The 144,179-nt window shown below is 37.8% G+C and overlaps 5 protein-coding genes across 7 annotated transcripts; 2 read left to right on the forward strand and 3 right to left on the reverse strand.

Moving 5' to 3' along the window:
- Positions 1-33,648: 33,648 nt before the first annotated feature.
- On the reverse strand, positions 33,649-36,855 carry LOC122024285 (TOM1-like protein 1). Of its 3 annotated transcripts, XM_042582879.1 has the most exons (5): positions 36,692-36,855; positions 35,911-35,972; positions 35,300-35,833; positions 34,878-35,123; positions 33,649-34,253 (listed from the first exon to the last, which is right to left on the reverse strand). In XM_042582879.1, exons 2-5 carry the CDS (start codon positions 35,914-35,916, stop codon positions 33,837-33,839), a joined length of 1,203 nt encoding a protein of 400 aa, XP_042438813.1. In that variant the 5' UTR covers positions 35,917-35,972; positions 36,692-36,855; the 3' UTR covers positions 33,649-33,836. The 3 variants fall into 3 exon arrangements, with proteins under 3 accessions (XP_042438813.1, XP_042438828.1, XP_042438821.1); XM_042582894.1 differs by lacking the exon at positions 35,911-35,972; XM_042582887.1 differs by lacking the exon at positions 35,911-35,972 and having other exon boundaries at positions 35,300-35,861; positions 36,692-36,854.
- A 496-nt stretch (positions 36,856-37,351) lies between these two features.
- On the forward strand, positions 37,352-63,652 carry LOC121997815 (inactive poly [ADP-ribose] polymerase RCD1-like). Its single transcript, XM_042552447.1, has 7 exons — positions 37,352-37,513; positions 59,106-60,223; positions 60,470-60,752; positions 60,841-60,917; positions 62,186-62,365; positions 62,455-62,550; positions 63,353-63,652. The coding sequence occupies exons 2-7, from the start codon at positions 59,261-59,263 to the stop codon at positions 63,425-63,427; spliced, it is 1,674 nt and encodes a 557-aa protein (XP_042408381.1). The 5' UTR covers positions 37,352-37,513; positions 59,106-59,260; the 3' UTR covers positions 63,428-63,652.
- Positions 63,653-65,264: 1,612 nt separating this feature from the next.
- LOC121997825 lies at positions 65,265-65,859 on the forward strand. The gene is made up of 2 exons (XM_042552457.1): positions 65,265-65,474; positions 65,533-65,859. Exons 1-2 carry the CDS (start codon positions 65,265-65,267, stop codon positions 65,857-65,859), a joined length of 537 nt encoding a protein of 178 aa, XP_042408391.1.
- Positions 65,860-66,997: 1,138 nt separating this feature from the next.
- On the reverse strand, positions 66,998-72,730 carry LOC122024303 (lysine-specific demethylase JMJ706-like). The gene is made up of 11 exons (XM_042582904.1): positions 72,497-72,730; positions 71,167-71,530; positions 70,392-70,548; positions 70,098-70,317; positions 69,885-69,938; positions 69,724-69,803; positions 69,353-69,630; positions 68,839-69,234; positions 68,523-68,747; positions 68,285-68,436; positions 66,998-67,755 (listed from the first exon to the last, which is right to left on the reverse strand). Exons 1-11 carry the CDS (start codon positions 72,497-72,499, stop codon positions 67,345-67,347), a joined length of 2,340 nt encoding a protein of 779 aa, XP_042438838.1. The 5' UTR covers positions 72,500-72,730; the 3' UTR covers positions 66,998-67,344.
- Positions 72,731-75,670: 2,940 nt separating this feature from the next.
- LOC122024312 (dnaJ homolog subfamily C GRV2-like) lies at positions 75,671-115,470 on the reverse strand. Its single transcript, XM_042582916.1, has 22 exons — positions 114,584-115,470; positions 113,767-114,000; positions 113,577-113,664; positions 104,676-104,884; positions 103,822-103,923; positions 103,689-103,751; positions 101,326-103,554; positions 95,346-95,708; positions 94,706-94,846; positions 88,211-88,603; positions 87,645-88,133; positions 86,728-86,951; positions 86,291-86,635; positions 85,871-86,165; positions 84,339-84,782; positions 83,915-84,260; positions 82,353-82,693; positions 81,831-82,289; positions 80,224-80,348; positions 78,507-78,630; positions 77,375-77,443; positions 75,671-76,172 (listed from the first exon to the last, which is right to left on the reverse strand). Exons 1-22 carry the CDS (start codon positions 115,094-115,096, stop codon positions 75,969-75,971), a joined length of 7,800 nt encoding a protein of 2,599 aa, XP_042438850.1. The 5' UTR covers positions 115,097-115,470; the 3' UTR covers positions 75,671-75,968.
- Between the last annotated feature and the right edge of the window lie 28,709 nt (positions 115,471-144,179).

Raw genomic sequence — 144,179 nt, forward strand, 5'->3', positions numbered from 1 at the left:
TAACAAGCCCATTTAATCTAAGTGCCTACAAGGTATTGTACTTCATGTTCTAAGCATATTTGAGTTCAAAAACTTAAACCCTAACCCATTTATTCAATTTGGCCAACCATATCAGTAGGGTTTACTACCATTTCATTCCATATGAAGCATAAAAACCTTAGTTATAAACATTGTAAAAATTCATACATCACAAAGAGGTACAACTAGTATGGTTTCTAACTAAAATTCTTGACCTAAAGCCTTATAATCAATTTGGCCGAACCATATAGATAGGTTTCCCTTTTTTTTTTTCTTCACAACATGAAGAATGAAGACTAAACTAACAACATATGAAATTCATATATCATAGAGTAGAAATTTAAGCATGTGATCAAGGAAAAACTTGTTCTAGATCCTTTCTTCCATCCTTGGCCGAATCATGCAACAAGTTCTAAATTTCTTTTTTTTTTTTTTTATAACATGAAGCATCTCTTATCACTTGTTAACCCTAAGTGACTACCTATTCTTTATCTTAACCATCTTCTTTCAAGAAAAGTTTTAGGGTTTCGAAAGAGAAAAACATTCTAAAAACCGAAGCTACTTGTACTGCAGTGAGGGGATACTCACATCCTTGCGCTTGTTTTCCTTAGAGATTTAACCTTTTGTTGTGGATCCTTCCTAGAGAGGGGAAGCTTCCTTGCTCCTTGGTCTCGGCAAGAAGAAGAAATGGGTGAAGAAGGGGGCACGGTGAAGGAGGAAGGAGTAAGAGAGTGAATGAGAAAAATGCCAACTCATTTTAATTTCTTCCTTTTATTCATCATGAGAGGAGGAAGGAAAAATATATTTTTCTTCCTCCTTTCTTTTACTCTCTTCATCATTAAGAAAAGTCTAGATACATCCCTTCTTGGTGAGTAAGAAAGGAATATTCTAGAGCATCTCTTCATTAGAGAGGGAGAAGACAACTCTCACTTCTCCTTCTAAGAGAAGAGCCTTTTCTTCTTACATTTAATTATGGTTTCCCTCTCTTTCCCAACAATAATTTCTCTTGGTCTAGTGGTTATCTTATTCAGGTATCTAATGAGAGATCTAGAGTTCAAGTCCTAGACCTTATGTATTTTTATTTTTATTTTATTTATTTAAGTGTTTGGCTAGGAGCAAAACAATTCAACTAAAGCATATATATTTTTCTTTATTCTTTATTCATGATAGAATATTCTAGAATTTTGCTAAGGACCCTATGAGTGTTACAGGAATTCTGCTATCCCTGCACTGTCTGCTGTCACGCCGAGCGGGATAACCGCTCGGTTGAAAGTCCACTGTCACGCCGAGCGGGATAGCCACTCAGCTGAAAGTCCACTGTCCAAGTGGCATCCATTACCGGGCCGAGCGAGATAGCCGCTCGACAAGAAGTCCACTGTCCACATGCTCTATGGCTAGGCCGAGCGAGACAGCCGCTCGACACGCAGTTCACTGTCGGCATGCTCGTCTAATGTCGAGTCTGCTGCTAGGCCGATTGGAGGAGCCGCTCAACTCGGCTTCTGCACGTCCCTTGATCGTCAATTTGATTATTCCCTATGTCGAAGATGATGGATCGGTGCTTGAGCCCCGGTCGGAGTATGTCTCACCCGACTGACCAACACCATCCATTCGTTGACCATCTTGACTTTGACCTCCTTTAATCTCCACCATGGTAACGGGGTGGGGCCCCCCATCATCATCATATCACAAGCCTCCCCTTCAAGTCTAGTTGAAGGAGACTATAGTCCGACTGACTGGACAATTGTGTGAGAAGATTCCCTCCGGATCGGCCTTCGTCATTGTAAGGACTCAGATCGGGACAGGCTTGATCCTCGCCGATCGGCCTTTTGAAGCTTATCGCTCGGTCATAAGCATGCTCCCTCAATCCGATCGGACAGACGAAGGTTTGCACTTGTAGAATTTTTTCCTTGGGTTGTCTTGAGCACGGGCTAGCCTGACATCACCCAGATTTCTTGGGAATTGTGTAAATCATCGCTCATTAAGGCTAAACATGTTCACACGTCTTCCTTAATTGCCAACTTGTGGTGGTGCGCCACGTGTCACGCCCGTCGTCGCCACACGCTTGACGTGACAAGCATGATGTGACGTTTGGCAATTTGAATTCAACTGTGAGATCTTGGCCTAGGTTTTCGTGACCTAGATCGGATGGTTTCGGTTGACCGAGCCTGGGCCTCATAAGCCCGCTGCCCCGCTTCCTTCTCACATGTCGCGTGTGAGTTCCCTAGCGTTCGAGTTCCTGCCTCCTTTGATCTCTGACGATCTTCAGTGCTTCTTCTCCGACGATCTTGGTTTTCCCGGTGACCTCTCTCTTGTAAGCCTTCCCCCTCTCGCATTTGGTTTCGATCCTTTTCATCATTTCTTTTTGCTCCGACAGTATTCAAGCGGTCTTTCTTCCTTTTCGATCGCGTTTCTCATTTTTCTTCTATTTTTGCGATGGCCAGCTTTTCTCATTCGCTTGCTCTCGTCCCTGGACTTTGGTACACGTCCATGGAATGTAGGTTTGATGGGGGTGATGCTGAGAGCCTGCACGATGATTTTAATATTCCTTCTGATCATCAGATCATTCTACCTTCTTCATCTGATCGGCCCAACTCTATGTCGACCGGCTGCATTTGTTTCTTCCGAGATCAATTTATCGTCGGTCTGCGTTTTTCCCTTCATCCCTTTATTTCTGCAGTGTGTAAATATTTTCGTATTTCCTTTAATCAACTCATGCCTAACTCCTTCTGACTGTTGTGTGGCATCATTGTTTTGTTCCAGCTGCACGACATCCCTCTTACTCCTCGGATCTTTCATTATTTTTATTATCCCAAACTGTCTGATCTGGGGACTTTCCTTTTCCAGTCTCGAGTCGATCTAATCTTTTTTGATAAGATGCCGACCTCTAATAAACATTGGAAGAAATATTTTTTTCTTCATGCGCCTTTCCGAGCGGCCAGATTTTTCGACCAACTGGCAGCTTGAAGTGGCGCCTCAACCCCCTCTGAAAAGCTACAAGAGCCGTTTGGACTACTTGAACGTAGCCTCTATGCTAGTCGGTCAAAAGTATAACATCCATAAGCTGCTGCTGGAGGGTGTCTTGTACATCTTCGGCCTGAGTCCAATCCGCACCCGACTGCCGACCAGCCTAGGTATAAAGCTTCTTTACCTCTTCCTTTGATGCTAACTGATTTTTCTTTTTCTCTTGCAGTCGAAGATATGATGCGAGCACGTATGGCCAACAAGACAAAGCTCCAGGACGCTGTAATCGATGCGGTGGCCAATGAAGAACTGGCGAGCCGAGGCATGCAGCCAGTTGGCTCACATGACGATCCGCTTGATGTGAGTGAGGAGACACCTGTTGTTGTGGGTGAAGGCGAGGCCAGCCATGCGCCGAGCAGAGAAGCCGGCCTGGGCTCATAGCCTCCAGCCGAACGATGACCCATTATTCCCGCTGAAGAGTCGTCGGGCTCGGTCTCCTCTAATGTGCCACTGAACAGGCGCAAGAGGCGCCGAGCCGAACCCTCCTCGCGTTCTGCCACTTCGGGGGCGTAGTTGGTCGAGCGGGTCGGAACTTCGACCCCCACTCCAGTACAACAAACGGTGGCCTCCGCGTCGTCTGATCGGACGTTGTCCCTTGTCGAGCTGCCACAAGGGACTCTCTCCGCACCGCCGGTGGCCTTCATGCCACCGACTTTAAAGCCCTCCAAGGTTCATAAATCCCGCATTCATTCGGGCATGGTGTCTTGCACCTCGGGTCGAGCAACCTCGCCGTAGTCAGCCCCAAGCGGCCAACGTCATATCACTGTGATCCTCCATTTTCCAACCGAAGAGTACAGTGAGCCGAGTCCCGGGTATCGAGGCCCTGAGCATCAAATCATTATTCAGAGATCGCTCGCCAAGATCTGCGAGGGCGCACAAGCCCATGCGGCGATGATGCCTCTAGGCACCCTTACGAACATCCACACCCAAATATCCACTAAGTGAGTATTTTAATGTAAATTCATAATGTACCTCCGATCGGCGCTCACAAATTCTTTTTTGCTTGTCCGCAGTACTGGGTGGAAAGTCTGGCCATGTGCCACGGGCTCGCGTTTTTAGAAGAGGAAGTAAAACAACTGAAGGCGTCGAGTGGCCAATCCTCTGCTGCTCAGGAAAAGACAGACACCGAGGTGGCCCGACTCCAAGCCGCTCTGGAGAAGAGCGATAAGCTGCTCAAGGCCGAACAAGCCAAGAGTGTTGGGCAGGCCACCATGCTGGAGCGGTTGAATAAGCAGGTTGTCACCTTTGATAACAAGATCGAATCGGCGAACACGAGGAAGAACTGGCCATCGTCGACTTGGACGAGAAGAATAAGGAGGTCTGGGCTCTCTCTCAGAAGCTGAAGGAAGCTGAAGACTTCTTGGTCGCCGAGCGGCACAGCCGCTCGGCCGAAGAGACGACCCTTCGTGGCCAAATTGCCACCGCTAAAGACGAGCTAGAGGGCTCCCGGGCGACATTGAGGATTTATCAGGATGCTGAGAGGAGTAGGTTTGAGGCAAGAAGCAAGCCTACATCCGCTCGTACGCATTCTGCGATAAAGACACCGACCGGGCCCTCCAACTATTCGACTTGGCGATTGACGGGACGATCGATCAGCTTCGCGAGGGAGGCCATCTGCCAGCCAATCTGACTAGCAAGGTCATAAGCCGGGATAAGCTTACAACCGCGCTATCCGACAACGCCCTGGATTACCTTGAGTGAGGCTGAGGGCTCCATCTTTGTAATCTCTCTTTTGTAAATTTTGAAATATTAATGCATGCTCATCCGTTCGGACGAGCTCTTCCTCCTTGCATGTTTTTTGACTTTTGATTATTTGCTAAAGCTCCTAGCTCCGCTCATAATTTTTTAATAAACCGACCGACTCTCTAGTAGCCAGAGTCCGTGTTTACCCGACCTCTTGCTCGACCTGGGGCATGCTCCTGAGGCTAGCGTCGAGCGGTTTCGGCATTCTGCAGACTTCGGCTTTCTGGCTGGTTATTTACCGATGCTTGCCCGCTCACTAAGCTTTCGAAGACTGCTTGACCCCGAACAGGGGAGACAAGGAAACCCTTATGCTTGGTCCGACCACTCGATTTCGAACAGGGGAGCTATGAGTTCCGAGTGTTGAACGTCAGGCCCGTGACTTAAATGCAATTTCAAATCCGACCGAGCGGCACGGGAGTCTCTGACTCAAGGGTTTATAGTCGCCGCTCAACTATTGATAAAGGTTTGGGTTTAAGGTCGCTGTTCGACCGCTGTTGAAGAATTCGTGAAGACTTGAGTTTAAGGTTGTCGCTCGACCGCTGATGTAGACCTGCATTTAACTTCGCCGCTCGACAATTTGATGTAAACTCAGTTTTAATGTCGTCGCTTGACCACTGATGGAGATAAGAGTTTAATGTCACTGCTTAACGACTGATGGAGACAAGAGTTTAACGTCGCCGCTCGACGATTTGATGGAGACTCGCGTTTAACATTGCCGCTCGACGATTTGGTGGAGACTCGTGTTTAATGTCGTCGCTCAACGATTTGGTGGAGATTTGCGTTTAACATCGCTGCTCGATGATTTGATGTAGACTCGATTTTAAGGTTGTCGCTCGACCACTGATGAAGACTCACGTTTAACGGCACCGCTTGATAATTTGATGGAGACTTGCGTTTAACATCGTCGCTCGACGATTGATGTAGACATGCATTTAAGGTCACTGCTCGACCATTGATATATAAACTCGTACACCCGAGTTTAAGGTCATCGCTCGACCGCTGACGGAGACAAGGTTTTAAGGTCGCCACTCGACAGCTAACGGAGACAAGGTTTTAAGGTCACCGCTCGACTGCTGACAGAGACAAGGTTTTAAGGTCGTCGCTCAACCGTTGACGGAAACAAGGTTTCAAGGTTGTCACTCGACCGCCGACAAAGATAAGATTTAAGGTCGTCGCTCGACTGCTGATGGAGACAAGGTTTTAAGGTCGTCGCTCGACCGTTGATGGAGAAAAGGTTTTAAGGTCTCCGCTTGACCGCTGACGGAGACAAGGTTTTAAGGTCGCCGCTCGACCGCTGACGGAGATAAGGTTTTAAGGTCACCGCTCGACCGTTGGTGGAGACACACATGGAGAGGCCTATGCTTTTTTATTCAAACTTTGCCCTGCATTCGACAAACATATAATAGATACAAAATACAGGATTCCCGTGCACACCTCTCATCCAACCCTATAGGGTTGTAGATGATTCGCACTCCATGGCCTCTCCAGCTGCCTCTCTTCTTCATCCTCCAGATAGTAAACGCCTGAATGGAGCTTCTGCACGACCTTGAACGGTCCCGCCCATGGTGCCTCGAACTTGGCTACGTCACCGATCGACTTTACTTTCTTCCAGACTAGGTCGTCGACCTAGAAGGATCTCGGGATCACTTGCCGGTTGTAGTTCTGCTTCATTCACTGCCAATACGGCGTTATCCGAACGACGGCTTCTACCCTCACTTCGTCCACCAAGTCGAGCTCCATCAGCCTCCATTTGGCATTCCCTTTGTCGTATAATTGTACTCGATCAGATTCTACATCGACCTCCACGGGGACAACCGTCTTGCTGCCGTACACTAACTGGAATGGATTTACACTGATCTCCTCCTTCGGAGTCGTACGAAGAGCCCACAGCACACTGGGGAGCTCGTCAACCTAGTTTCCTCCTATGTGATCGAGCCGAGAGCGTAAGACTCTGAGGATCTCCCGATTGGTGACTTCGGCTTGTCTGTTGCCCTGAGGGTAGGTCACTAAGGTGAAGGTTTGTTGAATGACATAGCCTTCACACCATTCTCTAAGCTTTCAACCAGTGAACTGACTTCCATTATCGGACACTAGTCGGCGTGGGATTTCGAACTCGCAAATAATGTTCTGCCAAATAAATTTGGTGATCATCTACTTAGTGATTCTTGCAAGCGGCTCGGTTTCTACCCATTTCAAGAAGTAGTCCACCGTAATGAGTAGAAACTTCCACTGACCGGTCACTATGGGGAAAGGTCCGACGATATCCATGCCTCATTGGTCGAATGAGCATGATATAGTTGATGCTTTCATTTCCTCGGTTAGTCGGTGCGGCATATTATGATACTTCTGGCAGAACAGGCAGGTCTCCACCGTCCGAGCGACATCCTCCTGGAGGGTCAGCCAGAAATATCCAGCCAGAAGTATTTTTCAGAATAATGCGCGGCCTCCCGGATGACCTCCACAAGAGCCTTGGTGCACCTCCTTCAAGATGTATTCGACATCCTCCGGTCCGATGCACTTGAGAAGGGGTCGGGAGAAGCTCTCTTGTAGAGCTAGTCATCGATCAATGTGAACCATCTGATCCTCTTCTTTAGCAAGCGAGCTTCTTTTGGATCGGCAGGTGCAGTTCCCGAATGCAAGAACTCTGTCAGCTCCATCCTCCAGTTGATCGGGAAAGTTATTCCCTCCATCCGGTCGATGTGCACCACCAGCGAGACTTGCTCGATTGGCCGACCTATGACAATCAGCGTTAACGAACTATCTGGCTTAGCTAACTCATCCGCCGCCTGGTTCTCTGATCGGGGGATCTTCTAGATAACGACCTCTTGGAAGTTGGCCTTCAGTTTCTCAAAAACCTCTGCATAGATCCTTAACCGAGTGTTGCTTATCTCGAAGGTCCCGGATAGCTCCTGGGTGGTGAGTTAGGAGTCCGAGTGGATGAGGACCTTAACCGCTCCCATGTGCCGATATGCTTGCAGGCCGGCTATCAGCGCCACGTACTCTGTTTCGTTGTTAGTGGCTCGATAGTCCAGTCGAACGGATAGCTGCATCTGGTCCTCCCGTAGTGAGATAAGCAATATGTCGATCCCGCTGCCTTGCTGAGTGGACGAGCCATCCACATATATCCTCCATGTTGCTGCTGGCTCATCGCTCTGGACCTCTATGACGAAATTTGCCAAGGCCTGAGTCTTGATCACCGATCATGGTTGATACTGAATGTCGAACTCATTAAGCTCTGTCACCCACTTAATCAACCGTCTGGACGCCTCCAGATTGAGGAGGATTCTTCCCAAAGCGTTGTTAGTTATCACTATTATTGAGTGCATCAGGAAGTATGACCGAAGCCTCCGTGCGGCCAGAATCAAAGCGTATGTGAGTTTTTCGAGACTGGTGTAACGGGATTCAACATCCTTCAATATATGACTTAGAAAATATATAGGCTGCTAATCTTGGTTGTTCTGCCTAACTAGGACCGACCCGACTGCCTGCTCATTAGATGACAAGTAGATCCAGAGCGACTCACCCACAACTGGCCTAACTAATACAGGCAGCGAGTTCAGATATTCCTTCAGCTCCTCCAGCGTCTAGTCGTACTTGGTGTCTCATTGGAATTTCGTGGCTCGGCGAAGCACCTTGAAGAACGGCAGACTCCGATCAAATGACTTGGATATGAATCTGGACAGCGCCGTGATCCAACTGGTAAACCTTTGAGCTTCCTTCATGTTCTGAGGTGGAGGCATGTTCTGCAAAGCTTGGATCTTGCTCGGATTGGCTTTGATACCCCACTCGGTTATGATGTAGCCTAGGAAGTGTCCGCTCTTCGCGCCGAACAGACACTTACACTTGCTCGGGTTTAGTTTTATTCCGTATGTCCTTAGCATCCGACAAGTCTTATCAATATCTGCACTTAGGTCAGCAACTCGGAGGGATTTAATCAGTATGTCGTCGACATATACCTCCATATTACAGTCAATCTGCTGTCAGAATACCTTATTCATTAGCCTCTGGTAGGTGGCTTCGACGTTCTTTAGTCTAAACGGCATGACGTTGTAGCAATATGTCCCATCGGTCGTGATGAAGCTAACCTTCTCTCGATCCTCCCGGGCGAGCTGCACTTGGTGGCATCCTTCATATGCGTCGAGAATGCAGATGAGTTCGTAACCCACTGTTGAGTCCACCATTTGATCTACCCTAGGCAACAGATATAAGTCCTTCGGGCATGCCTTGTTTAAGTCATGGAAGTCGATGCAGACCCGCCATTTGTTGACCGGCTTGGAGACTAGCACAACATTGGTAAGCCAACTCGAGAATTGGACTTCCCTGATATGGCCAGCCTCCAATAGCTTCTCTATCTCTGCCCGAATAATCACGTTATGCTCTGCACTAAAATCCCTTTTCTTTTGTTTGATTGGTCGAGCGTCTGGTTGGACGTGAAGCTCGTGCCGAGCCACGTTAAGGGAGATGTCGGGTAACTCATGTGTCAATCAGGTGAACACATCATGGTTCTGTTTGAAGCAGGCGATCAACTCTACCTTCTTCTCCTCCTCTAGGTCGGTGGCGACGAAGGTTGTGGCTTCCGACTGGACCGGGTGGATCTGGACCTCTTCCTTTTCTTCATACACTAAAGTAGGAGGTTTTTTTGTGATAGTATTTACCTCTAGCTGTGGAGTCTTCCGAGCGACTTTGGCCTCAGTCTTGACTATCTCCACATAGCAGCACCGAGTGGCCAGTTGGTTGCCCTTGACCTCGCCCACCTGGTTGTCCACTAGGAACTTTATTTCCTGGCAATAAGTTGACACTACCGCCCGAAACTCGTTGAGAGCCAGTCGGCCCAAAATGACGTTGTAGGCTGATGGCGCATCTACTACTATGAAGTTAGAGGTCACTGGTCTGGGTCCTTCTTAGCAGCTCTTCTCCCAGCGAGATAGCCAACCTTGCTTAACCGATTGGCAAAACTTTGTTCCCTATGAATCCGTAAAGCAGGGGCGCCATGGGCAACAGCTCGCTTCGATCAATCTGCAGTTGATTGAATGCCTTCTTGAAAATGATGTTCACCGAACTCCCTGTTAGAGTGTATACTAAAAGCCTAGCTTTTGTAAACATTTATTTGCTAAAATAAAAGAATCATATTGGTCAATATCTGCATTTATTTATTAAATGTAATTGTTCAATTAATTTATATAGTAGACAACATGAAGGGTGGTGTCACACTTAGAAGATCATGTTGTCAGTTCTTTATAAATTATAAACAGTTGCTCGCGACTAAGATAGAAAGGAACAAACTATCAGTATAGTCGTAGTGTAATTAAGTATTAGTTTATCTTAACTAATAAATTACACTGATACACTTTAAGTGTATTGAGTAGGATCATTTAGGTAAGTTCTTTTTGTACTGACTTAGTAAAAGAACTAAACCTTAGTTATTATGGAAGTGTGTGCTCTTATTCCTAATATAATAACAAGCACATATATTTAATATTTATTTCTTTGATTTATCAAAGGGTGAGGTTTAGCTCGATAAATCAATATGCCCGATAAGTTGGGAAATGATATTACTTATAGTGTGTGTTGTTGATTATAGAAGGAATCTGTGTCCTAGTTATCTAGGTTGAGAATGTCCCCAAGAGGAGCTCATAAGGATTGCCATGTTAAACCCTGCAGGTGGACTTAGTCTGACATGACAATAAAGTTGAATGGTACTACTCTTGGAGCTAGATATTAATTAAGTGAGTTGTCAGTAATTTACTTAATTAGTGGACATTCATAATCTTAAACACAGGGAGACTAACACACTCATGATATGAAGGAGCCCATAATGTAATTTGGGATTGGTGCGGTAGTGCGGTAATAACTCTTTAGTGGAATGAGTTGTTATCGATGAACTTGAGTTGTGTGTTCGGGGCGAACACGGGATACTCAAGCTCATCGGAAGGCCAAAACCAATTTCTCCTCTAGATCCCTGTCGTAGCCTCATTATAGCCTCAAGTCCATCCAAATGAAAGGCTCTTCTTGGTGTCCAAGAAGGGAGCCGGACCATTGCTTGGTGACCAAGCAATGGCCGGCCATATCCTCTTGAAGGGGCCGGCCCTATAGCTTGGTGACCAAGCTTGTAGGGGACGGCCACAATAATTCAAAAAGGGAGGGTTGTTTTGAATTTTTAAAATCTTCTCTTTGTAGAAAAACTATAAGTTTTAAAAGAGAGATTTTAATTTTTTAAAATTTTCCTAATTTGAATTTGGCCACATGTTTTAATAGAGAGTTTTAAAAGTTTTAAAACTTTCCTTTTTAACCATCCTCATGGTTTAAGAAAAAAGGAAGATAAGTTTTAAAATTAAAATTTTCTATCATCATGTTAAAAAAGGAAATTTTATAAGAGAGTTTTTAAATTTTAAAACATGGTTTTAATTTTTAGAAACTTTCCTTTTTTAACTCCTACTTAAGGAAAGAGAGCTTGTAAAATTTTATAAGAGTTTATCTTGTAAAATTTTATATAAAAAAATTTTTCTTTTCCTTTTAATGTGGTCGGCCACCTTGCTTGGTGCCCAAGCAAGGGCCGGCCAATAGGATTAAATCAATCCCAATCCTAAACCAAATAGGATTGATCTCAACCATTGATTGATGATTAATTCAATCAATAGGAAGGAAAAGGAAAATTATTAAAATCTTTCCTTATTTGCCTTAGGCAAGTAATATAAAAGAAGGGGTAAGGGGGCTTCATGAGACACAACTCTTATTCTTTTGCTTGGGTGATCTTTTGGTGGCCGGCCCTCTCCCTTCTCTTCTCCCTTTGCTCTCTTTTCTATTAGAGGTGGTGGTGGCCGAATATTGCAAGGAGGAGAAGGACTCTCTAGGGTGGTGTTCATCTTGGAAGATCGTCGCCCACACGACGTCCAAGGCGAGGCGAGGAATACGGCAGAAGATCTTGAGGTCATTAGCATACAAAAAGAAGGTATAATTAGCAATTGTTTTCCGCATCATGCTAGTTTTTCTTTTTGTAAGAATTCTAAATACAAGAGGCAATTAGATCTAGTTTTTCGAAATAGTTTTTCGAATTTGTGTTTTCTTCTTTTTCGAACTTGTGTTTCGATTGTTCCTTTTGGTTGACCTAGAGTTATTTAAGGAAATAAATATTAGCTTTCCTTAAAAGGCTTTGCCTAGGCGGTGGTGGTTGCTCCCATATCCAAGAAGGTCATGTGCCTCGCCATGCAGTCCTGGAAGCCAATTTTGGAAATTAATATTTATGGAATTAATAATCTAGGTAGGTTTGAATCAATAGTGTTAAGTTCCGCTTGCGATTCAAATCTAAACCATTAAGAACAGATAAGTTAAATTTGGAATCAATGATGTTAAGTTCCGTCTGCGATTCCTAATTTAACTTCTAAAGAACACAATAGGTTATTTAAGGAAAGGTTCGATACTTGTACAAAAATTTTGTACAGTGGAACCGGTACGTTTTCCTAGGATTAACCAACAATTGGTATCAGAGCTAGGGTTTGTCTCTGTGTATTTTTAGAATTCAAATAGGTTATGCACATGTCATGCATAATTTAGGCAGGAAAATAGTAGGATGTGCTAACTCTTTGGTTGCAGGCTCCAACTATTATGGCTTATTGTTATTATGTGTGATTGGACCCTTGGACATGTCAAGGGCATTATTTGTGTGCATGATTGTATGTATAAAATACAGCAGGAGCTGTATTATATTTTAGAATTTTATTTTTCGATCTAGATTACATGTACATTCCCTCGAGGAATATAGGATCGATATATGTAAAAATCTTTTCTTGTCGCGAATCGGATTCTTGCGAGGTGTGGTACATTTGGAGCACCAGAGGCGCAGCGGAATAAGAAGCAAGATGGATGCGACAACTCGACCCGATGGCGGTGGCTAAAGATGACAGCAGCTAGGGTTGGAGCATACCGAAGACAGTGAAGGAAAATGTCATAATAGTTGGAAAATTAATTTCCAAATTTATTGCTTTTATTTACTGTGATATTAATATGCATGTGATGTATGCTAGCATAGGTTAAAATCCTCAATTTTAAATAACTAAGTGGGAAAGGGATTTTAATAAATCCCATGGTCTCCATTACTGGTTTGTAAGTGATGCAACAAGCTTGCGTGTTTGCTCTGAGTGCCTCCCTCCACAACGGATGGGTTTGTTGCGGATCACTAGATCAAACTTCCTTTTATGGATGGTTATAGGAAATTATTTAGGAGCGTGTGATCTTCTCCAACTGAAGGGGCACAATCCTATTTAATGGACTTAGTATCAAGTAATGGTATACACTTAGACACATTCAATAGTATCCTCCCCAACGGAGTCACTGCTATTGTATTGTGTGACCAAAGTAAAACCAACTATTAATTTTATTTGTCATAAAGTTAGGATGACAAGATAATAAAATTAATGGGTCACACCCTCCTCTTACAAATGTTGAATTTGTATACGTCCACACTAACGTGGCATGCAATATTCACGGTGATTTGAGGTGTTGGTTAATTTAAAATAGTATTGTTTGAGGAATCAATATTATTCTAAATTTAGAGTCTTGACCAAAGTTTTTTTGTGATTCTTAGGATGACTTTCAACCCACTAGCCATTATACTGAAAGAGAACAAACTTACTGGTCCCAATTATATTGATTGGAAAAGAAACCTGGACATTGTTCTTACTGCTGAAAGCTATAAATTTGTACTGACTGAGGCTTGCCCTGATGCACCTGACGGTGACTCTACCCCAGAGGAGATTGAGTATCATAAGAAATGGGTAAAAGCTGATGAGATGGCGCGGTGTTACATTTTGGCATCTATGTCAAATGTATTGCAACATCAGCATCAAGATTTACCAACAGCTTATGATATAATGAACAATCTCAAAGAACTCTTTGGGCACCAGAGTCGGACTGCTAGGCAAGAGGCAATGAGGAAGTTAATGACAGCCACCATGTCTGAGGGGACACCCGTAAGGGATCATATCCTCAAAATGATGGCTTATCTGAACGAAACACAAGTCCTTGGAGGAGAAATCGATGGGGAAACCCAGGTCGATATAATTCTCCAAACGCTACCCAGAAGTTTTGAGCAGTTCCGCCTGAACTATAACATGAACAAAAGAGAGTATACATTGGTGGAACTTCTGACAGAGCTACAGGCAGCAGAAGGAATCTCAGATTCACTATGCTGAAAATTGTTCTACTTCTAAGTCGAAAGGCAAGAAGAAGAAGAAACAGGTCTTTTCAACAAAGAAGGTGAATAAACCTCATAGTACAGGACAGAAAGATGGAATGAAGAAGCCGAAGGGAAAGTGCTTCATCAGCAAGCAGTCAGGACATTGGAAGGTGGACTGTTCTCGTAGGAACCAGAACAATAAAGGTATATCTCATACTCTAGTAGTTGAAACATGTTTAGCGGTGTTATCTACCAGCACCTGGTGTGTAGATACAGGTGCCACTGATCATGTCTGCAATTCTTTGCAGGGGTTCCAGGAAACCCGACGACTAACTGAAGGAGAGATTACCGTCTACATGGGCAATGCTACTAAGGTGGCGGCTGTTGCAGTGGGAGACGTCTACTTATCTTATGATAGGAATAGAAATTTGATTTTAAGAAATTGTCTTTATGTACCCAGTTTTAGAAAGAATTTAATTTCAGTTTCTAAACTGTATTTAGATGGATATTCAGTCTCTTTTAGTAACAATGTCGTTATAAAAAGAAATAAGGTGATTATCTGTTCTGGTGCATTGGTTGGCAATTTATACACTTTAAATCCAATTTCTCCCACAAAGCAAAATATGAAAATTAATAACACATCTTCTAACTCTAATAAGAGAAAAGAACCTTCGGAAATGAACCAAACATATCTTTGGCATCTAAGACTTGGACATATTAACTTAAGTAGGATTCAAAGGCTTGTAGCCGATGGACTCTTGGGTTCATTAGAGTTGGAAAACTTTCCAACATGCGAATCCTGCTTAGAAGGTAAAATGACCAAGAGACCTTTTAAGGCCAAGGGGTATAGAGCCAAAGATGCGTTATAACTGGTTCATTCTGATTTATGTGGTCCTATGTCTATTCAGGCAAGAGGTGGTTATGAATACTTCGTCTCCTTTATAGATGATTATTCAAGATACGGATACATTTACCTGATGCGCCGCAAGTCTGAATGCTTTGACAAGTTCAAAGAATATAGGGCTGATGTGGAGAAACGTCTTGGTAAAAGTATCAAGACACTACGGTCTGACCGTGGTGGCGAATATCTCTTTGGAGAGTTTAGGAATTACTTATCAGAAGTCAGGATTCAATCCCAATTGACTGCACCTGGTACACCTCAGCAGAATGGTGTGGCAGAACGAAGGAATAGGACTCTTATGGAAATGGTTAGATCGATGATGAGTTATTCAGAATTACCAAATTCGTTTTGGGGATATGCTTTAGAAACAGCTGTGTACATTCTGAATATGGTACCTTCAAAAACAGTTCCTTCTACACCCATGGAATTATGGAATGGGCGTAAGCCTAGTCTGAATCATATCCGGATATGGGGTAGTCCAGCACATGTGCTGAAAGGAGATACTGACAAGTTGGAATCACGTACAGAAGTTTGTCTGTTTGTGGGATATCCAAAGGGAACGAAAGGTGGTTTGTTTTATAATCCTAAAAATTAGAAGATCATTGTTAGCACCAATGCTCGATTTTTAGAAGAAGATTATGTAATGAACCATAAGCCCATGAGTGAAATAGTTCTAGAAGAAATTAGAGAGGACACGTCAACTTCAGTACCAACAGTTCAAGATGAAGTACCACAAGAGACTGCAACACGTGTCACACATGATACACAACCACAGACGGTGCCTCGTCGTAGTGGGAGGGTTGTGAGGCAACCTGAGAGATTCATGTTTTTGGGTGAGTCTTCAGACTTCATCCCAGGTAAACATGAACCTGATCCCCGGACATATGATGAAGCACTCCAAGATATAGATGCAGTATCTTGGCAAAAGGCAATGAATTCCGAAATAGAATCTATGTATTCTAATAAGGTCTAGGAGCTAGTAGAACCACCTGATGGTGTAAAAGCCGTTGGATGCAAGTGGATCTACAAAAGGAAAAGAGGGACAGATGGGAAGGTAGAAACCTTCAAAGCAAGGCTTGTTGCGAAAGGGTATACTCAGAAAGAGGGAATCGACTATGAGGAGACTTTTTCGCCGGTAGCCATGCTTAAGTCTATCCAGATACTCTTATCCATTGCTGCTCATATGGATTATGAGATTTGGCAAATGGATGTCAAGACTGCTTTCCTTAACGGAAGTCTTGAAGAAAACATCCATATGAAGCAACCAGAAGGGTTCATTGACAAAAGGCAAAGAGCATCTAGTATGCAAGCTTAATCAGTCCATTTACGGATTGAAGCAAGCTTCAAGATCTTGGAACATCCGGTTTAACGAAGTAATCCAGTCATATGGATTTATACAGTGTCCGGATGAGTCTTGTGTATACAAAAAGTGTAACGGAAACGTAGTGGTATTTCTTGTACTATACGTAGATGATATTTTGTTAATTGGCAACAATGTCAAGGTATTATCAGACGTAAGGGTATGATTGTCCAAACAATTTGATATGAAGGACTTAGGAGAATGTGCACACATTCTTGGGATTAAAGTAATAAGGGATCGCAAGAAAAGAATGTTGTGTCTATCCCAAGCTTCATATATAGATACAATTCTTGCTCGTTTTAGCATGCAGAACTCCAAGAAAGGTTTCTTACCTTTCAGGCATGGAGTAGCCTTATCTAAAGAGATGTCTCCAAAGACGTCAAAGGAGATTGAGGACATGAAGGCAGTTCCATATGCATCGGCCGTAGGAAGCCTTATGTATGCAATGTTGTGTACGAGACCTGATATCTGTTTTGCCGTGGGCATGGTTAGCAGATATCAGAGTAACCCTGGACAAGGACATTGGACTGCTGTAAAGCATATATTAAAGTACCTGAGAAAGACTAGAGATTATATGCTAGTTTACCAAGCAGACGATTTGCTCCCTGTGGGTTACACGGATTCGGATTTCCAATCAGATAGGGATAATAGTAAGTCTACGTCAGGCTATGTGTTTACTCTAGGAGGTGGAGCCATTGCATGGAGGAGTGTTAAGCAGAAATGTGTCTCGAACTCGACCATGGAAGCTGAGTATGTGGCAGCCTCTGAGGCAGCCAAAGAAGCTGTATGGCCCAGGAACTTTCTAATGGATTTAGATGTGATTCCTGGTCTGCCGAAGATCATCACAATTTATTGTGATAATAGCGGTGCAGTTGCAAACTCGAAGGAACCACGAGCTCATAAGGCAAGTAAACACATAGAGCGCAAGTACCACCTGATACGAGACATCGTCAAGCGAGAAGAAGTTGTCGTCGCCAAGATTGCATCAGAAGATAACCTAGCAGATCCTTTCACAAAGGCCCTTCCAGCAAAAGCTTTTGATCGGCATGTGGAGGAGATGGGAATCAGATGTAAGGCAATAGATATAGCAGCTTAGTCTTTTAGTATAAGTGGGAGATTGTTAGAGTGTATACTAAAAGCCTAGCTTTTGTAAACATTTATTTGCTAAAATAAAAGAATCATATTGGTCAATATCTGCATTTATTTATTAAATGTAATTGTTCAATTAATTTATATAGTAGACAACATGAAGTGTGGTGTCACACTTAGAAGATCATGTTGTCAGTTCTTTATAAATTATAAACAGTTGCTCGCGACTAAGATAGAAAGGAACAAACTATCAGTATAGTCGTAGTGTAATTAAGTATTAGTTTATCTTAACTAATAAATTACACTGATACACTTTAAGTGTATTGAGTAGGATCATTTAGGTAAGTTCTTTTTGTACTGACTTAGTAAAAGAACTAAACCTTAGTTATTATGGAAGTGTGTGCTCTTAATCCTAATATAATAACAAGCACATATATTTAATATTTATTTCTTTGATTTATCAAAGGGTGAGGTTTAGCTCGATAAATCAATATGCCCGATAAGTTGGGAAATGATATTACTTATAGTGTGTGTTGTTGATTATAGAAGGAATCTGTGTCCTAGTTATCTAGGTTGAGAATATCCCCAAGAGGAGCTCATAAGGATTGCCATGTTAAACCCTGCAGGTGGACTTAGTCCAACATGATAATAAAGTTGAGTGGTACTACTCTTGGAGCTAGATATTAATTAAGTGAGTTGTCAGTAATTTACTTAATTAGTGGGCATTCATAATCTTAAACACAGGGAGACTAACACACTCATGATATGAAGGAGCTCATAATGTAATTTGGGATTGGTGCGGTAGTGCGGTAATAACTCTTTAGTGGAATGAGTTGTTATCGATGAACTTGAGTTGTCTGTTCGGGGCGAACACGGGATACTCAAGCTCATCGGAAGGCCAAAACCAATTTCTCCTCTAGATCCCTGTCGTAGCCTCATTATAGCCTCAAGTCCATCCAAATGAAAGGCTCTTCTTGGTGTCCAAGAAGGGAACCGGACCATTGCTTGGTGACCACATCCTCTTGAAGGGGCCGGCCCTATAGCTTGGTGACCAAGCTTGTAGGGGCCGGCCACAATAATTCAAAAAGGGAGGGTTGTTTTGAATTTTTAAAATCTCCTCTTTGTAGAAAAACTATAAGTTTTAAAAGAGATATTTTAATTTTTTAAAATTTTCCTAATTTGAATTTGGCCACATGTTTTAATAGAGAGTTTTAAAAGTTTTAAAACTTTCCTTTTTAACCATCCTCATGGTTTAAGAAAAAAGGAAGATAAGTTTTAAAATTAAAATTTTCTATCATCATGTTAAAAAAGGAAATTTTATAAGAGAGTTTTTAAATTTTAAAACATGGTTTTAATTTTTAGAAACTTTCCTTTTTTAACTCCTACTTAAGGAAAGAGAGCTTGTAAAATTTTATAAGAGTTTATCTTGTAAAATTTTATATAAAAAAATTTTTCTTTTCCTTTTAATGTGGCCGGCCACCTTGCTTGGTACCCAAGCAAGGGTCGGCCAATAGGATTAAATCAATCCCAATCCTAAACCAAATAGGATTGATCTCAACCATTGATTGATGATTAATTCAATCAATAGGAAGGAAAAGGAAAATAAAAAGGGAAAAGGAAAATTATTAAAATCTTTCCTTATTTGCCTTAGGCAAGTAATATAAAAGAAGGGGTAAGGGGGCTTCATGAGACACAACTCTTATTCTTTTGCTTGGGTGATCTTTTGGTGGCCAGCCCTCTCCCTTCTCTTCTCCCTTTGCTCTCTTTTCTATTAGAGGTGGTGGTGGCCGAATATTGCAAGGAGGAGAAGGACTCTCTAGGGTGGTGTTCATCTTGGAAGATCGTCGCCCACACGACGTCCAAGGCGAGGCGAGGAATACGACAGAAGATCTTGAGGTCATTAGCATACAAAAAGAAGGTATAATTAGCAATTGTTTTCCGCATCATGCTAGTTTTTCTTTTTGTAAGAATTCTAAATACAAGAGGCAATTAGATCTAGTTTTTCGAAATAGTTTTTCGAATTTGTGTTTTCTTCTTTTTCAAACTTGTGTTTCGATTGTTCCTTTTGGTTGACCTAGAGTTATTTAAGGAAATAAATATTAGCTTTTCTTAAAAGGCTTTGCCTAGGCGGTGGTGGTTGCTCCCATATCCAAGAAGGTCATGTGCCTCGCCATGCAGTCCTGGAAGCCAATTTTGGAAATTAATATTTATGGAATTAATAATCTAGGTAGGTTTGAATCAATAGTGTTAAGTTCCGCTTGCGATTCAAATCTAAACCATTAAGAACAGATAAGTTAAATTTGGAATCAATGATGTTAAGTTCCGTCTGCGATTCCTAATTTAACTTCTAAAGAACACAATAGGTTATTTAAGGAAAGGTTCGACACTTGTACAAAAATTTTGTACAGTGGAACCGGTACATTTTCCTAGGATTAACCAACACTCCCCGTGTCAATGAAAGTCCGGTGAATGGTGTAGTTGGCGATTATTGCTCGGATGATCAAAGCATCATCATGAGGGATCTCTACCCCCTCCAGAAGCTGGGGCTGAAGCTGATCTGAGGCTCATCGGCCTTCTCCTTGTTGCACCCCACAGTATGGATCTCCAACCGTCGAGCGTATGACTTCCTAGCTTGGTTGGAGTCGTCGTTGGTCGGTCCACTGACTATCATGTCTATCTTACCTCGGGAAGCATTATTCTTATTTCCTTCTTCCTGAGCGGATGGTCTATCTCGCTCAACTGGGGACAGGGACGGATTGGTGTCTTCCCTTTGCTGATGTTGGTGATGGTGATGGCGTTCGAGCGTCCTTCTGTCATCCTGACGCTCAACGGATCTGGGCCGTCGTAGCCGATCAGGCAAAGGTGATCAGCGACGATATCCTCTTGGAGTCGGTCAGCTAACAACCGGTGTCAGTCCTTGATAGTCTCGCGTGTTGTGCGTCGCTAACTGGTGAAAGGAACAAAACATAGGCGTCCATACCTTATCCTTCGACGCCTTAGTCCGTTCGGACGCCACATGCTATACGGCATGTGCCCTGGTCTTCTGGTGCGGTCGTGCTCCTTCAGCCCTCGGCCCCTTGGACGACATATGGCTGCTCGTCGATCGATGCTCGGTTGGCGTCTTATTCTTGGTCGGTGCATCCTTTCTTCTAGTCACCTGTGCTTAATCCACATTGATGTATTCTTTGGCCTTCTTGAGCATGTGGTTGAAATCTCGAGGCGACTTCCAGATGAGTGACTGGAAGAAATCTCCCTCGGCGAGCCCCTGGGTGAAGGCGTTCATCATGGTCTCGAACGAGACCGAGGGGATGTACATGACCACTAGATTGAAGCGCTGAATGTATGCTCGAAGTGCTTCCTTGGGTCCTTGCTTCAGGGCGAAGAGGCCGACACTCGTCTTCTAGTAACGTCGGCTATTGGCGAAGTGGTGTTGGAACGCAGCTCAGAAGTCCTTAAAGCTTCGTATCTAGCCGTCCGGCAGTCTTCTGAACTAGCGCTGTGCCGATCCGGAGAGAGTTGTGAGAAAGACTCTGTACTTTACTCCGTCCGTGTACTGGTGCAGCGTAGCTTCATTGTCGAACCGATTCAGATGATCATCTGGGTCGGTCGACCTGTTGTACGTCCCAATTGCCAACGGGGTGTAGTGTCGGGGAAGAGGGTCTTATAGGATCTCCTCTGAGAACTTTCTGTTGATCCGCTCGAGATACGCAGTGTTTCGGGGCGCTTTACCTTTCCGAGCATCCCGAATGGGTGCATCGTCTGAAGGTGATCCCCGCTCCTGATGCACTTGGGCTATCTCCGAGGGGGGTTTGGAACAGAGCTTGATGGAAGGGGATCAGTGCGGGGGCACTCCCCCCTGGGTGCCGATCGGCCTTCGATTCTGCCCCCATACGACGAGTTGCTCCGCTCGATCTTCTTGCCCAACTCGCCTATCGACCGCTGAGGTTGCAAGCTGCGGCGCTAGCTGATCGGCTAACGTCTATTGTTGTTGTTGCTCTATCATTTTTGCTGCTCGTGCTTGCACGAGCATCTCCAGCTCCTCCTAAGTGAGTGTCACGATGATTAGTCGTCCAACATCTTCCATCTTCTCGGCTCGAATTCAGGTGACGTTCCCCACAGACTGCGCTAATATATGATCCTGTCCAAAAGTCGAAGAGATGGATGCTGGGGACGTGGCGCTCCTGCTGACCTTTTGTGGACTTCGCACCTGCCTGCAACATAAGCAGTGTTAGTGCTGAACCAGGGAAGGGGTCTCTGGCGATGGTCCTCCGACGCTCAAGTCAGTCTCCCGCGAAGCAAGAACTGTAGCACAACAGTAGAAATCACGTGTAAAGCATACCTCCAGCGATGCTTAGATCCCCTTTATATAGAGCTCTGGAAGTACGCGTGCACACTTCCCAAGATAAGCACGCATCTCAAAGCTTCCCCTGAAAATACGTGTCAGTAAAGTGTCCCTAACACAATACCTTAACGGGTCGAACATATCTCTGAAGTGATAGTGGAAGCTTCTGTCGTACGATCTTCTGTCTGACCATGCCGCCTGTGAGCGACACTAGCTCCCAAAAGGATGTCCAAAGATATCCTGCTGTGTTTGTTTCTTGGCCGAGCGGAATGGTCGCCCGGCCGGAATTCTGCTATCCCTACACTATCTGCTGTCACGCTGAGCGAGATAGCCGCTCGGTTGAAAGTCCACTGTCACGCCGAGCTGGATAGCCGCTCGGCTGAAAGTCCACTATCCAAGTGTCGTCCGTTGCCGGGCCGACCGGGATAGTCGCTCGGCAAGAAGCCCACTGTCCACATGCTATATGGTTAGGCCAAGCGGGATAGCCGCTCAGCATGCAGTTCATTATCGGCGTGCTCGTTTGATGGTGAGTCTGTTGCTAGGCCGAGCGGAGGAGCCATTAGGCTCGACTTCTGCACGTCCCTTGAGCGTTGATTTGATTATTCCTTGTGTCGAAGACGATAGATTGGTGCTTGAGCCCTTGTCGGAGTATGCCTCACCGACCGACCAACACCGTCCACCCGTTGACTGTCTTGACTTTGACCTCTATCGTGGCAGCGGGATGAAACCCCTCATCATCACCGCATCATATAGAATAGAATTTTTGTTGTGGATTAGGAGTGAGCTTTTGAAATTACCAATAACCAATTCTGTTAACATTAATTTTATTATTATTATTATTATTATTATTATTGATTTAGATTTTTCTTCTCATCAAACCAATTAATTTAGAGATAATCGGTCGAACCCTATGGAAATATTATATTAGCTGTTAAAGTAAATCTGAAAGTACAAACATCTCATCGTTAAACAACTAACCTTTTATATTTATCAACCCGCCCGAGGAAATTAATCTATAGTTCTATATCCATTGTTATTATGCTTTAGCATTTATTTATTGAAAAGGTGATTTGATCATACATCTCCTTCCCTTGAGAAGGTTAAATATGTCATTAATTGGAGTCATAGAAAAAGGTGAAGTCGTTAGTATTCTTCCATGATGATCCTAGACTTTTCAGAAGATAAATTACAAGAACATTTGTCTTAGAACAACTGCCATTTATATCATGGTTAAATATGTCATTCATGATCCCAAATTTAGTGTTTTGATTTTTAAAGATATAATGTATTTTGGTACTCAATTAACATTTAATTAAAACTTAATTGTGTGCTAAAATAGAGTTAGAACTTAATATATTAATATTTATTATAACTATCTGTGGAGGAGGGTTGCGCTAAGTTATCAGTCAACATTAAAATTATGGTAAATATTTAATGAATGGATCCATTAAACTATTGTACTAATGTTATGTTTTTCTCCGGAAGGAAGGTGTTATAGGATCCGACTATAACGTCTCGGCAAGGACCGCTATATCTTTAAAACTCGGGTGTAATATTAAATATGTAAGAGTTTGCATTATAGGGTCTGACTGTAACGTATCAGCAAGGACCGCTACATCTTCATGAGAACTTGAGCGCAGTGTTAAATAGGCAAGAGTTCTCACATCATATATTAGATAAGAACAAATATGATAGGAAAACTAATAATCTAAGATTTGGAATATGGAACATAGGAACTCTCAATAGTAAATCAATGGAAGTAGTAGATACGATAATTAGGAGAAAAATTAGTATTTTATGTGTATAAGAGACAAAATGGGTAGACGAGAAGGTAAAGATGATAGGGAACTCAGGTTTAAGTTATGGTACACTGGAAGAATAAAGTAAGAAATGGAGTGAGTATTATTATAGATAGTTCGTTAAAGGATGAAATTATAGGAGTAATTAGAAAAGGGGATAGAATTATAACCCTTAAGATAATAGCGACGAAAGAAATAATGAACATAATTAGCGTATATGCACCGCAAGTAGGATTTGAAGCTACTAAATCAAGGTTTTGAGAAGACTTAGATGAAATATTATAAAATATTCCACCAAATAAAATGATTTTAATAGGAGGTGATGTAAATGAACATGTCAGAGTGAAAATAAGAAATATAAGAGGGTACATGGGAGTTATGGGTTTGGAACAAGAAATGAGGAAGGAAAAATTATATTAGATTTTATGATAGCATATGACCTTATATTAGCTAATAAGTTTTTTAAGAAAAGAACAGAGCACTTAGTCATATTCAAAAGTGAGAAAAATAAATCGTAAATTGACTTTTTTATGGTTAGGAAAAATAATAGAAAGATTTGTAAAAATTACAAAGTCATCTCTGAAGAAAGTTTAACTACCCAACATAGGTTAGTAGTGTTAGATATACGCCTCAAGCATAGTATCAATAGAAAGAAAATATATACGACTTTTAGAATTAAGTGGTGGAAGTTAAAGAATGGAAAGTAAAATATATTTAAAGAGAATGTAGAAGTACAAATATTAGGTGAAATATACTATGACTCTAATACAACATGGGATAAGATAGTATCAAAGTTAAAAATAGTAGTTAAGAGTGTACTCAATGAGTCAAAGGGACATGCACCACTAAGTAAGAAATCTTGGTGGTAGAATGAGAAAATATAAGAGAAAGTAAAGAAAAAAATGAATAATTTATAAAGAATTATATATTTGTAAAAACAAAAAAAACTTTAAAAAAATATATAATAGCTAAGAAAGAAGTTAAGAAAGTAGTGAGTGAAGCAAATAATGATACTGTTGAACGATTATATCAAAAATTAGATACAAAAGAAGGGGAAAGAAACATTTATAGAATAATTAAAGTGAGAGAAAGGAAAACAAGAGATCTTATCTAAATAAAATATATTAAAGATAAATATAATAAGATATTAGTAAACAATGGAGAAATAAAAGAGCGGTGGAAAAGATATTCTCATCAACTTTTTAATGAAGGTTTAGGTGACCAACTTAATTTAGGTAATTTAAGTAGGTTAAATGAGCATAGAAATTTTAATTTTTATTATAGAATTCAAACTTCAGAAGTAGAACAAACTTTAAATGAGATGCACAATGGAAAAGTCATTAGACCAGATGATATTTCGATAGAGGTATGGAAGTGTTTAGGGAAACAAGCTATTGAATGACTTATAAAATTATTTAACATGATATTGAAAACGAAAAAAATGTCTGATCAATGAAGGATAAGTACTCTAGTTCCCTTATATAAGAATAAGGGAGACGTACACAATTGTGCAAACTATAGGGGTATTAAACTAATGAGTCATATCATGAAATTTTGAAAAAAAAAAGTAATAGAAAAAAGATTTAGGAATGAGACCACGGTGATCGAAAATCAATTTGAGTTCATACTTGGAAGGTCGACAATAGAAGCTATACATCTTCTTAGACAATTAGTTGAAAAATATTGGGAGCAAAAATAATATCTATACATGATATTCATTGACTTAGAAAAATCTTATGATAGAGTCCTAAAAAAAATTATATGGAGAATTATAGAAAATAGAGGTATTAGCATAACATATATTGAACTAATTAAGGATATGTATGAGGATGTAACAATCAGAGTAAAGACTTCAGGGGGAGCAACTAAAATATTTCCAATAAAGATAGGGTTACATCAAGAATCAACTCTAAGTCTCTATCTTTTTACACTAATTATGGATGAACTCATTGTTAGGATCGTTCGTACTCGGCTAGAGAGGGGGGGTGTGAATAGCCGCCCCAAATTCTCGCGTTCTTCCTACAGTTAGGGTTAGTCGCAGCGGAAATACAAGGAAGAAACTGAGGAGAAGAAAAACAAACCGATGTAACGAGGTTCGGAGATTAGGGCTCCTACTCCTCGACGTGTCCGTAAGGTGGACGAGTCCAGTCAATCCGTCGGTGGATGAGTCCCCGGAAAACCGGCTAATATGCACTCCTTCTGGGTGGAGAAACCTCGCCACAAAACTTGCAACAACAAGAAGGAGTACAAGAAATACAAGTAGAAAGACAAGAACAATGTACAAACACTAACTCACCTTCTCGTCGACTGCCTGTGAAGCAACAACTTCTCGGACAACAGCAGCAGCTGACCGTCGACTGGAAGCTCACAAGCTCAGAACCTCGAGCACAGAAGCGAAGCTTTAATCCAAGGAAGAAGAAGTCGTGCCCAATGTAGAAGCTCTCGGCCTCCTTTTATACCTGCGGAGAAAGAAGCACAGAAATCTGGCCGTTGCGTCACAACGGCTAGTGCCCTGAACCTACTGATCGGTCCACTGACCGATCAGGGAACTTCCTGATCGGTCCGGGGGACCGATCAGGCTTTGTGCTGATCGGTCCCCAGACCGATCAGCCCCTCTTGCGCCTCGCTCCTGTTCGGCTTCTGATCGACTCCTGATCGGTCACCAGACTGATCCAGGTTTAGAGCTCCCAGCCCTAAATCCTACCTGGTCCTGAGACCGAGCTACCGAGCTCCCGAGCTCTCTCCGACTTCGTCCGGAGACCGAGCTACCGAGCTACGAGCTCCCGAGCTCCCGAGCTACCGAGCTACCGAGCTACCGAGCTCCCGAGCTACCGAGCTCTCTCCGACTTCGTCCGGAGACCGAGCTACCGAGCTACCGAGCTCCCGAGCTACCGAGCTCCCGAGCTACCGAGCTACCGAGCTCTCTCCGACTTCCCGCGCCAAGTCTCCAACTTGGTCTTCTCCGTGCCAAGTCTCCATACTTGGACTTTTCCCGTGCCAAGCTCCCTGCTTGGACTTTTCACCAGATGTCTGGTCAACCTTGACCCATCTGGATTTCCCTTGCCTGGCTTCACTCACCAGGACTTCCACCTGGCTTCACTCACCAGGATTTCCACACTGCCTAACATCCCAGTTAGGACTTTCTCACTGCCTGGCTTCACTCACCAGGATTTCCACACTGCCTAACATCCCAGTTAGGACTTTCCCACTGCCTGGCTTCACTCACCAGGACTTCCACACTGCCTAACATCCCAGTTAGGACTTTCTCACTGCCTGACTTCACTCACCAGGACTTTCCAATCACCCTAACATCCATCTGGACTTTTCCCTTGCTCGGCTTCACTCACCAGGACTTTCCACACTGCCTAACATCCCAGTTAGGACTTTCCCACTGCCTGGCTTCACTCACTAGGACTTTCCACCTGCCTAACATCCCAGTTAGGACTTCTCCGTGCCAAGTCTCCATACTTGGACTCTTTCCCGAATCAGGTCAACCAAGTCAACCTTGACCTACGTTGCACCAATAATCTCCCAAACATTTGTCCCATATCAAGAATACAACTCTTCCACGAGTGTCAAACATCAAAATACAACTCAACTAGGTCAACCTTGACCTAAGGTTGCACCAACAATTTTCCTAAGTCAAACATCAAAATACAACTCGAGTCAGGTCAACTCGAGTCAGGTCAACCAGATCAACCTTGACCTAAGGTTGCACCAACAATCTCCCCCTTTTTGATGTTTGACAAAACCATAATCAAGTTAGGTTAATCCGATAACCTAACTTAGGTTTCCCAATGTTCTTCAATGTTCTTCCTTGAACATTATCTAGAACATTCTCCCATTCTCCAACACTCTCCCCCTTTCTGACACACATCAAAAAGAGAGAATCAAGGTCAAGAGTTTCCTCCTAATGAAAGTCTCATACCTTTCATTAAAACTCTTAATTTCCCCCTTTGATACTAAACTCAACAATCAACTTAGTGACAATCCTATGTCACTAATCCTCAAAAGTCTTAAGGAGTAAAAACTCCCCCTAAGAGTCAACTCCCCTTGACAATTAGGTAAAAACTCCCCCTAAAGGTCAACTCCCCCTTGACCATTGCACCAACAATGTCTTGGAGAGTTTCAAACCTTTAGAAACTCCAAACTCAACTCTCAAAAGCTGAAATTTCAGACACCTGCTGAAAATTAGAAAATGGCACGCACTGATCGGTCCTAAGATCGATCAAAAAACCCCCTGGATCGGTCCCCAGATCGATCCATGCTTCATTGATCGCACTGGATCGTCACTGATCGGTCATCAGACCGATCAGGCCTTTACCAGATCGCACCAAGCTCTCTGGATCTTACTGGATCGGTCTGCAGACCGATCCATGCTTCACTGGATCGGTCCGCAGACCGATCAGGACTTCCCTGGATCGGTCCATAATTCTGATTCAGAGATTTCTGAAATTTCCTTCCCGAAATTCAGAAACTCCTAGAAAATTCCAGAAAATTCGAAAAATTGTGAAATTTTGAGGATACATTCCTCATAACATATACTATCATGGAAAAATAGTTTTCTATGAAAATAACTTCCATTTTTCAATCTTGATACAAAGTTCAAAAACTTTGAAATAGTTCAAGTTTAACTCAACTTTGTATCACAATGTTCAATGATGAATGCAATCACTAAGATGGCTTCATCAAGGTTTTCCAAATCAATTTCAAAATGATTTTAAACCTTTTAATTTAGGACCATAATCTTAGGGCTAAATGTACATGACTTGTACACAAGCTTTCCCTATGATCCTCCATTTCTTGAATTAGGCTCATCTAGGTACAAGAACTATGCACCTTGATCCTAATTCATGATCCTAATATCTCACACACATCTAAAGTGTATCAAACACATCCATGACAATTTTAATGTGAGATATGAGTTTAGGTATCTTAGACTAAGGTCTCATGCATTTTCTAAACACAAATTTGATCTCAATATCAAAATGTGTTTTTCATCCTTAAATCAATTCAATTGATTATTAATGCAAGAGATGATGACATGACATAAAATGGTATCATAAATGAAAACATGTGCCAAAGTCATGATGTCATGGCATAAAGTTTGAAAAACTAGCCTAAGCATTATCATGACATTTCAAATGATAATAAAACTAAACATGATGTCATGACATGTGAGGGCAAACAATCATGGCAAGATTTAGCATAAATAAATATACCTAGATTACCTATCTAAGTATCCTTAACCACTTGGCTAACTTCAAATTTAATCCTAGATTGCCCCAAAATGCCAAAATCCTAATTTTGACACTTCTTGAACTCTAGATTAATTCATGCCACTTAAAGATCAAATTTATCCTCAAAACTTGGCATGTTTCAATTTTTTTTCGAGAGTTCTCTAGATTTTCCCAAATTGTGCCAATTGCGATTAAAAATGAAATTTCCAATCTTTAGGCACATTTAACTCTTCAAAAGAGTACATGATAATTCCATTTCATTTTCAAAAGTTCTCAAAACCTTGAAAATGCTCCTTGAGTGTCAATTTCCTCAAAGTTGGGTTAACTATCCTTCTAATCGGAGTTGACACTCTCTAACCCATCTATGGGGTAGAGAAGATGCTCCTAGGAACCCAATACCTATTAGAGCTCATTGGGTTCACTAAATATTCACTAGGGATAACTTCCCTAGCAACCCTCCTAATGACCCTCTTAGGCTTTAAAGCCTTGATCATTTGGGACTCATCAAGATCAACTCTAGGGGTGACTCCCCTTGTGACCTTGGTGGTGGTCTCCCTAGCCCTAGTTTTTGTTCCATAATCGAATGGAACATTATGATAGGTGGGTTTGACCATTTGGAACTTAGGTTTGTGACCCAAACCTTTCTTGTCCTTGGGCTTTGAAATTTGACCCTTAGACCCTAGAGTTGACTTCTCTAAATTCTTTAGGGCCTTTTCTAGAGTGTTAAGTCTTGACCTCAAGACTTGATTTTCTTTCTCTAAAACCTCAAGTTTTAACTTATCATTCTTTCTTGAGGTGTTCCTAGGCATATGTCTAGTTGTCTTGGGGTTTCTACCTAGATTTTCCTTAGCCTTAGATGAGTTAATTCTAGGGTTAGCATTTCTAGAATTGTTCTTATCTAGGCCAACATGCTTGGCTCCTAAGCACATGTATCGATTTCTAGTGTTAACATGCTTATCATTATTGACAATGGCAATAAGACTACTAGCATGCATCCTACTAGAATTGCAAGAATGAGCTTTAAATGTTACCTTAGGGTTTGCCTTAGCTCCCCCTTTACACGTGTTTGGCCTCTTGTCCTTGTGAGGTTGCCTCCCCTTGGACATTGACTCCTATAGTGTCCCGTTGCTTGCATTGGAAGCACACCACGTGCTTCTTGCTCTTGCATGTCGGGACTCCGGCTTCCTTGACCTTTGGTGCCGGTGGAGTCTTTCTAACCCTCTTTGGACACTTACTCTTGTAGTGCCCAAACTTCCTACACTCAAAACACATTATGTGTAATTTGCTTGAAATCACAGTGTTTGAGTTACCTAGGGTTGTGGATGTAGATGAGCTTTCTTCTTCATCCCTTCCGGAGGTAGATGCCTCTTCTTGCTCCGATCTTGAACAAGAGCTCTCCTCCTCTTCTTCCTTGGATGTTGAGTAGTCCTCAACTCCCAATTCGCTTCCTCCATGATGTGAGCTACTTGGCTCACTAGGCTCCTCTTCATGGAATTTTGCCAAATTGTTCCACAATTCCTTGGCGTTGTTGTACCTATCTATCTTGCACAAAACATTATTAGGTAAAGCAAATTCAATAATTTTTGTTACCTCGTCATTGATTTCGGATTGTCGGATTTGCTCTTTCGTCCACTCCTTCTTCTTGATAGGTTTTCCTTCCTCATCCATCGGAGGGGAAAACCCTTCTTGTACACAAAACCAATTTAACATATTAGTCCTAAGAAAATACATCATCCTTACCTTCCAATATGTGAAGTTGTCGTGAGACTCGTAGAAGGGTTGAATCGTGACATCTTCTCTATAGAGATCCATCTCTAGCCCGTGCTCCCCCGGGTGTTGATCCGTCGAAGAGCGGCCTCGCTCTGATACCACTTGTTAGGATCGTTCGTACTCGGCTAGAGAGGGGGGGTGTGAATAGCCGCCCCAAATTCTCGCGTTCTTCCTACAGTTAGGGTTAGTCGCAGCGGAAATACAAGGAAGAAAAACAAACCGATGTAACGAGGTTCGGAGATTAGGGCTCCTACTCCTCGACGTGTCTGTAAGGTGGACGAGTCCAGTCAATCCGTCGGTGGATGAGTCCCCGGAAAACCGGCTAATATGCACTCCTTCTGGGTGGAGAAACCTCGCCACAAAACTTGCAACAACAAGAAGGAGTTCAAGAAATACAAGTAGAAAGACAAGAACAATGTACAAACACTAACTCACCTTCTCGTCGACTGCCTGTGAAGCAACAACTTCTCGGACAACAGCAGCAGCTGACCGTCGATTGGAAGCTCACGCGAAGCTTCGGAAGCGAGCTCAACAAAGCTCAGAACCTCAGAGCACAGAAGCAGAAGCTTCAATCCAAGGAAGAAGAAGTCGTGCCCAATGTAGAAGCTCTCAGCCTCCTTTTATACCTGCGGAGAAAGAAGCACAGAAGAAATCTAGCCATTGCGTCGCAACGGCTAGTGCCCTGATCGGTCTGTGGGCCGATCAGGGAACCTACTGATCGGTCCACAGACCGATCAGGGAACTTCCTGATCGGTCCGGGGGACCGATCAGGCTTTGTGCTGATCGGTCCCCAGACCGATCAGCCCCTCTTGCGCCTCGCTCCTGTTCGGCTTCTGATCGACTCCTGATCGGTCACCAGACTGATCCAGGTTTAGAGCTCCCAGCCCTAAATCCTACCTGGTCCTGAGACCGAGCTACCGAGCTACCGAGCTCCCGAGCTCTCTCCGACTTCGTCCGGAGACCAAGCTACCGAGCTACCGAGCTACGAGCTCCCGAGCTCCCGAGCTACCGAGCTACCGAGCTACCGAGCTCCCGAGCTACCGAGCTCTCTCCGACTTCGTCCGGAGACCGAGCTACCGAGCTACCGAGCTCCCGAGCTACTGAGCTACCGAGCTCCCGAGCTACCGAGCTCCCGAGCTACCGAGCTCCCGAGCTACCGAGCTCCCGAGCTACCGAGCTCCCGAGTTACCGAGCTACCGAGCTCTCTCCGACTTCCCGCGCCAAGTCTCCAACTTGGTCTTCTCCGTGCCAAGTCTCCATACTTGGACTTTTCCCGTGCCAAGCTCCCTGCTTGGACTTTTCACCAGATGTCTGGTCAACCTTGACCCATTTGGATTTCCCTTGCCTGGCTTCACTCACCAGGACTTCCACCTGGCTTCACTCACCAGGATTTCCACACTGCCTAACATCCCAGTTAGGACTTTCTCATGGCTTCACTCACCAGGATTTCCAACCGCCTAACATCCAGTTAGGACTTTCCCACTGTCTGCTTCACTCACGGGACTTCCACAGCCTAACATCCAGTTAGGACTTTCTCACTGGCTTCACTCACCAGGATTTCCACACTGCCTAACATCCCAGTTAGGACTTTCTCACTGCCTGGCTTCACTCACCAGGACTTTCCAACTGCCTAACATCCCAGTTAGGACTTTCCCACTGCCTGGCTTCACTCACCAGGACTTTCCACACTGCCTAACATCCCAGTTAGGACTTCTCCGTGCCAAGTCTCCATACTTGGACTCTTTCCCGAATCAGGTCAACCAGGTCAACCTTGACCTACGTTGCACCAATAATCTCCCAAACATTTGTCCCATATCAAGAATACAACTCTTCCACGAGTGTCAAACATCAAAATACAACTCAATTAGGTCAACCTTGACCTAAGGTTGCACCAACAATCTTCCTAAGTCAAACATCAAAATACAACTCGAGTCAGGTCAACCAGATCGACCTTGACCTAAGGTTGCACCAACACTCATTGCACACATTCAAGACATAGTACTGTAGTACTTATTGTTTACAGATGATATTATTTTGGTAGATGAAACACGTGAAAGAGTAAATGTTAAACTAGAATCTTAACGGGAAACACTAGAAGGGAAATATTTTAAGCTTAGTAGATTAAAGACAGAATATATAGAATTTAAGTTTAACAATATTAGAAGTAATGAGACAATTGTTAATATAGGAGAGGACAAGTTGCCCGGAACCGAAAGATTTAAATATTTATAATCATTTTTATAAAATGATAGAGGAATTGAGAGAGATGTCTTACATAGAATATAAGCAGGATGGTTGAAATGGAAAAAAACGTCGAGTGTTTTATGTGACTGTAAAGTACCTCTAAAACTTAAAGGTAAGTTCTATAAAACCACAATTAGACTTGTTATGTTATATGAAGTTGAATGTTGGGCTATGACTCGAGCACATGAGCACAAGATGAAAGTTGCAGAGATGAGAATGTTAAGGTGGATGTGTGGACATATGAGGATGGATAAAATAAGAAATGAAAGTATTACAAAGAGTCGGAGTTGCACCTATTGAGGAAAAATTTCGAGAGACACTTTTAAAATGGTACACACATATACTTAGATGACCAATAAATACTCCAATTAGGCGATATGAAACTATGACAAACACGCATATCCAACGAGGAAGACTAAAAAAGACTTGGTTAGCAACAATAAAATAAGATAAAATTTATTTAAATATAGACGATAATATAGTAGGACATAGAACCCAATGACGTAAAAAGATTCTTATAACAAATCTCAACTAGTAGGATAAGACTTAATTGTTATTATATAATTATTTATGGAATTAACTATTTATTTCTTTTCTTATGTTTCTCCAATATCTTGTATTAATGTTTTCAAATATAAATCATAGTTGAACATTGAATATCAAAATAATTAATATTAATATTTATATATGGATTAATTAGTTGATCCATTCTACAATTTTTTTAATTTATACAAAATTATTTACTTGTAATCTAAACTATCTTATCATTTTCATTCACACAACAATATTATTAATTAATAAATGTTACATCCTAAATTTCATTTTAAATTATATCACAATATATTTAACTCTCAATTAATTTCTCCCCTAATTCCATAAATATTATGTCTCCTTGAGCTTTTTAATAGCATCTAACATTTGCTTGACATGTCTTTGTTAATAGTAAAAATGATATAAACGAGCAGATTTATCTTTTCAGGTCCAACAGCTATAACAACCGAATGGAAATCAGAACAGCTAGACCACAGTAGTTAGTTTCTTACAGTGATATACCACCGAAGTCTGAATATGAGAAATGAAGAAACACAAAACACCACCACAAATTCCAGGCTTTACCTATAAACAATAGGAAGATACTTAGAAGGTGATCAGATCATCCTTTTGTTGCTGATGCTTCCTTTTTGGATCTTGATCCTCAGATGTGCTGCCTCCCTTGGTGCCAAAAATCATCTCGTCAAGGTCGTTCAGGATGTCATCGTCGCCGCTAGACTTGGTCCTCGAACCAGCAGGTTTTCTGACGAGAACATCTTCTCTACTGACCCGAGGAGAATCTTCAGGTTCCACAGCAACTGGTATCATTGCGGGTTCAGGTTCAGACTGTACCAACGGAGGCTTCTTCAGCTCTTCATACTTGGAGAGGACCTTCTGAAGCTCATCGTTCACATTCAAGGCCTCAAATAGAACTACTTCATTGTCAGCTGCAGTCTCAATGATTCTCTGGACAGTGTATTGGCTTTGTTGGCATTGTAGGAAGAGGGTCTTTGTCAAATCATCCTGCCCATAAGAAAATATTAGTGGAAAAAACACTAGATTTGAGCGACTCTTATGCGTAAATTGTACAAAGATTCCTTCTAAGAGCCACACGATCAAAGAAGGGGGGCCTTGATGCTAATAGTGAACAAAATTACAATGCAAGAGGCCTTCATGCTATCAGTGGACAAACCTAGAATGTAGGGGGCCTTACTGTGCGAATCGTGTGAACCGGCTGATTTAATCGCAGTTGTTTGTGTGGCTATTAAGGGAAAGTGAAGAGCCAGGATTGAATCAGCCCCAAATTGTGAAGCTATTAAAGGGGCTTTCATGTGGTTTCATGAGAAGGTCTCTCCAATATAACCCAGTGAACTGAGACTTCCAGAAGTTCATAACATGAAACCTATTTTGAATATAAAACTATGTTTCAAATTGAAATCACGTGAGACTGTCAAAAAAAACATACTTAACTACCGGTGACGAAACAGTCTATACACTACCTAGAGATAAAAATGACTAGTAGATGAAGAACAACATACAAAAGCAAGATTGAATCAGATAAACACTACAAAACCTACACATTCTTTTATACAAAAGATAAAAGAAAGCATGTGTAAGGAAATATACACATACAAACAAATAAATCACCTGAAGAGCTTCTTGATGAGGCAAGGAGGAGAGAACTGTTGACAGAAGTTCAAGACTGTTGCGAGCAACATCAAATGTTTCCTTTATCTGTTCAGCTGTAAAACTAAATGTGGGTACATCATCATAAGTATGTTGAGATAAACTATCATACGCTTCAGTCTCCGTAACTGAACGTGGTGGTGTAAAAATTGGAGCTAAGCTTTCACTATCTCGTCCTGGAAAACGAATGCCTCTAGATTTCAAGCTCTATGAAAAAAAAAGGAATCAGATAATGCTTTGGAGCACCCAAAGTGCAATACAGAAACTATAAATATTGTGTTACAAATGGAAGGTCCAGAACTAGTAGAAAGTATCATAGTTGTATTGCTTCATGTTGTTATCTAACAAAATAACCAGAGGTATTTGTTAAAACGTGCTAATACCTTATAAGTTTCCTCATATACTGGTAAATATCGGAGCTCATCACCAGACTCTCCCCATGCTTCAATCATGATAAGAGCCTTATTCCTGTTATTTACAACAGTCTGAGGATCATCAATAAGTTTGACCATCTCATCAAGGATTCGTTCTGCAGCAACCTCAGAGAAAGCCTTCTCACAGTTTTTTACACAGGTCTCAAGAAGAACTAAAGCAAGATATTGGACCCTAGGATCCTTCAACATGATCCGTTTCTTTATGCCGCGGATAAAATCAATACTGTTGAACTTTTCACTATTAATCATGTCACATATCTCAAGGTTAGAAGACCAGTCAGGACCCTCTAGATTCTCTGATGTCGCTTCCTCCACAATCTTCTCAGCTTGGTTCTGACCTTGAAATATTTCCTTCATCTTGAAACTCATGGAGCTCATGCCGTCTTTCATTTTCCTGCTCACCTCAGCACCCCCAATTTTTAGACGCTCACCAAGGGCACTGACTTTATCCATCAAATTGTCACTCATTTTCGTTGCTCCAAGCTAAACTTAAAAAGTAAGTGATTGAAACCTAGGATTAGAATGGAGGCAACAAAAAACTTGAGGTCAGACATCCTTACCTCCATGCAACGATAAAGAGATATTAATAATTAACTGACACCAGTAAATTTCACCTACTAATCTGCAAAAGCAATTAATAGTTACCCTAATTAACTAGTTATTTTTGTATACCTATCGTTTGATACAAAAAAACTGGCAATATGCATTCAGTATATGGAGTAAAAAAGGGAGAAAGGACAAAAAGAAAGCTAATCACGTCGAAAGTGCAAATATGCGCTATCCCATAACCAAAACAAGGAAAATAATATGGATCAATTTCAAATGCAACAAATTTTACAGGTCGGCACTATGATTTGCTGGTTTTCTTTTATAGAAGGGATTAAAGAGCCTAAATAGAAGGGACTGAAGGGCCAAAAGAATAAACAGGAAAAAAAACAAGTACAACGAGGATAACAAAATTTACCACTTGAGACGCCTACGGAACATTATCTAGGGTTTGTGAGGCATTAAGATGCTGATTTGGGGGAAAAATTTAATCTTTCCCCACAATAAACAGGCAAACAAGATTCTTTTAACTGCGGGCCATTGTTAGGATGAAAACAAAATATAGATTCAAAACGAACAGTAACCCACAGATTCAAGATCGAAGCCGGCAAATCGCACGCGATGCAGTGAGGTCGATTATCTATAACTAAAAGTCAATAAACATCAGTCCTTTAGAACCCACAGCAAGGAACGACCTGACTGTCAATAGAAGCTTAGGTAGTTCAAACGATCGGAATGTTTTCTCGCCCAAAATTGAAGTAACAAACCAGATCTGTAAAAAAAAACAGAAATTACCCGGAGATCAAGCGGCAACGCGAAATGACAAAGGAGTTGGGAGCGAGCAGAAGACGGCAGACTTCGGTTCCCTCGTCTTTCTCTACTGCCGCTGCTTCTCTTTCCTTCCGCCGTGGAGATGTAGACTTCGTCGCAAATTCCTCTTCCTAATGTTCACCAACTAATTCTCTAGCCTTGCACATGTACCATTTACTTCATTGTGAAGTTAGGCGGGGCCTCTTATTTCTGCGAGTGAAAGATCGGGTATGTTGTTGAGTGCAAATCGACATATGTTAACGTAAGAGGTGGTTAAGAAGTGGAAGATTCGGGCTGTTGAATTTGGGCCTAAATGGGCCAACCCAAATAATGTCCGGTAACGAAGGCATCTCCACCTGCTTCTCATGGTCAACTCCCGGTTGTTAGTCATTTCCCAACCAGACACGTGGCCATTTCGCGGATGGTTCTATACAGTCAGTCCTCTCTGGAGAACCCTGGAACGTGTCCTGTCTGTTTCAAAAATATCGACCCGATCAACGGCTCAAGATCAATATCGTACCATTTTTACCTTTATTGAGTCATTCAGGACCGTCGGATTTACAGTACGTCGGCAGGGGTAAAGTTCGCTTGCGTTTGGCGCAAGAAAGACAAGACGGACCGACCGTCCGATATATGTATGCTATCTCCATCCGACGTCACGCGCTCGATCATCTTTTTCGCGTTCTCCCAAATCGAGAAGGGCAGGAATCCAGAAGCCGTACGCGGCCTTCACGATCGGATGCGAGAGAGAGCCTTTCTGCCGCCGGAGATGTGTCGCCTAACTGTGTATCTTCTTTGCTTATCTCGGTATCGATCTTCCTCTTAGGTTTCTTTAATTTGTGAGATTCGGCTTTTGTTGAGGGTTTTTTTTTTTATTCGAATCGTTGTCGTTATATAATCGTTTCGTGATTGATCCTGTGATTTTGGATTTTGGTGAGCTGATTCGGGTACCGTTGAGAGTCGAGTGGATATATCGGTTGCTGATAGTTTCTCGAGGCTTTTTTTTGTAAGGGAAAAGCTCTGATCTGGTTGGAATTGGGCAGTAATTGAGTGATCCGGCTATGAACTGAAATTTGGTTATATGATCTTGATGCTTGCTGCTCGAGAGGTCAGTTTCTGGGAAATTGACATGAATGCATCTTGATCGCCAGAATTGCTTGGCTTGAATTGCTTGGCTTAGTCTTTTTTTTCTTCCCTTCGTTGTTACTGCTTGTAGTATAATTTGTTGGATTTCTCGCCATTACTTTCTACCTTCCATGGAAAAGGTACTTTATTTTTAAATTTTATTATTATTATTTTTTGTCGTTTGATTCGTTTTCAATATACTGATTCTGTCTTTTCTCTTTAATTTATGTGAAGGTAAGGACTTAATCAGGTTTGTGATAATTGCTGTTTCAAGTAATTGTTTATTTTTGCTGAGATAAAGAATGAACTTCCACCATGTTTTATGTAAAGTTCGATCGAATTATAGGCTCATGTCATTTATGTTTATATTCTCGCCATTTAATTGTTTTATGCTTGTTTTCTAATTTCTCGTGTAACCATTTTTTCCATTTTTCTGAGCTGCTAGCTTACACCCACCCCATGTATTTTTAGTACTTGCTGCTGCCTTGTATAGTTTAAGAAGATTTGACGGTCCTGCTTGTGTCTGCATTTATATTGTTACTGATGGATGTTCAATACAAGTTTTTAGGCTTCATCTGTTTTTGTGTTTGAATCTTAGTTTTTAACCTAGTAGTGTGATCCTGGTTAGTTTGGAACAGCAATTTCTGGGTGACTGATATGAAATGTTTCGATTCTCTATATCTACTTGTGCACGCGGACTCAACGATACTTACATCTCAAAACTTGTGTGAAGGTACATGTGGTATATCTTTTAGGAAGACAATTTAGGCCACATCTAGCTATAGCTTAAAGTAATTATTACCTTATTGGGGCATGGTTCTGATATCTAAAGTTGCAGAAGATTTTGGCTATATATGGACCTTTTGTGATTTCTCCTAATTATTTGACATCATTACCATGTAAAACTTGATTGCTTTCATCTATATGGCTACATTTGTTGCTATTGATGCGATGCTATTTTAAATATTTCTCCTGGGGTGTAATTTTCACTTATTAGGATGTAATCCACTTGGTGGCAAAATAATGAAAAGGGAACTAAATGCCATATATGAACATAACAACTAAGAATTCAACAGATTATATTTATGCATATTTTTGTACAATTACACCAAAATCATGTAAAACAAAATAAAATGAATAGAATGAAAATACATTGAAATAAAAACTAAATAGGAATCAATAGTACGAGTTCTCTGAGCAACTCTATAATTTAGCTGAAACTTACTATAATATCAAAAGGGTGTTTGTACCTGAAAAACTAGAAGTCAAGATGAAACTTTCTTGTGCTTGAAAAACTAGAGGTCAAGGAAACTATACAGAAAGCATGATTTGCTAAATGAGTAATCATAAAAGATGTGCATGAACTACTTTAGTTCCTCTTTTTTTAGGAGGTCAAGGAACTAAACTAGATCATAATTCTTATTACAACTTTAATTACTTCTTTAGGTTTTTAAATTTATACATATCTGGATATATAAATATATTTATAATCATATACTATTTTTATTTTGGTTGTTTATCAATTAGAGGTACTACTAACGTCTTAAATATTACCTATTAAGATAATTTTTAATTATTATTATTTAAGAAACTTGTATAGAAGGGGAGCCACAACGATAAAATTGCTATCATTTTATCTTATGGTCACGAGTTCAAATCGTGGAAACAACCTCTTGCAATGGAGGATAAGGTTGCGTAGAATAGACTCAATATAGTCCAATCCTTGGGATCTACATTGGCGGGAACTTTGTGCATCCGACTCCCTTTTCTTTTAATTAACTTGTATAAATGACATGAATGATATAAACATCAGCATGTGGACAATCAGAAACATTATCTGGTCCAAGGCTAGGCTCAGAGTTTTCATTTTCTATTAATTTTTTTCTTCATTTAACATCTTTATTATTCTATTTTAATTTTTATTACAATTATTCTATTCCGAATTCATATCTTATTAGTTAGTCTTATTAGTTAGTCTGAACATCCAACCTAAATAAACTTCTAAACATAAATTATGTTTATTTAATTATGCATCTACATATAAGAGCTATACAACATGAAAATACAGGTATCTACATCTAGATCATCAAATATTATGGAAGGTCAAACAATCTAATGATGGATATCAACTGAAAATCCATTTTAGTTTTTAAAAACAACCCCTCTTGGGTTGATTTCAATATGAACCACATGTGAACACGAAAGAACATTAGGCAGCGTTGGGTTTGTAAATTTTCTATTTTCATTTTATGAAAAAATAAAAAACATTGTTTGGTTGGCCATTTCCACATTTATTTTCACATTTTATGATTTTCTAAGAAAAAGAAAAACATGTGTTTTTTAGAAAATAAAAATAGGAACCAAACACTCTCTTAATTATTTATCTTTTCAATAAATTGTTTTATAACCCAATTCATTATTTAAATATTATTTTAGGCCCTTTTTTCAAAAACAATTACACAAGCATATATATCCATTTATATATCAAAGAATGGATTTACCACTTCTATATACGACTAAAGGCTTCGAGAGTTGGCAAGTGAGCATGTTCCACTCAAACTCATATCTACAAATATATTATAAAAATAACTAAAAAAAATGGAAATAATATCCAATAATGATCCTATCATAAATATGAAAATTGACTAAAGTTTTGATGGATCAAATTTTGATCTCGCTAACTCAATACATTTCTAATTTGTGTACGACATCTCTTATTTGAATAACAAATTTATTTCTTTTTTCTTCTAAACTAGACAATTGGCGGATGAATAACTATTGGTTCGGTTGATTCGCACACGAATATTGTAAGTGATCTTCTATAACCTATTGATTCGAAGAAGAATACCATAAAATAGTGAAAACACCATGTTCCAGGAAGGAGACGACGACTAGAAATAGCAATAATAAAAAACTATCTCAAAACATTAAACATGACGCTTATATAGACTCAATACCCTAATTGCAATAAGAAAATGCCAAAAATATCCTAAATAACATAAAAACATAATTTACTAAAAATAGTAAAAAAAACGTGTTCTGGACCTTCGAAAAGACGCTAAATGATGTTTTTCAAATATGAAATTTGGGGGTTACGTGTTCCACCTGGTAACAAATTTGGCTCTCTGAATTAGCTTCGTTTCAAGACAAACAGCACCTCGTTTTGATACCTGAGTTGAAAGTTATGACCTTTGGAAGTTTGTGCTGTCGAACCAGCATCATTCTCCTCAGGGTGGAAAAATTTTGCCTTTATATTGCTGGCCATGTCATTGTCTGGAGAATCACTATAGAAGGGAATCAAATGCATCACATTAAAAACATCAGCAATATGAATATGACTAGGCAGTTTCAAACGATATGCATTGGAGTTTATCTTCTCAATAATCTTGCCTGGGCCAATCTTATTGGTTGATAATTTGTTGTAATCTCCAACAGTTAAAACTTCCCACACAAATCCCCAACTTCAAACCCAAGTGCATGCACTTTTGATCTGTAGTATATTTGTAGTTGGAATTAGAGATAGATAGATGCTTATAAGCGACTTTACAGACTCCCTATAGGCTATTCACAAAATCCATAGCTTTACCATGGACTGCCACCTTCTTTGGCAACGACAATAAATCCAACGGACCTCAAGTCTGAACTAAATAAACCACTTAGAATAAGCTAAAACTAGTATTACAATTTACTGCATGGATGTTGATACCCCAAGGTTGTTTTGATGTGATTAAACAAGTTAAGTTAGGTCCTGTTGTGTTTAACCCTGTGTCTAAGTGTGCAGGAACTTAAGAGCATAGGAAGTCGAGCAAAAGATGCAGCTAGCGAGAAGGACAGCACGGGAGAGAGCCGACGGGCTCGGTGCGTCTGAGGGACGAGGTGCCGCGGAAGAGTACGCGGGCAGACGAGGAGGCGCGCGGTGTTTCCGAGGGACGAGAAGTCGGAGCGGAAGCTTGCTTGAGAAGACCGGAAGTTGGGTTCGGGTGAGCTCTATTCCGGATGGCCGAAATCACCTAAGCTAGCGGAGCCGGAGCTGAAGACTTGGACCGAAGCAAGCAGAGCCGCAGTGGAAGGCCTGAACAGGAAAAAGTCAATGTAGTTGACTTTTTTTTTTTGGTCCGAACGCCCGGAACAGAGTTTTATCCGGATCGCATTTGATCACGATATGTTGCGAAGAAGATAAAATTTTATTCCCCTCTAGGCGCCTGGAACCCTTCTAGGTGCCCCGACCAAGGCTATAAATACAACCTTGGTCCAATAAGCTAAAAACTACAAGCATTCTTGCAACAACACTTATGCGCTTCCAGTTTTCCATTTAGCTTTATGTTTTTGTGCGATCATTGCTGTAAAGAGGCTTCTTCGCCTGAATGAGATATTAGTGCACTCTACTTCCCTGGATTAACCTCCTCGGTTGTAACCAAGTAAAAATTTCTGTGCTTCTGTCTTTTTGGTTTCAATTTTTTTTATGCAAGTGTTTGTTTAAGTTATAAGTTGAGGAAAGTATTTTTGTTTACTTTGTGCAGGGGCTATTCACCCCCCTCTAGTCGGCCGCCAACGGTCCTAACAAGTGGTATCAGAGCCAAGCTCGCTTCAGGAGAACTAACCACCGAACGAAACACACGAGATGGTCGGATCAAGCATTTACCCTCCAAAGTTCGAGGGAGAGTTCGCGAGCTGGGAAAAAAGAATGGAGGTATTTTTCAAAACAGACTTCGATTTATTATTAATAATGGAATTCGATTTTCAAGCGCCCGAAGGCAAGCAAAAGTATCAATGGACGAAAAAGGAACAAGCAGATTTCGTGGCAAACGGCAAAGCATAGTTTCATCTGCTGAGCGTCCTTCCGCCACAAGAAGTCAACCGGATCAGAGCTTACGGGTCCGCCAAGGAGGTTTAGGAAAAATTCCTGGAATTTCATGAAGGAACCTCGGAGGCGAAACTTGCGAAACAGGACTTACTTCGTAACCAGTTCAACAATCTCCGATTAAAAGAAGACTGTGTTGTTAAAGGCGCGCCCGAGGCGTCGGACGCACAAGTCGCCGAGAAAACCGCCTCTGCCCACGCGAGGCGGCCGCTGTTCGGAGGCGAAACTTGCGAAACAGGACTTACTTCATAACCAGATCAACAATCTCCGATTAAAAGAATACTGTGTTGTTAAAGGCACGCCCGAGGCGTCGGGCGCACAAGTTGCCGAGAAAACCGCCTCTGCCCACGCGAGGCGGGCGCTGTTCGCCAGGCGCGCGCCTGGGCGCGCCTTCGCACCTCAACGGAGGCGCGATCGCGGGCGCGATTGCACGCGCGATCATGAACAATATCTATATTCTTAACAAAAAAAAAATGAATTAGGGCACAGGGAGAAGAAAAAAACGCAAGAAGGGAAGAAGAGAATGCAAGCAGAAGAAGAAAAGAACGCAAGAACGAGGAAGAAGAAGAAACCTGAACCGTTCGCCGCCGCCGTTGCTGAGTCGCGCCGTCGCCCAGGTATGTGTTTTTTCCTTCTTTTTTTTGTTTTTCTATTCTTCGATTCTTCCTCTCTTCTTCATTTTTCTTCTGTTATCTTCTTGATATCTTCTTCTCTTCTTCTTCTTCTTCTTCTTCTGCTATTTCTTTTCTTCTCTTTTTCTCTTCTTCATTTTCACTTTTTCTTCGTTTCTTCTTCTTTTTTCTTTTCTGTGTTATGGTATCTTCTTTTCTTCTTCTTTTTCTGTTTTTGCTTCTCGTTGAGTTGCTTTCGTGTTCTTGTTGCTGCTTGATTTTGTTTTCTTCTTCCCGTTTTTACTATTTTTGCAGATTGTAATCTTGCTTGCTGTCCGTTTTGCAGTTTTTTTTATCCTGTTTTATCACTTTTGCTGGTTCGTGCTGCTGTCCAGTATTTCATTTGTTTTTTTCCATGTTTTTTTTTCATTTTTTAATCCTGTTTTTTTTTTGTTTTTTCATCTTTGTATTGCTGGTACACTGTTCTTGTTGTTGTACTGTCCGTTTTGCTGTATTTTTGATCCTGTTCATCCGTGCTGCAGATGCTATCTAGTTATTAATTTTTTTTTTTTTTCTATTTTTTCATTTTTTTATTCTGTTTGCTTTTTTTCTAGTTTTTCTATTATAGGTACAGTGTTCTTGTTGTACTGTCTGTTTTTGCTGTATTTTTGATCCTGTTCGGGCTGCTGTCCTATTTTTCATTTGTCGTTTTGTTCTCTTTTTACCGGTACAGTGCTTTTCTATTCCTGACCGCGTTGATTTTATTTTATTTTTGATTTTTCAAGTTATTTTCTTGTTCAGTTATCATGGAAGGTAGTAGTGATACTCCAACATATATATCAAAAGATCCTGGATGGAATTATTTTCAAAAAGTTAATCCGAATAACAAAAATGATTTGATTTGTAACTTTTGTCAAAAAGTTACCAAAGGAGTATCTATTGTGCAAAATAACATCTTGTTGGAGGGTTTCAAAATCCTACGACTTGCAAAATATGTCCACCTCATGTACGTGAAGAAATTAAAAATTTCATGGAGAAAAAGATGGAGAAAAGTAATCTTTCTAAACTTGCGACATTGGACTTTGAGGATGTAGACCCTCTTGATGATGATATTGATATCGATGATATTGGAGCTAAAGTTGTGCCGCCGCCTACAAGTACAAGTTCTAGATCAGTGAATATGCAAAAAAAGCCCAGACAAATAGGTCCAATGGATACGTATTTTGTTTCTAATGTGCAAAAAAATATTGAAAGTAGAAAGGGTAAAGAGAGACAAATTACGATAAATGAGGCATACAAGAAAAAATTGAGGGAAAAAGCTTGTATGGTCATAACTAAGTGGATGTATGATGCGGCGATTCCTTTTAATGTCGTTAACTATTCAAGCTTCAAAAAGATGTTGGACTTGGTCGGCCAATATGGTATAGGTCTAAAAGGATCTAGTTATCATGAGGTGCGAGTTCCTTTTCTAAAAAAAACTGTTGATAGTGTGACAAATGATTATATTAAGTCGTGTGAAACAGAATGGGTCAAGTATGGTTGTAGTTTGATGGCAGATGGGTGGACAGACAAAAGGCACAGGACATTGATTAACTTTTTAGTGAATTCTCCTAAAGGTTCAGTTTTCATCGAATCAGTTGATGCTTCTGATTATGCAAAGACTAAAGAGAAAATATTTCAGTTGCTTGATCGATTTGTGGAGCATGTAGGAGAAGCAAATGTTGTTCAAGTTGTTACGGATAGTGCAAGTAACAATGTGCTTGCTGGTAAGAATCTATTTAATTATTTCTTATCAATATGCGTTTTCTTATACATGTTTAACTTATCTAGTTTTCTAACTTCTTTTATAGGAAAATTATTAGAAGCAAAAAGGTCACACTTGTATTGGACTCCTTGTGCTGCTCACTGCGTTGACTTGATCTTAGAAGATATTGGGAAATTGCCTGATTTTAAAGCAACATTGAAGAAGGCAATGAGTGTGAATGCTTTCACCCAGGCATGGTAAATATGTTGAGGCAATTCACAAGACAAAAAGAGCTTTGTCGGGCGGGTGTCACAAGATTTGCTACTGCTTTTCTCACTCTTGAAAGGATGCATCTACAGAAGTAAAATTTAAGAAAAATGTTCATTTCAAAGGATTGGGCAGAGAATAAATGGGCAAAAGAAGTGGCGGGGAAAAAGGTAGCTAAAATCATCATGACACTTAGATTTTGGAGCAGTGTTGTGCATATTTTAAAGATATATGACCCTTTAGTCCGTGTTCTGAGATTGATTGATGGGAAAAGAAAACCTGCAATGGGCTATATTTATGAAGCTATGAATAAGGCAAAAGAAACAATTATGAAGGCCTTTAAGGAGAAAGAAGATAAATATAAAGAAGTGTTTGAGATCATTGATACGAGATGAGAATGTCAACTTCATCGGCCTTTGCATGCTGCAGGACATTATTTCAATCCAGAATATTTTTATTCATACACAGATTCAAATATTTGTGGAGAAGTGGTGAATGGTTTGTTTGAAACTATGAAGAGATTGGTTCCAAGCGCTACTGAGCAAGATAAAATCACTACCCAACTCTCTATATATCGAAAGGCAGAAGGGCTATTTGGGAGGAATGTGACAATTAGACACAGAAGAACATTATCTCCAACAGAATGGTGGGAATGTTATGGAGCAAATATCCCAGAATTGTAAAAGTTTGCTATTAAAGTGCTTAGCCTCACTTGTAGTGCTTCTGGTTGTGAGCGCAATTGGAGTGTATTTGAGCAGGTATGTAATAAATATAAATGTTTAATACTATTAGTATGTTACTTTTATAAGTAGAAAATATTCTTTGTTATTTTATTATACTTATTATGATTTTTAACATTTTGTAGATTCATAGCAAAAAAAGGAATAGGCTGGCTCAGCAGTGTTTAAATGATTTGGTATTTGTGCAATATAATCGTGCCTTACAACTTCGGTATGATGCACGTGATAAGATTGACCCATCTCTCTGCAGATATTGATGATAGTAATGAATGGCTTATGGGTAGAATGGATGGAGAAAGTGATAATGAAGAAGATGAGTTGGTTTTTGAAGGTGATGATTTAACATGGGATGTCGTTACTAGGGCTAGTGGAGTTGAAGAGCTTGAATATTGTACTAGAGGAAAAAATATTGCATCCATGGCCTTCAGTTCACATGCCAGGCCTAAACATGTTGAGAAGGGAAATATATCTTCCTTTATGAGACACTCATCTCTAAGACTTAGAGATGAAGAAGAAGAAGAAGAAGAAATTGAATTTGAATTTGAAGAAGATGAAGATAAAGAAGAAGAATACAATGAGGATGATCTTGAGCTTGATGATTAATTTGACTTATTATGTTTGTTTTGATGAACTTTGTTAGTTTAAATTAGAAAGTTGAAACTTGAAAGTTTGAAACTTTTATTAATTTTATTATGGTGTTGCTTTGCTTCTCATATTTGATATTGATGTGTGGAATATTAATAGTTATCATATTTGACATATTATATGAGTGTGTTAATAGTTTAGTAGTTATCAATCTCATGTTCAAGAGGCGTACGCCTCGCGCCTCGGGCTCTAGTAGCCTCTTTGCGCCTCGCGCCTCTAACAATATTGGAAGAAGACGAAACAATTGCACACCTTCACTCGAGGATCAAGGAGCTCATCACCGGACTTTCGAATCTCGGAGAAAAGGTAAGCAACCGAGATTTGTTAAGGTGCGCTCTTAATGCATTCCCTAGAAATACGAAATGGGCATCATTAGTAGATGCCTACTATATTTCTAAGGATTTAGAATCTGTTACCTTAGAAGAATTATTTTCAACCTTTGAAGTCCATGAATCGAGATGTACAGATACAAAGGAGCCGAAGCACGACATTACCCTTAAGGCAAAGATGGATGAGCCAAGTTCAGAGTCCTCTCTCTTGACGACGAAACGGTAATGATGGTAAGACGTTTTAAAAAGTTAAATCTAGAAAATCTAACCGTTCGCAGGGTAAAATGAGAAGAATGATCAGATGTTATCATTGCAATGAAAAAGGATATGTTAAAGACAACTGCCCTAAGTTAAAGATCAACAAGAAGGACAAAGGCAAGAACAAGTACAAGATCCTAAAATCGACGTGGGATGAAACATCGTCTGAATCAGAGGTCGAGATCTTTTCCAGACTTGCGTTGATGGCAAGTCATCAAGAAGACGAACACGAAGAAAGCTCGTCCGAAATAAGCATCGAGAGTATCGATGAAGGGCGAGCGTCAACAGAGTTCAGGAGGAGCTGCGGACATCGAGATCGACAAGGTAAGTCAGGTACGATCTCTTCCATCTAATAAGTTGTTTAAATGTATTAAATTATTAACTAAAGATTGTTGCAAACTTAAAAAAGAAAATAAAGAGTTAGAAATTAATTCTAGTTAAATCTTGTCCATTAAAAGAATTTGACAAAATAAAATTGCTAAATGATATTTTGTAAAAAAAATAAAGCACTTGAAAAATCATGTATGCTCATATAATACAAGTAGTAGAAAATTTAATGGTCTAAATTGGTATTTTTATTACCACAAACGACAAATTGGAAAAATTTCTCAAAAATATATACCAAAGAAATTTCTAGTTAACCCAGTTAGAAGAAACCTATATTGGATTCCAAAGACTTGGCTAAATTAAAGTTTAATTAGATTTAGGGTTTTTAGAGAGTACATTAAATATTTGATTTCATTATGAGACTTTGTCTAGAAGTGATTGATGATCCAATAACCAAGAAAGCATGGTGCTTCGTCACAGTCTGGATGCAAATTAACGAAATAAAATGTTTAATTGACTAATTGATAAAACATTTAATTATAATTAAAAAATATTTTAAATAGTTATTATTTTTTTAATCGTTTTAAACCTAGAAATTTTAACTTAAATTTTTTTTAAGTATCAATTTTATTTTTTCCAAAACTATCTTTATAAAATTAGTTTTTGCCAACTTACAAAAAATATTGATATTTTTTTATGATATCATTTTTTTTTACTTAGAAGTTTTTTCTAAAATTATTTTAAATGTTATCAAAATAATTTTCAAAAGTTTTAGAGTTTTTCAAAATGTTGAAAATCAGTTTTTTTCTAAAAACTTTCTTATTTTTTTTTTTTGAAATATTTAACCCTTAGATTTTTTTTTGGTACTCCATTTTTTATGTGATCAAAGGAGGAGAAGGGAAGATTAAGTTTAGGAGGAGGTAGTAATTTCAAATTTCACTTTTTTGCACTTTAATTGTAAAATTATTGCTTTTATTTTATGTTGGTTTACCTAACTTAACTTGGGTTCACATCAAAAAGGGGGAGATTGTTGGTACCCCAAGGTTGTTTTGATGTTATCAAACAAGTTAAGTTAGGTCCTGTTGTGTTTAACCTTGTGTTTAAGTGTGCAGGAACTTAGCAGCACAGGAAGTCGAGCAAAATACGCAGTTAGCGAGAAGGACGACACGGGAGAGAGCCGACGGGATCGGTGCGTCTGAGGGACGAGGTGTCGTGGAAGAGTACGTGTGCGGACGAGAAGGAGACTCGTGGCGTTTCTGAGGGACGAGAAGTCGAAGCGGAAGCTTGCTCGAGGAGAAGGCCGGAAGTTGGGTTCGGGTGAGCCTTCCAGATGGCCGAAATCATCCAAGCGAGCGGAGCCGAGCGGAAGACCCGGATCGAAGCAAGCGGGGCCGCAACGGAAGGTTCGGACCGGAAAAAGTCAACTTGGTTAACTTTCTTAGTTCGGGTGGGCGGAACGAAGTTTTATCCGAATTGCGTTTGACCGCGATCCGTTGCAAAGGAGATAAAATTTTATCCCCCTCCAGGCGCTTGGAACCCTTCCAAGCGCTCCGACCAAGGCTATAAATACAGTCTTAGTCCAATAAGCTAAAAACTACCAGCATTCTTGTAACAACACTTGTACGCTTCCAGTTTTCCATTTAGCTTTCTGTTTTTGTACGATCATTATTGTAAAGAGGCTATTGGTCCAATAAATACAACCTTGGTCCAATAAGTTAAGTACTGTAGTTTAGTTTTGCTCTAGATAATTTTTCATTGAAAAATGCTATAGGTCGGGTGTTTTGATTAAGCATTGTGCTAATACCAACTTTAGAGGCATCTGTATGTAACTTAAATGGTTGAGAAAAATCTGGGTGCACTAAGATTGGTGCCGTTGTGAGTCGTTTTTTAATCAATCGGAAAGTCGGATCTACCTCAAACCAGCCACCCTTCATGTAATTTGTTATAGGAGCCATATTAGTGCTGAAAGAAGCAATGAAACATTTGTAAAATGAGGCCAAACAATGAAAACTCTTTGCTTCTGTTAAGGTCATCAGTGGAGGATAATCTTTCACTACTTGTACCTTAGATTCGTTGACTTCCAAACCTACTCCTAAGATCACATAACCCTAAAACAGTACCTTGGGTCATAAACACACATTTTATTGCAATGTAAAACTTCTCCCACTGCAACACACTAAAAACCTGTCTCACATTCCATCAAAATACACCACAACAAACTTACTAATAAACGACCGCAGCAGCTGATTCATCACCCATATGAAAGTGCTAGGGACATTGGACAACTTAAAAAGCATCACTATCCATTCATATAATCCTTTCCTAGTCTTAAAAGTCGTCTTCCACTCATCCCCATGCTTGATACGAATTTGATATTACTCGCCGTCAATTCAATTTAGTATACATAGTAGATCCACTAATTTGGTCAAGCAAATCATATAATCGATAAATAGGAAAATGATACACAGCGATTTTATTGATAATTCTGTTGTTGACACACATACGCTAAGAGTCATCCTTCTTTGATATTAAAAGGGTAGGTACAACATAAGGGCTCATGCTCTCTTTGATATGGTCTTTAACCAACAATTCTTCATCGTGTCATCTCAGCTCCTCATGTTCATCGGGCTCATCTTGTAATGTGCTCTGTTTGACAATGTCACTCAAAGCTCTAAATCAATATGATGTTGAATATCACACACAAAGGAGGCAATTTGTTTGGTAGCTCTTCAGAAAAAGCTAACTAAATTCGACAATGAGTGGAACCACAGATTTTGGAATAGTGTTGGATTCTGACACTTTTTTCCCATTAACACATACCCCTTTTCTGCTTCTAGAAGCTCCTCGTCAAATTGAGCGCGAGACAATAAAGTCGCAACATCACCTACAAGGTAGGAGCACAATTTAATTCCCTCAAATACAAAACTATAAGTATTAGCTCACCCATTGTGATGCACACCTTTATCATACTGTCACGGTTGGCCTAACAACAAATGACAAGCATCCATCGGTACGACATCACATCAAATAACATCTTTATATTTCGGACCAACAGAAAATGAAACAAGTGCCCCATGCCAATTTATAGGGTTTATGATGATTCTCAATCTGGATATTCAATTTTTGCATAGCTTTAGTGGAGACAATATTTTCACCGCTTCCTACATTGATTACAAAGTGACATACTATGCTTAAGATTGTATAAGTTGATTGAAAAATATTACTCTGTAGTTAATCATTGTCCGCTACCGCCTTGGCGTCAAATGGAGCGTTGTACCACCAGTGTCGTCCTGACATTTCCTTCCACCAGTATTTCATTTACGTCTTCTTTGTCAAACACTGGGTCTTCCGTGATCTCTGTTTCTTCCTCTTCACAATTTTCATCGTCAATAAATAGTGTTTTCTTTCCTAGAGCCTTCTTACACTACTCTGTGCCCGATCTTTTTACAATTGAAACACTTTAGGCCACTAATTTTGCCACTTCCTCTATTAAATTGCTCACTACCTTTATTGACTCCCACGTCGCTGCCACTACCAACAGTCACTATCCTTTGACCCCGGTAGCAGTAGTCATATAGAAAATTCGTTGTGCATGTTTTTCCACAACCAATGCCCTCTAGTGTGTTGTAGATATAGAAACAAGATCAAACATATTGATGACATCTTGGATTTGGTATTTCAAACCCTCGATATTCCGTGTCACCAATTGATCTTTCGTTTCATGTATTCCTCGTAATGAGCTAAAAAAATAGAGGTATATTCTTCTACAGGTGCCTTGCTTTAGATTTTGCAACCTTTGATACATCAATCGTCGGAAATTGTATGGCAAAAGGGATTTCCGCATGAGTTTCATCTTCTCCCAATTGGTAATTTTGGCCTTGTCCAATTTAGTCAATTTTAATTGTTGCCACCATGCAATTGCTCTTCTGCACAATTTGATTGCAACCAAGGGCATATGCTTGTCTTCAAGCACCTTTCTAAAATCCAAGATTTCCAAGAACTCCTCAGGTTGTAGATTGCCATGAAACTCGAGAATTTCAATTCTCATCCCCTCCTAGCGCCTGTGATCCTCCTTGGCTATTGCTATGTGTCGCTTGTGGGGAACCTCCTCTTTATAAGCATCATCCTCTTCGTCACTCATTTCCACATCCCAGTTTGCCCGATGATGTCATTGGATCGAATTTCCTCTATTTTGATTTTCAAACATTGTAGTCATACTTTCCACAACCACTTTCATTCATTTCATCTGTTCACCAATAGCTCGAACTTGCTACTTCATATTGTGTTTGTACACATTTTGCGTTGTCAATGCATTGTTGTTTTCTCAGTGACATAAGTATGAATTGATGCAACAGATAACTATTAGTTCCATTGATTCACGCACGAATATAGGAAGCAATTTTTTACAATCGGTTGATTTAAAGGGGAATACTAGGTATAGGAAAAACACCATATTCCAAGGCGACGACAGCTAGAAATAGCAATAGTAAAAAGCTATCTCAAAACATTAAACATGACGCTTATATAAACTTAATACCCTAATTGCAATAAGCTAATATTAAAAATACTTTAGATACTATAAAAATTGAAATTATTAAAACGAATAAAAAACGTATTCGGGACCTCTGAAAAGGCACTAAACACGTTGCCAGACATGTGGCAGACGGTGGGCAACCAGGCAACGAGGCAGTGGATGGTAGGCATTGGGTTCACTTGTGTGGGAGAGAAAAGAAAAAGAAAAAAAGTTTTTCAAAAATTCCCTAATTTGTTTTGAATTGATTGAAGTGATTTAATCTCTTTAAATTGAGTTCAATCATAATTTAGCCAAATCAAATCCAAATCGACTATGGTTCAAATTTACATAATCTTAATATCTATGTCTACCAAATGGATTCTATCCAAACTCAATTGGACTTCAACTTAGACACTCAAATTTCATGTTTAATGTTTTTTTCCAAACTTAATTGGACTTTAACTTAGACACTCAAATTTCATGTTTAATGTTTCTTTCCAAACTTAATTGGACTTTAACTTGACATTCAAATTTCATGTTTAACAATTCAGTACATTTTGGTTTGCCCATTCAAAATTTTAGGAAACTCAAATTTTATATTTTATCAGTTCAAAATATTATTTATTTATAATAAAAATCAGTATTTGACATCCTCCATTAAAACAAATTTGGTCTCTAAATTTAATTACCTAAGAAGAAGAGATGGGGCATATCGTGTGCTTTTAATCTCACACTCTCAAGTTCCTTCTTGATCAAAGTAGTATTGTCACCTAATCTATATAAGGTGGATGCATTTGTTTTGCAACCCATGTTTCTTTTGATCTAGAATTGAATTGGGAATTCCTCCTATGTCACATCAGGCTAAAGCGATACTGTAAGATCCTCTAGGACGTGTGCCGGATTTGGAGCATACTTCTGTAGCATCGAAACACAAAAGACATTATATACTCTTGATATGGTTTGGAGCAGTGAATGAAATGTCGTTCCGTGCCGTCCGACACGGACAATTTTTATCGTTTTGCTGCGGAGGCGAAACCGGCACATCAGGCACACACGTCTCGACGTTTTTGGTGGAGCCTCCTCAACATTTTTGACAAAGCCGGAAGCATCGCGTGATGCCTCTGACGTCGCCGGAAGCATCGCCGAACGCCTCCAGAGCAGTCCGAGGCATCACGGGTGAGCTTGCATCGCTTTTGGCTGAGTCGAAAGTGTCGGAAGGCGCCTCCGGCGCCGCTGGAAGTGTTACCGGATGCTTCCGGTGCCACCGGAGGCGTGGCTGAACTCCGACGCCGTCAGCAGCGTCTGTGGGCATCGCGTCAGAGGCGGCGCGAGCGTCAGGTGAGTGCGTCACTAGGTTTATTGTACAAAATTTATATTCTAATTTAAATAAATTAAACAATTCCTAAGGAAGTGTGATATTTGAAAGAGACTTTCATTAACCCAAATTAAATTATCCCAATAAAATATAAAAAAATATTTTTTTTTTTTTTAAATTAATAAATTTTATTAAATAATATTATGAAATTGTTTATAATGTTTTAAATTTTATTTAAAAATGCTAAAAAAATTAAAAGATTCTAAAAAATTTATAAAAATTCTAATAAGTTAAATTTATATTTTGATAATTTTTTAAAATTATTTTATATTTTTTTTACTATTTTAATGTTTAATTAATATTTTAATTTTTTCTTACTATTTTAAATGTATTATTTAAATTATTAAATAAATAAATAAATATTCAATTTATATAATTATTATATATAAAATAGTATTTTGTATTAATTTATATAATTATGATTATTTAATTCAAATTATTTATATATCAATTTTCTAAAAAAATTATATTTAATTAATTTTTCTAACAATATTAAGTTGTTTAATGATAGAGAACTTATTTTAAATTATAAACAATAAATATATTTATCTAATAATTATTATATATAAATAAAAATAATACTGAAATCGTATCGGCACGATACTATACTGAAATCGTATCGTTCCAGTCTGGGATCGAAACCTCGGCACGGGTCGAGATTTTAAACCTTGGTTTGGAGTAATAAGATAAGTTGATAAGCTACGCATTGATCCCGTTCGGACCGGGTCCCTTAACTCCTTTGATGGGTGAAACATGAAATATGTGATCATGATTATGATTTGTGAAGATTTTTTTTTGTCTATTCTGAGGAGTCAGCAGTCTCCATTTAATAATTCATACTAGCTCAGTATCCTGCTAAATACTTTACAAGCATAAGAGTTGAGCTCTCATCCTCTTCCAATAAGGTAAAGATCTACATGCTTAGCCATAGAGTGCCTCAAAAGGTGTCATCTGAATAACAAAAGGGTAATTGTAATTATAGGCAAATTCTACTAAATGCTGGTGGTCTTCCTAACTACCACTAAAATCTAATACACATGCTCGTAGAAGATGACTATTTAGATATCAAGCAACAAAATTTACAATATCTCTTTTCATACCTTTCTACCAATATGACTATTTAGATCTTGATACATTTGGGTAGCACTAAGCTATTTCTCAAAGGAGATCTTCCTTAATAAGGTGTGCCTAGGAATGCACAACCTGCCTCAAAAATAAAGGGACCCATCCACTATACTTCAGACTTAACTCCAATTCACTAGCGACTAATCTAAGATAATGATTTTCTCATCCGTTTTTTCTTAATTTTCTCAACTAGCGGGGATTATGCAATCAAAGGTACCTGAATAATTTATTGTATCTAATGTACTTCAACCAAATTTAATAACTACTTGACTAACTCGATGACTGGACCTGTGACATGTTATGCCCCTTTAAATTTCATGCTTGATGCATCTTCCACTATATTAGCTTTCTCAATGTGTTAGTTGATAGTACAGTCATACTCATAAAATCTATTGATCTTCTCTATCTAAGATTCAACTATTTATGCTTGAAGATACTTCATGATCAATGAATATCTCAAAAGTAACCCCATAGACATAATGCTTCCAAATCTTAAGGTGAAGATAATGAATGTCAACTCCAAATAATTTTTCTTTAGATTTTTTAGTTGACGAGAAGCATAAGTTACTACCTGATAATGTTGCAATGGTTGCATCCATTTAAAGAACAAATTTGTCTCTCCAGAAGGAATGACTGACATTGGATCACTCATCAATCTCTATTTGAGCTCTTGGAAGTTTGATTCACACGCCATTGTTTGCGTAAACTTGTTAAAGGTGCAACGATGCTAGAAAACTCTTCCACAAATTTTCAACAGTAGTCAACTAGTTCATAGAGATGACCTCATGCTAGAAAAGGGCAATCATTTGGGATGAAGGCAGTAAATACTACTGAAGTGAAGGTATTGATGGATACTCACGCATCACTTGGGACTGTAAATTGTAAAGTTACGACTACTGGGCAAACCACATAGGTGGGGGATTTCGCTGCTAGAGGGCTGTGACCTCTGTGAAACCATAGATAGTCTTTTGCATCTTCAATAAGCAATGTCCTCACCTTGAAAATGTTAGGTAGCTAATTCCACCTTTATATTTGTGTAGGTCATATAATCAAAAGTGCATTCAATTTCCTCTAACCGTGTAACATGCTTTTCTAAGAATCGGTGCCTCCATGGAAGAATGTAAAGCCACAATTATGCATGCAATAGGAGTAGCTGGGTCGACAATAGGTTCTACCCAAGCATCCCTCTCAGGACTTATATTAGGTTGCCTGCTTGACTAACCAACAGCTTCGACTTCGCGATTAGACTGTGGTCCAGATAATGTCTCTGAGATGGAGACGGGCATTGTCCATAACTTGATCAATTTCCGATGTAGCAGATGCACGGTTGTAGGATCATGATTACACTCACAATTACGACCATGGTCACAACCACGACCACATATAGTTTCGCCTCGTGGCATTATTTGATGAAATCAAATAACATATTTAATAACCAATCACCTAAATCCTATGGCATAGAGATACACCTTCACTTGTTGTAACCTATGTGTTTGGAAATCGCAAAATTGGGATGAAAAATAAAATCCAAAAATAAGAAATCCACAAATAGAAATTGAATCCAAGATCTGATAACAACTAAAACTGTCATCTTGGGGTGTAATATCCACTTATAAGAAGGTACTTGAAATATTTATGTCGACTAAACTGAAGGTAAAGGAAAGCAGACAAAAAATGCAAATTGTTAAGTGGGTAATAAAAAAATATGCATCAATTTAATTATTTTTAGAAGGTCAAGGAGCTAAAGTAAATCATAATTTCATATTACAACTTTAATTCTATAATCATCTACTATTTTTATTTTACTATTTTTATTTGGTTGTTTATCGATATTTAGCTTTACTACATCATCATGAAGGGGAGCCTTGGCGCAACGATAAAATTGATAATGTGTAATAGGTCACAGGTTTGAGTCTCGAAAATAGTCTCTTGTAAAGTAGAGTAAGACTACGTACAATACAATAAACTCTTCTCTGGTGTCCTACATTCACATGAGCTTTGTGCATTGAGTTACCTTTTTGTTCTAAATTATCATCATTTTTTATTACTAATTAAGATATTTTTTAATTATAATTATTTAATAAACATGTATAAATAGTATGAATGATATAAATGTGAGCATGTATACATGTCATATATGATATAAGTTAAAAATCATCTATCAATAAATTCATTAACAAGTGATCGCCTCGAAATGTAACAACGTCATTTGATGCACGCACTAAAGGCCTCCTAATTAGTAGAACAATATAGCGCCAATGTGCAAATAAACACTGATCACGGGCGCTCGCTCGGTGCTGCATCAGTATGTGGGCGATTAGGGTGGTACCTGGTATAAGATTAGGAGTTTTCACTTTTTAATATTTTCTTTTTCTCCATTTAACATCTTTATTGTTTTGTTTTGTTTTATTTTATTTTTCACAATTATTCTGTTGTAAGTTCACATCTTATCGGCTAGTCTAAATGACCAACCTAAACTAATTTTTTTAACATATATTATGTTAATTTAATTAAGTCACATCATAAGGTCTACAAGTAAGAGCTATATACAACATAAAAATATATATCGTCAAATATCATGAAAGATCAAACAATTTAACTATAAGTATCAATTGAAGAGTAATTCTGAAATCCATTTTAATTTTCTAAGACAACCCTTTCTGCTATTGATTCTCATATAAACTCACATTTAAACTTGAAAGAACATTAATTATTTATCCCTCTAATGATTTAATATTTTATAATTTATTTCACTATTTTTAAATATTATTTGTCTCCTTTTTTCAAATATAATTATACAGACATATACAATCCATTTATATATCAAAGAATGGATTTATCCACCTTTATGTATTGTAAAAGTCGAGTGTTGTTATATCAGTGTGCTCCACTTGAACTCATATTGATAAATATAATATGAAAATAACTCAAAAAACTTGAAATAATATCCAATAATGATCATAACAAAAAAACATAAAAATTGACTAAAGTTTTCATTGATGGATCAAATTTTGATCTTGCCACCTTGCAACTTTCCCAGGATGGACTGAACAATGGAGGTGTTTAGTTGACACGAAATACTCAGCCAATCAAACCTATACAACAAATTGAAATTAGTCCAAATTAATTAATTATTTTTCTATATCAACAAATAACTATTTACTAATCTTTACCTTCTATTGGTGATCATACGAATAACAACCTCATTTTGGAAAATGAGGAGCCGGCTATGTCTTTTCCTCGACTCAGGTAACTAGCGGAACTAGCCGCTGTCCTCTCTGAAGATGATGGACCAGCATCGGCAATGCTTACTGCTGTGCTCACACAGGAAGAATGGAGAGGAGGGCAGCATCCGGTCCGGTCAGCTTGTTGGTGCCGGCCTGCTGTTGGAAAATGGCTGGCGGTTGCTGGCTTGGGAAAAAAAAGATAAGAAGAGAAGAGGAGAGATGTTGCTTTTGGCTGGAAGAGGGAGAAGAGGGCTGCTGGTTGGGGAAAAATGGTGTTGGCTGCCGGAAGAGCATAAAATGTTGTCTGGAAGATCCCGGTTGTTGGTGGAAAAATAGGGAGAAGGAGGGATGGAGCTTGCTGTTGGTGGTGGCTGGGATTGAGGAGAAGCTGCTGGGGTTGCTGGAAAAAGGGCAGCAGAGTTGCTGGAATCTGGTGTTACTGCTGGTCTTGGTGGCTGGGAGAGAAGAGGAGTTAGGGTTGATGTTGTTGCTGGAGAAGAGGAAGGAGAGAGTGAGGAACTGATCTGCGGGTGCTGGAAAAAAATGAAAAAGATAAGAAGGGAAAAAACTGGTCCATGGAAAGAAAAAGAGTAGGGGGCATGGGGCGAGCGGCAAGCAGCGGACGGCAAGTGGCATGCAACGGGCAGCTAGCGGTGGGCAGCCAGGCAACCGGGCAGTGGGTGGCAGGCATTGGGCTCACTTGTGTGGGAGAGAAAAGGAAAAAGATTTTTTAAAAAATTTCTTAATTTGTTTTAACTTAATCGAACCATTTTAAAATTTGGTTCAATCTTAATTTGGCCAAGAGAAAGGGAGCCTTGGCGCATAGATAAATTTACTGCCATGTAACCGGGTCACGGTTCAAGAAATAGCCTTTTGCAAAGTAGGGTAAGCCTGTGTACAATAGACCCTTCCTCAGGACCCCGCAATGGTGGAAACTTCATGCATCGGACTGTCCTTTTAATAATTTGGTCAAAACAAATCCAAATCAACTCCGATTCAAATCTATGTAATTCTATTATCCGTGCATACCTGACGGATTCTATCCAAACCCAATTGGATTTCAACTCGCTAGTCATATTTCGTATTTAATGATTCAGTTCATTTTGTCTTTGCCAATTCAAAATTTTAGGAAAACTCAATTTTGATATTGGTTCAAAATATTATTATTATTATTATTAATAATTGTTTTTTTTTTTTTTTTTTAAAAAGTATTTACAAGCCTCATATATCTTTGAAACCATGTGGCTTGCAGGGTAGCCTCCAATGCTGACTTCACTGATGAGATTTTTAGTCCAGGTCCTGGTCTGTAGTAAAAGTTCTGTTAATTAAATTGCTAGACAGGCTACGTGGATACAAGTACACTAGAGAGTATTAGTCAGGTGTTAGCTGTTGTTTCTGTCAGTAAAAATGGAACAGAACATCGTAAAGGTGTTGGATAAAGGGAAAAGGCATGATCTCAAGAGGAAGAGAGATTCTTCTATGGCTTTCACTGCTGATGGCCATGGCCTAACAACACATGAGCATATTGGAGGCCAATCCTATGCACGTGCCTGCACGATAACCGAATGTAAATCTAACTTAGGCTGCTATCAAGGGAATTACATTGTCAAGAATTATTGCAATTTCACCAAAAGTGGGTCACCACAGCGTGTGCTGTTCTATGAAAATGATGAATGGAAAGATTTTCCAACAAAAGTTATTAATGCGGTTCAGGAAAATTTCAACATGAAGAAGACAATTACCGAAGCAAACTATCTGGGTCAACAAATTTTGCTAGATTTCATTCACCTGGTTAGTATAATGTTGCAAACTGGTTTGATGAAGCCAATAGCTTGGATTGATGATTGTGGAAAATGCTTTTTCCCAGAATCATATGCTAATCGTTACACCTCAAATAGATGCCATTGCTCTGACAAAGAAGACCAAACTCATACTTGTTCTAAACCAAATGGGGCACATGTAAAAAATGTTGATCTCCATATGTCAATTAGTGCAGCTGAAAGCTCAACTTCAGTTGCTGATGATGAGGTTTTGCCAAATTTCAAACGGGTTAAAAGCGAACAGATTTCTGCCACTGACCAAAACAATTGTGCTGATATTAATGAAGCAGTTGGTGAAAATGAAATGGGTTGTGCTTTTCATTTAGATATTCCTGCTTTTGAAACTTATCTTCAGGTACCTAATGGTGGGCATCAACTTAATAGAGCTGTGCAGGAAATGCTACTACAAGGATTAGGCAGGGTAATTGATGAAAAAGACATTGTTGGAATTTATAGAACTCCATTGACAAATATTTTAGGTCAAGTTCGATTTAACCTTTTCAAGCGCTCACTCAAAAGCATAAAGAATATGCGAGCATTGCAAACATATGTTATGCATGGCTTGTCTCGAAGGATGCAATGGAAGAGATGATGTGGATGGTTCTGAAACAACTCAGCTAAGTGGACTTTATTAATGGTACACTGCAAATTGCTCTGATATCTGAAAGGTTATATGCCACTATCTTCATTCATCTGGATCTTGAGGATTAACACTAATTTCTCTTTATAAAAGCTGCCAACTGTTTCTTACGTGTATCGCCAGCTGCTTCCTGTTATTTTGATTTTTTTTTAATAGCTCATTTTGAACTATGGCTCACTTGTGCATCCTATCGACAGTGCTAGTTATGCTGACGTTGACAAAAATGGTGCTACCCATCTTATGTTGTGCCGCATAGTCATGGGGAATGTAGAACTCATAAATTCTGGATCTGAACAGTCTCATCCTACGAATGATAATTTTGACACTGGCATAGATAATCTTCAGAAACCAAAGCATTATATCATATGGGACATCAATATGAATACCCATATCTATGCAGAATATGTAGTGACTTTTAAGATGACCAACAAACTTAAAGGTAGTTTCATAACTAGTGAATGACTGAAATATTTTTCTTTTATCTTCTTCTGTGATCCTGTAATGTTTGAATGTTAATGTGATTTCAGCTTTTTTAAACTGGAAAAACAGTGGATCTCATGCATTTGCCATCCAGAATTCTAGTTCGTCTGATTGCCAATTACAGGTACGTCCCAACGGTTACTAGGATGTTTAGTAGAATATTAGTGAAAGAATTTTTATACATTGTAGTAAAAGGTGATTACGCTCACCCCAGACTGCCTTCAGAGTCCGTTCCAGGTTATGTGAATGGAGGTAAATCACAGGGTCAATTTGTAGCCGACCACGAAGTGACTAGGGGGTGAGAGGAGTTTTTTTTCAGAGGGCATGTATGGAATTGATCCCTGTCCCATTGTAGTAAATCCATCACCTTCTAGCCAACTGAGCATCCTGTGGGGATGAAAGAAGAATTTCTATACATTGTATCTATATTAGTGTACATTACTCGTGAATGTTATCGGTTACTTTGTTATGACATTCATTATTTATGCACAGGTCATAATTTGTAGATGCTTCACAAAATTTGGTTCCTTTGATTGTTGGCTTTCACATGATACTCCCAAATATTTATATTGCATCTGTCATGAATTTAGGATAATAGGTGAATAGTGTTTCTTACTTTGTAGAATCGATTTGTACTTATTCCAATAATTTATAGGCACTACTTGTGAGATGCATGTACCAACCTTTTTCAATATTCTATGTGATCTCTAATTTTTACAATGTGTGTGTTTTCCTTTCTAATGACTAGGAGGTACGAGTATAAATTAATTAGCTATTCTTTATCGGATTGTGAACATCATTTAAAATCTTGTGTTGTACTGGATGGCATGGGTGAAACATATCGCTCCGCTCACCGACCGGCACAACGTCAACACCGGCACGCCCTGCATGAGGCCCCGTGGCTGCTCGAGACCGTGATCGCATGGAGTCCTCGTGCGAGAGCGCAGCAGCAGCGTGAGGCTGTGCTTGTTTGTCAATTTAATTTGTTTAAACTGTTTATTTTTTAATAGTTAATATTATATCGTTCCGTTCATAAATTGAAATTCTACTATTTGAAATTTTAAACCATTGTTGTGAATACATATCTAGAACAGGCATGTATCAAACTTTATCTGTATCTTATGTGTTTACCTGTGTATTTATCTTGGCTATTTATATTTATTGTTTATTTGTTTTGAGGATGGCAGAAATCAAACGCTGTTTTATATCTATTTTGGTTATACTTTAGTTTTGGGGACAATTGTGGTAGCTGCTGACATCATATCAAAAATGAATTAGAATGTCTTTGATAGCTCCACCAGATTCTGTATTTTAGTCATGCTGCCACTTTTTTCTCTTTTTTCTGGTACTTTGCTACCTATCAATATTAGTTATTATTTCTTTGAACTTCAGGAGAAGGTTTTCCAGTCAACTCCAGAATTTGGAAATCACTCTCAGGATCCAGTGGCAGGAAAAGTTCCAAGAGTTCCAACCTCACCATGGATGCCATTTTCAATGCTATTTGCAGCAATTTCTACCAAAGTGCCTTCTGAAGACATGGATTTAGTTCACACTCATTATGATGACTTTAAGGTCTGATAATAGTCCATTGACAATGTTATTTGTTCTTACTCAGTTCACTCAAGTTTCATATGTAATTATGTTTCTTCTTCTTTCCTCAGAAGAGAAAGATAAGCCGAATCGACTTGGTTAAGAAGTTAAGGCAGATAATTGGAGACAAATTGTTGGTTTCAACTATTGTAAGACTGCAACACAAGGTTAGGCATCCCAAATTTAAATTGTTCTCTTTATTGAAGCTTTAAACAGAATTGGTTATCTGTAAACTGATTGAACCATTTGTTTGTTTGTGTGCTCACTTCTGGCTTTTTTTATACAAATCATTTTTTTCTATGTCATTTAATCCTAATACATTTTGTTTGAAAGAAAATTAAATCATTCCTAATCCTTGATGGTTTATTATACACACATCAGTATCCCAAAATAAATTGTTCACCTTGTTGAAGCTTTAAACAGAATTTGTTGTCCCCTAAACTGATCGAGCCATTTTTATGTTTGTACATTTGTTTTTATCCAATCATTTTTTATATATCATTTAATCCTAATACATTTTTTTTTAAAAAAAATAAATCATTCCTAGCCTTTGATAGTAATTATACACACGCATACACACATTTGTTACCCGTATAGGAAAATGCTCATCCTTTAGAAAATAACAAATGTGTTATTTCTTTCATGTTATTCTGGAACTGAGTATTACCTTTATGAGTGATACCCTTGTGGATTCTTTTCACTTTGATCTTAGATTACTACTGGCATGCATTTAAATCTTTAACTGTGCGTGTAATATCCAGACAAAAGAAATGTAAATCTCTTATTTTTCTTTGATCAGTCCTCCAAGTTTCATGATAGGACTTCTATAACTTGATCCATTTATAATGTATGTCCAGGAATGCACTTTTTTTTTTTTATTAAAAGTAATAAAAGAGCACGGAAACGACACCTCTCCCATTTTACAGTGCTTGATCTAATTCAACTTGCATTTCTTCATCTAATCTGCAGCTACCACCAGCTAGAAACGAAGTGCAAAATTCCTGGTCCCGTAAGTTGCTTCCCCAGCCTCAAGATGGACAGTGATGAGTTAAACTTCCAGCTATTTCTTTCTGTAAGCTTCCAAATGCTTGTCTGAATTGTGCATTAGTAGTTTATGTTCAAGATTACTGTAAGATTTTTAGTCGATGGCATGTGAGCCTCCATATGACTTGACATAAAAAAAACACCTTAAGAAATTTTATGTCGCAGACTGCAAAGAAGGATGGGGACGTCCGTTGGCTCTCTTCTTAATTAATAGTCTTCTCTCAATTGCATTTAATGGTTTTCTTTCAATCTGTTTTACTGCCCCTAATTGTGCCATAATTGTGTTTAGAATTTACGAGTCAAAATTCCTGGTGCTACAGTTTGTTCTGTGGATATTTACAGTTGAATTTCTTGATCACTCTTTACTCTTTGGAAATTAAAGGTTTTTTTTTTAAATCACATATTGTTGGTAATTCAAATTCACTTTTTTGAATTATATATTTTATAGAATTACAACTTATTGGAAGTTTCAAAGGTTGATTAGTTCATTTGTACTTTTCGGTGTAATTAATTAGGGGTGTAGGTGGACCTTTTGAATTGTATTTGTATCACAAGTGATTTGAGTCCTCAAATATCACTTCTTTAAAGTAAACGTTTTCTTTTTCTTATATATATATTGCTATATATGTATATATATATATATATATTTGGCAATATTTCTCTTATTTAATTGTCTCGTCATCCTTGATATTTTGACAATCTAGTGAAAATGCTTTTTTCCACCTTGTACACTTGTTTGCTCGTTTTTCAAATTCTACAGTTTGGCCTCTTAACTCCAGGTTAGTAATTGGAAAGCACATTGTTGGAGCAGAACATGTAATAGGAAAGATGTTCGGCAGTGCCATAAATTGAGTTTATTTTCTTAAAACACAGACATGAATCGCTCCTTAATAGTGCAGATTGTAGAAATTTTCGAACTCATGGCTACCTTCTACTTTCTAGTAAAGAAGAATCGTGTTCTCACACTACCAATGACATTCTAAAGAGTTAGACATCCCCGTTCGACAGTAGTTCACAGTCAGATCTGACGATCAAATGAGGGTTTTCATACAAAATATTATGGAAGATCCCTTGTTCTACTTAGGAGTGATTTCACGCTGATGAAGCAGCATTTATTTATTTATTTATTAAGTACCTTTCATTTTGTCCCTTAGGGAAAAGGCACCTGTGAAATTTTGACTTAACCAAATCTAACTCACTCGTGTATTTATCTAAAATTAGGAGTGCAAAGGAACTAAGCTTAGCCCAGTTTGACTGTGCACTTAATTAAGCTATTGAACCAAAGTTTTTTTTTTATTAAACTCAACTAATATAATTAATAATATTGTTCACAGATAAAATATTGATTAAATACATAAAATTTATATTATCTTTTATTTTTAACATTATATATTTATATATATAATGTTATCTTAAGATGGACAACACTGCGAGTAGAGAAATTTTTATAAGTATCTTGAGTCAGCGATATTGAAAAATATACTTTTTTTTATTTTTTTTAATTAAGATCAAGTATATATAGAGAGAGAGAGAGAGAGAGAGAATTGTTATGCTACGGACTTTATCCTGCGGATTGCTATGGATCAATTGCCATGTCATATTATTTTAATTTTTTAATACAACATTTCCTCTTTCTATTTTCTTTTTCTTCTTCGTTCTCTCGCTGCATGCTCGCCTATATATATATATATATATATATAGAGAGAGAGAGAGAATTGTTATGCTACGGACTTTATCTGCGGATTGCTACGGATCAATTGCCATGTCATATTATTTTAATTTTTTAATACAACATTTCCTCTTTCTATTTTCTTTTTCTTCTTCGTTCTCTCGCTGCATGCTCGCCGCCTCGTCACCGCACCTCGTCATCGCCCAGGACGCCATCACTTGCTTCTACCGCACGGTCCTTTCCTCCAGCAAGGAGCCGAGCAAGGCCTTCTACCTCGCCATAATCGCCGACGTTGAATTCGCACTGCTGTTGGGCGACATGTGCGGGCGATTCATCGAGCATTTCGGGGCGACACACTCGATCGTGGCGTTTTCGATGGTGAGCCGGCGGGAGCAGGTGCCCGGCGAAACTCTCTACTCCACCAAATTAGCGCTAGTCGACGGCGAGAAAGGAGCACGAGATTATGATCCGATGCAAAGGGGATGAGCTCAACGCCAAGGAGTTGAAGCTGTACGTAGAGGTCGACAAGAAGGAGGTGGTCAGCGTGCGGAGATTGAGGTGGAATTTCAGGGGGAACCAAGCCATCTTCGTCGACAGTTCGACGGTGGACGTGATGTGGGACGTGCACGGATGGTGGTTCTGCGACTCCTCCCGCTGCGCTGAATTCCTGCGTGGTCGTGTTCGGATTCCAACGCGGTCGCATCCGGATTCCGGCGCGGTCGCGTTCGAATTCCGGCGCGGTCACATCCGGAATCCGTCGTGATCGTCGCATGCCAACACGGTTGCGATCGCGTTAGATCGCGACTGGAATCTCGGGGCGGCCTGGAGGGTAGCTGCGGCCGGCGGCCGGGAGGGTGGCTGGCGGCCAGCGGCCGGCGACCAGGAGGGTGGCTGGCGGCCAAGCGGGTGACCAGCCGAGACGAGGCGCGGCGAGGCACGGTGACGAGGCGGCGAGCATGTAGCGAGAGAACGAAGAAGAAAAAGAAAATAGAAAAAGGAAATGTTGTATTAAAAAATTAAAATAATATGACATGGCAATTGGTCCGTAACAATCCGCAGGATAAAGTCCGTAGCATAACAATTCTCTCTCTCTCTCTCTCTATATATATATATATATCGGTACTGGTCTTAGGGTTGGTGTTAGTTTTTAGACTAGCACCACCTAGGGGTGTCAATTCGGGTGGGTCGGGTCGGGTTGAGTTTTTTTTTTTTTTAACTCAACCCGAACCCAACCCGAACCCGAGTTCAACCCAAAATACCTCAACCCAAACCCGAACCCGACCCATATAACCCGAAAATCAGATTCAAAACGACTTTTTTGGACTATTTTCCCTATAATTCTTTACTTTTATCTCAATATTCCATCATTATCATACAAACATGATATTAATATACATAAAAACATCTAAATTTTTAAAATAAAATTTGATTTAACCCCAAAAAAATCCATAAAACCCTATATTTAAGTCAACTCGAACCCAACCCGACCCAACCCGAGACTCTTTTACTCTCCAACCCTCCAACCCGAACCCGACCCGAACCAGAACCCGAAAATGCCCAACCCGAACCCGATTTTTTTTTCCCTATTGCCGACCCCATGGATATAAGGAAAGGAACATGTAAGTGTACAGGCGTCAGACGCATAGTAGAACACATATATATCCAAGCTTGTTTGTTTAGTTAAACGAATTATTCATTTAACTAATCTTGTATGTATTAAACGAATATAAAAAATATCTTACCAAGCCAAACACCAAACTTATACACGAATATTTAATTCATTTACAACCCTATTAAAGGGGAAAAAAAACATATCACATATAAGTGTTATTATAACATTAATTTTATCAAGTTATTCATTGTTGGAGTTTTAAATACCATACAAGCTAGTGAGCCTTTCGGAACCAAAAATCAATCATGCTATAAAAAATTCTTGCTTTGTCAATAATGTTCAGTGACTGTTCTATCGTTGATTACCCAGAAAAGAACAATATTTATTCAGTTTAACCGATCCTCAGCCACTGCTAAATCACATAAAAGAATAAAAGGTAAATGTTTACATTAGCAAATACTTTTTTTGACCCAACCCCAAAAGTAGTCTTGTGGTTGAGAAGAATCAAGATCAACTGTGCCATCACCTTCCTTTGGAGGTCTGCACAAAAGAATCAGTCATGTAAATTGATCTGCTGCAGGTGTTAATTTGTTGACATGTTGGTTGAGCCTTTGCTATAATGCTGGAGCAGCAGCTTCAAATAGAGTTGGATATTAGATCTGTTCTAGGTTTGAATTTGCTACTTTGTTGGTCGAGCCTCAGGTTTTCTTTCTTTCTTACTATACTTGAGAAAGCACGGCTGCTAGCAGTGTCTTCGCTGCTGGAACCATTGCCGGAAGGTGGCCTTCTGACTTTTAAGCGTGGTGGACCGGGCTCAGAGGATGGTGAATCAGCAACTGCCTTGTTTTGATTCAGTTTCAGTTTCGGTTTCATGATGCAAAGTGATGAAGGATCACTTAAGAATTTGGAGTATTCTGGTACTACCATTCCTCGAGAAGCCCTGGCTAGAGAAGTTTTGTGTTTCCTTGCATAGCCGGACGATGTAGAATCATCTGCAATGACAAGATGCCTTCCTGTTGGGTGGAGCTTCTTCAACCGTTTTAGCCCCTGTAAGTTCAAATGTACATGCATACCACAACTTCACGACTTCGGAATAACAAGTGAAACAATGAAAAAAATGAATAAAAAATGGCAAAGCAAGTTTTAACCAAAAAGAGAACAAAGGGAGTTTGAATGTGGGACAAAAGGCTACTGGGTTCACTAGAAACACATTAATTTTACATTGAAGTGAGGATGAAAAAACCGCTGTTGCACTCAGCTCATTTCATCTTCTCCCAACATCAAACAAAAAAACATTTTTTGTGTGTGTGCACACAAAAATGTCCCTATGGAAACTTGCCAGTAACATTTTAGAATTCATCGTGCTCGGGCAAAGAACTATGGAAATGTAGGGAAGGGTTGCAGGGGAAAATCTTTCGAACACCTTATTTATGTTTACGTGTTCTTCCTCATAGGAAAAAGGGCAACAAGTATCAAAGACGACCAAGGAAGGAGCAGATTAACTTGCCGTGTTCATTGTGCTTATTTAGAAAATAGAGGAATAATGAGGCATCAAATATCAAGAAACTAGGCAAACCTGGTATCCCTGATAGCCTGTGCAAAATGTATCATTAACAGATCTTTTCTGCGATTTTATCGAAGGTCGGCGCTTGACTCTGAATATTTCAGAGTCAGAATCATCATCGTCATGGATAGCAGAATTATCCGTAGAAGTAGATTGATAATTAACTGCACACAATATAGAATCAGTGCTGCAAATTGACATAAAAGTAGCTTGATGGAATACATTTTTGATGAATATTAATTTGGCATACCCTCAACTTTTATATCACAATAAGGAGAGTATCCATCATCTTCAGCACAATAGAAAGACCTTGACCATAGGTAACAGTGGTCGCCTTGCTGATTCAGCTTTGAAACTTCATTAAATACATCATTCTCCTGTTCAAAAGATCTTGCTAGAGTTTCCAATTCCAGAATGTCTCCCCTCACAAATACTGTACGGTTGGTTTTACAACAGCAACTTCTGAGCTCGCCCTCTTGATGAAAGATGATTAGACAAGTAAATTATACTGAATAATAAACTAGAGAAAATAACATCAGATTTTTCATGTCAGACCAGCATCATACCATGGCGGAAACAAATTGGATCCTTGCTGCAAATACATCTAACATGAGAAACATAGCAGTCGCGTCTGCATATGCTACACAATACATTCTCTGACTTGATGCATGTACGGGCTCCTAACTTCATCAGTGTCCATCGAGCAAAGTGCTGGAAACGCATTAAGTAAACAAAAGAAAGTTTGACACTCCGCTGGGATATGGATTCTTCAGTTGAGGGGACATGGCTTTTGGTATCTGAAGCAGACAGTCTGTTGGAAAGAAATTGTGCTTCCCTGCATAGGAGCTCCTCGTGAGGAAGCAATGGCATTCGATTGAGAAGTGCATATCGTTGGCTAGCCATATTACCAAATGGAAACCAATCACCAATTGCAAAGTTCACTGCTTCACCACAGTTGAATCCTAAGATGGAAAAAATGGAGAATGAATCTGCTTCAATGATACTTAGACAATGACGTGCAGAAGAAGAATGTAAATATTAAAAGAACTCTAAAATGGAGAAAAGGAACAAACTCCTCACCGTGACTGAATCCAGCATGATAAGCTCTTGGAAAGGTGATAATGTATTCTCCAGGTTTTTGTACAGCTTTATAAACAGGAACATTATGTTCTAGTAGAATATTTGGAGGAAACATAGTGGTCTTCCTAAGAAGTACATCAAAAGCAGCATCTTCTCTTTCACCTTGCAAAATATCAGAATCATATACATGATTCTGCACCACCTTTTCAAAATCTGGAGCAGCATGGCCAGGAATACCATACCATGTTTTGGAAGCTCCACAATGGTGGTAACTAACACTGGAAGAATAAACCAGAGCACAAGGTAAGTCAATGAACTATTTGATTTAATAAGAAACAACAAAACTAGCAAAGATAGCATAATTCTGCTACCTATACAAATAATGATCTTCTGCATGCCAAGCAAACATGCTGAAAAGCATCCCAATGTAAAGCATGGGATCTGTTACACCCTGTAGTGGACCAGAAACACTATAAAAAAAAAAGACAGCGAGCGGAGAGGAAATAAAATAGAATAAAAGGTAGATATTTACTGGAATGGGAGTCGCAAGATGTCGCAAAATGGACTTGGATAACCGAGAAATTTTCTGGAAGTGAAAAATATAATCTTTAATAGGCTCAATTGGTTGATAAACCCAGAATTCACAAATTTATCAAAAACAGACAACTTGTTCTGTATATAGTGTTTATAATAAGCCTTATTTTATGAAAAGAATCAAACAGCAGAGCAAGAAAGAGACCAGCACCTTCAAGTTCCAATTGCTCTGTCCAAGTTGATCTTTAGGGGACGATGAGAAAGCACTTCCCTCAATATCACAAGCATACTCAACCATCTCTGTCTTGCCATATGCAATTTCATGCCAAAATTGCTCTTCAATAAACTTAGCTGGGAGACATCCAGTACAAGAAAATTTTCGAGAAAATTCTTTGTTTGCCATCTTCTCAAAATCCCGAAATGTATATTTTCTGAAACTCATCAACTGTCACCATGCATGCAAAATAATCAAAATTGAGGAGCACGATATGATTAGGTTACTGACCTTCCACTCATGAAGAAGGTGACCATATCATCTGCAGCCCACTCAGCAAGACGAAGAGGTTGCACCCTAGTAGTAAACTTAAACCCAGCTAGCTCTTTCATCAAGACAGCACCAGCTGGAACTGAAGCACTTAAGGGTGAAATGATCTTACATATACCTGAATAATATCAATAAATTGAAGATGAAAAATGCGATGTTTAATATATTATCAAATCAATGGAAAAAAACATTTCCTATTTGTATCAAATCCGAAGAACCAACTTAATTATATAAATGTTACAATATTAGCTTACAATATGAATACAATATACAAACTAGATAGAAATGTTGCCTAAGTCCTTTTTTTGGTTCCAACGGAAATGTAATGCCCATTAAGAACTAAAAAAATAGCTATGGAGCCTATAGTCTATTCACCAAAGAAAATTTTCAGACATAACAAATTCTACTTGTAAATTTGAAGTCTAGAATACTTGCATACGAATCAGCACATCTGTGCAAAATTAGAGAATAGTTAACATGTCAAGGCAGGCACACTACTCATGCCAAAGAAAGGAACAATTTGTATATGACAAAAGTTATGTTTTCCAATCTACTGTGATTATAATGAGTCATACAATTAAAAACAAACGAAAAGTAGTTAGTTAGAGAAATAGAAAATAATCAATTTGTTCCAATATATACTGCCAAGGAAAACAATGCAACAATTCACCTAAGCAACCATCAAAGGACTGTCAAATTATGACCAAAGTTTCAGTGTAGACACTAACAAAATTACCATATTTTGAAGCAACAGGAGAAATGCGTTGAAGATAATCAAGGGGATTCTTGAACTCCTCAACTGAAGGGTAAAAGATTGGGCATTCTGGGATTTTTTCGATCCATTGTGAGTTCACTGTTTCAAACTTTTTCACATGGCGCTTAGAAAAGGCATCCTTTGCAGATTCGCTAACATGAGAAAATACATCGACATTCCCATGAAATCTATTACCATACGATGCTGGAGTTCTTAAAGCATCACCTCCACTTCTAGACAATGAAGTGATAACATTGGTAGTTCCTCTCAACGTGTCAGATCTTCTCTGCTTCAATATTTCCAACTGATCGTTAACTACTATAGACAAGCAAGACCTTCCTTCTACCTGTTTAAGACAGGAATACATAATACAAAAATCCAAGCATAACTATAAAATTTTGACCTAAAATGAAAAATATTTAGTAGGTAAAAAACTAATCTTGACAAAAAAATTATCATCAATTAACTTTAGGTATTGAAACTTTTGAATTATGTCACTTCAAATAGTTGCACTATGAAAGGGATAACAGAATAGCCATAAATCACCTTCAAAGCACATATCAAACATCAACTGAAGGAGAGAACAACCAATTGATTCGTGAAACTTCAGCACGCCATTGTTAGACCTTCATTTGCCGACAAGGGTTCCACAACAAAATTTGGAAACAGAAATGTGTGTACTCGGGTAAGAGTGCAAATGCAAACTGTTATATCATAACATCCCAGTACACGGTGCCAGTAATAATTTATAAACAGGCACGGAATCAGACTTGAAGGAGAAAAAAAAAATACTGGTGTTAAAAATCAATCTTGACGAAATTCCTCAAAAGTCTCAACTTTCTGTTCAAGCCTATGTTCTCTAGCATCCTGAATCCGTTTAAAATCAAAACAAAGCCCTCTTCCTTATTCTTAGCAATTTCATGACATCTAATTTCCGAAAACGTACAAAACCTCATGATTGCGATCCAATTCAACAAGTACAACCCACTACATGCAAGTCAGAGCCAAAATTAGAAAGTGCAAACACAATGTTGACCCTAGTTCAAACATTGTGCTAGATCCTTGGGACGAGACAACCCTTCATTATTCCCTAAGATCCGGCTCCATATTAGAAAACGATGAGTCAAATTAAACAGCAACTACACAATTAGAAAGAACCCTGCTGCTCAAACAAGAAAACTGAGTCGAGATCCCAAACAATTATTGTGCAGAGACACAAAGGAAAAGAAGGTAGGTATGCAAAACTCGCCGTCTGATTCAAAGAGGATGGGGATAAAGATAACAAAGCGCCCCCAAGATCTTCGCTTCTTACCATCTCATACTAATCTGGCGCCGGTCTAGAGTCCTTCACCGTCCGCCGGAGAAGCAAATAAGCAAATGCCGAAACCCTCACGGTGCAGCGTGCGTCCGAGCAAAGCCCCTTCTCTCCGAACCGAGAGGACGGGTAGGATTTCGGATGAGGCGCGTAAGGAGAAGACCAACAGCCAGGAGGAGGAGGTTTTCCGGCGAGCGGAGGAGACGAGGCGGAGGGAAAGGCCGAGGAGAAGAAGTGGTTAGGAAATGGAGAGAGCAAGTAAAGGAGACACATATTTATAGTAAAAAATTAATACTTTCCCTAAAAGATAATTTTTTTTAATGCTTGATTAAATATGAAAACCTTAGTCGTTGTTGTTGGTTCGACCAAATCGGGTAACAGACCGGACCGGGTTCTTTCATGGTCTAATTGGATTATCGATTAATAAAATTATCAAGTTTAGTTCGCATCAATAAATGAATTTAAAAAATATATATGAACAAATTGTATATTGGAGTTAAATGAATGATTCCTGTTCATTCATCAATCAAAGTCCAATTTGAGTTGGTTGGACTACTCAACCTTGATATTATTTTTTAAAGATGAGTAAACAAAGAAAAGAAGTTAATCTAAATTTGTTGGTTTTGGTTAAGAAAAAACAAATAATCGAATGACTCGTCTTGTTTGGTCAAAGAAAGAAAAAAATACTTTCTTTTTTTATTCATAGATATATAAGGAGAGTTTTTACGTATTGATAAAATTATTACTATGTGTGATTTTATGGTCACGTCATGAAAATTACAATCTATATAATTCTACTCTTTTTCGGACATGTATTAATGGAAGCGTATACAGACTGTTCTTTTTTATTATGAATTTTTATTTGGTATGTTTATTATTTGTTGATTTAGATATTTCAAAACAATTAATTTGGTCATGAAAACAATCTTTTGATTCCTATTTTTTCCTTCAAATTTCCATGTTATTATTATTATTATTATTATTATTATTATTATTGGGGAAGGGGATTTGTTAATTTTGGAATTCGAGTGAAACTTGAAGTTTCATTTTCTAATATTTCCTAATGATTTTTAGTTGACTTTTGTTGACCGAGTATCCATCTTGGGCGGAATAATTTGTTTTCATATTCAATAAAATTTGATTCAAACCATCATGTTTACCATTAAATTAATTTTTTTATAAAAACAAAGATTGAGATATACATGGCTCAATAAATAAATTAAGCAAAAGGTGGATTATTTAGAAATGAAAATAAAATAAAATAAAGGAATGACCAAATTGTTCATGTCTTCTAACCATTTTTCCCTCTGTTTTTAATGTTGCCTTCAGTGTCATCTCATACTATACCAATATTAGCATCCTCACGGACACGTGCATTTAGTTCATACAAAGATATTATGATTAATATATCTGAAATTGATTTTCAAAGGGTATGACATATCTACTAGTTGTCTCAATTCATTCTTACATGTGTCGTTATTGATGGACGATCCCTCGTAATTTATCTTCCTTTTAGACATTAAGGGACCAATCTAGAGGGGCCACCGAGATGATAGATTCAAAGAGTATCCTATTTGGTCCCCATCCTTTGTCCTCAGGTTAGGATAGAGCCAACCAAGAGTTACGTTGAAGAGATATTCATGAAGGTAAGCTTAGTTGCACTTGACAACATTAATAGAGTTAGGCTCCTTCCACTTCGAAGTAATCTTGGCGGATTTTAATGAGTCCCTAAGCTCAACTATGAGCTTTTCTTGGGAATTATTAGCGTTTTATGGCTTTATTCTTCGCTTTAATCGTGTTTGAATGTGAAGCAAAAAGGTCTCTTTTTTTAATAGAATGATAACTATAAGATATTTAAATGGTAGACAATATTCAATAGATAAGTATTTAAATTGAGTGAACATAAAAAAAAATGTATTTAAAATTTATGCTTAGAAATATTTATTGTTAATTGTCAAGGTTGAACATAATTATCAACTTTTCTTTTGGATAATGAATACACTTTGAAGAGCTAATAACTATAATAAGGATATTGACAAACTAAACTTTTTTTTATTATTTTTATCTGATAAGTAAAATAATTCTATAAAATTAAATGGGAATAATTCTACAAAAAAATTTATTTACCAACAGTCAGCCTCCTTGACTATAGATTCTTCTGTCTTTTCTTTTGGATGACAAGTATGTCAACATCAAGCAATGAAGGCCACACAGACTGCGGTTTTAAATCTCCTCATCCCTGCCACAGAAGTGAAAAGGGAATGAAAAGAGAAAGAGATCAAAGTACAAGGGCCCCCACTTCACCCTTTACTTACCTTTAGATTTCATCCACCATTCTGTAATCCTAAACTTACTACTACCTTGCAAGGAAGGAAGAGAGATTCTGTTGCTGCATAGTCGATACATACCAAAAGCCTCAACTCCATGGTCAAAATTGGAGCTCAAAAAGAAGGAACAAAGCTAGAATCAACTTCTGGTGCAACCTTGTGGTCAGGCTTCAAATATACCTTGTGATAAATATATTCTTCTATTTCGGGTTTGTAACATCTGGAGGAATTTGATTGATCAATTCAACTGGCTACATCACTTTATGTAGAGAATGGTGGCTTCCTTTTTATCCTGACTAATTGTCGGATTAATGCTGATGTTATTGTTGTATGAGTTGTAGGTATATTGGAAAGAATAATCTTAATGGGTATTAGCTCATCTAAATGTGGACTAAACTGAGGTTTGTCAATATTTTTCTCAATTTTTCATATTAACTGCTACTTTGACACAAAGATGAAATTTTAATGGAGCAAATAACAAAACAGAGAACTACCATAAGTGGAATTGACTCTATCCATAAAATGTTAAGCTAGTGCATTTACATCATCTCCAATCCTCTGTTTGCAAACATCAACTCCCACCAAAATATACCAATGTAGGAACAAGCGATATTTCAATGAGAGGAATCATGAATTCTTGATACCACGAAACACGAAAGCTAATAAGGGAGGGGGGGGTATTGATGTTCAATGTAAAGTTAATACACAAGGCAATAGCAGATGGAAATTAAAAACCAAGACGAAAGACAAAAAAATTTCTTGTGGACTTCTTTGGAGAAGAAATGGAAATCAGAGTGCAGTTGAAGAACTTAACTTCAAACAGTCAATTAGATTACTCTATCTGTGGGGAAAATCACACCATAAACATATCTTTTTCAATTGCTCAGGGAAAAAAAACAGCCACACCCCAAAATGACTGACGACGCCCGACCATCGAAAAGCTCGATTATTTCAGTAATTACATATAGATAAAGAAGGTACAAGAAACGATTGTACAACCAAATCAATGAAATTTGACCCTTTCAATCATCATCAAGTATCAAGATGCTGTACAATATTTACTATTTGGGGAAAACAAAAAGGAGAGAAAGGAAACTGTGATTCTAAGGGGATATTGTCTAAATACCTGAGCAAGCATCTCTCTATGTGGACTGGTGGTTTTTTCTTTGATTAGAGTTTGCAGTGGCAATAGAAGGGAGCCTCATTAACTGAGAAGTTGGAGCAGTAAGAGCGTATGTATATCTTGATGATGAGTTCTCAATAAGCCCAGCAACACCGGCAGCAGCGAATTGAGCATTTGAAGGGAGGAAAAGATCGTGCTTTTGATCTTTATAAGCTTTCCACACCTAATAAAGCAAAGATTAATGGTAATCAATGATAAATAAGTTACCATAAATCTTTATAAAATTGATTTTCATAATAAAATGGCATTTCCAAAAAAAAATGCAATTTTTCTTTAGAAAGATACTCCTGGATGAGATCTCAGGTGACAGTGACTTCTGAACTTTTATTCTTAAAGGAAAAATTATACACTATTAGCTTGTCGTTATTGAGTTCACTTAATTTCCCTGTAAGGCTGGAAATAACAACGTTATCTATTATTCAGATGTTGTCAGCTAAAATCAAGAGGCCATACTTGTTAAACAACAACAATACAGCAACAAGCCATGTGTCCCAATTATTCCTAGTAGGCTCTTTTCACACCATGGAGCTTTATGTAGGCTACAATGCTAGTTGAAGACCTATCTTGAGGCAAGATGCTACCCCATCTTTTTCTAGGAGGCCAGTTTTGCTATATTAGGCAAAACAAAACAGTGTTGGAACAAGATCCACAAATGATGCACTTCCAGTCAGTATAGTAGTTCTGAATGAAGGTTATTACACAATACCGTTGATAAAACTATCGATCAAGCTCCAGCTCTGGATCAGCCCCTACTAATTTTATGTATTCCGGTAGTTCAAAATTTGTTACAACTATATGGTAATAAATCCTAAACTAATCCTTTTCAGCAAGGCATTGAGAAGCAGAATTGAAGCCTGTTGATAATATAGAAGGGTGTTAACTTCAAATATGGATGAAGCTTGGGTGGTTTGCAGCGGTTGAAACATCCGACACCTAATTAAGATCCTTCACCACAAGACTATCACCCCTTGGTATATCAACTCAAGCATCCACGACTGTTTCATTTTGCTTCTCGTATCCAACCCAGAACTAGAATCACATTCCTAGATCTCATAATGCTACAGGTCAACCTTTGCATGTCTTGCCAGGTAGAATTTCATCAACTTGTTGTCTAGGAGTGACAATGAGGATCTCCTTCATAAATCAGTGAATCCTTTAGATCTTTAATACATTTTTTATTATTCAAAAAGGACAACAAACCTTGTTGTACAATGGGAAATTGAGAGTGAAGAATGTATATAATATATACAGAGAGAGAGACAGAAATAATCTGAAATAAGAATAGCATATGCAAGCACAAATCAGAAGTATAAAAAATGAGTAAATGGTAAAGTGAAAAGTTTCCAAACAAATAAGTGAACTTACATCAGAACCATCTAAGATTTCTCGAATTTTAGCACAATGGGCACCTTCAGTGGCAAAAGCATGCAAAACCTGAATCAAATCACACAAATCAAACTTCCATTAGAGGTCAGTTCCCTTGTACGGCTAAAATATTCGTTGTTTGCACATAAGATTCTGCAAAAGTGACATGAAATCAGTGCACAACTGATAGTGTTTCCCTGTAGCATATATATATATATATATAGATAAAATCAGACATCCATGAAATGATTTAAGTTCAATAAGCTAGTAATTAAAGCACGAGAATGTTTTATTTCTTCTCCAATTCCATCATCCCAGTATATTTTTTCCCTTGTCCAAGTTCTGAAAATTCAAACTTCCACCAATGGAAGCTGATACAAATTATAAGCATGATCTGATGACTCTCAACAATCCTTTAACTAATAGACTACACATGCAAAGACAAACCTTAAGCTTAGAACTCAAACCGAAGTAGTTATAGTGGTCTAAACTCCGTCCAAATTATTATACGGTCAAAAAACTGAAACTAACAGGGCATTCGGTTGCCTGTAATTGGTTATGTATGCAATTAGCAACTGTTAGAAAACAAATGGCACATAAAGCTAGGCTGTCTGATTGTCTGACATGCCATTTCATTTCTGAATAATAATTTTTAAAATATCACAGCTGTAAGCCCATTATAATTGTTTTTGGTGCATTATAAAATTGTTTGATATATAAACCAGCAAAATATTTGATACAAAACACACCTAATACATTTATCCACATATAATCATTTAAATTTAATAGTTAGATAAAATAAACAACTTTTGATTCAGAATTTATATTATATAAATATTATATCTTTCTTGTATTTCAATTATAATCAAAATTGGGAGATAAAGAATATCTCGATACATTTAAATATGTGTGTTTACTTTTCATGATATTTTATACTAATGTATTTTTAATATTACTTGCAGATTGCAAATGAAATCTACCATCATTTATAATTGCAGTTAACATTGGTAGCTTACAGGCCAGAAATAGAGACCATTTGATATAAATGCTATTGCAGGCAACCAAATGGCCCCTTCCTGCACATGAACACTCAAGTTTAACAAAATGACACAAGGGCTTTCAGCAAGCGAACCTCTACTGCAAGTACTCGAGCAACTGATGCATCAGTTTCACTCCATTTCATTTCTGCACACAATCCATGTCGTCCGCCAGCTCTCCAATCAAGAAGGCCAAGAAGTATCTCAACAAGACCAATCCTATGGTATACATGCAAAAATAGATTATTAGATAATGTCATTTGTGCAGGTTCCTGAACAATCTAATAAACTAAGTAATCAAGCAAACACATGGATGACTTTGCCCAGTTATTTGTTGGCAACATTGTCTGCCCACTGGTAGGGCAACTTCATTGTGTACCATTGATGTGAAAATCAAATGTTGTTATCTCAATTAATCTATATCTGTCCCAACTATTTAAGATCAGATGTCAAAACCAAATTTGCAATGAAAAAAACGTTAGAATCAAATATTAATCCAGAATCTATAAGCATGTAAACTAAAGGATTATAAATTTAATTAAAAAAATCATTAAACTTTCTTTTGATTTATACAAAAGAGTAAAGTGAGTATGAGCATGGACTAGTAAGCTTACTTAACAAAGTTATATTTAGCATGTAACAATGAAAAAACATTAGAATCAAATATTAATCCAGAATCAATAAGCATGTAAACTAAAGGATTATAAATTTAATTAAAAAAATCATTAAACTTTCTTTTGATTTATACAAAAGAGTAAAGTGAGTATGAGCATGGACTAGTAAGCTTACTTAACAAAGTTATATTTAGCATGTAACAATGAAAAAACATTAGAATCAAATATTAATCCAGAATCAATAAGCATGTAAACTAAAGGATTATAAATTTAATTTAAAAAATCATTAAACTTTCTTTTGATTTATACAAAAGAGTAAAGTAAATATGAGCATGGACTAGTAAGCTTACTTAACAAACTATGTACTGAAGGATTATAATTGAAAGAAAAAAACTTATGAAACTTTCTTTTGATTTATACAAAAGATTGAAGAAAATATGAACTCTAGTAAGATTACTTAACAAAGTTATATTTTGCATGTAACCAAATGTGCAATGAAGAAAAATTAGAACCAAATATTAATCCAGAATCTATAAGCATGTCAACTAAAGGATTATAAATTTAATTTAAAAAATCATTAAACTTTTTTTTTATTTATACAAAACAGTAAAGTAAATATGAGCATGGACTAGTAAGCTTACTTAACAAAACTATGTACTTTGTATACCTTCCTTGGCCTTTGAATGCAATGTTTTGGCACAAAATTAAAAATCGTATGCACTATAACTGTGCAAAACTAGAACTGTGCAAAACTAGATCTGACTTTGTCTATGGTAGATATTATTGGAGTTGGTAGTATTTTGAATTATATCAACAATTATCAAAAGAAACAAACAGAATTTCATCGTGCAGATAAAAGAAAGAGTTATCAGGTAATTTTCCAATGCATTTAGATGAAAAACATTCCAGGAGTAAATCTGAGGCAGTGAGTTTATATAGAGCAACCCAATTGAAGTTCAGTGCAAATGCATAGGAAGGAGCACAGAAAAAAAGAAGCAAGAAAAAACACAGCATATGTATAAAGGCCGACCTTGGAATTTACTCATTGATACATGAGTTTGAACACACTGAAAATTCATTAGTTCTTGTTTCTAAATCATGGAAGAAAACATGCTCTTGCAAAAATCATGGATGTTGATGTTTGTGCAGCTCTTCCAGAAAGAAGAGGAAAGTTTAACTGATTTTTGCTGAAACTTACTTCAATGCTTGTGCAACAAGTGAATCTCGAGCACGATTTCCAGCAACAACTACACGCTTTAGTGTTTCCAAAGCTACTAATCCACAGTTTTGCCACCCAATTGCTTTCATGAGCAAAGGCACAACCTGAAAATAAAAAAAGATTAAAAAAAAATCAATAAACAAACAGCAGAAATGCACTATACCTATTAGGAAAGCAATTGGAAATGCTTCTTGCAAAAAGCATGAAATCTTGAAGAAATAAAATCTTTTAGAGACGAGCATATTTCATCTGGAAATGCTTCTAACTCTTCATGTAGAAACAAAGAATAATAAGTTGTTTAAGCCAACAGCTTTCATTGATTGAGATACTGTATTTCTCAACATTTGCCAAACAATCAGCTAAACATACTCACAAAGAAGAGAATAAAAAGAAAAATTCACCATGGAAGTAGTAAATGTCTTCCGGATATTAACGAATATATTTGTCAGTTAAAGGAAGGGGTTTCATATATCCAGAGGACCACATATTGGAAATATACAATAGTGATCCTAGAACATTGTCGATGCAACACCAAATCAACCCCTCAAACCATATAAAAATTGATGAGCAAGAAGATAGCTATCTCACAAAAAGAAAAAGAATCTCAATATCAAATTTTATTAATCCAAAGCTGAATATTTCATAGAGACATAACTCTTACAGTCGAAACAAATTAATCTCATTAAACTCTTTCCAAAATAATAGCATCTACTCAAGGTTCAAAATCTCGAGCCGTGCTAAAGTTTCATTTCGGTATCGTGTAAATCTTTCGATGCATGATGCCAGTAATGGACTATAATTAAAGAAGGAGATGAAGCATAGGAAGGAGATGTTGTCTACGCCGATCATGGTTTTAAATCTTGTGTTATGTCAAGCGAAACGATTGAAGCATATAATTCCACTAGATTATTGAAACTCGACATCCATCAGCATATACAATGTCTCCTTTGCTTCATCTTCTTCCTCCTTCAACCTCCAATCTATCATCGGCACCATGCATCGAAGCATGGGCACAATACTCGAACGGTATCTTTTCATTCAAAGACCAAAACTACGACACAGTTCAAGATTTGGTGCCGAGTGATATCGAGTTTAAATCATTTACTAGAATGATACATTTCGACCGTTACGCCTAGCACAATACAAGATTTCAAACCATGCATCTACTAACAAATCAAAAGATACCAACAAACACGCAAATTAGAAGATATTAAATTTTGATATCTAAAATAAAGCAATTATCAAAGTCATCTACAATTTAAAATTCAAATCGAGCCCTCTTTTTGCATTACCTGTAATCAAACTTTGTTTGAAAGGCCTAACAAAATCAACTTTCATTATCAGATAGACTATGCCCAAGGCATAACAAAAAGTGTGCATATATCGCAAATGAAAATATATTTCGTAAACCTCATAAGATAGCTGCCATTGAAGGCTAGAATTACAAGTCCAAAAAAGGAAACTAAAGGGAATAGAAAGCACGCTAAAATAGATAACCATCAACCAAATTAAATAATGGGTTTCATGTTAGTTCATCAATGACTATGAACAACCTAGCCACATTAGTATGCATTTACATACTGTACCTGGGGTGTCCCAACACTTGTGGTGGCCATAGCTTCTGCACAAGTTGTACTAGAAGCCAATTGGTGCAGTATCCATAAACAACCATGACGTATATTTTCTTGAAGAGTTGGACCACTGGAGTCTGTTCGTCCGTCTGTTTCTTCATAACCATCATTGCTATTATTCACCTCTACAGAAGCCATCTTTTCTCGGCTTCCTTCATACTCCACGGCAGCAACTAGTTTTGGAACATACCCAAGATAACCCACATGGTCTGCAAGGGCAGGATGTACACGTAGCAATGAGAGGATTGCATCAGACAGTGTTGTAGGAAGTTTAGGATCAACAGATCTTGGGTCATAATGGAAGGCAGCAATCGAGGAAATATACTGATCCAGTAGTCCTTCCAGGAATCTCTTTGGATTTCTCAAGGGAAACTTGGGATCTTTCAAGAATATATTTACATAAATACCCCCAACCTGCATCCACATATAACATAATTATAACTGGAAAACAACAGAATATATGAATTTTATGGTTACCTGAGGTTCTCTGATGGCCTGTTGGCCTGATGCCTGCTCAGGAACATCCCAATCATCAAGGCAGCCTTTCATTTGCTCCTGGTAGAGGTCTGATGCCATTGTTGACAATTGTGCAGAAAGAGAAGCCGCCATACCTGGTGTCCATACAAGCTCAGGTGTTTCTGTTGTTTGTTCGAGAGCTGAAATTATTGCTTCACCAGGTCCATCCCTGATACATGATACCAAGCCATCTGGTAGAAACCTTGCTAATGTTATAGCTACTCTAGGGCCATGCATTGGCTGTCCAACAAGCTTGCTCAACAAGGATGCAGCTGCAGCTCTTTGCTGGAAAGGAATTTCTTCTGAAAAAAATGAAACTACCATCAGTAATAGACATAGTTATTGCAATATACAATTTTGCACACCTGAGGATTCTAAGATCTACCATTCAAATAACAGATACAACTTATGCTCTGCAAGAAATTTATATTAATGAAAAGTTCTGATGCAATGTCTTGAGAGAAAGCAATTCTTACACTGTAAATTACATTGTATTAAGCATGGGTTTATATGATTATATCTTCAATGGTATCCCAAAAAAGTGCTCATAGAACATTACACCTGAGATTAGGTATGAATCATCCAAACAGAATCATTGAGGCATCATTGAGATATTTGTGGTTTATGGAAAATGAAAAATGTAATACTCTCACATCATAAGCAGCATAATTGGACCAACACTAATAGTACTTCTTAGCTCTAATAATGGGAATCTTCATTTACACCCTCCATATGCATGTCGGAAGGGGAGCTTTGGCATGACTGTAAAGTTGATACCGTGTGACCTGAAGGTCATGGATTCGAGTCGCGGAAAGGGCCTCTTGTAATGCAAGATCAGACCGCATACAATAGACCGAATGTGGTCCTACTCTTCCCCAGGACCTTGCATTGACAAGAGCTTCGTGCACCGGTTGCCCCTATATGCATGTCGGACACACTAATATTTGATCATGTGTAACAGTTTCTGAAAATGAATGTGTCAGACACTTGAATCCACACACATGTCAAATACTTGTACTAACGCTAAGTAATATTGAATTTATTTTAGATGGCAGACCTATTTCAGAGAAATCCTAGTAACTTTTACTCACCTTTCTATAGTCATATAACATTTTCATGTCATCTCCAAAATAAAATATTTCAAATTTGAAAAAGGACATATGTAAAAGATTGCACAAATGATGCTCAGCAAATGAAAGTGTCAAAAAAGAATAATGTGAAAAGAAGCATGTACTTGAAAGATGTTCTGGATAATCCATTGAAAATTTTCCACCCAAGTATCTCAATTCTCAGATTTCATATTTTTGTTGCATATGCACATCAATAATTGTGTTACTAGCTCATACATTTTCAAGATTAATAAGTCATTTAAACCGAAAAAAAATATTCAGAGTAATATAAGGATGCTCATGATGGTCAAAGATCATACGGAAGAAGCAAGTGCTACACCTTTCAGTGCCAACAAAGAGTAGTAAAAAACAAAAAGTGGGGTGGTGGTGACAAGGAGAGGGGTAAGATCTTACCACGCTTTGGCAAGATAAGTTCGAGAATGTACACAACTCCACCATGCTTTGCTACAGCCCAGGCAAGCTCAGGGGTGCTTGCCAAAGAATAGAGAACGGCAAGAGCCCCTACCCTGCAAGCAGGACTTTTGTGAAGTAGCTGTAATAAAAGAATTGCATTAGCCCTTTCTGCAACCATAGCTTCCAGGCAAGGAGCATGAGTTGTCAAAAGCAAAAGAACTGAAAGACATATTTGAGGAATATTGCTTTCAGCTGGGATATCAACAGTAAGACATTCAAAGAGAGGTGCAAGCTTTTCTTTGGTAGAAAACAAGGAAGCCAAACCAGGTTTGCTCGTCAACAAGTTCTGCAGCAAAATACAAATGTTAACTAATACATATCAAATAGCTCAAGTGCTTCAAAACGTGACTTGGTGTACCCATACCTGAAGAGATGTCAGCCCAATTTGAAGGTTCATTATTACTTCATCTTTCCCTTTCCTTTCATCATTGTCAAAAGACACATCTGTTTTATCTTCATTAGTTGTCATATTCATCGTATCATTTAGAGGTTCAGCTGGCTCGGGAGGCAAAGAATCATGATCTATTTTACACTCAGGAGCTATATCCAATTCCTTCAGATTATGCAGTAGTTCCGATATAAATTTCAGAAGAGAAACAGAAAAAGTCTCAGGTTCACTTATATCGTAATCTGGTTGATTATTGTAGATTCTCAAGTAAACATTGCCAACATGAAGCTCACTTGATAGAGCTTCATAAGTGAAAGATTGTGATTCTGACAAATCATAGGAACCATCAGGGCCTTGATTAGCCCGCTGCTGATCCACAAACTTCAATAATTCAGCTCGAGTGGAAGAGTTCCAAATAATCTGCAAGAGGAATTGCAAATATTTGTTAACCATAAAATATACTGACAATTATGAAATTAAAAGGAAATAACTGAAACAAATTACAATGGACAATGGCACATGTTTTATATGTTGGTAGGAACAGTAATAGAACTGAATAATACAAATAAAATAAACTGACTTAAAATCAGCAAATAAAATTAACTAATTCAAAGATATCTGGAATAAAAGTAGTTTCTTCTGGATATACCATAAAAGTAGTTCTTCTCTGGCATTTGTAAGCTAGTTGAGTTAGCATTACCTACTAGAATGACTCTGTCGGAACTAAATTAATTGCAAATAGTAAAATTATTTATTTAATTTTTGAATAAGCAAACAATTCATCTTAGCACTGACATCTCTGTCACACCATAACTTTTTTTTTTACTACCCAACAATTTTGATCCATCATTTGCATCGAAATAATTTTCCATATTAAAGAAGACATGTTTGAGGTATAAAAAAAAGTAAGTTTTTATCTTTGAAAAGATATCGACTTACAAAATTATTTAGACTAAGTGAGAAATGAGATACTATCTGCTGAAACAGGCAAAAGCCCCATTTAGCCAAAACTGACTAGCCAAAGTGGGAGACCCGAACTTGAAATATTCCAAGTGAGACTAAGGTTTGAGCAAACTTCAATTGCACATAATGCCCACAACATACACTGCCTTACTTCTTGGGCAAACCAATGATGCAGCATGGCACAGGTACCATGTTGATAGGTAAGAAGCACAATCCAACCACCCACAATGACTCGCCCAAAAATGACAAGTCAGTTTGGAGGGGGCACCCCCTCACAAAAGCATTCAAAAAAAACCCTGCAATCTCCCATGTGGAACTAGAGATTGAGACTTTGAGTAGAGGTCAGCTTCATATGATATGACAATGCTATCAATGGTTATTAGATTGAATATATTTAACAAGATAGAGTTAGCAAATATTAAATGGCAGTGCTTTTTTCATGAAAAATACCAAAAAACGTTGTGGAACAAGTTTATTAGATACTCAAACTTGTATTAGGATCACACTTTTGAAAAAAAAATAGATGCCCAAAGTTGGAGGGTTACCTCTGGAGACTCCAAATTTGCATTTAAATTTGTCAAAAGCTCCCTTGGTTCTTGAGTTTTAAGGATGTTAGCCAGCTTCGGTGTAAGCAAAGCCTTGAGTGCACTGGCAGCTGAACGATTATATGGGATTGACACTCCATCTTCAGAAACACCGCACAGCTTCGATAAAGCCTGACTTGCGAGTACTGCATGATTATTTTTAGCAATCTGCATACTAGCACCAACACCATGAGCCTCGTTCAAACCATTCTCTTCTGCTGTAGAATCATACTGAAGCAGAAGCGGCAATAAGTACCTGAGAAATAAAGAGAATGGATTCCATGAGTTGCAATTAATAAATGAAATTGCACAAAAGTAAAATGCTAACATTATTTCCACATTCAATGAAATGAACAGAAGAAACTTTGAATGAAATAATACCAAAATAAGCCAGAAGAAAGTAAAGCATCCTGTGATCTAGATGATCCACATAAATGAGCTGAAGTCTGAAGAGCTGCATCAACAGCTGCTGAAGCAAATTCTAGTTCGGTACAGTGCACAATATCTTCTATAACACCTCCTACTTTAAGAATTTCAGTCTTTGCTGTTTCAAACTGACTCACAACAGAAAAAGTGCGCATTATATTTGTAACAATGATGGCAGAAGGTTCATTTGCAGGCGTTGCAGGTTGAACAACACACATGCAACGGGAAAGAAGGGTCGCTAAGAGGGGAATACCGCCATCTCTGATAAGCTCTTCACCATTTAATGAAGATGATGCACACCTGATGTTCAGATTGAAATAATCTTAAGAGTACAAAACAAAACAAAATAGATATAGATGAGAATACAAGAAACTGAGAAATAGATAAATTACGTCAGCCAAATCAGCTCAGAAGCTGCAATAAGTAGAGGGGCCCTTTCTGATGAGAGGAAATTGTTATCATCCTTATCAATGGTAACAGCGTTGAGCAACATAGGGTAACCAGCATACTTGAATGGTTCCAATACATTACCATATCGTCTGTATAGGATACACTGTCCTTTCAACAAAAGTAACAACCTCCAAACTTGCGGACCTTGCAATCCTTGCATGGCTGCCTGCAAGCAACAAGTAAGCATCTGTTACTTCTTCCTACGACAGTGTAATTAAAAACACTTGAGGCTCAGCACTCTTGCATTGCAATTCTACAATAGTTGCATTAGAAATCCATTCGAGTGCTTCTGATTTTCCAGTTTACATAATCTAATACAAGTATACAACTACCAATGTTTCATGTATAAACTCAGTATGGTCCCCTCAGGGCGGTGCGGTAGTTGAGATATGGAGTGTTGCCACATGAGATCTTCGGGTCGAAACTCGGCGCGTCTGAGCATGCCTTCCCCCATGCCTTGGCCACCTGCACTAATAACTAGTAGCCACCCATGGTTTACCTCCTCCATGTTGGCCTAGGGATAGGTTGGTGGGGGCACGAAGACGAGCGAGTCGCCTTTTTTGCCACACGTATAAACTCAGTATGATTGCAATAAAAAGACACTCATTATTAGTATCAATTTATACAGATTTACCTAAAACTATGGAACATAAATTTGTAACATGCAATTTTTTTCACTATTAATTTTTAATAGAATAATAGTATATCACAAAGCCAAAGAACAATATCTAAGTAATCTTGTTCTTTCGTTATACTGAAGATTTTAACTTCCTAAAATAGACTTAATATGGCGCTTCTAATATGATGAACCCAGTCAGACAAAAGTATACAGACAGATCTAGTAAAACCCAGCATGTACCTGCAACCTCTCATAAGCCTTTTGCACAGCAACAAATTTCTCCCTCCCTTCAGGATTTTTGTCAGGATGGTACTTTATTGCTAATTTCCGATACTGTCGTTTAAGCTTTTCTTCATCAATATTTTCAATCTGACTTGATGTGCTCAAATTACCATTTGCAGTCTCTGATGATTTTGCATTCTTATCAATGACAATGTCATCCATGGAGATCTCCAATATTTTGCAAGCTGCTTCTTCTGAAAGATCCATTGGACGTCGAGTTAATTCCTCACGCCACATTGCGAGCAGTGATTGCAAAAATTCAACATGCTCGACAATGGGCCAATTGGGAAATCTAATCTCATCACACAAGTTTCTGAGGTAATAACGATGACACCACATTTCATCTTTTAATTCTGGGTAAGTTACTGGTGGCATAGGAGCATAATCATACAAAGAATGACAGTGCTGTGATAATTTCTGTGGAAAATCTCCAAGATGCTGCAACACCTGGAAACAAAGAGGGAAGGTAAAGAAAACAATGTCAAGAAAAGCAATACAATAATTGTGAAAACCATGTAATTGACCTGTCGGATTAGGTTTTCTGCCCGCATCTTATACGTCCATATAATTTCTGGAGTATCAGAATCAGATATCATTGCTGCTGCAAAAGCTGATGGTCCACTTCGCTCCAGTACATATAACAAGGATTCTGGGAGAAGCCCACCCAGAACACTTCGCTTGGCTAGGGGCAATGATGAGGATACTGCTGCCTCTTCTCCACCATGAAATGCTTGGTGGATATGCGTCACAGAAAAAAGGTGTGCAATTGAATGAAGATTTGATCCAGCATAAGCTAGAGCAAAATAAAAGGCACCAGTGCTGTATGCTCGAACCATTGCCTTAGGATTTCTTGTCACAATAGCCTTAAGCAAGGAAGCAGCTGCTTCGACAATGCTTGGTTCACCCGTGAGAATAGCCTTAGTGATTTTGAAAAAGCAAAAACAGTTAACAACAACATTTAATTAATTAAATCCCTATTTCCACAAGTCAATGGTACCTTCCATGAGAACAAACTATCGTATATATTATATAATCATATGCAAACTGAACACAGAAACTATGAAATCAAGGTTTTATGATGCATATGCAGGTGCATGTATACATACATTAACATCACACACACAAGTAATGTATAAGATCATGTCAAAAAAAGACGAGTATCTACTATATAATATATTAAAATAATCAACATAAGTAAGCAGTATAAATAAAACATGCATTTATCACTTGAAATTAATTTAATCACCCTTAGTAATTCATCAAAATCATCAAGCCATGTTTAATGGTTTATACCAACTATTTGGGGACAGCTACATAAATCTTGTACTTCCGTTGATCTCCATGCAAGGAAATATCAATATTTAAATCAATTAAGTAAATTTTATTATATTGACTATTATATTTTACTTAATCTTTCTTTACTTATCACTTTTTCTATTGTAAGATTCAAAACTTTCCAACTATAAAATGTATTGCTGCCTTTGAACATGCCAATACAATCTCAACTAATTCTCTTTTTTTTTTTTTTATCTATTGGAGCTATACACAATTGCCTTCAGGTTTTAGTAATTTTTTATTATACCTTTTTAACCATACATATCTATCTTAACATTTCTCATATCTATTACACTAAACTTAACATTCTCATATCTGTTACACTAGATTTTTGTATGTGCTGTTTTAACAACCCAACAATATATCCATAAATTAAGGTTAGTCGTACAATCCTAAGCAATTTGAAATTCTATAAAAGACAATTGTTATATGAATTTAAGAAATACTAAAAAGATAAAACACATATACATAATAATTTGTGTAACAAACTGTTATGGTCCCGAGTGCATGATCGAGGCACGGGTCGAGATCCAAATCTAAACTTGGTCATGCAACACGAAAGGGAGAAGGGAGGAGGAAAGACTTGTCCTAGACAGAGTCCAATTCCTCAACTTTTTTCTCCCCTTTATTAATGATAGCACTCCTTGTATAAAGAGTCAAACATGAAACGATTCAGGAAAGATCAACCCATAAAGGAAACAAGGAATCAAAAATAGAAAAGTTAATTAGGTCATTATTTGTTTCTGTAGCAGTAGTTAAATTAGGTCATTATTTGTTTTCTACTAATTAGGCAATAACTAATTTATTTCTACTATAACCGTAGTTAATTAGGCAGTAGCTAAGCTCGAAAGTGGGGTATAACGCCATTAATAGCAAGGAAGGAAATTTCTGAATCCACTTCCCCCTCTTCCTCACCTTCCCTGTCATTATCAGACACTTCAATCCAAAACAGGCGCTTACACTTATGGCCCGTTGAGTAGTTAAAACAAAGGCCCTTGGCTCTCCGTTCTGCCATCTCGGCGCGGTCAGATGCTTGATGAATGAAGCAAGTGGAGTCTCTTTGCTGATGTTCCTTGTTGTCTTGGTCTTCGCCAAAGGAGGCGTCCACTGCTGGTGTTGAGCTTGGTTGTGGTCCTGCCCCAATTCGTGCGCAACAACTCCCTTCCTTGATGGAAGCACTGCTTTTGTTCTAATACCCTAGTCATATTTATTGCAATGCCTAGGTTTTCAAGCTTTTGCAATTCAATGTCGATACTGAGATCTTTGACTAGCCCTGCAGTGAACAAGTCAACCTGTTGTTGTGGTTGGAGGTCCGAGGTCCGGGTGAGGTGGGATTAAACTGCCGCTGGTAGGCTTCTACCGAGCCAATCAGATTTAGATTTGTTAGCTCTCCCAGAGGATTGTTTCTTATAGGCGACCCAAAATGGATATGACAATGGTTTTTGAATTGCTTCCAAGTCATACCTAGCTCTTCCTGTTCCATTTGATCAAACCAAAGTTGGGCTTCTTCTACCAAGTGGAAGGCAGCAAGACCACCCTTGTCGGTTTCTGTGGTCCTTTGGTTGGCAAAGAATTTTATCCAGCCCAGTGGATCCCCTCTCCAGAGTAGGTGGGGAACTCCATCTTCGAGTATCGCGGAACCAACGTGCAGTTGATTGGCGGTTCAGGTCTGACCTTCGAGGCTTTGGAGGGGCCACACTCCATGCTAGTAGGGTTATTTGCGGTAGGCACCGGCTGTTGTCTTGTCTCTTAACAATACAGGATAACTTGGCCGGGAGGTGATCTGCTCCATGAAAACTTGCTATTGCGAGGTCAATCTTTCCATGAAGGCATCGAGCTTGGATGTGATAGGATCCGTGTCACCCATGATCGACTCTAATACCAAGTTGTTATGGTCTCGAGTGCAAGATCAAGTCATAGGTTGAGATCCGAATCCGAACTTGGTCATGCAACATATAAGAAGGAAGGGAGAAGGAAAGACTTGTCCTAGACAGAGTCCAATTACTCAATTTTTTCTTCTTCCCTTTATTAATAATAACACTCCTTATATAAGGAGTCAAACATGACACGATTCAGGAAAAACCAACTCATAAAGGAAACAAGGAATCAAAAATAGAAAAGTTAATTAGACCATTATTTGTTTCTACTATAGTAGTAGTTAAATTAGACTATTATTTGTTTTCTACTAATTAGGCAATAGCTAATTTATTTCTACTATAGCAGTAGCTAATTTGCTTCCAACTATAGCAACGCCCAACAAAGGTGTCCACCTCTACGTCCACATCACAAACCAACTCCTTCCCATAAAAGAAAATTCCCATAATCACTAAAGAAATATATATAATATGCTTCTTGTTTCTCTATTGGGAAAATTAGTTTAATCAAATATTGAAAATTTAATAAGCTAGAGATTGGTTTAGCTAGCATAAGTCTTATGCAATCATAAGCAAACACAATGTGGTCTCATTGCATAAGCCTAGGCAACCCAATCGGTGTCTTATCAAAAGGCTTTTGTAAAACAATGCATTAAATACAGAACTAATTGGCCAATTTTAATGATTTGCCCTAACTTGATATTTTTAAAACGCTCTACAGATTAAAAAGAGTAAAGATAAGTGGGTAGAAACTTAAAGTTATGTACTTGTGGAAAACTAGACCTAGCATCCCGAAAACTTCAAGATTAATAAAAATAAATAACACAAGTAGTCATATTCCAATGTTCGATGTCTCATTCCAAGTCGAAGTTTCAGTCCTTGGCCAGAATGAGATATATCGGGGTCGTGTCAACAATGCCAACATGCAGTGCTAGATGTACTGAAGAGAAAAGAATTGAAAAAGGAGAAGAGGAAGAAGATGGAGGAGGAGGAGGAGGAGAAGGAAGAAGGAATACTGAGCCCTAACCTTACTAGGATTGCCTTGCAAAGGTTTTATGTTGCCTCACGCCACCTTGTGCCACATTGCCATTATAGAAGGAAAAAGATATTTTGTTTTTCAAGTCCTAACCTTAGATCCAATGCGCTGCAGAAGCCTTGTGCTGCCTAGTGCCACCTAAGCTGAGTTATTTTCATTGCGGAAGGGTCAAGAGCATTAGCAAAAGCATCACATTACATCATAGAAGCCATGTGTGCCTCAAGGGAAGTCTACTATTACCATCCTCGGTGATTGCGGAAACAGGCATCAGTTTCATCATATCAAGTTGTTCCTTAAGCCAGTTAGCAGGCAAAACAAAATTTTTTGTTAGGGCCAACCGGTACAAAACTAAATTAAAAACCATGGTCATATCCAGAGTGATGCTCTCTATAATTTTATAACACAAACAAAATGAGAACAGTTGTTTGTAGAATTTTCAAGTTGAGCATCTTAAAAGGAACCAGCACAACAATTACCTTAGGAAACTATATAGATGTCAGATTACAAACAAAAAATAATTTATCACACCAACCCATCATATAAAACACCTAAAGATGTCCCATAAGTGCAGCAGGTAAAAAATTAATTTTCAACTTAAAAGTCAATGTTTCTACTAACTTGCACATTACACTACGAATACCAAAATAAAATACAAGTGATTTTCCATAATTGGACAATCTTTCAAGTGCATTCTGTGCTAAAAAAAGGTACCTGAACAAGAAAAATTACTAATTTTATTTCCCAAACAAAAGAATTTTTATTTCTAGCTAGTTTATCTAGCCATTTGAGAAAACAACTATTAGCAATCAAACACTAAACAGACTCAAGCAAACGTCCTGTATAAGAAAAGTATTTTAGAATGTAATACACGATTGAAGAGAACAATTAAATATCACTTCAAGTGATGGGGATAAATAAAGTCACTTGAACTACATATGATAAGTTGTCTGATTTCCACCTATTCAACCTCATATTTAGAATATGTACGTCTTTCAGCCAATGATTGAAATATCATTCTGTGTCGAGCGGCACGAACAATTTTTACTGTTCCGACAACGGAGCGAAATCGGCACCGCATGTGCGACAATTTTGCGTGCGTCACACGCATGTTGGGCGCCAGAAGGTGGGTCGGAAGCACCTCGGAGGCGTCGCGGGATGCTTCTGACGGTGCCAAAAGCGTCCCGCAACGCTTGTGGCGGCATCGCCCACAACGTCTCATGACGCATGATGCCGTCGGAGGGCGTCCCGCGAGCGCGATGCTCCTATTCATCAAAGAAAATTAAAATTAAATTTAATTAATTAAAATAATTCCTAACTTAAGTGTGATACTTCGAAGAGATTTCCATGAAATCGAATTAAATTATCCCAATAAAATATATAAAAATATATTTAAAATTAAATATAATAATAAATTTTATTAATTAATAATATGAATTTTTTTACTGTTTTAAATTTTATTTAAAAATTCTTTAAAAAATAAAAAATTCTAAAAAAAATATAATAAATCAAATTTATATTTTGATAATTTTTTAAAATTTATTTATTTTTTTATTGTTTTAATGTTTAATTGATATTATAATATTTTTTACTATTTTAAATATATATTATTTAAATTAATAATTAATTAAATGAATAAATAGTTAATTTATATAATATAGAGAACCAATGCTTTCATCTAATTCACGTCACTTCTCTTAGTATTAGTAAGGTAACATATTATGATGTATCAATTTTAGCGAGTTATTGATAGATCAATTTTCTTTAAAAAAACTATATTTAAATATTTTTTTAACAATATTAAATTGTTCAATAATTGAGAACTTATATAAAATCAATATACAACTTATTTTTAAATTATACATCATAAACATATTTATTTAATAATTACTATATATAAATAAAAAAAATACCAAAACCGTATCAGCACGGCACGATACGATACCGAAACCGTATCATTCTGGTCGGGGATCGAAACCACGACCAAGTCAAGATTTTAAACCTTGTTTTCAGCAGCTAATCTAGTTTAAGGACTTGGAAGATATGCATTTGAAAAATACTTCACAATATAATCCTGATGACAAGAGGATCAAGACAGAATGAAATACAAACTGACATACACCAATAGAAAGCATCTACACCGTTTAACATAGTTCGTCAATACAAAACACAAAAACTTAATGTATCTCAAGCTCTTAGAAAGCTAGAATACTGGACTAGAAAGACAAAGAAATATCTATTTTACAGACACAAGAAATTAGAATGTCCTAGCCTATTAACCTGAAGAGGTGATGCAAGACAAATGCAAGCATAAAAAAGAACACTATTCAGATATTGGTGTGGTCATTTATTCTTACACCAATCACTTTGCTTCAAACACTTAGAATTTTGGTCAGTATGCTGACTGAAAGAAATTAAGTGGAATTCTTTGGCAAGAAAAGAGCAAACGAAATTGTGAATAAGGAAAGTGGGTAGAGCTTTGTAAATGACCAGAACTTTCTTCCTAATTGGTTTCTAGGTTTGATTTACTCTTTGTTCGAACCTTCATAATTTGTTTGTGTCCATCTCTACAATATGGTAATTGTAACGGTGGAAGTTAGCTGGGAGTTGCAGATGACCTTTCTGATATTGCTTTATTGGATTTCTTACTTGACTTTCTTGTATTTTTAATTTTATTATACATCAGCAAGGGATCAAATAAAGAATCAGTGGATAACACAGAATGCCATTAAAAGATAATGAACAAATGTAGTGTCTATCTGGCATTAAGAAATCACCTGAGCAATATGTGGAAGGCATCGAGGACTTGACAAAATTCGCTTCACCCTTGGTGTTGGGGTCACAATCTCTCCAGCATCATCAAGATCAGATCGTGCAGATACCATATTGTGCAATATAGCTAAAGCAGCATCTCCTACCTGAATATAAAGAAGAATTCAGTAAACCATATATCATCATCAAGATGTATTTATTTTCCACCAATAAATAGTCTCTAAGGCGTAAAACTGCAACAGCATGGCAGGATTTCATTGAGTCACTTGCATATAGCAATATCACCACATCACTGTATATATGGGTTAGAATTATAGGAGAATCAGGATAAAACTGAAGCATAAAATGTCAATTCTGAATGGTAAAAACACAAAATACCAACACAAACGGAATTTGTATGTAATTAACATCAAGAAATAGAAGGTGAAATGCAAATAAACTACTTAGTCGAATAACATCAAATAGCACATTCATCACAAATCATACATGGGTATACCAGAAAAACTGACATTGCATTCAACCAATATAAATGGCAATATCACAGTTCAATGTGTTTCAAAATTCTTCTATACAGTTTCAGGCAGCATTAGTATATAAACAAGAATCTTAACCATTAATTCACATATGCAAAATAGAATTACTTGCCTGAACTGGAGTTAAAACAGGAACCCGAAAAGCAAATGCCCAGCGTAATTCTCGAATGTCACGCAAACGTTTCCAATCAGCCATGCTAGAAGCCCAGCACTTGGTAGTCCAATCAATACTTTTCTTGGAAAACAATCTTCTGATTGCATCTTTCTCCATTGGCCCCACTTTTGATCCGTCCTTGTCAATGAACATCCATTCCTTAAGAGGTTCCATAAAAGCAGTAGCAGCTATCAGATTGGATTGCAAAGGAATAGAAGTCTTCTCAGAAGCTTCATGAGCAGAAGTTAGGAGATCAACAGCTAGGACACATCCACCCACCAGGACACATGCTTCCACATTTGATAGTTCTTTCATTAAGACCTGCAGGAAAAGATAAAAGTTGGTCCAAAATATACTCACAAAATAGCAGTCAGAGAAAGGACAAACTTAACAAACACAAGTGCTAGAAGCAAAATCCTACTAACTTTCGCAGCCTAGTATAGTACTAAAGTACAAGAGCAAACATCACAGGTCATAATACCCATTATGCGCAACTCTGATACCAGTCCAACTAGTCACAGATAGCCCAAACTCATTGTGGATTATTTGGGCTGGACCATCTTTCCAGTATTTTGATTTAACAAAACCTCCATGTGTAAGTGGAAGCTTCCACTAACAGGTAAGTTACTCTTTCAGTTGTTTTCATTCATTTCATTAAAACTTAACACAACTAGAATTAAAATAAACAATTCATTGCTTTTGCTAGTAAAAGAAGCTTGGAAAGTTTGAAAATGTGGCACAAACACACACACAAAAAAAAAAAAAACCTCCAAGAAGCTGACAGTGTAAGTATATAAACATAGGAATTCAAAGTTCATAACAACGAACTAGTATAGCACTGAGATATGTCAATATATTCTTCTTTCCTTCTGTAGTTCTGCTATAGTTGTATATCCCTTGATTACCTCTCTAAGATTTCCATTATTGTTGTATATATTCGTACTATGTATTTTTTTCCTATATTAGACCCTAGGATTAAAGGATTTGATAATTCTTGATGTCTATATATTGTAATTCTCTTAGTGAAATGACAGAGAAAATATTTGAGAAATTCTCTTTTATTTCTTTGTCAAGATATAGCTAGATACTGGAATATTTGGGACATGAATTGCTTTCTAGTAGAATCCATTCCAGCAGAAGGTGATTTGATTTTTTTTTTGATATTGCTGCAATAATATTGCCACTCATTGTTATGAAAGCAATCCTCTTAGCCACAGTGAAGGGCATTGCATATACAATAGCAGCAATATTTTGTGTGGCTGCATTAGCAGTATGTATGGACTGCATATGCAATTGAGTAATAGATGAGTCCAAATCAAATTGATTGAGTCAAGTTCAATCAAACATAGGAAAATTTGATTAAACTTGCCTCCGGCCTTGATACAATGAGATAAAAAAAAAGTGAGACGTGCAATGAGCAATCAGGATACAAGTATAATGCAATAAGCAAACTATAACGAATTATATCACATTAAAAAAATGCATTGCTTAGGTTAATTAATTTTACAGACATAAATTTTTAAAAAAATGCTAGACGTATCCTTATGTATTTTGTCAAAATAATAGATAATGAATAAAAAAAATATAGCCCGGTGCACCAAGCTCCCGCCATGCGGGGTCCCGTGGAAGGATCCTTGTACGCAGTCTTACTCTGCTTTTTGCAAAAAACTGTTTCCAAGATTCGAACCCATGACCTTTTGGTCACATGGCAACAACTTTACCGTTGCGCCAGGCTTCCCTTCAAAATAATAGATAATGAATATTTGAACTTTTTCCTCCATATATGTCTTGGACATTATTTTAAATTTTGTATCACACCGGACAATATGGTCAAAATTTATTAGTTTGACAGGGACCGATAGACATGGATACCATAGTTGTTCATCTTCGTCAATCAATGGCAAACATCCCTCGTAATGTCATGTGCACTGAAATTCTATTCATTGTTGGGCATGGTTAGGCACCCCTGCCTCCCCTTTCACACACTAGAACTGGTTTCATAATTTGACCAAGCAGCCAGCGATGTGCTATTAGCTCTTGGTTGTGTATTTGTTCGACAATTTTTCCAGGAAACAAAATGTCAAAGTGATGCATGTTAAACTTCATTAGTCTCTTTTTTATTGATGGTAACAATATTCTTTTTCATTACTAGTGTACTGCAATCTAACTTCCTCTGAACTCTGTATACTGTTGTAGTTCCTAGTTGAGACCTCATTGAGGGAATTAGTTTCTGTTATTTATTATAGAAACTTTGAAATACGTATTGGCAAGTATAACTATGGTAGATCGTATGTGGATATTATATATTGGAATCATCTTTCTAATATGATAATCCCGTATTAAGATATTTGGGCAGTAGGTAACTCAGTTTTGGATATGAACTTATACTTAAAGTCTGAGCTGGTGGTTCCAAAAAGAACATTAATTTTTTTTTCCACAAATAGCATTTGCCGTGCTATATATAACTTGCTTTCCAGGTTATATTTGTTTTGTCTGCATTTAATATGAATGTCTAGAAACTAGCAAAAGATATGATTTTATGTTTCTTTCTTATAAGAATGAAAGTGTTTCTTTGTTTAGGTTACTGAGTTTTGTTTATGACCTTATACCTAGAATCTGAGCTGATGGATGCTGAAAGATTGTTAACAATTTTTTCTACGCATTGTAACATACTATGCAACTTACTTTCCAGGTTATGCTTGTTTTGCCAACATTTAGGATGAATGTCTAGCAGCAACAGCAGCAGCAACCGCCAAACCTTATCTCACTAGGTGGGTTCAGCTATATATATATGTAAATAAATTTTATCTTATTTTATTGTTACTAACCAAGTCTTTTTTGGTCTTCCTCTTCCTCGTTTGATGTGTGTATTTATCATAGTTTCACATCACCAAACCAAAGCATTTATTGGTCATCTAAGTACATGTTTGTACCATCTTAAACATATTAGTCTTCCCTCAATAGATGCAACTCTAACTCTTTCTAATGCTCTTATTTCTTATTCTATTTATCTTCGTATGTCCATACATCCATCTTAACATCCTCATCTCTGCAACTCTCATCTTCTGCTTACATGTTCGAGTCATAGCCCAACATTCGCACCATATAACATAGCAGGTATAACCGTTGTTTTATAGAACTTCCCTTAAAGTTTTAAAAGTATCTTATGATCACATAAAACACCCGGACGCTCTCCTTCATTTCAACCATCCTGCTTGTATTCCATCGTATTGCAAAAATGATCCTAAATACTTAAAACTCTCAATTCCAAACAACTCGCATCTTCTATCTTAACAATTGTCTTATTACGTCTAATATTGTTAAACTTAAATTTCATATACTCTGTCTTGACCAAGGTTTAAAATTTCGACTCGTGCCAAGGTTTCGGTCTTAAACCGAAACAATACGGTTTTGGTACCGTATCGTGCCATGCTGATATAGTTTCGGTATTTTTTAAATATAAAATATATTAATTAAAAACTAAAATATTTAACATAAATATTTTAAAAATAAACAAGATAAAAAAACAATCTTTTAAAAAGGAAAAGATATGAAAATAGATAAATAAATAAATAAAAGTTTTATTATAATTTTTAAATTAAAATAAATGAAATATAAAATTAATTAGATAATTTTATTAGGGTTTAATAAAGTCTCTTTAGATTATCTCTATTATAGCTAGGAATTGATTAAAATAATTAACTTAAGTTTAATTAAAAAAAAACTGAAATCCGACACCACTCGCGAGCCCACACGACTTCGGCGCTATCGCGGGATTGCGCGACCAGCCATGGCCGCGGGGATTGCGCGACCAGCCATCGCCGCGGGGATTGCGTGACTCCTTCGGCGCGACCATGTTGGTCGTACGACCCCTCTGCAGTGACCGCAGGGTCGTAGGATGCCTTCGCGGCAACAACAGAAGGGTTATGCGACCCCTCCACTACTGTTGCAGGGTCGAGTGACCCCTCCGCTGTGACCACGGGGTCGCGCAACACGTCGCACTTGTCGTGGGTCTGGTGTCGGGGTTGTGCCGGTGCCGGTCGCCGAGCGGAATGAGACGTTTCGCCCGTTTCTACCGTTTCGGCACGACACTTTAAACCATGGCCTTGACTCTACTAAACATAAACTTTTCACTTCTAGTGTTTCCCGCCTAGATTCTAGTTTAGCATTTACCCCTTCACGTGTCTTATCTATCAAAACAATATCATTTGCAAACAACAAGTACCATAATACTATGTCTTTAATATGTCCGGTAAGTTCATCCATTATTAGTATAAAAAGATAGGGACTTAGAACTGATCTTTGATATGACCCTATTTGTATTAGAAATGTTTCAGTTAATCCGTCTGAAATCTTCACATGCATATCCTTAATTAGTTCAATATATGTTACGCTAACACTTCTCTTTTCTAAAATTCTTCATATAATTTTTTTGTTGAGACTATCATAAGTTTTTTCTAAATTAATGAATATCATGTGTAGATCTTACTTTTGTTTGATACTTTTTAATTAGTTGTATGAGAAGATTATAGCTTCTATTGTCGACCTTTTAGGTATGAACTCAAATTGATTTTCAGTCACATTAGTCTCCTTAATCTTTTTTCTATTATTTTTTTTAAAGTTTTATGGTATGATTCATTAGTTTAATACCTTTATAGTTTGCACAATTTTGTACATCTTATATAAGGACACTAGAATACTTACCCTGATCAAACATTTTTTTTTATTTTCAATATCATGTTAAAAAATTTTATAAGTCATTCAATACCTTGTTTCCTAAGCACTTCCATACCTCAATCAGAATATCTGGTACAGTGACTTTTCCATTTTGCATCCTATTTAAAGTTTGTTCTACTTCTGAAGTTTGAATTCTACAACAAAAATTTAAATTTCTATACTAATTTGACATACTTAAATTACCTAAATTAAGTTGGTTACCTAAACCTTTATTAAAAAGTTGATAAAAATATATCTTCTACTGCTCTTTTATTTCGCCATCATTTACTAGTACCCTATTGCATTCATCTTTAATATATTTTATTTGAATAAGATCTCGTCTTCCCCCCTCTCTCACTTTAGTTATTCTATAAATGTTTCTTTCCCCTTCTTTTGTATCTAATTTTCAATATAATCGTTTAAAAGTTTCATTTTTTACTTCATTCATTTCTTAGTCTCTTTCTTGGCTATTGTATATTTTTTAAAGTTTTCCTCGTTCTTATAAATATATAATTCCTTATAGGTTATTCATTTTTCCTTCACTTTCTCATGTACTTTCTCATTCCACCATCAAAATTCCTTATTTAGTGGTGTATGCCCCTTTGACTCACATAGTACACTCACCAAATACTTGATGAATGTCTAGCAACTAGCAAAAAAAATGATTCTTTGTTTTTTTTATTATAAGAATGCAAGTGTTTCTTTGTTTACTTGCATGAGTGAGTTGACCGAGTTTCAAGTTTTCTAGGCTTGGGCCTTAGAAGGCGATCCATAGACCAAATATGCTACTTTATGGCTATATCCCAAAGCTGTAACAGCCAGTCCAGTGTTATGAATTGAATATGTCACTGTCCAGCTATAACCCAATGCTATAGCAGTCTGTCCCCTGCTATGAGCTTATATACATATATTGCTAACTTTTTGAGTTTCAAAGGAATATTACATAAAAATGAAAACACATTAATGTTTTCAAAACAACAGACATAAACAGATATTTAAGCTACGTAATCATGTTATAATATCATTCTAATAAGGCTGACAAATATGAATGCCACTACTTACAGAAGCTGCAATATTGATGGATCATGGATGTCATAGTACTTTGGTTTTCTCTTCTACAATCATATCTAGAATCTACGGATTCATAAAAACCAAGGAAGCAAATTGGATTATAACTAAATATAGTACTATAGTAGCAGTGTCCTTGAGTTAGTGAAACCACCTTCAAAAGTAACAGCAATCTGTGCCTCAAAGCTCGATCATCTGTTCTGTCCAACAAGACAGTAATATGAGCTGTACCGTCAAAATGCCCAATGGTTTTGTAATGTTGTTCATACACAATGGCCATTGCCCTTGCACAAAGCTCTCTTACTGCAGAGCCTCCACCACCACCAAAACCATCTAGTCTTCCCATATCACACCAATCATCCGATGAACCCAACTCATCAGGAATAGCACCATCAACAATAAGCCCAGTGTCTGCATCACATAAGAAACGATGGTACAATGCTCTGAAAAAGGCAACAGGGTCACGTAGAGGGAAGTCTTGTGCTCCACAACTGCTTCCACTTTCCAGAAGCAAACGCAGATAATACTGTCCGACACAAACTTCTTTTGATAAGCTGGGGTAGCTCACTAAAAATTCTGCATAGTTCCATGAAATCTTAGTTGCATTATCCTGTCCATTGACTTCAAGCATAGCACCTTCAGGGAGAATATCCTGTGTCCGCTCTTTTTCAACATCCAGTTTATGAACTTCTGCTTGCAAAGCCTCACGAAGCTCTTGTCTAGTCCGTTCATTCCATATTAGATCAGCACGATTATGATCTAGACCAAATGCTCTCCAGAATCCATACCAATTGCACAACAACCTACCTGATCCAACAGGAGTGTTTTCTACAACTACCTGTGCTGGGACAGCAAACTCCGGATTCATTGAACTAACATAGTTTGAAGAATCAACAGACACAGAAGCATTTGGATCTGTCATTTGTGATATAGGTACTTGATGAACATGATCATAAACAACAATTCCCGAAGGAGCATTATGCTGGACCCCATATGTAAGTTCACTGGGATTGCTTACGGCAGGGTTGGCAAATGGAGAAACTAAATACTGTCCCGAGTTTGATTCTTGGAAAGGCTTCAGATTACTTTGTGTCACCACTGAAGCATTAGTTGAATCACCATCTTGAACATTTTGAAGAGAATTCATCCCAGATTCCTGAGGCATAATAGCTATTCCAAAATGGCCTTGCCTCTGCTGAAGTATGCGCCTTTGTCTTCTCTTTGTTAAAGGAACTTCATTTAATTGGCTCTGATCTTCAGAAGCAGCATCTATTCGTGTGTGCAAATAAGCAACAAGCCCAGGGGGAATAACTCTTGAAAGTAAATCAAGAGCTGGTTGATAAGAATCAGCCCAAAGTGCTACAAGTTGTCGATTAACATCACGGCGCTCCCTAGTAAGAAGAAAAAAAGCATGCAGCAAGTGCCTCAAAAGAGCACCATCTCTTAAGGCAGCATCACGCATAGATTCTGCTGCAATTGCATCCTCCTCTGCTATAGTACGCATAATGACAGCTATTGTCTCTCTCACACTTTCTGCAGGGTGCCCAAATAATGCAAACAAGCGGCGACGTAAACCAGCAACCTGGCGTAGCAACTCAACAAAAGTAGTGTGTTGAGTTGTTTCACCTTGTGGTGCACAAAGCATAGCTTCAAGAACTTCCACAACTGACATGGAGAACAATGGAGAGACAGATGTGGGTTTTAACCTATTTACAAGAACAGTCACAGAATTTTGATGTGCAAATAAGACAGACTTTGTATGCATATAAGTGGCATGCGTCTCCCCCTTTGAATCAACAGATATACTAGAATCACCAGGACCACCTCCTATAAGCATTGATACCAATCCAGCTGCTTCAGCTGCTACACCTTCTGAGCCATTTCTTAGTAGACCCATTATTCTTGCAACTGCAGCAGGAAATGATATAAGATGAGATGCAGCAGCTCTTGATACAAGTATCCTTCGTAAGGATGCAATGAACCCAATGATTGTAGCTGCTGCTTTGGGTGATGGAGGGGGAAGTGGAGAAGCATCTGGAGGAAGGTTGGGTGTTGCTGGAAGCATTGTGATCAAAGCCATTAAGACTACCTCAGGCACTTCAAGATGAGGAGGCACTCCACTATATGGTATGCAAGCATTAAACTCCCTTATTCTTCGCCATAACCTTGCTCTTGAGCCAGGGACGTTACCAGCTTCACCGACGGCATCTTTTGCAGCCGCAGCTAAATGTTTCAAGTGCATGGATGCAGTTTCTATATCAGAAACAGGATGCTGCTGACTAAGAGGAAGTTGCCGCATCTGAAGATAAAAACTTCCACAAGGAGGATCTATACGGTGGCCAGGCATGGTCAATCTTGGCAATATGGGAACTGGACTTTGGCGCTGAATAATGAAAATTGATAAGCTATAATGTAGAATCTCCTTTTTATATTCATAGAGCAAGTAATAAGAAATGATCAAGCAAGACACATGGTGGAGAATTTGAATAAAAAAGGAAAAAAAACAACCCCACAAACCTCTGATTGCAGAACATCGCGCATTGCTGCCAGTAAGCTGTCCCGAGAAGTGCTTGCATACACCTATTTTAAGAGCCACATGAGAAAATTACAAATGAAACATGGATGTTTTTAAAATTACAAGATTACTTACATGAACAGGACATCCATCACTGAACTCAACTGCAAACATCTGTGGTTCTTCCGAAAACCGAACAAGAGAACTTACAACAGAAAGGGGACGAGCAATGACAGCCTACAAAATTCAATTTTACTAATATTGCATTCCAGATAAATATACATGATTTTATAAAGCACTCCAGGTAGGCCCCATATTTGTGCATATTAGAAGACTGCATTGCAAAAAGCATATGAGATTATCCATATGAATTTGGCTCTATAGGTGGGCTTTAGGCATTACATGTGGTCCACTAATTGGCAACTCAAATAAACCCTATTTCCGTCCATTTAAATTTTAAACCACCTTGAGTAAAACCAGACAAAATTGAATCATTGCTTTGTTGGAAAGGTAGACAATTGTGATTATGTCATGAACCATGTTATATTATATGTTCTAATGGCACGCAACCATAGACACAGCTAGATGAATCATTGATTACTTCGTGTTTTAGTTTTTATCTGCTGCATTGTACATACTCATGGCATATATGGATGCTACTTTATGTTATATATTATAAGATATGTTAATTATCATACAGTCAATTAATATGAAGTATATTGTGTTTTACATTGTATGAGTTGATTAGGTTGACATATACTATGCTGATTATGCCTTTAATAAGTTGGTTCCACATGTAAACCATTTTTATCAATAAATACAATATGGACCAAACATTCTCCCACATATGTGCATGCACACTGCATTTCTGTTGTTTAATAGATCTCCCACATAACAACTGCATGCATCTTTTTAAAATCCTTGATTCCAAATTGCACAAGGAATCAACATAGCACCATGTCAAGAATAGTTCAATGCCATTAAAATACCTCATAGTTATCTGGGCGTCTTTCAATAATTGCAAGTTTAGTAAGAATAAGCTGCCGAGATACAGAATCCCCTTGTTCTCCAAGGCCCCCTTTTGGTCCAATTCCAAGATTTGGACTCTCAACATTAGCTGTGCCTTTTGCAGCAGAACGCAACCTTGTTACAGACCATTCCCCATAAGGATTCTCATTTGCTCCAACTGCTTCCTTTGCTGTAAGACAAGTATACTATTGAAAAAATTAAGCTACAGTGATATGTTTATTGTATAGAAAGTGCAACATACAGCAGCAGAAAAGAAAAAGTTCCACTAGATTTCATTATTCCTACTTGTAAGAAAAAAAAGGGTTTTCATGAGATTATAATGCCCAATAGCCCATAAAAGTTAAACAAGATATAGTCTGTTTTTTCAGGGGAAAAAAACAATAATTAATTGTATTGACAATGACGTAGAGCATCGTGTCAAAACAATATGAATTTGCATCAACTATATAAGAAATCAAATTATTCAACTAACAAGCAATATGAGCAAAATTTATATTTATTCATTGGCTAGACAAAATAGAACAAACATAGTCTTGATGAACAAATAAATCACTGGCCAATCACCACGATGTGTGCAGCTGATGTATGGTTGAGCACTTGCATAATGATATTGCATGCACTATGTGGTCCATAATTTTTAACTAATATTATTAGTTCTATTAACAATGATGTACAACAACATGTGTCAAGAATCTATGAGTTGACATCTACTATATAATTACATCAAATTAATCAACTAAATAAACAATAGAAACGAGATTTATGTTTATGAGTGCACAAATATATTAATCATTTTCAGCAATCCATAATTCACTACAAAATCTTTTCCTAATGAATCTAAGCAATATATACAATACAAGCAGATACAACAATGTGCATTAACCAACTAATCCAATCAATATGTAAGAAAATTTACATATGAACTTCAGCAATGCACAGATATCATCATTATGTGACAAAACAAGTTTCATTATTAGCTTGGTCATGACTTGAATTTTAACAAGCTTAAATTTAGTGTAGCATGGATAATCCTTATGTGACCACGAGGAGATGCAATTCATTCCTTCAAAACTTCATTGCATTATTAGGAATGTAAACAAGCCGAGCCGAGCCGAGCCGAGCTGAGCTTTAAGGTATTCAAGCTTGTTTGAAAAGGTAACCGAGCCAAGCTTAAAATGAACCAAGCTTTTGAAATGATTGTTCAAGCTTGTCTTGATTTATTTTTTATGAGCTTGAGCTTTTTTGAAGCTTGGCTTGAACTTAGTTTGTTTAGATGTTATCGAGCTCTCAATTCAAGCTTGGCTTAAGCTTGGTTGAGCTTATTCGTTTATATGTCCTTAATTCAAGTTTGTTTGATTGTTTGAAACCTTTAGTTGTTTGATTGGTTATTGAACTTAATAACTCAAACTTATTTGATTATTTTATTTTATTTTATTGTTTATTTAGCATATTGATAAATTTATTAATGAATATTCATGTTCACGAATGTTGTTCATTCATGAACGTTGTTCACTAACGTTAGCGAGCTAAACACATATATGTTCAAGCTTATTTGTTTAGTTTAACGAGTTGTTCGAGCTTGTTTGTTTAATTGATCTTATGTATATTAAACGAACATAAACAAGCTCTTACCAAGCCGAACACCAAGATTGTTTACGAACGCTTGGTTCATTTACAGCCCTATGCATTATTAAACTATGAAAAAGAGGCTTTCGCTTCTATTCTCTTAGGCAGTTTAACAGTTGCAAGAACATTGGGAGTGGAGTGGCCCTAGGGGATACCATTTGAGAAGGTTAAATTATCTGCGATTCATGCAAGGATAAAGTGTACAACCCAGTTCCAGATTAAACAAATAGATTAAATCTAGAAAAAAAATGTTTTTCAAATAGTTCATATATAAAAACAATGGAATAAAGGAAGATAGACATTAGTATTGGATGAACTTACTATCTATTTGAGATACACCTCCTGGTTATATCATTTGATGTATATTGTGTGTGGATGATATTATGCTAATTGATGAGCAAAAATAGATCGAACTTGAAGTTGAATTATGGACAAGAACTATGGAGATCAAGATTGTAAATCAAGAACAAAAATAAATAAAATAAATGAAATGTAGTTTCAGTATTAAGAAAAAGGTAAGAAAATGGTTAAGATGAATGGATATAAAATTTTTGTTGATGTGTTAAATATCTTGGATACATTAATTAACAAGAAAGAGATATTAATGAAGCTAACATTAATTTTTTTTAATAAAAAAAGCAAGTGGTTGAGAGAAACAATTGCTCTTGGAATCTTGTGTGATTGTCGTGTGACTGAGGCAAAAAGATTTTTTTTTCAAAACATTGTGGTACATTATAAATATTAGGCAAATAGGAAATATTACACATACAAAGTTATTGTAATGAAGATAAAAGAAAAAAAGAAGCTAAAATGAACGCACGAAATTTTAATAAAATGGATAAAATTAAAAATTATTATCCAAGAGCAATTAGGCGTAACTTTGATAGATGATAAAAGATTAAAAAATAAATAAATAGTTTATGATGCCATTAACATATCAATAGACACTATAACTAGCCAAGCTGAATCTTTTGGAGTTGAACATGTAAGAAATGGAGGATGACCAAAGACCACTCTAGTCAATATCATGAAAAATGATTTAAGAGATTTTAATTTTACTAGTGATATAAACTTGTTTAGAGTTTAATGGAGAAATAAGAGCCAAATAGTTAGAACTAACAAAGTTTGATGATGGAAATTAATAAGATAGAATAGAAGGGAGTGGCACATAAAAAGTTATCGTAACGAAGATTTTAAAAAAAAAATAGAACATACAAAATTTCACTAAAATGGATAAAATTAAATATCATTTCCCAAGAACAATTAGGTACAACTTTGGTAGATGATAAAAGAAAATATTAGTTTAAGACGCTATTGACATGTCAATAAATATTATAACTAGCAAAGACGAATCCTTTGGATTGAACATGTAAGAGATAGAGGAAGACCCAGGAACACTCTAGTTAACATAATTAAAAATGAATTACAATATTTAAATTTTATGAGTGATCTAGCCTTGACTAGAGTTTAATAGTTGGAATATATATATATATATATATATATAGAGAGAGAGAGAGAGAGAGAGAGGCTTGCTAATTAACCAATTCAATCCCTACTATATTAAATAAAATAATAATAATGTGCAAGATGATCTAGCAGAGAAACTGACTTTGCATCATTATCCACCATCAGTTAGAACTAGGTTCCAAGAGTTTAAACTACATATCTACTAGTGAATTTGACAATTATCTTGAGGAGGTAGGAACTTGCTTGAAGAAAACCCCAAATCCTGTATTATTACTGGAATAAGAATACTAAAGAGAAGAAAATTTCTTATCACGCTAATTAAGACCTATTTCATCCACAGGACACATGAGCTACTCGTTTTGTGAGCCACGAGTTACTTCTTTCTTCTTAGTTGGGACTCTACCTTCCATGATTTTGATGGTGGTAATTCTAGTAATTTCAAAACATTCAAACTTCATAATATCATTGCATCCTTCTCACTTGTTGATGGGACCATGAGTCCAATGAGTTAAACTGGATACAATAGTAAATGTAACAAACATCTTGAGAAAACAACTGCAGGTGCTATCATTATCACCATTATTTGGGAACCCCTACCAATTCCCTACCAATTGGGTCCGAGCTCTTCTACGACTTACCATCTTTGTTCCAAACACTGGAGGAAATGAGACAGGCTGGGAGTGGAGGTGAGACAGGCTGCAGCAAACCAAACACTGGAGGAAATGAGACAACCGTCTGCAAACCAAAACTTGGGGGGCAATGAACGAAAGAAGTGGGCAGACCTATTCTTATCGAACAGGTTATTCGAACAGGAGAATGCCCTACAATTTATGCAACAAACTACGGAGCAAGTTGCCTTGGAGATGGAAGATATGGACACAATTAAGGTTGCAGTGGGTGATTGCTTGGTTAGTCATTTTGTTGGATGTTTTCCTGGTTGGCGGGCCATTAATGCCACGGCAAAGAGGTGGAAAGTAGAGTATGATGTTCAGGCTCATAAGACGATGTAGCTCCTGTTCAAATTCAAAAATGCTGAGGACTGTGAGAAACTCTTGTATGGTGGTCTGTATATTGCACTTGGATGCCCCCCATACCTTAAGCACTTGCTGAAGGAGTTTCTTCTTTCAAAGGGAGGAGCTTCAACGTCTACCGGTCTGGGTGCAAATTTTTAATCTCCCTCTTCAGTGTTGGACGGTTCGTGCATTGAGCAAGCTAGCCTCACTGATTGGCCGACCACTATACATTGATCAACTAACTAGAAAGCAGGAGCGCATCAACTATGCAAGAGTTCTTGTAGAGGTGGACGTTAGAAAGGAACCACCGGCTGCCATCCCTACAACTCTTCCTGGAGGCATGGAGGTAGATCTTCCACTTCGCTATAAATCTAAATTCAAATTTTGTTTAACTTGCCAATGCATGGGGCACTATCATTCGCACTGCGATGCCACGGATAATCAACAACCGGGAAAAGAATCTCAACTCTTGGCCCAACAATCAATGCCGGAAGCACTTGCTGAGCATAGTTTGGAGATGGTGGATGGGGCTGAATTAGCCACTCATATTGAACCAGCATGTGAAGAAGATGCAACCCCTGTGGAATTGCTGCATACTGGAAAAGGGCAACCGACCATTGAGGTGGAGGAAGGAGTAAATGTCTATCTTGGTGGGGATATTGTTGTAATCGATTCTACTCGACCTGGGGAGAAGACACTGTTAGCTAATGAACAGCGGGACTCATCAAATAGTGAGTGTGACCTTAATGAAGATGGAGTGATGGAGAAATGGACTGTCCACACTCGAAAAAAGGGCTCTAGAAGGCAAAAGCTAGAGGTCAACCAAACAGATAGATCATCCGAAGCCTGCACAGATTTGGCCACAGCAAGTATTCACTCGAAGGACCAGAAACAAAGGCAAAGCTGTCCAAGAGGAAGGTCTCCAACATGAGGTGGGTAATGCATAAAGAAATTTAGGATCATCATCCAAGGAAGATGAGGTTATCGCACCAGTGCAAGGAGGGAAGAAACTAGTCATTTCTGGGTGGCCCAAGCCGTCTCAGGTTTGATTAAGATTGGTGCATGGAATATTCGAGGCTTCAACAAAGGCCTCAAACAGAAGGGGGTAGAAAGCCTCTTTCAGGACCACAAACTGGGAGTATTAGGGGTGCTAGAGACAAAGCTTTCAGTCTTGAGTTTTCAAAAATTAGTATTAGGGGTGCTAGAGACAAAGCTTTCAGTCTTGAGTTTTCAAAAATTGAAGACGCAAAGGTTTCAACAATTTCAGGTGGCACAACAAGACAATTCTGAAGGTAGAAGCAAGACACTATTAGTTTGGGATGACCAAAAGATCAATCTAGTGGTGTAAATGGCATGATCAATATGTGCATTGCATGGCTTGCAAGATATCCCACAAGCTATTTGCAATCACATTTGTATATGGACAATTATCTATAGTTGGAAGGAAACCACTGTGCGAAGGCTACAAAGAATAGCTGCTCATATGGAACATCCTTGGCTTGTTCTAGGTGACTTTAACACATTCCTCTCAGCTGACGAAAAATGTGGTGAATCCTGGTCATGCCATATAGTATATCTAATTTCTGGACTTTTGTGTCTTCAGTCAGTTTGGAGGATCTGACCTACACAGGTTGTAGGTACACTTGGACAAATGGGTCTATCTAACCATTGGTTTGAAGCCAAGCTGCGTAGTTTTGCAAACTTCACTCCACCAGGCTGCCTCTCTGACCATTCGACCTGTATAATTACCATCCTGGATGGTGACAATCATTTTCCTAAACCTTTCACGTTCTTTAATATGTGGGCCAAGCATGACACCTTTTCACAGCTTGTTGAAACAAAATGGGCAGCACACAAACAACAGATTTATAAAGGTACCGCTCAGTTTCATATCTTGCAGATTTTGAAGCTGCTGAAGCCGGATCTGAAGCAATTGAATGTCGAACATTGTCAGCACATTTCAGCAAGGGCGGCTGCTGCACGTTAGCGACTAGATGAGATACAGGATGCTGGTTTGACTCTTGGTGCAATGCCCGACAACTACAAGGAGATACAACACTTGGCAGCCCATTTTAACGCCATTGAACATAGCTTCTGAATGCAACGTGCTACGCTGGGATACTTCATGCAAGTGGACAGCAAGTCCTCTTATTTTCATGCACTTGTAAAAAGAAATAACAAAAGGAATGAGGTCACAATTGTGGAGAAGGAAGATGCAGCCTTACGGAATCATCTACATTGGTGGTGCAGGCATTCATAGCATACTTCCAAGGCCTGCTCGGGACAACAAGAAACCGAACAACATTTCCTTATGATTGCCTGAAGTTTGGACGGAAGTTAGATTCTGCCCAACAAGAACAGATTGTTCATCTCCCCACAGCTGAGGAAATAGGATGCCAGGATCCGATGGCTATGGTTCAAAATTTTTCAAACAAGCTTGGGACACGATTGGAGGGGACTTTACTACTGCTGTACTGGAGTTTTTCAACAGCGGTAAGTTGCTAAAAAGATGGAACCATACCTTGATATCTCTTGTCCCAAAGTCAGCCCATGCGGACAAAGTGACAGAATTACAAGCCGATCTCCTGTTGTACAGTTTTCTGCAAGGTTATTTCGAAAATCTTAGCGAGCAGAATGTCTGTCGTATTGTATCAGATATTACATCAATCCCAAGCAGCTTTTGTGCAAGGTCATCTCATTATTGACAATATTCACATGGCCCAGTAGCTTTTTAGAAGGTACAACAGGAAACGGATTTCTTCGAGCTGCATTATGAGGATTGATCATCCTTGGGACTTCCTGCATGAGGCCCTTATTGGACTGCAATTCCCGGAAAAATTTGTTGCATGGATTATGGAGTGTGTGACTACCACATCCTTCTCGGTGGGGGGACATTTGGTCTTTTCTAAGGACCCTGAGGCCCGAGACAAGTTGACCCTTTGTCACCATATCTTTTTGGTATTTGTGTGGAAATATTTGGGAGACAAATACCACAGTGCATAGGCAGCCCTAGTTTTAATTTCCATCCCAAGTGTGCCCACCTCATACTAGCACACTTGGCCTACGCAGATGATCTACTTCTTTTCAGCAAAAGCGATGCAGGTTTAGTTGGTACACTAACTACTTGCTTACAGGAATTTGGTGTGGCCTTCGGATCAACAAGCTAACGTCCTATATCCATCTAGCTGAGGTTGATGACACGACACTGATGCAGCTACTTTCCATTCAATGTTTGGCCTCAAAAGACACTATCTTACGAGAGCAAGGCGCAGCTCATTACCTTCGTACTCCAGGGAGTGGATTGTTTCTGGTTATCTATTTTACCACTTCCTATAGGTATTATTGATCGTATTTACAACATATGCAAATCTTTCAAGTGGGCATCTAAACATCCACCAGTCTCTTGGGCAGATATGTGTAGACCCAAGGATAAAGGTGGTTTGGGGTCTCAGGACTTACGTGCTTGGAACTTACCTCTCTTGGCTAAAGTGTTATGGCAGATACATGCCAAAGAGGATACGCTTTGGATAAAATGGGTGCATCACATTTACCTAAGGCGTAATGTATGGTCTTGGAAGGTCGTCCACACGGACTCCCCACTGATTAAGCGATTGCTTCAGATACAGGACCTTGTCCTATTGGCAGCTGGGACATCGGAGGCTACTAGACAGATGTTGGCAGATTGGTTTACTCGAGATGATGTAGTGGCTTGAGCTTATGATTTCTTTAGGAAGCCCAGCCCTAAGAAACCATGGGTCTGAACAATGTGAAAGGCATATATTCAGCATGTAGTTACATTTTGGATGTTGGCGACGTCTCCCCACTAGAGATAGACAGGAGTACTTGGAAGATCAACAGTATACCTTCTGCCATTTGGAGCATCTTTTCTTTGAGTGTCCCCCCATTGTGGAGCTTTAGAGGAGGATTAAAGAATGGCTTCATATGCGATAGGAGATGTCTATGTCCGGCGGATGATGCAAGTCTTTGGGAGATACTACCTAGGGAGTAGGGTGTCAACAAAGGCCTGTGATCTGGCTTTGTCTTCCATGATTCTTTGGAGTGTACAAACTCATGTGTACCCGTCTTTGTGAGTATACTCTAATCTGACATTGCGTCAGACATAAGTAACTCGCAAGGACTAGTGGTTTGATTGGGGTGAGTGTCTGATGGCTTCCCATTAGCTATATGGGATGGTTGATATTGGTGATTGGGCTTGCCTAATCCAATTTGTATCTCTTTTTTCTTTGGATTCAATATATTTTAATTTATCCAAAAAAATTATCACCATTGTTTGGGCATCCCTTCCAATGAAGAAGAAAAGAAATTTGCCTTGGGTAGAACGGATCATTCATTTACCAAGTTATTCTTTCATCTAGCAAGAAGCAGTACAAATTGATTTGAGTTATAAAGTAATTTGCAATATTACTCCTTTCATTTATGAAATTAAAAAAAAATCCCCTCAGTAATCCAACAAAACTAGTTCATTAGCATACTAACAAATGGCATCAAAACACAATAGTGTATCGGTTTCACAATCAACAAAGCTTGGTCTGTGGTTGTCTAGCTATCAACCCTCTAAATATCTTTCCATGTCCTAGTCAGTATAACAACCCACTTTTCTGTGTTATTTTAATCATAAATGTATGTTCTTGAGTAATTGAGTGAAGATTCATTTGAAATTCAAAAGTTCACAGAAGGATTTCAAATACACCCTAATAAGCAAATGAGAACTTCAATGGATCATCACGAGTCTACCTCTTTTATTTAAAAAATCTGCAATTGTCATCTTCTGAGAACTGTCAACAGACAATGACAAGCCAACAGTAGTTTTCGCAGTCTTAATCTGCAAAGATATCATCCAACAGAGATTATTTCATAAAAAAGTTATCCTATATTTGACAATAACAAAGCAGAGGAAACAGCATTCTATAGAAAACAATCTTACCAGGTATGATACAATTGCAGAATTAGAAGTTCCAGAGGCAGCTTTAAAAGCTTTACTTTTTCTACCGTACAGAGGGCACAAAATGAACCCTCCTGAATCTGCACCGCTATTTCCATAATTGTCTGTGAGGAGTATGATTGGTGGAGAATCCATGTCCCTGAAATCCAAACACCACTGTGGATCTCCAGATTGCCCTTCAATAAGTTCAACGCCAGTAGATGCGACCTTCAATTTCTGTAGAAAAGATTGTAGTAATGTAAGTGAAACCAAGAACTATGATTACCGAGCAACAATTGCATTCTAGAATGTGGAAACAAAGTTTTCTGATGAGCTATAGATATTTTACATAGCTGAGTTTCTTCATTTAGCAATCCATACAACAGTAGCCAAAGTTAGCAGAAAAATCTATGTCAAGGTATACACCATGACAAATACTATGAAACATTTATCAGGTTCGTTGGAGTAAGCCTTTCATTGGATTGTCAGGGGGGAAAACCAAATGGATACAATGATCACTTAGCAACCCAATACTGTCAAGAATCTAACAGAAGCATACGACTATCATACTCAGATATCAGGTTTAGATATGTAAATGATTTCTAGTAATTCTGATAAGCCAAAAATAAGGCAGAGGAACACCAGGCACGTAATCTTAGGTTCTGTTTTAACAGACAGCCAAAAATTGTAACACCATCACTCTCCATCGGACAGCATAAATACCAAATTCAGACTCTGGATTATTGGCTAAGAACAAACAGCAGATAGATCATTCGTCCAACCATTCAGTGCAATCATATAGCCAAGAATTAGAACATACATATGGAACCCAAGTGGAAGTCCTTCGCCGGAGATGAAGCACTGGGAATTCCATGATTGGCCCCAACCTTCCCCACCTGAGACGGTGCAGCAGTGTCAGGATGCTCGCCCTAAACCTCGACGATAACTTGATAGCCTTGAACTTCCCCTTCCCATCTGTCCGTACGCTAACAGTAAACTCCTGCGAGCCAACATCATCTCCCCGCCCCAGCACAGGAGCCGCCCCTTCGAAGTCTTCCGGAGCATCGTAAGAATTGGTGGCGGCCAGCGTGGTAGGATCCAGCGTTATGATGGCGTTGCTGGAGATGCACAAGATTCGCTTGTACCGGCCGCGCCACGAGTGCTTGATCACCAGGTACCGAGCCAAGTACTCCGGCTCCTCGGGGACCCCGGGCCCGGAGGGGGCGGAAGCCTGCGCGGCCAAGGGCGCTGGCTCCATCTGCGGGGGGTGGTGGTGCTGCTCTACCGAGGGGGAGGCGGAGGTGGAGGTGGCGTAGCGGCTGACAAAATCCATGGTGGGCGAAGGCAGGGACTCTAGGTATCGGGTGCGCTGCGCATTAGGCGAGAAGGGGAAGAGCCGTGAGCCCGCCTTCGAGTGGAACGGGCCGTCGCGTGACTGATTCGCACCCAGCGCTCCCGATCTCCGGCGAGGCAGTCTCGGGGATTCCTGGCCCGCGCCGCCTCGTCGATCGGTGGATCAGCTCCTCGAAATCAAACGAAGATGACAACCGGATCGTCCTCCCCTCCACTTCGTCGTCGTCCTCGTCCTCTGCGATCTCTTGGACGGCGACGGGGAATCCGGTGGGAAATGGAAGTGGCAGTTCGTCGGCGGTGATCGAAGACGCCTCAAGAAATGCAAATGAATTGTCAAGAAGGGGTTCGATTGTGGTCCCACGAAGAAGCCGGTTTATCACTATTGTTTCCTTAATTACTTTTACATGCATATTATTAATTTTTCTCGAAGCAAATAAAATCCAATTTCATGGAATAATAACAATTTTTTTATAAATGCAATTTACTGAATTCTAAGCTAACGGTATTTTTTTTTTAATGTAATTGTATGTGGATAATAATGGAAGTAATTGACATTAGGAGTGAAGCATGCTTACTGAGCTGCGTTTAAGAGACTGTTAGTCGTTGAAGCTAATGAAGTAAACAGACTTCTATATAGATTGTTATTGAATATGCTCTTCTTGTAAATGAGAAAATATTTGAGTAAAACTTAAAGGGAGTTGTTCTTTTTCTATAATATTAAAAGATTATTTTAAAATTATATTAAGAATCATTTTATACTTAAATTTTGAATACAATTTATGAATATTAAAATTTACCTATTTATTTTTTTAATCTAAATGGACAGAATCATAATCTAAAACTTTTTTATAACTATTTTATGTTTAACTTTTGAATTTAATATATAAATACATTCGTTCATGCGTTTATATTAATCAATATAATTATTTAAGATGATGATAATTAACCATAGTATAATTTCGAATTATATATATGGTTTTAACATGATCATATGATTTAAAATTGTTGTGCAGTTTTAACTATAATTGTTATATAATTTTATTTATTTAAAATTTTGATCATTTAAAAACATGCATGAACTTTGGAAATTGGATGATCTCCAATATTATATTTATGTATTTATATTTAAATTTTAATTAAAAAATAATTATATAACAGTTTGGAGTAAAATTGTTATGTGTTCATTTTTGAATTGTTTAGTCATTTTTAATCCATTTGATCACCTTCAAAATATATTCTGAGTGATCAAATTTTAATCATTTAGCATCGTCCTAAAAATATATCATGATTTGTAGAGAAAATTTTAAAAAAAAACACCTTTTATTCATATCATTAAAAAGATAGATTCCTTCCCAAGGCAATAGTATGTTCTCAGTTTCTTACTTTCTTACCTACTTAGGATGAGTCAATTAATAATAACTTTTTCTTAATAAGTGATTAATAAGCGATTAATTTAAATATATTTGGTTGATGGATCTGATTAGATTGATTATTCTTAAAATTAATCAGTATAAATTGGATATAAATTATCACTGAATAATAATAATAATAATAATAAGATCGAATTTTTGTCAAAATAAGTAATTTCGGGTGGTCTCCTTTTTCCTATTGTTCTCAATAAAGGATTGTTATTAGTATATGGGGTAATCTTCGTTCGTGGGGGATGTCCTTCTCCATAATCCATAATTCTCATAGAGCTTTCAGAGCATCTTACTTGTAATGGTTGTGGTATGAAATTACTAATACTACTAGATTCGACTGAATTCATTAAATTTACTGTAGAAAAGTAATCTTGTTTTTTAGCTATTATATTGTGATCTTTATCAAAATATAACATTCAGTCATGTTCTAATTTATGGTGTAGGAGGTCAAATTTTTCTAATTCTTCTAAATCTTCTTTAGTGAAATAAATAGCTATTTCAAATGGGATGTAAACATATTCATTTAGGTCATCTTAAAATAAATAATTATTCTCAGCAATGTTGTTTGTATTAGTTTCCAGTGTACTATATTCTGTGTTCATTAAGTTCATATTATCTTGATTTTCTTCATGATCTTCTTCTTGTGATGTTGAGGATTTGTAATTATGAAATCTTACTATGGAGCTACCGTGTCTATCTTTATAAATAATGGATTTTGTTGGTTGTAAAGTTTGTGGTTTAGTGCTTAGCTCCAGATTAAGAGTCCAATCTAATCTGACAAGTAAAGTAGATGAAAAGTCTTTGGATTTTAAGAAATAAATTCCTTTTGTAGTAAGGGTTTCAATGATATTAGTAATTTAAACTTTAAAATTATTGTTAATATTTGTCATTGTTTTTCTTAGAAAGATTATATCTATTTGGATATTATGTCTTTGAAAGTCTCCATATCCTTTGGCTTGTACTGAAATTTTAATATGTTCTATAAAGTCTGGGATTGTCATATTGAAGTTTAGACATAAATAGGTAATTCCTAAATTACTATTCATATCTACTTCAATAAATCCAATAACTGCCTTGTCATTATCAGAAAATCTTGAGTCGTAAAGAACTAAAAATACTTTGGCTCCTATACTTTTTCTAGTAAGTCCTCTTAGGCCAAATACTATTAGTCCTAGATGTATGTAGTGGTGTTTTCTTTGTAAAAGTGTTCGTGCCGATTTTTCAGTCATTAAATTAAATATTTCTTCACCTTCATCTGGTAAATGAAGTGGTTGTTGTAAGGGATCGGTGGCCGGCTAGAAGGGGGGTTGGATAATTAGGTCACCCTCAACTTCTTTTCTTCTCTACAAAAGATTAGTGCACACGCGGAAATACAACTAACTAATGAAAACAACAAAGAAGGAATACCAAATCGCTAACAAGCTCAATGTAACGTGGTTCGGAGATTGCTTGCTCCTACTCCACGGCGTGTCCTTGAGGTGGACGAGCCCTTGATCCTTCGGTGGATCAATCCCCGACAATCTACGGCTAAAGCTTTCTCCTTCTCGGTGGAGCAAACCTCTCATAAAGGATCTCTTCCTCTTTACAATGATGAACTTAGGTTTAGGAGGAAGAGAATAGGCTTGGAAGCTTTGGGCAATGACAAGGAGTTGTTCAACAAGCATGAATAACCTCCTTCAAGCCCCAAAGCTTCCCTTAAATAAGAGGAGAGAGTTGATCATATCAACTCATCTCGGCACCAGTCGACTGGCAAAACCATCAGTCGACTGGTGTTACCGTTGGAGGTAGCCAACGGCTACTTTGCAACACCAACAGTATGCCAACGGTCATTTACCAGTCGACTGCTAAAACATGCAGTCGACTGGTGCAGTCGACTGCTAAAACATGCAGTCGACTGGTGCAGTCGACTGATCCACATTGACCGAACAAACAGAACCATTCTGTTCGCACCCAGTCGACTGCGCGGTCGACTGCACCAGTCGACTGCTAAAACATGCAGTCGACTGCTACAGTAATGCTACAGTACTGCTACAGTAACGCTACAGTGACGCTACAGTAAAACCCTAAAACTAGGATTTTACTCCGAGTATAATCTCTCGTGCACTTGTACCCTCACCCTTACGACTCATTTAACGCTTCCTTTGCAGCTTTAACTTCTTGCCTTCAAGCCTACTTCCTTTGGCTCTCGTCCCTCGGATGCATTCAAGCCTGCGGCTCGTCCCCAATGTCATCCTTCGCGTATGCCTCGAAGTCGCTTCCCTCGGCCCTTGTCCTCGCTGCCTTGTCCACGGTCCCTCGGATGCTCCATCCTTCATCGGACCCGAAGCCATCAACTTGAGTCGCATCTGTATCTTGCAAACCTGCACAACTTAAATACACATATCAAATACAAAGATGAACCTAACTTAAACTCTTTGACACACACATCAAAACTATGATCGTACCGATCAAAACCTAGGTTGATTGCACCAACAGTTGTGTCCTATGATGTCTATAGAGTGATGTAGAAAAGGATAATAGTCCTTGATTATATATTCTCCTTGGATTTAAGGTATTTAGTTGTTCGTTAGAAAAGGTGTCTAAATTATGTTCAATATCTATAAGTTTTTCTAATTGATAAGTAGCAATATTTGTTGATGATCTTCTTCGAATCATAGATAAGTTTTTATTTGATTGTCTTAAAGTTTGTGATAATCTAGAAAAGCTTTCAACTTGTGTCTTTGTTCGTAGATCCATTTGAAATGAGGTCTTGTGTCTTGTATATGAGAAACTTATAAGTAGTAGGTTGTTGTCGGGTAATTATTTTTCCTAAAGATAATTTACTAAGGTCTTTATTTATACTTTCTAGGGCCTCTTTGAGATCACTTGTATGGGTGGTTTTATAGATATGGCTTTCAAGGGTAAGAAGTTGAGTTTCTAAAACTATGAGCCTATAATGTAAGGAAGTAAGTAGTGCCAATATTGTATTTTTTTGTTGTACTAATATTTGGTCTCCTGGATTTACTAGTGCAGCGTTACTGTAACCGGTGTCTTTATTTTTAGCAAATTATTGAGAGAATTCAATGGCTTCTTCATAATGAGTGTTTTTAAATTGTATTTTGTTCATAAAAGGTCTTGGAGGATCTTAAGGCTATGATACCACTATTTTTATGCTTCTTCTTAGAAGTTGTGTTTGAAGTAAGTAAATCTATTTTTATGTTTCTTCTTAGAAGTTGTGTTTGAAGTAAGAAGTAAATACTAAATACTAAACAGTGAATAATAACAGTGAATAGTAAACAGTAAATAAAAGTATATTAGTAGTGAAGTGCGGAATTATAGTAAATGATAATAGTAATATAACAATGTAGTAAAAGTGATGATGTAGTACAATTTTTACTCTTTTTTTTTTTTTTACTTTCTGTTCTTGTTTGTTTTCCAGGGAGCATCACCTGTTCAGGATCTCACCATTTAATCAATACCCCGGCTTATGCGTATGATTTTGGGTTAAGGATACCCTTCTTACTTAGCTCGCACAGGTCTTATATGATTTTGGTTATTCCTGATACAGTTACCATTTACCGATTGGTTACTAGGATAAGGACTGAGGAAAAGAACCAAGAAAAGATGGGCAAAATATCCTATTTTTACCAAACTCAGTTTATCATTATAAAAGCAAGCATAGATCTTATTTAGTGGAGAATTTTATAAGGAATTACAACCATAAAATGAGAGAGTTACATATTTGTACATAAAGACAACTTATAAAAGAAAACTGTTGGATCGTGATCGTTCGATAGAGGAGGGGTGAATATCGAATTAAAATTTTGTCAAGTAAACACACCGAAAAAGAAAAGAAACAATGCTAACAGAGTCAATTTACTTGGTTCGGAGCCTTTGACGACTCCTACTCCAAGGCTCGCCCGCAAGGGTGCTTTCGATTGGCAATCAACTAGCAATTCGAATATTAATTACAAAAGTTGAGTACAGAGATGCTAGAAAGAAAATACCGACAATAAACAATAAGAAGAAAAAGAGCAGAGCTTTGTCGGATGGCTTTCGCAACATCGCAGGAGTGTAGGAGAGCAGGTTTTTCAGTTGTTGTTCTGACTCCAGCCTTGACCCTCCTTATAAAGGAGGTTCGGGGTGCCTGGAACCTTCAGGGCGCCCTGGAGTGATGTAGCCGAGTCAACCAGCGAACTCCACGTGGCACAGCGACGTTGGGGATAACTTTTTGCCTCCGGGCGCCCGGGTACCTCCCGGGCGCCCGGACCTTGATTTCCAGCAGCTTCCTTCCTGCAAGAAAACGTTAGTCCGAGGCACTTATATTTCCTGCAAAATAGATTATTAGCACAGTTATAATAAACAGAAATAGTATTAATTAGATTCTATCTCTCCGAGACCGGAATCTAGTCAAGATCTCGACTTAGAGTTCCGAAATGATTCTAAGTCGGATTGGTGCCTAAGTTCCCTTCCCGGGAACGCGTCCTCACAGTCACTCTCCTCCAGTGACTCTTTACTTACCTGCCAGATGTCAGGTCAACCCTTCGACCCGTCTGGACTTCATGCCAGCTATCCGGTCAGCCCGTCGACCTAGCTGGATTTTGTGCCAAACGTCCGGTAAGCCCGTCGACCCGTTTGGACTTCATGCCAGCTATCCGGTCGGCCCGTCGACCTAGCTGAGCTTCGTGTCAGACATCAGGTCAGCCCATCGACCTGTCTGGACTCCTCCTGCACACTCGATCAGAGTGTTAGATCAACAACAAAAACTTACAAACACACTTGAGCACACTTGAAGAGCATTGGGGAATTTTGACAGTTGCGATGGCAGTGGGGGAAAGGGAAGTGGATGCCCTGAAAGGAGAGGTTTGGGGGCCTTTTATAGGCAGAGGAGAGGGTGTTTGCTTGGAGAAGAAGGAAAGCAGGGAGAGAAGGGAAGAGAGGGGCCAAGAAAGAGGAGACTTGGTGGAGAACAGGTGGAAAGCAAAAGTAGGTTTAGTGAGGGACAAGTTGAGTGGATATACTGTTGGAGGAGTGGAAAAAAATGTCATAGATGACGTTTTTAGATGTTGCTATTGTGAATGGAAGAAGATGTCATGGATGATGTTTTTAGGGGCAAAGTTGTCATTTAAGTCTCCATTAGGTTGTCTAGGTTATTGTCTCCTGTCAGGTCCAGAGAGGGAGTTTGTGAGCTTCCGGCTAAGTCTGGCTGCATACTTCCGTGGAGTGTTGCTTTGTATGCTCTGACAGAGAGAACTGAGCTGGTTAGTCGCTTCTGGCAGTATCTTTCAATTTTTCTTTAATAATGTTGTAGCAAAGTTGTATGTTGTATTTTAAAGGAGAAAGAGAAGAATCTAGTGCCCATATCTTTTGGCCAGTAAATTTTTTCGGTATAAGTTTCTCCGACTAAGAAGTAATTATCTGGATCTATCAGACGGTCCCAACCCCAATTAGTTCCTTGTACCTAGGGGTGTCAATTCGGGTGGGTCGGGTCGAGTTGGATCAGGTTAAGTTTTTTTTTTAACCCAACCTGAACCCGACCTGAACCCGAGTTCAACCCAAAACACCTCAACCCGAACTCAAACCCGATCAACCCGAACCCAACCCATATAACCTGAAAATCTGATTAAAAACGACTTTTTTGGGTTATTTTCCCTATAATTCTTCACTTTTATCTCAATACTTCATTATTATCATACAAACATGATATTAATATACATAAAAACATCTAAATTTTTAAAATAAAATTTGATTTAACCCCAAAAAAACCCACAAAACTGTATATTTAAGTCAACCTGGGTCAACCCGAACCCGACCCGACCCAACCCAACCCGAAATTTTTTTACTCTCCAACCCTCCAACCCGAACCCCACCCGAACCCGAAAATGCCCAACCCGAACCTGATTTTTTTCAGGTCGACTTGGGTTGGGTCGTCGGGTCGGGTTCATTTTTGACACCCCTACTTGTACTGATGCTCTCCAGTGCTTTAGTTGTTCTCCAATAGTAGGAAGAGCTTCCTAATTAAGATATGGGTCGAAAGGATAATCTTCAAGTTCTGTTTGGATACCTCTAACTTCATTGATGTCAATCTTAACCAGATGTTTAGCCGGTTCAATGTTGAGGTCGAGCCATTCATGTGGAGATCTGTTAAAAGTGCATACGACAAACGCTTCTTCTTCTTCTAGGGCCAAAGAAATATTAGTTCCAAGTTTTTTAGGAAAATCTTTGACCGAATCTAAATCATGTATCCAAACTTTGTAAAGCAGTCCATAGTCCATTAGAAGAAAAGGAGTAATAAGTCTTTCTTTGTAAGAGGTTTCTTGATACTTCTCATAGTCCAAGTTAACCTTACGGAAGGAATATAACAGTTGGCATGGACATCCGTATTTGGCAGAGTCTTCACAGGCTGGGTCGATCTTTTGACATTTGAGTTTTGGGCCAAATTCTTCTTCATAGACAATAGTTATCATAGGAGGGGGATTTTTATGGAAGACTTTTAAGGCTTCACATAATTCAATAAAGGTCTGTAATGTAGACTGTTTTGTTAAGTTTCACACGTAAGAGTTGATGTCTTCAGGTATGGTATTGGGCAGACTCAATATATGAGTTGTTGATGTTCTTTGAGCGAAGGTTGTGTTGGGACCGATTATGTAACTAGAGGGGGGGGTGAATAGCTCGGTGCGCTCGTCGTGCTCTTCGTTGCTTGTTTCTTCAAGATATGCAGCGGAAAATACAAAGAAAACAAACACAACACTAACACTAAGGATTTACTTGGTATCCACCTCAAGAAGAGGTGACTAATCCAAGGATCCACACACTCACGCACCCTCCACTATGAAAATACTCCTTTATGGTAACTACCAAAGGCGGAGAAGCTATACAAGTTCACACTACAAGAAGAAAGGGAAAGGGAACAAAATACAAGCTAAAAGCTTACAAGTTAGCACAAGAAAAACCCTAACCCTAGATTTCTTCTTCTTGAAGTAGATCCGCCTCTTGACTTGGACAAACCTCCAAGAACCCTCAAGATCTGGCGGTGAGAACTTTGTGGAGAAGCTTTGGAAGCCCTGTGAAGATCTGAGATGAAACAGTGTGTGTTCTACCGAGAGAACAACTCGCCAGCAGCTAAATACGACGCCAACGGTCGGATCCCAATCGATCGGATTGCTCCCAATCGATTGGGGAGACTATGGATCGATCGGACGATCGATCCAGAGTGCCTCTGTGCTCTCGAAAATTGCCTGGATCGATCGGCTGATCGATCCAGGGCTTATCGCGCGAAATCGCAGCTCCTAATTGATCCACTGATTGATTGGGGGATCTAGATCGATCGATCGATCGATCCAGCGCTGTTCTGTGCGATCACGCACTTGTCCCAATCGATCCACTGATTTATTGGGAGGAGGTTTGTCGCGAAGACTCGCCCAATCGATCTGCCGATCGATTGGGCATGAGCCAATCGATCGGTTGATCGATCCAGCTTATGATTTCTCCCTAAAATCAAGTCTAAAGCCTCCTAAACCAACATCTGATCAACCATGACCTGTTGGTTCATCGTGCCTAGCATCCGGTCACCCTTGACCTACTAGAACACCCTCACCAAGTGTTCGGTCAATCCCTTTGACCCACTTGGACTTTTCTCCTCATGCCAAGTATCCGGTCAATCCCTTTGACATACTTGGACTTTCCTCCTCGTGCCAAGTATTTGATCAATCCCTTTGACCTACTTGGTCTTTCCAACACCAGATGTCCGATCAGCCTTGATCCATCTGGATTTCCTCGTGCTAGCTTCACTCACCAGGACTTCCTTCTGCCTAGCTTCACTCACTAGGTCTTTCACCTGGCTTCACTCACCAGAATTTCCTTCTGCCTAGCTTCACTCACTAGGTCTTTCACCTGGCTTCACTCACCAGGATTTCCTTTTGCCTAGCTTCACTCACTAGGTCTTTCACCTGGCTTCACTCACCAAGATTTCCTTCTGCCTAGCTTCACTCACTAGGTCTTTCACCTGGCTTCACTCACCAGGATTTCCTGTCAAGTATCCAGTCAATCTTGACCTACTTGACTCTCCTTCACACATGAACAATTGCACCTGTAATCTTTATGTATTGACTACATGTATTGTCAAACATCGAAACCACAACATCAAGACTCGAGCTTAACTCAATTCAAGCTCAGTCAACCCGATCAACCTTGACATGGGCAATATTGCACCAATAAGTTGTAGCAGCTTGCTCCTTTATTTGGGCTAATGTTAAATAGTTAGGCCTTTGTGGCTTTTTATCTATTAATGTTGTAGAAGAGGAAGGAGACCCATGAGTTCCTTCAGTAATTTGTGCATATGTAGGAGTCTCTTCAGTTTGTGAGTTGGTTGAGTTTATCATCATGGTTGTTGTTTTTAATAAACTACTAATAAAAAAATTAGCACCAAGTTAGGTTGTGGCAGCATTAAAAGCCTCCTCAAGTGAATAGTACCCTTTAAAGAAAGGATGTTCTAGGCCTTGTATGACCATATTTGTTTCTTCCCAAGTAGCATACACCCTAGCTTGTGGTCCAGAGAAGACAACGTAGCAAGAGAATTTCTTGCCTACTGGTTTTTGTTTGGTTGTTAGAAAATAGTTTGTTAAAGCATTTATAACTGTTATCTTATGTCCAGAACTGCCAGGAATAGTCGAAATGTGCCAAATGTTGTCAATCAGACAGTGTTGTATGCGATCTAGTTTGTCTCTGAATATGAAGCAGAACTGATCCTCTTGTTGTGTGAACTGTTGTAATTCTTGAGTACCGAATCTTAATGTTTTAGTAGCAAATGATGTTCGTACCTTCCTTGGTCTATCCATTACCTGAAGAAAAAATTTTAGTGGAGTAAACGAGATAAAGTATCAGCTAAAGAATTGTTAATTCCGTTTATATGTTCCCAGTGAATTCATAAACCTTTATTAATAATGGTATCTGTGAATTTTAACTATCTTTTAGTACTTAATCTTTTTCTTAATCCTTTAGTTTGTTGGCTATATTTGACAATAACTTCACAGTCTGTTCTAATAGTAATTTCTTGCTTATTGCAAATGAACAGTCTGAATGCTTCTAGACAGTAAATAATTGCTAGTATTTCAAAATCTAGTGAAGTTAAATGTCCTTTTTCTTGAAATTTTCCAGAGGCATACCTGCATAAGGTTTCTGTAGTTTTAGGGTCATATTTGGAGGTTTTTTCTAAATAAAATGCCTCCCCATCCTGTTTCACATCCATCCGTTTTAATAACTATGTAGTCAGAATCAAGTGGGAGTGTTAGCATGGGGATTGTTTTTACTAACTGTTTAATTTGTTGTACAAGTATTATGTCTTGTTGATTAAAATGTTTTTGTCCGGTTAAAGAGGTTTTATTGTATAAGGGGCCGCTAATTTTTCCTATATCTTTTAAATAAGGTCTTGCATAATTTAGGAGTCCTAAAAAAGCTCTTAGGGTTTTAGTATCGCCCATTTTATCTGGAAAAGCAAGGATTTTAGCAGAGATATGAGGTTGAAGGGCTATTTATCCCTGACCTATCTCTGCGCCTAGGAAATCAATATGAGTTGTTGCTATTATCATTTTCTTTCAAGAAATAATCAAACCATATTTCTCAAATAGGTTAAAAATAATATGAAGATGAGCATAATGTTCTTGTTTTGTTTTAGAAAAAACTAGAATATCATCTATATATACACAGGTGAAGAGAGAAACATCTCGAAAGATGTCATCCATTTTCTTTTGGAATATTTGAGGGGCTACCTTAAGGCCAAAAGGCATAACAAGTCATTCAAAATGTCCTTCAGGGCAGGAAAAGGTTGTCCATTCAATGGACTCAGGGTGCATTTTGACTTGCCAAAATCCTAATTTCATGTCAAATTTAGAGTACCACTTTGAGTTTTGGATTTTATTTAAGAGTTGGTCTTTGTCAGGGATTTTATAACCATCTTCTTGATAGTTCTCATTAAGTCTCTTGTAGTTAAATACCATTCTAGATTGGCCACATTTTTGTTCTGATCCTTTATTGACTATGAAGGCTAGACTTCGATGCCTAGATGTGGACCTTTGAATGACTCTTAAAGTTAAGAGTTGATTAATGTACATTTCACATTCTTAAGTTTCCCAATTTGTATATTTTAGTCTTGAGCCTTAATTGTAAGGTCTGGATTAATTATTGATAGTTTGCAATAAACTTTGTCTCGGTCCCAATATTTAGTAGGATTGTCTCCAATAATTTCTAGTTTTTCTAGTCTAGAAATGAGAGAGTCTAAATCGAGTTTATGGGTGTTTATTATTTAAAGTAACTATTGTGGGAGTATAAGATCATGTGGGATCCCAGTGTCTTCAGTTATAGGGCTTGACCAACCAAGTGAGGCTAGTTTTCTTGATCTTGTTGGTCAGAAGAGTCTATGGCACAAGTTTGGTTATTAGGTTGTAGTTGCTTACTGGTTTGTTTACATGCATTTTTAGGAGAACATTGACAAGATGGTGTGTTGTCAGAAGGTAGGAGTTCTATGTGAGGTTTGGTGGTTAAGGAGTGGACAACAGAGGGATAGTCTGATACTATCGGGGATATTATGGGTAATGAAAAGAATAGAGCATAATCCTTGGTTAGGAGGAAAGCTCTATCTGGTGCTACAAGAAAATTTAAGCCGAGGATTAAGTGAATATTAGGATGTAATAACGGTTTAATCCATAGTTTTGAAAGTGGAAGTGGTGTTATATATTTACCACAATTGTCATAAAATCTTAAATGGGTGTTGGTGACGAATTGCGTGCAAGCTAATTGTTGGCCATCAAATTGTGTACTTAGTAATGGTTGTGATGCGATTTTTATAAAAGTTTTTGGTAAAACTGAAAGAAGTGTATTTTCATCTATGGTGGAGTTGGTGGCTCCACTATCTAGAAAAGCATGTAGGGTAAACTCATGGCCATGGATGTTTACCAGACATTTGACTCTAATATCTAAAGTTTTTCCCGTATTATAGATACTAGAGGCTTTTATAAAGACCAAATCTCTATCTATCATATCCATTGGTGTAAGTTGTAAGCCTTTGCCTTTATCAAGAGTAGCCTGAGAGGGATGTGGAGGAAGGTTTTCTTTCATTTGTTTATCTAGGGTTTCTAGTTCTATTCCTAATTTATTAATACGAGTCTCTAATACAGAGACTCTTGTTTCTAATAAAAAGTTTCGAGTACCTCCTTTAGAGAGTTGGCTTATAGGTATTGTAATAGAAAACAACTATTGAAGGCAAAGATTACAGGCTTGTTTCTTACATAACTTACAAGTACCTCTTTTATCTAAAGATGGATAATAGCTACAAAAGAAACAAGGAATGTTATCAGTTCCTGTTTTGAGTATCCACTCATGTGGATAGTTAAGTTCTTCTGTAGGCTTTGTACTATATTGTTGAAACATTAGATTGGTATCTGGAAATGGAACTTCATCCAATAATTCTTCTAGATTGTTTAATGTATCATAAGGTATGTAATTTTGGCTTTCAGGATGTAGGTTATACTGCTGGTATGAAGGTTGCAAGAAGGAGTTTACAAGACTATAGTCAGAGGGAGGAATAACTTCTTCTATGTCGTCTACAGATACAATAGAGTAGATGGAGGATGTATCAGAAACATCTTATTGTACTTCTACTAAATCAAGATTTGTGCATGTAACTAGCTTTGCTTCTCTAGTATATAAATTCTTTTTATTTGGGCAGGCAGAAGATAAGTGGACTGGTTCATTATAGGCGAAACATGTGATAGTATTATTAGCATACGTCTTCTTTGGTTTAAATTTTCACACATGTTTCTCTTTATTGAGATAGGGTTTCTTTTCTCTATCTTTTCTAACATAGTAGGTCTTTTTGGGTTTTATTGCCTTGGGCCTTGATATCGATTTTCTTGGTGTTCTTGATGAATGATTTAGTCTTGGCCTAGGTTGGTTGAGGCCATATTGTTGAGGGGTATATATCTAGCTACAAAATCCATATTGTTGATTTTTGAGTTATTTTTGTATGTGGATATAAGTACATTTTTCTTTGAGTATGGAAATAATATGTTGGGTTCTCACTCCAAGGTTATCGTATTGTGGTGCTACATTCATATCCATCCAAGCCTTATGTATTTCCTTTCCTAAGTCTCCTGGAAGTTTGCTAAAGAGTCTTTCCCCTAGCACTGGGTTACAGTAGTTTCCTGAAACTGCTGTTAATGCTAAGAAGTCATTACAAAAAGGTTTAATTCAATTCCAGCTAAAGAGTTGTAATTGTTCTAAGCCCCTCATAGTTTCTCTTTGTCTTATATCTAATCCAGTATTAGCGTCTTTTACGGTAAACAACCTATGAATTGTATAGCAAAAATTGAGTATATTATTTCCTTGTGAGGTCATCCTGGCTACTTCCTCAAGATATGTGGTTTTATAAGCTTCCCATGGTGCCCTGGCAACATCGCCTAAGTAATTTTCCCCTACTCTTATCATGGCTTCCCCTGTTTCTATGTCCAGTTCATGTCTGACTTGATAATCTCTTTTAACAGAGACTATCCACTATTCTAAATAGGTATCATAAAGTTGTGGATCATCGCATTCTCCAATATTTAATAAGACCGAATTTTTGCCAAAATAAGTAATTTCGAGTGGTCTCCTTTTTCTTATTGTTCTCAATAAAAGATTGTTATTAGTATATGGGGTAATCTTCGTTCTTGGGAGATGCCCTTCTCCATAATCCATAGTTCTCATAGAACTTTCAGGGTATCTTACTTGTAATGGTTGTGGTCTGAAATTACTAGTACTACTAGATTCGGCTGGATTCATTAAATTTACTGTTGAAAAGTAATCTTGCTTTTTAGCTATTATATTGTGATCTTCATCAAAATATAACATTCAGTCAGGTTTTAATTTATGGTGTAGGAGGTCAAATTTTTCTAATTCTTCTAAATCTTCTTTAGTGAAATAAATAGCTATTTTAAATGGGATGTAAACATATTCATTTAGGTCATCGCAAAATAAATAATTATTCTCAGCAATGTTGTTTGTATTAGTTTCCAGTGTACTTGTAATACCCATAGGATCCCTAATGATTTCATATGAATTGTTGCATGAATTAGAATAGGCCTTATGTGGATTTTTCTAAAATAAAAGAAAAATAGAACAAAAAAGAGTCATGACCAAGGTTTGAACCTTGGACCTCTTGTTAGATGCATGTATGTGCTAACCAGTAGCCCCAGCAGGGGTGTGCTGTTAGGAAGGGAAGGAACATTGTAGTTAAAGGTAAGGAAAGGCTCCCTTCACTTAGAAGGAAAAGTTTAAATTGTCCTTTTCCTTTCATTAGAATGAATAGGAATAAAGAGCTAAGGGAAGAAAAGATCATTTTCTCTTTTTCTCCTCATAGAGAATAAATAGGAAAATGGGAAAGAAAAACTTCATTTTTGCTTCCCTCTTCCTCCTTCCTCCTTCTCTCCACCGAAAACCTAAGCCCTCACCTTCACCATTGCTGAAACCAAGCCAAAGGATTTCTCCTAGGGAAACTTCACAAAAGCAAGGGTATTCTCTTAGTAAACCAAGCGAAAGGATGTAAGTAATCCCCTCACTTGCAGTACAAGTAGCTTTCGTACCTTTCTACGCTTAAAAGTTTCTTGAAAACCTAGGATCTTGCCTTGTAAGTTCGGCCAAGGTAAGGTTAAGAGGCTATCTATTGTTACTAAAAGTTTTCATGTTTCATGTGGTTTAAAAATTTGGAATCACACCTCCTATAGGTTTCGGCCATGAAGTGATAAAAGGTTTAGAGAAAAGTTTTGAAACCTAACTATGCTTGTATATGATTCCTCATGATGTATGATCTTCTATATGATGTTAGTTTAGGTATTTCATGTCTTATGTTACTCAAAAGTTAGAACCATGTTCGATAGGTTTCGGCCAAGTAAAGATAAAAAGGTTTAGAAGAAGTTTAAAAACCTAACAATACTTGTTTATGATTCCTCATGATATGTAACTCACCATATGATGTTAGTTTAAATATTTCATGTTTTAGGTTGCATAAGAACTTAGAATCATGCTTCTAGGGTTTCGGCCAAGAAGAAATAAAAGCATTGGAGGAAGTTTTAAAACCTAACCATGCTTGCTTATGCTCTCTCATGATATATGATCTCTTACATAATGATAGTTTAAGTTTTCATGTCTTATGTTGCATTAAAAACCTAGAGGCTTACCTTTAGGTTTCGGCCAAAAGAAAGAAAAAGGTTTAGAGAAAATTTTAGACCTAAACCATGCTTGCTTATACATCTAGGGTTTCGGCCAAGAAGAATTAAAGGACTTAGAGGAAGTTAAAAAAAACCTAACTATGCTTGCTTATGTTTCCTCATGATATGTAACCCACTATATGATATTCATTTAGGGTTTTCATGCTTTAGGTTGCATAAAAAGCTAGACCCATGCTTCTAGGGTTTCGGCCAAGTAAAGATAAAAGGATTTAGAGGAAGTTTAAAAACCTAACAAGACTTGTTTAGGATTCTTCATTATATGTAACCCACTATATGATGTTAGTTTGAGGTTTCATGCTTTAAGTTGTTGAAAGAAACCTAGAATCATGCCTTCATGCTTCGGCCAAGACAAGAAAAAGGAGGTTAAGGAGCTACCTAGGGTTTCTAAGGTCTCATATGTTATGTTAGTACCATGAGAACTTATGTTAGTGATTTCCATGTTTTTATGTTACTTGAAAATCCATGATTTCATGTCTACATGTTTCGACCAAGATAAGAAAAATGAGGACAAGGAGCTACTTAAGGTTTCTATGATAGAATATGAATTTATGTCACCATGTTATTTGATATGTATACTCATGTCATCATGTTACGATTCCTATGATATGTTATTATGTTATGTGCACTTTATGCCATCATGTATGATTCCTATGATATGTTATATGCACTTTATGCCATCATGTTATGATTTCTATGATATGCTACATGTTATGTGCACATTATGCCACCATGATATGATTCCTATGATATGCTATATGTTATGGGCACTCATTGCCATCATGTTATGTTTATGCAAGGCTTATGTATGAGGAAAAGCCTAAGAGATGCTTCCCTTAAGTTAGGATTAAGAGCACTCTTCATGATAGCCTAAGAGATGCTTCCCTTAAGTTGAGACTAAGAGCACTCTTCATGTTATGACAAGAGATATGATATGCTATGATATGACAAGGAACATGATATGCTATGATATGACAAGAAACATGTATGCTATTTTACTTTTGTATGGCTTGTACCAAAGGGGGGCTCCTAAGCGCCCCTAGGTCGATGGTCTATGAAACGGGCCTAGTAAAAGGGATGGGCTCCTAAGTTGCCCCTAGGTCGATGGTCAATGAAACAAGCCTAGTTCCTAGTAGGTTCAAGATTAGCTACCTTGGATCTACTTAGGATGCGCGCATTCATGTATGTATGTGGTACAAAGCCGGACCCTCATGTTGAGATTATGTTTAAGTATTTATATAATATATGTTTTCAAAAGGACATTTGGCATATACTCATTTCATGATACATGTTTTCAAAAGAACATCTTGCATCTACATGTTCATGCTATATAGTTTCCTCTATACTTTAGTAAGATGCTATTAAAGATATGTCTATGATGCTTAGATGATTATGCTACTACTTTATGCTTATGCTCTCACATGCTATGTTATGATTTGCTTAAGATGAGTATGACACTACTTTATGCTAGCATGTAAGTTTTTTTTTTCATACCTAGATATGAGTTGAATGAGCATGTTACCACTTTATGATTAATGCATGATTTATGATTTTGTGAGTAGGAAGGGATCTTACTAAGCCTATGTGCTTATAGTTTAATTTCCCTTGTACTGCAGAAAAAGGAAAAGAATGGCTAAACTAAAGGGAGCAGCAGGAATGGCAAGGATGTGTGTGGAAGTGGCATGGTGGAAAGAAGATCTATTTTATATTTCAAGACTTATTCATTCTCTAAGTTTTGCTTATGAACTATTTTTCCTATTAGATACTTTTGGATGGTTTATACTTGATGTGAACTTATGTTTCATGTTTTATGCTTTAGTAAGATGATCATGTTGCAAGTAGTAAATATTGAATCAAGTTATATGCACTAGCATGTTGACACGTTTATTATGTTACATGATTTTATAGCTCACATGCCATGTTTTATTAGTATGCTTTTATGATAGCATGATCAGTAGTTAGTTTTCTCATATATACTTCCGTTGCCATGATTTTATATTTATGCATGTATGTATGTTTTAAGTAACCCCGTCCTTCCTAAGGTAGTGGTGGAGGGGCGGGCGTTACAGTACTATATTCTATGTTTATTAAGTTCATATTATCTTGATTTTCTTCATGATCTTCTTCTTGTGATGTTGAGGGTTTGTAATTATGAAATCTTACTATGGAGCTACCGTGTCTATCTTTATAAATAATGGATTCTGTTGGTTGTAAAGTTTGTGGTTTAGTGCTTAGCTCCAAATTAAGAGTCCAATCTAATCCGGCAAGTAAAGTAGATGAAAAGTCTTTGGGTTTTAAGAAATAAATTCCTTTTGTAGTAAGGGTTTCAATGATATTAGTAATTTGAACTTTAAAACTATTGTTAATATTTGTCATTGTTTTTCCTAGAAAGATTATGTCTATTTGTATATTATGTCTTTGAAAGTCTACATATCCTCTGGCTTGTACTGAAATTTTAATATGTTCTATAAAGTCTGGGATTATCATATTGGAGTTTGGACAGAAATAGGTAATTCCTAAATTGTTATTCATATCTACTTCAATAAGTCCAATAACTGCCTTGTCATTATCAGAAAATCTTGAGTCGTAAAGAACTACAAATACTTTGGCTCCTATACTTTTTCTAGTAAGTCCTCTTAGACCAAATACTATTAGTCCTAGATGTATGTAGTGGTGTTTTCTTTGTAAAAGTGTTCATGCCGATTCTTCAGTCATTAGATTAAATCTTTCTTCATCTCCATCTGGTAAATGAAGTGGTTGTGTCCTGTGATGTCTATAGAGTGATGTAGAAAAGGATAATAGTCCTTGATTATATATTCTCCTTGGATTTAAGGTATTTAGTTGTTCGTTAGAAAATGTGTCTAAATTATGTTCAATATCTATAAGTTCTTCTAATTGATAAGTAGCAATATTTGTTGATGATCTTCTTGGAATCACAGATAAGTTTTTATTTGATTGTCTTAAAGTTTGTGATAATCCAGAAAAGCTTTCAACTTGTGTCTTTGTTCGTAGATCCATTTGGAATGAGGTCCTGTGTCTTGTATGTGAGAAACTTATAAGTAGTAGGTTGTTGTCAGGTAATTATTTTTCCTAAAGATAATTTACTAAGGTCTTTATTTATACTTTCTAGGGCCTCTTTGAGATCACTTGTATGGGTGGTTTTATAGATATGGCTTTCAAGGGTAAGAAGTTGAGTTTGGATACATGATCCAGATTCGGTCAAAGATTTTCCTAAAAAACTTGGAACTATTATTTCTTTGGACCTAGAAGAAGAAGAAATGTTTGTCGTATGCACTTTTGACAGCTCTCCACCTGCATGGCTCGACCTCAACATTGAACCGGCTAAACATCTGGTTAAGATTGACATTAATAAAGTTGGAGGTATCCAGACAGAACTTGAAGATTATCCTTCCGACCCAGATCTTAATTGGGAAACTCTTCCTACTATTGGAGATCAATAAAGCACTAGAGAGCATCAGTACAAGGAACTAATTGGGCTTGGGACCATCTGACAGATCCAGATAATTACTTTTTAGTCGGAGAAACTTATACCGAAAAAATCTACTGGCCAAAAGATATGAGCACTAGATTCTTCCCTTTCTCCTTAAAAACACAACATACAACTTTGCTGCAACATTATCAAAGAAAAACTGAAAGATACTACCAGAAGCGACTAGCCAGCTCAGTTCTCTCTGCTAGAGTATACAGAGCAGCACTCCACAGAAGTATGCAGCCAAACTTTGTCGGAACCTCACAAACTCCCTCTCTGGACCTGACAGGAGACAATAACTTAGACAACCTAATGGAGACTTAAATGACAACTTTGCCCCTAAAAACGTCATCCATGACATCTTCTTCCATTCACAACAGCAACATCTAAAAATGTCATCCATGAAGTTTTTTTCCACTCCTCCAACAGTATATCCACTCAACCTGTCCCTCACTAAACCTACTTTTGCTTTCCACCTATTCTCCACCAAGCCTCCTCTTTCTTGGCCCCTCTCTTCCCTTCTCTCCCTGCTTTCCTTCTTCTCTAAGCAAGCACCCTCTCCTCTACCTATAAAAGACCCCCAAACCTCTCCCTTCAGGACATCCACTTCCCTTTCCCCCACTGCCATCGCAACTGTCAAAATTCCCCAGTGCTCTTCAAGTGTGCTCAAGTGTGTTTGTAAGTTTTCTTTTATAAGCTGTCTTTATGTACAAATATGTAACTCTCTCAGTTTATGGTTGTAATTCCCTGTAAAATTCTCCACTAAATAAGATCTATGCTTGCTTTTATAATGATAAACTGAGTTTGGTAAAAATAAGATATTTTGCCTATCTTTTCTTGGTTCTTTTCCTCAGTCCTTATCCTAGTAACTAATCGGTAAATGGTAACTGTATCAGGAATAACCAAAATCATATAAGACCTGTGCAGGCTAAGTAAAAAAGGTATCCTTAACTCAAAATCTTACGTATAAGCCGGGGCACTGATTAAATGGTGAGATCCTGAACAGGTGAGACTCCCTGGAAAACAAACAAAAACATAAAGTAAAAAAAAAAATAAAGAGTAAAAATAGTACTACATCATCACTTTTACTACATCGTTATATTACTGTTATCATTTACTATAATTCCGTACTTCACTACTACTATACTTTTATTTACTATTTACTATTCACTAATTACTATTTAGTATTTACTTCTTACTTCAAACACAACTTACTAAGAAGAAACATAAAAATAGATTTACTTACTTCAAACACAAATTACTCACGCCTTCAGAATAATATATCTTCTAAATAAAGTAACTTTATCAAAATGCACCCTTAAAAAAATATATTTTGCGTCAGCCTTGATTTAAATCAAAGTTGTTCAATCTTTAGGCATAAATGGGTATTTTTGATAAAATAAAAAAGAAATTAATATGTAGTAATTTGACGGAAATTGTTATATAGTTATTTTTACCTAATTTTTTTTATTTATATATTTAAAAAAATAATGTATTTTATAACACTTTGATTTATACTATTTATTAAAAAAAATTGTGATACAATTTTTTTAATTCATAATTTTATACTTTTTATTATTATGTAAAAAAACATTAATGCATCCATCATTATCCATCAACTTGAGAGAAGTACTAAGTTACTTGGGTCGAGGATTACTTAGTTGGTTAAAAAATAACAGACTTATTATAATAAAACAAGAGATTAATTCTCAGCAGACACGTATTCTTGAGAATTTTTTTTTTCCATTTCCAACTCATTTAGGCGGTCAACTATGAACTAACCTCATAATTTATTTCTTTTCACATAACTTGAAGATGAACTGTAAGGGATGTCTAAAGTGAGCGTAATTATATTTTGTTGCATTTGAGAGAAATACCAAGCAGGTCATCCTATCTATTGCTGGATCGCTAACGGATAATATAGTGGATTGATTTGAACATGATGGTGGAGTGGCCAAGGTCTATGATTTCTTCAGGTAGGTTAGTCCTAAGAAATCTTGGGTGCAGACGGTGTGGAAGTCGTACATTTAGCCCAGTCATGCAATTACATTTTAGATGTTGGCACAAAGATGTCTTCCAACTAGAAATAGACAAGATTATCTGGAGAATCGACAATATACGTTTAACATGTAAGTGTTGGAGACACAATAACATTTATTTTTTATGTACCCACCAATTGCAAATTTATGGAGGAAAATCAGAGATTGACTTCACATGGGACAGGAGATGTCTACCTACCGACGGATGCTTCAGGTCTATAAGCAATACTATTAGGGATATAAATAAGTTGAACCCAATCGAACAGTATTAAGCTTGAGTTCGGCTCATTTAAGTTATATTCAGGCTCGAGCTTGGCTTAAGCTCGAATCAAACTTTTATCACAAGGTTTGAGCTTGGCTCATTTTGGAATTATTAAGCTGGCGAATAGTTCGAGCTCAGCTCATTATTAGGTCGATTATCATAGTTAACGAGCCTAACTCATTAAGCGAGCTCGGGCTCATTTTATATCTCATTTTTTTGAGCTAGTTTTAAGGCTCGTTTTGCAAGCAATTGAGCAAACTCGAAAACTCATTTAAATAAATATTCAACAAACCTAACAAATAAAATAATATAAACTCAACACATCAACCAATATCCTAAACTACTATATTAAACTTCCAAATACCAAATAAAAATAAAACCACCCTAAAATCCATTATCAAATGTCTCACAATACAATTATAATTACAACACAATTATAGCAGTTCAACTTCTCAATAAGTTCAAGTGACAAAATAGAGAAGCTACGAAACTCATTAGAAGAGGAATTATGAAACCATCTCGAGTAACAACTACCATGCACATTCCATAAAAAAAGGATTATCTATCCAATTAAGAAGCATATAATATATTTATTATTTTAAAAAACAAATAAACTTCATTGATTCAATGACAACAAATATTACAAAAGCTTTTGACGGTTGACGATAAGGACTTTAAGTTAAACGAATCTCTTTAAGCCCCGAACTTTCCTTTTACATAAAAGTATAAAAATTCAAAATGTTAACATAAATAATCAGATTTAATATAATGTAAGAAAATTAGACATGTAAAACATATATAATTAATAAATGCACAATTAAATTAGATATTGATTAACTTAACTTTTCTTTTCTCTTGATTTGGTAATGGACACGTAACCAATCTTCTACGCAAAGTCACATTTGAACCATTTCTACTCTCAAATTGGCGCGATATGGATCAATAACTTTACCACATGCACTGAAAGCTAATTTAGAAGCCACAAAAGTTATTGGAATTGATAGTACATCACACGCCATCTTTAACAAAATCCTAAACTTTAAGTTGGTCATCTTTCACCATGACAATGCATCAAACTCATGATCATCTTCACAAAAAACAACTCCTTCCTCAAAGTACACCTCAAGCTCAAACTTCACTTGCTTCACACTGTCAACATTCTTAATGTAGTTGGTAAATTATGCACTCACTTTACCTTTTCCACTAAGGATACTTGAACCACTAGAAATTTCTTTTTGAGTATCACCTTGAACATCTTTCCCAACAATATCTATTCTGTGAGCCTCAACATTAATGTGCGTAGAATATATACACTTTTATACATATTTTGACGCACATCTACTTGTATTTCATAAGCATAATCTATGTTTATTGTATCTTATTTTATTATAATGTTATATTTCCACTCCTTTTGTTTGAAGATCTGTTTTTTGTGTGTTTTCTTATTGACAAGATGTGATTTGGAGTAAAAGTGGAGCTTAAATTGATTCTAGAGCCTCCAAAAGGTCCGGACCATACCCAAGAGGCACGACCATGTGAATATCAAGTTTTTCTAATGCTTTGGTCGTGTGAAATTCACACGGCTGTGTAGAATTTTCTGCACTTCAGATTGATTTTATAACGGCCATAACTTTTTTTCAGTTGGAGTTTTGAGTTGTTCCAGACCAAAATGTAGATAATTTTAAGATCTACAACTCTAATGAAGACTTCAACTAGAGAAATCCACGTCTAGATGGTCTAAAAGATATTTTCATGAGACACGACCATGTTAGGGCTATGCTAGAGTCATGTTAGGGCCTTGCCAGCGTCAAGTTTTTTTACATGGTCGTGTGCTTCTTCCAGAGCTGCATTAAGGCATAGTCGTGCCACATTTCTATAGAAGAACTAGACTTGGCCGTGTGGATCCACATGGCCATGTGAGATTTCTAGAAACCAAGCAAACCTTAGCCGTGTGGATCCACAGGGCCGTGGCAGGGGTCGTGCCCAGCCCATGCTAAGTGCTATAAAAGGGATTTTTCTCTCCTTTTTCACTGATCTTGGATCTTGAGGAAGAGTTCTCCCCCTCGAGGAGACCTAAGCTTCATCCTCGCTGATCTTTACTGATTCGTCCACCTTCGAAGCAAGGGAGCACTTCCAATGATGTTGCGCTTCCAAGATAAGCATCTCTTCTCTCTATCTCTATGTATTGAGTTGTAGTTTACTTCTTTCTTTGTCTTTGGACTATAAACCCTTGTAAAGGAGTATATTCTCTAGATTTAGGATGTAGAAAGTAGTTATGTTGTGATGTTGATATATGAACTTGCATTTAGATATTTTTCCTATGTAATGATGTGTTTACTACTTGATCTATGTGTTATGCCTTTTATGTGTTTAACGAAATATGTGAATGGTGTAAACATGTAGACGTGAGAGGTTTGTCACTATGTTAAGGTTGCTACTAGACTGGATAACCGGGGGATCCTTAGTGACAAAGGATACTCATTCAACTGGACATATTATGCTCTTAGTGACAGAGGGCATCGATACTTATCCACTTTCTAGAATCAAAAGATCTTAACATAGAGACTAATTCTTGTTAGGGCATTCTAATTGTAGTGGATACTCTAGTGCTACCGTTAGGAAGTGACTATATAATATAGGAACGTATGACTAGGGGGTCCTAGTGACAGGGATTCCCTCTTAACCAGACTTCCTAGGTTACCTCTCTACTTAGTGGCGTTAGAACTTGGATAGACTCTCCGGTGCAATCTATGTGAGAGTTGTGCTAGGCTTTAGTTAGAATCCCTACACGAGTGTAAGCATGGAATTATGTAGATGAGCAATACATAGGGGCATTAACTAGCATCGTAACGAAACTGAAATCCTAGCATCTATCATCTATTCCCTTCCAAGATCATCTCTTATTCCTTCTCTCTCTCCTTCTCCTTAATCTTTCTCTTACTCTCTCTTTTCCAACCAATCTTTCGCTTGTTTAGGGAATTCGTATGTAAAATCAATTAGTGCTTAATCAACAATCTCTATGGGATCAATATTTTTATTACTGATGATGTACCCGTACACTTGCGGCTTCTTAACAAGTTTTTGACTCCGTTGCAGGGATTTTTCGCATTAACATTAGTTGATTAGCATATGAATTACTCTAGACATTTTTCTTTTTCATTTTACATTTTCTTCCTTGTTTTTATTATTTATTTTCCTTCTTATCTTTAATTCTACATTTTTTGTTTTCCTTATAATTTTTTTCTTATATATCATGAGCACTAACATGTCAAGTAGGTCTCTGAGAGAATTTTTTACACCCATGGGTACAAGAGGAAAATCTCCCATTGATGAAAATTATGATTCAAAAGATGATCAATTTGAGTTCCTCTATAGAGTGTGTGGTAGCATGTTTCATCCATCTACTGTTTATCACTTCTTCCATAAAGCTACTAGCTCTTACACAAAACTTTAGTACTTATTCCAACCTCAACATCAAGATGCATATGAGCAAGTTCCTGATACTTATGGCTATAACTGGGGAGATTATCAAATTCAGAACCTTCAACCCCAGCTAATTCTAGAGCAGAGTGAGCAGTCACTATTCCAGCAACAGATCTCTGACTTGCCTTAATATTACAATCAATTTTGGATGAACCATCAAAATTTGGACTAGAATTGCATACAAAATATTGAGCATATTTCCTAAGTAAATCAAAGTCAGTCAAAGTTTCAAGATGATTCATTATTCGACGGACCACATCATTCACAACTAGATGAGTCGACTGACTGGGAGGACTCCCAAGATCCAAATACTCCTGGTCCTAGTCAGATGAAGACCACGACACAAGATTCTGAAGAGCTAATGATACAACGGGGGATCCTAGTTCTATGGATATTACAATAAATTTCTAATAAAGCTGTTGATCCTATATATATATATATATATATATATATATATATATATATATATATATATATATATATATATAGGAGGCAAATATTAAACTGGTTTAAAATTGATCTAATAGAATTTATAAATGAATATATGGATAAAATAATTAATAATAAATAATAAATAAATATGAAAGAGTATATGTGAATTTTAAGAATTTAATGAGATTTTTTTTTGAATTTTATTTGAATTTAAAATATGTTTAGAGGCTTTTAATGGGATAAAATAGTTAGGCCTTATTAAAGCCTATTTTGAATACTCAATTAAAGTGGGAGTTGATTAGATATATAAGTTTATGTTTCATTATCAAAACCTAAGTTCGTTAATAAAAAAATCCAAGCCTCATTCTCCTCCTTGTGCTTGCAATGTGGCGCCACTGTGTGCCCGACCTAACGATGGTCATTGCTCATGGACGACCGACGTCGCTCCTCCACCCCTTCCTCTTCATCCTCCGTTTCTAGTGACCTTGAGCGCGTCTTCAACAAGTTCAACTCTAATGGCAATGACAAGATCTTGTCTGAGGAGCTCGCCGAGGTACTCACGAGCCTCTACCACCCGTCGTCCGAGGAGGAGCTCTGTCGGATGATGGTCGAGGCCGACTCCGATGGGGATGATTTCATCTCCCTAGAGGAGTTTGTGGTGTAGGACCCTTGGCGGCTGATTAGAGGGGTGAATAGCCTTGCAAAAATAACACGAACCTTCCTCAAATATTACAGCTTAGTTAAACTAACACTTGCATAAAATAAATAAGAAACTAGAAATAAGAGGCACAACAAGATTTATTTGGTTATAACCGGGAAGGTTGTTAATTTAAGAAAATTGAAACTCACTATTAAAGTCTCCTTCAGGCGAAGAAGCCTCTTACAGCGTTGATGGCTCACAAACAAGTAGTAGAATAAACTAGAAGTGTTTACAAGTGTTGTCTTGAACCATCGGGACTAGGGTTGTATTTATAGCCCTGGTCGGGGCGCCTGTATGGGTTCCAGGCACTTAGAAGGGGATAAAATTTTATCCCCATCGCAACGGATCATGTTTGACATGATCCAGATAAACTTTTTTGTTCGGGCACCTGGACCAAGTTTGGGCGCCCGAACCTAAGTTAACATTATGTTAACTGTTTGGTCCAGGTTCTTGCTCCGGCTCCGCTCGCTTGGGTGATTTCGGCCATCCAGAATAAGACTCACTCAAACCCATTTTTTGGCCTTCGAGCAGTCTTCCGCTCAGGCTTCTCGTCCCTCGGAAACGTCGTGTACCTCCTTCTTGTTCTCCAGCTTACTCTTCTATAGCACTTCATCCCTCGGATGCACCGAGCCCGTCGACTCTCTCCCGTGTGATCCTTCTCGCTAGCTGCATCTTTCGCTTGACTTCCTGTGCTCCTAAGTTTTTGCACACTTAGACATAGGGGTTAAAAACTAACAAGATCTAACCTGACTTGGTTGATCACATCAAAACTACCTTGGGGTACTAACAATCTCCCACTTTTTGATGTGAACAACCCAAATTAAGTTAGGTTAAACAAACATAAAGAAATAATAACAAGGTAATAAATTTACAACTCAATAATGTGCAAAAAATTAAATTACCCTCCCCTAGACTTAATCTTTCCTTCTCCCCCTTTGATTACATTAAATAGAGTACTTTTAAAATGACTTTAGAAGATCTAAACTTAAAGTCTAAGGAAAAAATCAAAAAAAATTTCACAAAAAGTTGAATTTTAAATAGATTTTAAAAAGTTTTGTATTTAGATAACTAATTCATAGAAAATTTTCTAACGTATTGTTTGGATAAAGTCTTGTAAAAAACATAAATGTGCTAAAATAACTCTAACAAATATAATTTTTGTTAAATAAATTTTAGCGATCAGAATTTTTCTAACAGAAATTTTGATAAACTATTTCAAGCATAAGTTAAATTGATTAAATGCTTCACAGCTAGTTAATTAAACATTTTATTTCAGTAATTGACTTCCAGGTTGTGGCGAGGTACTAGACCTTCTTGGATATTGGAACAACAACCACTTTCTAGACAAAAACTTTTAAAGAAATTAAATATTTAACTATCTCTCTGAAAGCCCAAAAAAAATAACTTAAGCATGTTTTTGGAACCCAATATATGTTCTTTCCTACTGAGTTAATTAAAAATTTCTAAGGAATATATTTTCTAGATAATTTTCTTATTTTCCCTTTGTAATATCTGAATTGCCAATTTAACCCTTTATAGTTCCTAAAATTTAAAGCAGACAAATTTAAAGATGCAGAAGTTTTTAAATTTTCTATTCGATCCTTTAAATTTGCATTCTCAATTTTCAATTTTTAAGATCCTTTATTTCTATTTTCTATTTTTTATTTTCAGTTTTAATCTTGTCGAGATCTTCTAATCGACAAGTTAGAGCTAAGGTTAATTTTAACTCTTTATTTTCTTTTTCTAACTTACACTAATTTTTTTATAACAGTTTTATAAACTGAAATGACTTGTCAGGAGGAAGAGACTGTACTTGATTTACCTTGTCGATCCCACAATCTGAAGCTCCCCCTAAAGTGTTGTTTTCTTCTGATGTCGCTCCCCCTTCATCGATGCTTATTTCAGACAAGCTTGCTTTGTCTTCGTCTTCTTTGTGACTTGCCACTTGCGCAAGTCCGGCGATTGCTTCAATCTTTGATTCAGACCATGTTTTGTCCCATGTTGCCTTTAGAGTTTTATACATGTTCTGAGCTGCCGTCTTATTCTTTTCCTTTTCCTTGTCCTTGTTCTTCAATTTTGGGCATTTATCTTTCACGTGCCCTTTTTTATTATAATGGTAGCACTTTACCCTTCTTTTCCTTTAGTACCCTACACTTGATTAAATCTTTTAGATTTAAATAATTTTTTAAATCTACTTACCATGAATGTCATTTCATCGTTCTCAAGAGAAGATTTAGAATCTCATTCGTCCATCTTTACCTTTAAGACAATATTGTGCTTTAGCTCCTTCTTCAAATCTGCACATCTCGTTTCATGGACTTCAAAAGTTGAAAACATTTCTTCTAAAGTACTCGATTCTAGATCCTTAGATATATAATAAGCATCTACTAATGATGTCTATTCAGTAGTTCTAGGAAATGCATTAAGCGTGTATCTTACCGAATCTAGGTTGCTTTCCTTTTCTCGGAGATTCGTGAGTCTGGTGATGAGTTCCTTGATTCTTGAGTGAAGGTGTGTGACAACCTCACCTTCTTCTAACAGGAGGTTGCTAATTTGGTTTCGAAGCAAGTCTCATCTCGCTAGTTTTGTCTCCGAGGTCCCTTCATGTAGTACCAGGAATTTCTCCTAGAACTCCTTGGCTGACTCATAGGCTCTGATACTGTTGACTTCTTGAGGTGGTAAAATGCTAACCAGATAAAATTATGCGTTGTCGTTTGCCATAAAGTCGGCTTATTCCTTCTTCGTTCATTGATATTCTTCTTTATCTTTCAGGGCTATAAAACCATAATTCATAATGATTAATAATTCAAAATTTATTTTAAAAAAATGCCTTCATTTTTTTCATCCAACTTATGAATTTCCCCTCGAACTTCAGTGGGTTGATACTTGATCCGGTCATCTCGTGTGTTTCGTTCGACAATTAGTCCTCCTGAAGTGAACCGGCTCTAATACCAATTGTAGAACCCTTGGCAGCGGGCTAGAGGGGGGGTGAATAGCCCTGT

Source organism: Zingiber officinale, chromosome 1A (genome assembly GCF_018446385.1).
Source record: "Zingiber officinale cultivar Zhangliang chromosome 1A, Zo_v1.1, whole genome shotgun sequence".
NCBI classification, from domain to species: domain Eukaryota; kingdom Viridiplantae; phylum Streptophyta; class Magnoliopsida; order Zingiberales; family Zingiberaceae; genus Zingiber; species Zingiber officinale.

What these genes read in the sequence shown, in the direction of transcription:
- LOC122024285 (XM_042582879.1), bottom strand. An exon ending in TATATGAGGAAACTTATAAG is followed by an intron (nt 35,124 to 35,299) that starts GTATTAGCACGT and finishes TTTTTTTCATAG; the next exon opens with AGCTTGAAATCTAGAGGCAT. An exon ending in CTCATCAAGAAGCTCTTCAG is followed by an intron (nt 34,254 to 34,877) that starts GTGATTTATTTG and finishes TCTTATGGGCAG; the next exon opens with GATGATTTGACAAAGACCCT.
- LOC121997815 (XM_042552447.1), top strand. Translation starts at nt 59,261, where the DNA reads ATGGAACAGAACATCGTAAAGGTGTTGGATAAAGGGAAAAGGCATGAT. An exon ending in CGTCTGATTGCCAATTACAG is followed by an intron (nt 60,918 to 62,185) that starts GTACGTCCCAAC and finishes TTTGAACTTCAG; the next exon opens with GAGAAGGTTTTCCAGTCAAC. An exon ending in CTCATTATGATGACTTTAAG is followed by an intron (nt 62,366 to 62,454) that starts GTCTGATAATAG and finishes TTCTTTCCTCAG; the next exon opens with AAGAGAAAGATAAGCCGAAT.
- LOC121997825 (XM_042552457.1), top strand. Translation starts at nt 65,265, where the DNA reads ATGCTCGCCGCCTCGTCACCGCACCTCGTCATCGCCCAGGACGCCATC. An exon ending in CGATCGTGGCGTTTTCGATG is followed by an intron (nt 65,475 to 65,532) that starts GTGAGCCGGCGG and finishes AATTAGCGCTAG; the next exon opens with TCGACGGCGAGAAAGGAGCA.
- LOC122024303 (XM_042582904.1), bottom strand. An exon ending in AGAGCAATTGGAACTTGAAG is followed by an intron (nt 69,939 to 70,097) that starts GTGCTGGTCTCT and finishes TTTCACTTCCAG; the next exon opens with AAAATTTCTCGGTTATCCAA. An exon ending in ATCTTGCGACTCCCATTCCA is followed by an intron (nt 69,804 to 69,884) that starts GTAAATATCTAC and finishes GGTCCACTACAG; the next exon opens with GGTGTAACAGATCCCATGCT.
- LOC122024312 (XM_042582916.1), bottom strand. Translation starts at nt 115,096, where the DNA reads ATGGATTTTGTCAGCCGCTACGCCACCTCCACCTCCGCCTCCCCCTCG. An exon ending in CTGCAATTGTATCATACCTG is followed by an intron (nt 113,665 to 113,766) that starts GTAAGATTGTTT and finishes ATATCTTTGCAG; the next exon opens with ATTAAGACTGCGAAAACTAC. An exon ending in TTGGGCTGACATCTCTTCAG is followed by an intron (nt 84,261 to 84,338) that starts GTATGGGTACAC and finishes ATTTTGCTGCAG; the next exon opens with AACTTGTTGACGAGCAAACC.